Below are 144,179 nucleotides of genomic sequence, written 5' to 3'. Positions count from 1 at the left end.
ATGATCTGTATGCCAACATTACAAAGAATGAACCCAAACCCAAAGACTCTGGAGATATGGAAGATGTTCAGTATGCCAGTGTCCATCACTTCAAGAACAAAGACATGAACACAACCAAAGAGACCATTGAGATACAACATACGTCTGATGCCAACAGGTGAGAAATGATTCATCTGAACCCAAATTAAACATATTTGATGCTTTATAAGAGCTCTCATATGTTTTGGGTTGAGATGATGGATTATCATCTGCTGGTGGGACTTTCTAAAGTGCCACATTAACATATTCATTTAATCTCTCCCCAGAGCTGATGATGTGATCTACAGCTCAGTGAAATGAGGAACATGTGGTCGATCTGATGCTCATGGGAGACCTGGTTTTGAGTCCATCCCTGGTCATGTTCCAGCTCCTTATCCTCTTGAATCCAAAATCTTATGGGACTGTTCTTCTTTTTAGACACTCACTGCCTTCACTCTATACTCACACATAAACACCGCTTTAGGCCTTTTAGCTCTCAGTCAATGTAAAACAGATATTTTTTCTGTTCATACTGTGTGATTTTATTGCTTATTTCATTACATTTTAACATTGTCAGAAAGTCTTAATTTTTTATTATGGCATCATTGAACAAATTTGTACATTTTACACCAAATTCTCATTACTGTCATGTGCCAGGTATTGTATTTTCCATGATTTTCATTACTGTAGTAAATACTGTAATCTTTTGCAATGATTGTTCTGTTTAGAGCTACACAAAAAATTAGCAAGTACATCATACATCAACCTGTTTTACATAGCCTTAAATTACTGTGATAAGTCTTTGATAATTATTTATATTTTAGAGCTGTCAGAACTATACAAAACCATGTTATGCTGATAACAATGCCTCAATCTCTAAACCAGTTACTACTTTGGTTAATTTGCCTAAAAATAGCCTAGCCAAGTGTAACAATGTTTGTGGATGTAAAGAGGAAGGAGACCGGGGTCGGTGTACTGAGGCTCGTTGGATAGTTTATTCTACAATAAGAAAACAAATAAACAATTGCACCACATGCGCAGACACTTCTAAGTATTTCTCTACTTCGTACTACTGTAGTTTTTGTGTCTTTCATTTTGCAGCTCTGCAGCTTCTCGCTCCCACGAGTCCCCAGCTCTATCGCTTCTCACCGGTCCTCCGCCGGCTTAAATACCGGTTCCCCACGCCAATCACTTGCCCCACTTACCACTGCTCGCCTCCTCACTCGCTCTCCCATCGCAGACCTCGCTGGACCACGCCCCCCCCCCCCCCCATTCCTTGAGAGGAAGTTGGCCACAGCCATCTGCTCCCCCGGCCTGTGAATCACCTTGAACTTAAACGGCTGTAAAGCTAGATAGCAACGGGTGATTCGCGCGTTGGTATCCTTCATGCGGTGGAGCCACTGGAAGGGCACGTGGTCCGAGCAGAGGGTGAACTCCCGGCCCAGGAGGTAATAGCGAAGGGTGAGGAACACCCACCTGATGGCCAAACACTCCTTCTCTATGGTGCTGTACCTAGTCTCTCTCTTCGAGAGCTTCCGACTAATGTACAGCACCGGACGGTCCTCCCTCTCCATCTCCTGGGACAGGACCGCGCCCAGCCCCCTGTCCAATACATCGTTCTGCAACAGAAAGGGGAGAAAAAAGGGCAGTCTTAACCCGGGTAAAGGCCTGTTGGCACTGCTCCATCCACTGGACCGTATCTGGTACCTCCTTTTTAGTGAGGTCAGTCAGCGGGCTGGTGAGGTCCGAATAACGAGGAACAAACCTCCTGTAATATCCCGCCAGCCCCAGGAACTGCCTCACCTCCGTTTTGATCTTGGGCCTGGGCCTGGGGCAGTTTGCAATGGTTGCCGTCTTATCAATTTGGGGACGCACCTGCCCGTGGCCCAAGTGGAAGTTAGCATACCTTACCTCCACCCGCCCAACTGCGCACTTTTTCGGGTTGGCCCTTAGCCCTGCCCTTCTCAGCACCCCAAGGACAGCCCTCACATGCTCCTTATGCCGCTGCCAGTCCCCACTGTAGATGATGATATCATCCGAGTAGGCAGCGTTATATGCAGCATGGGGTCACTGCACTCGATCCATGAGGCGCTGAAACATAGCTGGGGCCCCGATAAAGCCAAAAGGAAGCGTCACAAATTGGTGTAATCCAAACGGCATGTTGAAGGCTGTTTTTTCTTTGGACATGGTAGATAAGGGGATCTGCCAATATCCCTTTGTTAATTCTAATGTCGAGTAAAAGCGAGCCGTGCCTAACCGATCAAGCAACTCGTCAATCCGTGGCATTGGATAAGCATCAAATTTTGATACTGCGTTCACCCTGCGATGGTCTACACAAAACCGAGATCCTCCTCTTCACTCACTGCTGTCGCTTGCATCACTGACCCCTCCGCGCTCCATTTTTTAAGGAGGTAGAGGTGGTAGATTTGCCGTGAGTCGCCTCTATCTGTTCGCACTACTTCATAATTGAGATTTCCTATCCACCGTGTGACCTCAAAGGGTCCTTGCCACTTTGCTAATAATTTGGAGCTAGAGGTTGGGAGTAACAGGAGCACTTTATCTCCCGGTGCAAATTCTCATAACTTAGCCCCTGGTTATACAGCTGGCTTTGCTTGTTCTGGGCCTGAAGCAAATTCTCCATAGAGAGCAGAGAGTTTTGCTCTCAGGTCCAGGTCTTACTGAGGCTCTTGGGATACTTTATTCAACAATAAGAAAACAAATAAACAATTGCGCCACATGCACAGGCACTTAACAGTATTTATATACTTTGTACTACTGTAGTTTTCGTGTCTTTTGGTTTGCAGCTCTGCAGCTTATCGCTCCCATGAGTCCGCAGCTCTCTCGCTTCTCGCTGGTCCTCCGCCGGCTTAAATACCGGTTCCCCACGCCAATCACTGCAATGAGATCCAGGTGTTAATCGTTTTGCCCCACTTAACACCGCTCGTCTCCTCACTCGCTCTCCCGTCGCAGACTTCGCTGAACCATGCCTCCCCCACCACACCAAGTTATAATAATTTCCAGCTTCCTGCTCATAAGACATAAACGATTGGAAATTTTATGTTGTTAGTGACGTCAATCACCTGTAAAGTGTTGTAATATTAATATTCATATAGCTTTTGAAACAGCCACTAAGCTGGAGCGTTAAGACAGGAAGTGGTGCATAGCTTGCAATGAAATCTGTGCTGCAGTGGAGTTCTCTGTGAAACCATCCACAGCGGGGACAAATAGTACAGTCACCCGCGGTTACGTGTCATCCAAAAATATTTTTAATCATATTCTGGTCACGGTCGGTTGGGTCATTAATTTATATAGTACCAGGCACAATTTTGAAATAAATAGGCCTACACTTTATTGGCTTTATAACTGGTGCGAAGATGACGCACGAGCTCAGTCTTGGTGGAAATTTTGATTAGTTCATTTTCAGTTCATTCACCAAAATGATTCGTTCAGATTCGTTCACTGATTCTGTTGTGACCATTTCTTCATACGCCACAGCAAGTAGCGAAAAAGAGTGTCTTATGTTATGCCTTAAATCAACGAATGTATTCACTTGTGACAAAAAATGATTTGGCTTTATTAAAATCACATTCAATAAATAAAGTCTAAATAAGTTGTTCAGATGAACAAAGCATACGATTTTCTTGCATAATTATTTTAATTGTTTGGTCAGATATCATATATTCACATTCATAAATCGGGGATTAAATGTGGAGTTATGTTCTGTATGCTAAATATCAAAACAAGCGTATGTGCACAGTTCTGCGCTTTGCGAGATTGAAATGCTAAATGGCCGATTGACCCAGTATACTCTCATTCATATTGTTCACGAACGACACGTACCAGTTCAGTCATTTCATTCATGAACGACAAGATCTCTCGATCTCGTTCAGACCTATGAAACTCGTTCAGACTCATGAAACTCATTCAGTGGAGAGCGTATTCGTTCACTACATTCAACAAATCACATGCTCTGTCACATGTCATACTCAAAGGCTATTGGCTGCACATGCTGCTGTGGAGGGAGGAATTTCAGTGAACATAATATTATTCTATTATTTATTTATTTAACAAAAGTTAGAAATATCTTACATTTACGTTTGCTAAAACTGTACAAAAAATCAGACAGTAGATGTTTTCAAACAGTCAGTCTGACCTGTGAAACCACATGCAATCTGACAGACAGATTCATCTGGTGCAAAAAAGGTCAGACTTTAAACATCCAGAGCAAAACTCTCCAGCTTGGGACGGTTTGCATCCGAATTTGAAGCGGCTTGGATGAGAATCAGCATCTCCAAGTCCGAGGCCATGGTTCTCAGCCAGAAAAGGGTGGCATGTCCCCCTTTTGAGGTTGATGGAGAGCTCCTGCCTCAAGTGGAGGAGTTCAAGTATCTTGGGGTCTTGCTCACGAGTGAGGGAAGGATAGAGCAGGAGATTGACAGGTGGATAGGTGCAGCTTCTGCAGTGATGCGGTCGATGTACCTGTCTGTCGTGGTAAAGAAGGAGGTGAGATGCAAGGCCAAGCTCTCGATTTACGGGTCAATCAACGTTCCTATTCTCACCTATGGTCATGAGTGAAGATCCCGGATACAGGTGGCCGAAATGAGCTTTCTCCGCAGAGTGGCTGGGTGCTCCTTTAGAGATAGGGTGAGGAGCTTGGCCACTCGGGACAAGCTCAGAGTAGAGCCGCTGCTCCTCCACATCGAAAGGAGCCAGCTGAGGTGGCTCGGGTATCTGTTGCGGATGCCTTCTGGACGCATTCCTGGGCACGTCCCACAGGGAGGAGGCCTCGGGAGGACCGAGAAAACGCTGGAGGGACTATGTCTCTCGGCTGGCCTGAGAACGCCTCGGTAACCCCCCAGAAGAGCTGGAGGAAGTGTCTACGGAGAGTAAAGTCTGGGCATCACTGCTTAGACTGCTGCCCCCGCAACTGGCCCTGATTTAGCGGAAGAAGATGTATGGATGGTAATTCAGTTTTTCTTTCTTTCTTTCTTTCTTTCTTTCTTTCTTTCTTTCTTTCTTTCTTTCTTTCTTTCTTTCTTTCTTTCAGTTTGACAGGAAGAGGCTGTAGAACCTCACCGTTGTGAGATTAACGGTTTTACAGAATAATGTTTAGTATCTCCTTTAATGCTACCTAAATCTATAGTTTGAATGTTAGATTCCTGTTCATTATAAAGGCATTCATGTATAGCTTCTTTAAAATGATTGTGAAATGCCATACAAATAAAACTGTCTTGAACTAACATTTATAGTGAATAGTGTAGGTTGTTTTGGAGAAGTGTTTTTTTTTTTTTTACATACAAAACACATTTGCATAGAAACTGGAAGTTATTATAATCACTGACAGATTATCTTAATTTGTCTAACATGTTCGAAACTCAGCATTTTCTCTTTGTGTACCGCTGATGAAAGCCACTGCGAACAAGGTAAAGAGGTTTTACATGTTATTTAATAAAGCACTTGTACATTTCAAATCTAAATTTCAATTTAAGGTGTGCAAATACATGAAGAATAAAGAAATGTTCTTTGTAGATTATGACAAATAATTTAAGATGCTGGACTTTAACTACAAAAACAGGATTAAATATTGTCTGATCACTGTTATTCATGTAGTGTGCGTGGATCTCTGACACACATGATCTGATATAATGAAATGTTTAATAGAGCAACCCATAGAGTAAGCCTCTGCTGGACAACAAATGAATTGCAAAAAATTATTTGACTGAAGACAAATGACCTATAAATGTTATTATTATAATGTACATAGCATCATTAACATAGACTGACAGTGATTGTTACTGTACCTAATAACTGATGGTAAGTGTTTTTGTTATGGCTGTGAAGATTGCAGTGGTGGTGAAGGTCAGAATGACTCTTTCTCTTCCTCTCATCTTTCTGTTCATGATTTCTGGTGAGTCATAATAGTTACAGCATTTCTGTAAATGCTTTCTGCAAAACTAAACAAAAACATAATTTAAACTCAAGCAGCCCATCTTCAGCAGATTCAGAAATGCTCTCAGTCTAGTAATCAGTTTTTACAGTTCTGCATCATCATGATAGTTTGTGCTTTTTTTGCAACACATTGCAGGAATGGTAAACGCTTCTCACTTTACAAAACTGCATGATATTTTTTGGCTACAAATGAACTAAGTCAAGCTTCACACTGATCTTCTATGTTTTGGGTTGCAGGACTTTTTGCACAATCCTGGAATGTGATTTATGAAACTAAATCAATATGTGCTCTTAAAGGATCCACAGTAAACATCTCATGCTCATATACACACCCTCAGCAGCTGAAATTAATTGATACATTTTGGGTAAAGGGATTGGATAGAGAAATGAAAAATTTAAAAACACAGCCAGAGTATAAAGACAGGGTTGAATACATTGAAGACAGAAAAAGACAAACTGCCATCCTCAGACTGCACAACATCACTGTAAATGATGAGAGAGAGTATTGTTTCAGATTAGTAACTAATACTGAGGGAGGAAAATTGATTTGCAAAACAGGAATTCAACTTAAAGTTTCTGGTAATCCACTTCCCTCCTCCATTTCTGTTAATAATTTCATTTCTTGGTCATGGTTATAAAGACGTGTTTTCTCCAGCTCTTCAGGTAAAGGCACCACAGCTGGTGCTGGAGAAACAAACAGTCAGTCTGACCTGTGAAACCACATGCAATCTGACAGACAGATTCATCTGGTACAAAAATGGACAGACTTTAAACATCCAGAGCAAAACTCTCCAGCTTCAGTCTGAGCGCAGTGATTCTGGTCATTACAGCTGCGCTGCCAGAGGACATGAACATCTGCCTTCTCCTGCTGTCAGCATCACAGTCATGTGTGAGTAGATACTTTTAATAATAAAATATAAGAACAACATGAAGTAAAATTCACAACAGCCAGGCAGTCACCTTTCCTTCAAAGAAAAAATAGCAATGTAAGGTGAAAGTTATCTTAAAGATCTTCAATGATCTTGAGGGGACATTGATAGGAAACCAAACCATGTTGATTTACCTCTAGATCCCCCAAAGAGCGTCTCGGTGTCCATCAGTCCGTCTGGTGTAATAGTGGAGGGAGATTCAGTGACTCTGATCTGCAGCAGTGACTCAAACCCTCCTGCTCTCATCTTCAGATGGTTTAAGGAGAACCAAAGCTCATCTGTTGGATCTGGACAGAGTTTCATCATCTCCAGCTTTAACTCCAGTCACAGCGGACGCTACTCTTGTGAGGCTCAGAATCGACATGGATCTCAGAGATCAGACTCTGTTTCAGTCGCTGTTGAAGGTATTTTCTTTGCTGAGATACTCTTGTGTTTGACTTGTTTAAAGGGTGACGTCTCCACTCCCTAACTACTGTACATCTATCATCCTTGTCTGTTTTTTTATCTTTATTTCCTTTTATTTTAGGTGATTGGAATATCATGTTTATCATTGCTGTCTGTGTCACTACTACAATTGTAACTGGATGTGGGCTTTTGTTTCTAATCCTCATCATTGTGCACAAAAGGTCGGTGAGCAGAACATAAAATAACATATTTAAACATGGATTTTACTGAATCAGAAATCATGTTGTTTTCATGTATTTTATAGTCCTGAGCAGTGTAAATAAAAAAGTAACTATTTTAAAGCTATTTTTTATGTTTATGTTTATGTGCCAATTAAAAAAAATATATATTTTATAGTTTTAACAACTTTTATACATGCATTTCTCCTCATATATTTATCAACAGGACTAAGCAAATAAGTAAATATCTAAGTAAATAATGACTCTAAGCACACTGAGAGAAAAAAAGGTGGGTTAGAGTCTATTAATAAATAAATAAATAAATAAAATTAATAGAAAAATTGATAATGTCTTGGTAAATTACCTTTATTCTCTGTTCAACAAACAAATAAACAATTTCTTTAAGCTTAATACGCAAACCAGTGCAATGCATATTTCAAAATATGAGTAAATCACCTAAAAAAAAACAAACAAACAACAACAAAAAAAAACTTAAATTGAACATTTACTTCATTTTCTGTAGATAGCATGTAGGTTTACACCTATTTCTGTAGATAGCATGTTAATTGATAAGAATATTTTTTGCTTTAGTATTTTATATTTTACATTATTTTCATTTAATTATGTTTTTTGTTGTGTATTTTTTGTTAAGCCTCTGCGGCTCCATGACTGATGCCCTACATCTCTTGTAAACCAAAGCCACTAAACAAGTAAATGCATTGTGGTCCATGTAGTGTGAGGCATCTGTGATCTCTCTCTCTCTCTCTCTCTCTCTGTATGATGTCATACTAAGGTTTTGCGATTTTGCTTCTCATTCAAGTTGCAGCTTAGATGTAATTTTAAAATGCACAGGCTTTTATTTACGTGTATCTAAATCAACACCAGAGCTCTGCATGAACATGATGAAATGTCAGACATTGTGATCATGGTGAGAGTCATGACACTTGCTCAGCTGAGGGCAAAAATCCCCTTTTCAAAATGTATTGTCATAGTTCCTGTGCTAATAAAAAGGTACAAACAATTCAGTGATTTCAGAATCATCCCTTGACATTCATACAAGACAGTTGATATCACATACTTCTCAACCATTTAGTAAATGGCTAAAAATATATGTGAAAAATAAACCTACCATAATAATACTAAAATGAAAGAGTGTGACAACTAACCCCATTCTCCAGAAATATTTTATTTTATTTTATTTTATTTTATTTTCAAATTAAATTAAACAATACACGGGTATTAGACTGCTGTACTAAATACTCAACCACTAGTGGGAGCTGAACCCCAGAGCGCATGAGAGCATGACTTAAAGTGTTCGTTCGCCCAATTTGCAAAATTAAGTCATTAATAACTTACCCTCATGTTGTTCCAAAGCCGTGAGACCTCCATTTATCTTCTGAACACAGTTTAAGATATTTTAGATTTAGTCCGAGAGCTCTCAGTCCCTCAATTGAAGCTGTGTGTACAGTATACTGTCCATCTCCAGAAAGGTAAGAAAAACATCATCAAAGTAGTCCATGTGACATCAGAGGATCAGTTAGAATTTTTTGAAGCATCAAAGATACATTTTGGTCCAAAAACTATGACTTTATTCAGCATTGTCTTCTCTTCCGTGTCTGTTGTGACAAGAGTTCAAAACAAAGCAGTTTGTGATATCCGGTTCGCAAATAAATAATTCGATGTAATCTGATCTTTTTGAACCAGTTCACCTAATCGAAATGAATCATTTTAAACGGTTCGCTTCACTAATACTTAATTAATAATTAATCCACAAATGACTTAAGCTGTTAACTTTTTTTAATGTGGCTGACACTCCCTCTGAGTTCAAACAAACCAATATCCCGGAGTAATGCATGCACCCAAACAGTACACTGACTGAACTGCTGTGAAGAGAGAACTGAAGATGAACACCGAGCCGAGCCAGATAATGACTCGTTCACAAATTGGGTGAACTAACCCTTTAACTTGCTGATTTAAAGCGTGGAATTATTATATTTAAAGGCATTTAAAGTAGTTAATTTTAATAGCCTATATGACAATGTCTTTTACCTCATAATTTGAGATGCATTTGTGTCTATTATCATCATTATTATTATTATACTAGGCTACATATTATTTGTGACAGCTTTTGTATCTTTTTTTTCTGGGAGTGTGAGGATGTTCAACAAAAGATCTTATGGCTGAGATACCTTCATCTGATCAACTTTTGCATGTATATCCTTCACTGCTTATGATATTCCACAATTCTGAGCTTTTACTGAGCCAATGGTGGTTGGGGTTATTTAAAAAAAAAAAAAAAAAAACACTTTTTGAAGCTGCAATTGGTGGGCAGATTGTAATGTGTGTTTTTGACCAGCTATTTCCACTTTTGATTTAAATTATACAAAGAAATTTACATCACAATAATGAATAATACAATCTTTTGCTTAAAAAAAGGAAGTTTATCCCACTGCCAATTCTGTTTAACAAAGGCATGAGAGTTTATTTGATAAAGAGTTGTAAAATGTAGGGATGTTAAAGAGAAGAAACTGATTTTAGCTTTTGGGACTAAATGTCAGTGTTAATGGGTGGGCTGTTCTAATAGTTGAGCTCTGAGTAGGTTAGACCATACAGGACCTTAGTGGGACCCCATATGACATCTTTACTGTTTTTCCCCACTCAGGACAAGCCAGAAAAAAAAAGAAAGAAACCTACTTCGAAAACACAAATCACTTGATGTTTAGTCCAAAAAAAGTGTTGTTTCACAAGCAGTGAAGTACCCTAATCACAACCTGGATTGAAAATTCACATAATGTTGTTTTAAAGACCCATAGGCATTGCATAAAACACTAGTACCTTAAAGCTTTCTCTCAGTATGTGAGGAGGAAAATTATATAAAAATAAATAAATGAATAAGTTGCTTTGGTTTACCATGGTGTGTAAAAATAAATCAATAAATCAATAAATAAAAAAAAAAAAAAAATATATATATATATATATATATATATATATATATATATATATACATATATATATAAATAAAAAGTATATTGTGTAATAGTTTAAATGTGTCACCTAGACGATAGCATACATGGAATTATTTATCAGTGTTTGATCCTACATCAGGTTTACATTGATGGAGAGTACTATTCCATTCTTTTATGTGGCTCTATACATTATGTAAGTTGCTGATGAAGTAACTATGGTGTTGGGATTGATATAATCTGCTGTTATTGTTGCCATGATGGAGGAGACCTGCATGAAGCCTGATGAAAAGAGTCTGGGTCTAGCATACATTACAGTAACTAGCTAATAATACTTAACCATAACTTAAGCCCTACTCAATGAGTATTGCTCCTTCGACAAATCATTTTGGGTCATATCACTTTATAGATAGTAAGGATGTATCAGGAAGTCATGTTGAGTAACAATGTGCTACACCCAATCAAGATCTGGATAACAACTAATATTGGGTGAGAGGATGATGTACACACAAAACTAATTTAGAGTCGTCTTGTTTTAAACTCAGGAACTGTTTCAATTCAGTGCATGAGTCTTTAGATTGAACAGCTCTGGCAGAAACATATTTCTGGTTGATCAGTTTTATTATCATGATGTGGTAAGTGCAAGAGATACAAGTACAGGTTAAACAGGTGCATTACTTCAATGTATTCTTTATCTGGATGATTTAGAGAAAACTCAAAGACAGATTGTTCAAACTGGTGCGTGAACTGAGTACAGAGCTTAAAACAGTCTGCACAGGTAAGTCTGCACTCAAAAAAATGGTTTTCCGGCACTGTTCGTTTTACACATATATGTTTTGTTAAAACAACACAAATATATTTAGTTTTCCGACAAAACACAATTGTATTGTGTTTAATCAACTTAAAATGTTTAATTTTACATTTTACTTAATTATCAATCGTTAAAGTAACGTAAAGGGTTTAATTTCGTGATTCAAAAAAAAACCGGAAGTGACGATTTCCAACGCATTTGATGACGGTGTGGAGGGGAGCAAGAGGTATCAGTCAGGTAAGAAAATCTAAAGTTTTTATTGTGTTAAGTCAAAGTCTTTAATTTCTCTTAGAGTTTCTGTTTTGAGGTGCTTTTGTTTTGCAGTCTAGTATTGTGTAATCGGTTTATTGCACCGTTAATAGATGATTTTGAAGCGTTGGGAGATGTGAAAGCGCACGACTCTCTGTAATGTATTTACTTTAGTATATATATATATACACTAGGGCTGAAACAATTACTCGACATTATCGACAACGTCGACGATAAAAATAAAATTTTCAGCAAATGTTTTTGAGTAACGTTAGTGGTTTGATCTCGTATCTGCCTGATTTGAAAGCCTGCATTAATGCAGTTTGACCAGTGTGGCGCTGTAGCGCAAGATTGTAATACACTCTCCTGATTCAATTAAAAAGAAGAAGATAGCACTTCAGTTTGAGGCAAACCGACCCGATCCGAACCTTGGATGAATATGTAAATATATACTGCACGCCTTCCTCTCAATAACTGCATAAACACAACAAAAAACTGACCGCGATGTAAAAGCAGCTCTTAAGAACACAGAGATATGGATGTTTGCACGAACTCTGAGGTTCTCCAGGCACTCCAGTAAAGAAAAGTCCAGTCACGTTTATTTATATAACAGTCCTTTATGCAATCGATAGCTTTTCAATATTAAACATGAAAATACAGAGTAAGTGTCGCTAGAATTATAACTTGATTTCCTTTTATAAAGCAGCTCTCCGGTATGGAGCTAGCTAATAATAAAATCATTTTATAAGTGGGGGAAATATTTCATTAAAGTCTTAGTTCTGCGCTAGATCAAACAAAACTGTTTTGATTATCATAACCCAATAAGGTATTTTAAGAGAGATTGTATTTATTAATAAAATGTTTATCCAAAAATAAAACGTCCTATCACTTACCTTTACTTTATATTATACATATGGCTTACAATAAGAGATGTTAAGAGACAGAATGATTTGTCATTCAGCTACTTCCTCATATAACTAATCAAATGGCGAATAGGAGTTTCTCTCTTATCTCATTTTGTGTGCCAAATATATTTGTATAAATTAATTGTATTAGTAATACATAATGACTTTAAAAAGTGGAAGTAATTACCTTTATTTGTTATAATATGTATATTTTAACTAATTGCAAAAGATAAATAATCAATAAATGTCCAACCATGAGATGTTGACCGAGTTTTGAGAGCCCTGGCTCAGCACAGTGGGAGTATTTGAAGCTTTGTTTATGAACATGGCGGTGTGGTCATACAATGACTTTAAACCGGACACTACTCTGAGCTGTTCACATTATACATATGCTCCAGATATGTAATCAGGTCCTCCTTTAGGAATGGTAAACATGACACTATTCATCACTCACACAAATAAATCACTTAATATTTTGATCATTGAATTGGTTTTTGCTGTTCAATTTTTTTTTTTTTTTTTTTGTAACACATTGCACTTCATGTGTACAGGTTTGTGCAGAATTTGAGACATCCAGAATTACCATAGGCCCATTAGAATCAACAATCTTTGCCAAACTTGATTCGGACTGCAAAATTTACGAAGATGTTTTCATACTGAAGAAGAGACCTTGGACAAATACTGAAACCCTCTTGGTGCCCACTACACAGGTAAGAACAACTGCACTCAACACAACCTTGTATTAAAACATTATTCTCTCACTGGTTACTGGAAATTGACAAAAAAAGACAGATAAGATAAGGTTTATTAATACAATAAATACAAAATATGTGGTATATCTATAAACTGATAGATTTATTTTGATGCAAGGCAGGGGTGTCCAGACCTGCTCTAGGAAAGCCAGTGTTCTGTGGGGTTCAGCTCTAACACACCTGCCTGGAACTTCAGGTAAGACTTTTTTGTTTTAAAATTCCCAAGAACCTTGATTAGCTGGTTCAGGTGTGTTTAAATGGCTAGATCACCCAAAAATAAACATGTCATTATTCACCCTCATGTCGTTTCAAACCCGTAAGACCATCATTCATCTTCAGAGCACAAATTATGATATTTTTTAAGGATGCCCTGATCATGATTTTTCATGGCCGATACCGATTTCTTTTACAAGCAAACTGGACGATTTTTTTTTTTTTATCTTTAAGCAACAAACAAGAAGGAAGGACAGTCCACAGTCTACAGTCCAAAATTGAGGGAAAGCTCAATAAAGCCCCTTTCACACTGCGATTCCGGCAAATACAGATCCCGTAACGACACGTGACATCAGGGCGTGACGTGTAATGCACGAGTCGAAAACATTAGGCATGTAATACTTTCACTGAATCTGGCGAACGATCTCGGTGTCACCGTGGAAAGTGAGGAACTAACTGATCTCTGCTTCATACAGTTTGCACTTTTTTTTTTTCAGTGAACGTTGATCTTCCTTCAAAACAGCCAGTAAAAGAGTCACACGATAATGTCATCACTACGACACGGCATTAGATCTGGCTTTTGTTCACACAGCGCTTGTCCCGGGATTGAACCCAGCAATGTTACTACGTCCCCGACCCGAGTTCAATGCTGGAATCAATCCCGGGATGTGTTTGCTTTCACACAGAAGTAATGTAGTCGGAGCATGCGGGCGCACTTCCGGAAAAATCGGCTGAAAAAAATTCCAAAGACCGGCCGATTACCAATTGCGTATTTAAAGCAAAAACCGTCTGGTTTCCAATTTATGGCCGGTCAATTGGTGCATCCCTAATTTTTTTATGAAAATGCGAGAGATTTCTGAACCTCCATAAAGGCTGCAATGCAACTGAAATGTTCCCAGAGTCATAGTAAGGACATCAGTAAAACAGTCCATGTGGCATCAATGCTTCAACCACACTTTTACAAAGGTACAAGAATACATTTTGTGCAAAGAAAACAAAAATAGCGACTTTAATCAACAATTCTTCTCCAAATCACATATTCTGCCATTATGGACAGTAACAAGAGGCATGAACATTGCTTTCCTCTGCGTGTAATCAAGGCTCAGTGCAGGCGTGTTGTAGGTCAGCAGCACCATGTGCATGAATTATTTACGTGCTGTTGATAATGGTGGAAGATGCGATTTGGAGAAGAATTGTTGAATAAAGTCGCTGTTTTAATTTTGTTTGCACAAAAAAGTATTTTTGTTTACTTTGTAAAATTATGGTTGAACCACTGGTGTCACATGGACTGTTTTACTGATGTCCTTACTATGTTTCTGGGTCTGGGAACATTCCAGTTCTGTTGTTAACCATACAGGGTCCAGATGTGTAACATTTTCCACTGTAATGTTTGTTAGAATCCCATCTTGACTGCTTGCCTGGATTTCCCATAAGAAGATGAATGACTGACTTTTTTTCATGTAATTTTAGAAAAAAAAAAACAAAGGCTAAATTTTGTTGTTTTCATCTTCAGACTAATGAAATTGAAGTATCCAAATGAAGACCCTAGCAGTATGGAGTATATGGTGAGTTCAAGGTTAATAAATTATTTGTTAAAGTTAATACACAATAATTTGAGTTCTCCATGCTTTTAAATACTTCTAGGATACAGACGTTGCCAGCAGTCAGGAGGTGATCCAGAAGACTCATGGGAATCTATTTGAAGCTGCATCATTGAAGACAGTCCAGCAGAAGTTGGAGTTTTAAAGGATAAAGTTCTTCAGGACCTATAGCAGTTTACAGTCTGTAAAACCATGTTACTGGGACTGATTTATGGACTGAACTTGAGCAACCCTCCTGAACTCAGGTACACATTTGGAATACTGAAGAAGTTATTTCTGGAGCCACTTCCTGTTCCTGGAATAAGGTTTGATTGGTTGCCCATGAATGCCAATTAGAATTGTATTTGCTATTTTGTGTAATTTTGTAATGTGGTTTAAACTGTATTTTACTGTGTGTAATTATTTATTGCTTGTTTAACAAATACACTTTGATCATTTGTGACAATTTGTCTTTTGTCTCATTACAAGACAAAACATACAAAAAATGCTTTGTTGAAGGGAGTAACTTCAAAAAGAAAATATTGTGTTAAAGTAACTAGAACTAATTGTGTGGAACCACTGTCCATAATTGAAATGAGTAATTTGAAACAAACCTCCTTATGTTGATAGAGTGAAACAAATTTGGCTAGATTGTAATAAACCAAAACATGTTGAGTTAACTTAACCAGTTTAAGTTGAAGCAAAGTGAATAAATTGAGTTGGTTGAACATTACTATTTCACATAGATTCTACCTCATTCAGTTGTGTTGTCACAACACAAGGAGTTTGCATAGATTCAAAAAATTCCATTAATGTTATCAAAACACAATTTGGTTGTGTGGAACCACTGTCCATAATTGACTTAAGTAAGTTTAAAGAGTCATTTTTTTGAGTGTGATTGATGAAGACTAGGTTTACATTTCAGTGTTTTCACATACTCATATTCAGTTTTTACACTATCTGCAGGCTAAGGATTCATTAAAGGAACAGTTAGTTGTATTTGCTAAGTAATTTAATAGCTCTACACACATTTGTCCATTTAATATGAAACAACCCATTAGTATGTCAACCCTTCATTGTTGTTTCACAAGCAAACTTTACATGCAAACTGGATATTTATTTACACAAATAATGGTGTGATTATATCACCAAGTGCCATGTTTTTGAATCCTGTCCTGTACATTTGATTTTTGCCATATATTCAGAAATGGTGTTGATGTCCGGACAAATGGTTCAATGCTTGTCATACAGAACATGTATTTGCGATTGAGGATAGTAGACTGTATATTTCCTATAGATTGCCATAGATAGTTTCATCTTGTGTAGTGTTGAAGTGTAAGTTCTGATAGATTGGGTCCGACTGGCTCTTGTCCTTATTCTTGGTCCTGGATTTATTAATGGTGGCGTATTGTTTGTCATCAGGAGCGTTCTGATAAACAGCATTATCCTAAATTAAAGACAGAAAGCATTATTCTGTTGCTGTTGATATGTCTTATAAGTAAGAAGGTGTGTGATTGTGTTAGCTTAGAGCTTATCATGAGGTTCCTGCGCTCCTCTCACCTCCTCGCTGTGATGGGGATTGTAAATAGATCTTGCAATAACGCATCCTGAAATAAAGTAAAGAACACAGATTTTTTTAAAGAAAAATATGCAACAAATTTGTCTAATATAAATCGTTTTTTGGCATGTAGTATGTAAATGTTCACGCACTTGATTTCTTGACTCTTGTTCTGCACAGACAAACAGTCATTAGTCCAATTGCACATATGATCACCATGATGGCCAAACCAGCAGCAGCGTAAAGAATATAGTGTAAAGGCACTGGGAATATATCTGCAGGTGAGGATGAGTTTCTGTGTTCAGCACCTGTACATTATATAGAGACCATATGGGTCAAACCACTTTGATTTGCATCACGTCATATATGTAGAATGTCATTGTATCTATAAAGGAGTTGTAACTTGCCTGCTTTTTCACCAGCTGGACCAGATGCTTTGACAAAACCTTCAAAAAGAGGACGTAACATCAGTTAATTCTTACCTTAGAAAAGCAGGCATTAAAGTAAGAGGTTTGACTACCAGCTGATGTCAGTGAGAGTGTGCTGTTCTTAGTGGTTGAAGATTTTTGTATAGGCAAGTGCATTTCAGCACTTGTTCCACGACTTGTTTGCGTTTCCAACATCCTCTGATGTGTCGCTTCCTCCATGTTTCCAGTGTTGGCTATTTGTAAGTTTCAGAAATATTTCAGACATGTCTGTATTTCTGGGGTCTGCCTAAAGAAATGCTGTATAACACTTCTTATTTTGCCATTTAGTAAGAAAAAATATGGTAGTACTGTGACCCTTCATTACTTTCTAATAGACAATCTTGCTATTAGGGATATAATATTAATACACTCTAAAAAATGCTGGGTTGTTTCAACCCAACTGTGGCGTGGGAACGAGGAGTGAGGCCAGGTGTAGTGATTGAAGATGAGCTGCACCTGCGCCCCACCGCCGGAATCGAGTCCCACGTAGGAGATGGAAGGATATAAAACTGGAGCGACTATAGTGAAGGACGAGAGAGGACCAGGCCTGGGACATTATTTTATGTTTTGGTTTTTATTTGAGCGCACCAGTCGTCCGCGAGGGGCTGGTGCGCTGTTTTGTATTTATTTTGAATATTAAAATGTTTTGATTGTGCGCCGGTTCCCGCCTCCTTCCCGATGAGTATGGAGATCGTATCGTTACACCAACTTTGGGTAAAATATGGACTAACCCAATGGTTGCGTTAAATTTGTACATTATATTTTTAACCCAAAAGTTGAGTTAGCCCAAATTTGTCCCAAAGTTGGATAGAAATAACCCATGCATTTTTATAGTGTAGTCTGGCAGTGTGATGGAATGCATAATAGTGCTCATCATTCTTACTTTTAGATACTGTCAGTTTGACTTTCGTAAATGAGTCTAAACCAAATCTCTCCACTCCACACCAGTAAATCCCAGAGTCTGACTCCTGTAGATCAGTGATGTTCACAGTGAAGGTGTTTCCTGAATCCTTCAGTCTGTATCTTCCTGTAGGTGACTGGCCAGATTTCACTAAAATATCTTTGTCTTCACATGGATCTCTGCAGAAATACTTTATATTGGTTGAAGCCCAGCCGTGGGAACATATGATTGTTATGCTTCCTTCACTGTGTCCTTGTCTAGAAATTTCGCCAGTAGATGAATTAAATTCTGTTTGATGAAATATGTTTGTTAGGGTTTAGGAATTAGTAGGAAATATTGTGTTTGTACCATCAGTTCCTCTTCAAGACTCTTTGGTTTCAGTTATTAATTTGCTAAAGTAACTTACTGGGACACTGACTGTACAGTACTTATGGTCTTATAACTTTATAATAGGAAGTGCGAATGTTTCACAACCACTGTACTTATTTCCTATAAATGTGTTTATTATAGCACAAATGTAAACCGATACAATCAGTGGAGAAATTATTTGTTCAGAGAGATCTGGCTAACAAACATGCATTAGTTCTCAGTATGTTAACTAATTGACTCTCAACTAAAGTCAACTAGAAGTAATTTGTTTATTTTTTATTTTTTTTACACATTGCTCCATTTGGGTTTTTAATTCTTACAATTTTTAACACGGATCCATTAAGTTTTTATCTTGTCAACATTATTTTTTGCATGTTTATTAGGTTAGTAACATTGACTGGGATGAAGCTTGTTTTAATAATAAAATGTTGTCATGTCCATTCTTGTTGCAAGTATCACAGAAGCAAACAAAAGATATGGTCTCTTCTTCATTCTAGTAAATGCATTAACTTTCAGTCACTGTCTCATTTCAGGCACTGAAATTAAGTGTGTAAACGTTTGTTGAACTCATTAAAGCACAAGGCTGTCTGTTCAATTTAAAAATATAATTTTTAAGTAAATAAAACCTTTAGTTGTAATTCAGTTTTTCTACTTCAGATTTTCATTTTATTCAATGTGTTACTTGCTGTTTCACAAAGTTACAAATGAATCATACTTGTAACTGTTTGTGATATTTACTAGCAATTTCTTCCGAAATGTTTTTCGGAGTACTTTAATCGCTGTAACATTTTAGCATTTCATCCAGGATTTCACACTTCATACCACTGGCTATTTAAAACCTCTTTCAAAATGTCCAGTGTGAAATATTGCTTTGCACTTCACTAAATTTAGCCTTAGCTACTGTAATAGCACGATAACCCGTAACTATCTGAGAAAAACTTTAATATGATCCTGGTTTTTAAGGCAGAGGTCTGTGGAAAAACTTGCATGCTGTTTATTTATTTATTTCTTTGCTTTCCTCATGCTCAACAATCTGAAAGTTTCTCATAATCACAAGAGTTTCTATCAAACATCTGAAGAGAACTTACCTGACAGAAACATCCAAAGCCAGAGAGCACAGAAGAATTTCATTTTGTATAATGATCCTATTATGCCTGGTCTATTCCAGTTTTTGACTTTTGGAAATGTCGGAGCTTTAAGTAAGTGGTAAAGTGTAAATATACCTATGATCTCCCGTGCGCTCTTCCTCACATGCAAGCTGGTTTCTAAAGACCCACGCACTCATATTCAGAACCTGAACACTTCCTCTTGATTAACTTTTGGTTTGAATGGATTTCCTCTTTCACACAGGACCAGGGTCAGGTTGTTTCTGCCTGTCATTATTGATCATGTAAGGTTTGAGGTGTGCAGTCTGATTCTAGGCCCATTTGAATAACCTTTTCAGAGAGAGTCATGTGCTGCCTGTACATTAGTCAGAAAGATATTTCAGTGTTTTTGAAGAAGTGGGAATATTAAAAGCTGTTCTCCAAATAGTGTAGCTTTTCTAGCAATGCTACTTTTTCCAACAAATAGTGGTGTAGCATGACAAAATGCTATGGGGACATTTTTTTTAAAAGAATTCTCCTGGGACGATTTAATTTGTTTTGTCATGCATTAAACTGAAATACTCTATATAACTGTTCTTATTACTTTTGTTCTTGTTATTATTTTATTATATGCATTTATTCATTTATATAAGTTAATGCCACATTATCTGTACACAGAGAAAAGTAAATTGATGTTTTATTTCATGTCTTTCATTTATGTAGTTTTCATCTCTAGCTTTCTATTTTTTTTTTTTAAAGCCACGTAACATTCGCTTCTCTCAGGTTCCTGTGGTCACACTTTCACTTTCACTCATATTTTGTTTTACGTTTGTTGTTCATGTACATGGTTTTCTGGTTTTATGCAGAAGATTCCAGGGACTAATTATTGAGTTAAACTTATATTCTGTAATTTAAAACGTACGTTTAGAAAGTTTTTTTGGTCATTATAAAATTGCCATGCAGGTGTGTGTGTGTGTGCTCTTGTTTTTGTGACATATCAGGACACAACTCTGTATAATGACATGGGTATGACACAGGTATTACAAGGAGAGGGTGACTTATGAGGACATAACCCATGTCCCCATTTTCCAAAACGCTTATAAATCATACAGAATGAGTTTTTTTGAGAAAGTAAAAATGCACAAAGTTTCCTGTGAGGGTTAGGGTTAGGTGTAGGGTTGGTGTAGGACCATAGAAAGGAAGTGAGACATCAATAAGCACATGACTTTTATTTGATTTTTAAATGCACTTTTTAAATTGGTAAGCACTATTACATTAATAAGCATGTGGCATAACACATGCAACAATAAAAAATAGTGCCTGTAAAGGGATAGTTCACTTTCAAGTTATCTCTCATGCGTGTATGTCACTCATTGTTTACACAGATTTCTGAAGTCTTACCTTTCACTGTGAAGATCTAAAAATATTTAGACATGATTTTTTTCACAACCATATTATATTTTTAAGTACTCAGGAGCGATGGAGGAAGCATCCACTGCAGGAACACGTCTTTAAGCCTCAGAGAGACAGAGATCTCTTCAAAACTGGTGGTGTTTTAGTAGCAAGTGTTGTGAGATGCCAACAGAAGTGGAGAGCATATGTTGTCACCAATGGAAAATAGCAATGCCACAACTACAATGTGGTTCTGTACAAGAGGTAAAAAATTATATAAATACTGTTCGTTTTCTCACACCAACTGCTCGTTTCGTGTCTTAGGTCATCAATGTGTACTTATGATGGGGAATTGTTTAATTTTGACTTCTCTGTGCATGCTCTTTGAGGTGGTGACCATAGACCTGCATTATATGAGTCACAGACAAGAACGGTTTGACCTAAAAATATAAAATGGGAAATACTGCGTAAACAAAGACACCTAAATCTTGGATGCCCTTGAGGTAAACTAAAACATACTAAAATTTAATTTGAACTATCCCTTTAATATGATTATACTGTAATATGTAAAACATAACACCTCATTTGGTAAACTACTTGATTATTATTATTCATTTGAACTTATCTTAATACTACTTCTCTATGCATAATAAACTTGTATTTCCTTTGTAAAATGATGTAAAGATTAAACATTTGACAAAATCAGATGTAAATATGTTTGTAGACAGTAGCTGCCTTGCAGAATCACATCACTCACCTCTTCAACTTTGGCAGGCGCTGCGGTTGCATGACATAAGAAAATTATGAAAAGAGAAGTACTGGCTTATTGTTTAAATGCAAATCAGCCATTGAGTTTTGATATTTAGCACAGTTTGTGTGTGTGACAACTGGGTGAAGGAGGAGCTGGAAGCAAGTGCGAGTTAACAATGTTTAATGAGATAATCCAGACAAATACAAAACTGGAACAAAAATAACGCTGGGATGAAGATACTGTCCAAGATGGTGGAGGGAAGTGATGAGTCCGGAAGGTGGAAGTGAGTTGACAGCAGGAGAACTGAGGGGAAGCGAGCCGAAGGTAAGTGGTGTTGCTTGAAGGTGGTTGCGAAGAGTGGATGAGGTTCCGGGGGAAGACACGAACATCCAAACGCAGAACACACAGAAAGCAAGGCACAGTTAACAAACATGAAACAACACTCTCACAAACACAAGACGTAAGACAAGCCATTATATAGGGATGAGTAATGAGTGACAGCTGCTGCTGATGACAATTAACGGAGACACCCACAAACTAATCAGCGCTGACGCGTAACACACAGACTTCACCCACAAAGTGCATAACCCAGAGATCACGGTTTACCAACCGGGACAGTGTGTAAATACAAGTGTACATACTTTCGGATGTCTCTCTCACTCTCTTTCTTCTCCGATGAACAGTGACCAATCCAACTAAAAATAATATCCCTGTTATGAGCAGACCACCGACAGCATATTGTGAAGTGCTTGCAGACACTGAGGAATGAGAGAGAAAATTGTTGTATAAAAATGGTCTGCTTCGAAACTACTCGAAGGCATTTGTGATGAAACGGCGGAGTCAGTTAGATCCATCTGCAGCAGTTTATTAATACAGGTGAGTAAGCAGAGAACAGCTGACATAAACTCAGGCTGGCAATGAAAAGGAACTTAAGCAGACGTTCGTAGAGAACTTAGATAAACTCCTCAATAGGGTTACAACGATCAGAGATAATAACAATACAGACCAGGGGTAAATCAAAACTTCACAAAATATAAAAGGGAATAGCAGTCAATATAAAGGGGAGAACACAAGGTGCAGGTGAAAATACTAGAAGGTAATCTTCCTCGGGGTCTTCCTCGGGGTCTGGGAGCAGGTCGGTCAGGATGGTCACGATGAAAGCTGGTAAGTAGAGAGGGGTCCAGAATGTCCTGCGACCTGACCCAGGACCGTTCCTCTGGACCGTACCCCTCCCAGTCAATAAGGTACTGTAAATCCCCACCACGTCGTCTGGAGTCCAGTACTGCTCGCACCCGGTAGGCCTCCGCACCGCCAACCTCAATGGGAGGATTCTGCACCTGTGTGTTCCCCTCCTGACCCTCCTCTCTCCTGGGGGTGACTGCGGGTCTGAAAAGAGACACATGAAAGGTAGGTGAGATTTTGTAATGAGAGGGAAGAGCCAACCTAAATGAGACCGGGGTGATCTGGCGCAGAATCTTGAAAGGACCAATGAAGCGAGGGGATAATTTCTTGCTGGGTAGTTTGAGACGGAGATCTCGGGCTGAAAGCCACACCCACTGCCCGGGACGGTACCGGGGACCCCCGCGTCGCCTCCGATCCGCGTAGTGCTGATATTTGCGAATGGCCCGCTGTAAATGCACATGAGCAGCATCCCAAGTGGTCTCGCTGCGCCGAAGCCAGGAATCTACCGCCGGGAGATCGGAGGGCTCGCCCGCCCACGGAAAGAGCGGAGGCTGAAATCCCAGGACACACTGAAACGGTGTCAGTCCAGTGGCGTGCTTAACTAACGAATTCTGCGCGTATTCAGCCCATACAAGGAAACGACTCCACTCCTGCTGATTTTGATGGCAATAGGTCCGTAGGAAACGAGTTAGGTCCTGATTCAACCTCTCAACCTGCCCGTTGGCCTGAGGATGGTAGCCCGAGGTGAGGCTTACGTTAATATTGAGCTTTGAGCATAGTTCCCTCCATACACGAGAAGTAAACTGAGGGCCTCGGTCAGTTACAATGTCCTCAGGAAGGCCAAAAAGCCGAAACACATAATTGAGGAGGGCCTCGGCGGTCTTTAAGGCTGTGGGAAGACCAGACAAAGGGATGAAACGGCATGATTTTGAAAACCGGTCTATTACCGAGAGGATGGTGTTGAAACCCTGGGACTGAGGAAGGTCCGTGACAAAATCCACGGCGATATGGGACCAAGGGCGTTGCGGTACCGGGAGAGGCTGTAAGAGACCAGCTGGTTTCAGGTGAGAAGACTTGACCATGTTACAGGTGGAACACTGATGAACAAACTTGATCACGTCAGCTCGAAGGGAAGGCCACCAGAAGCGATTGGAGACTAGCTGAGTGGTGGCCGTGATACCTGGATGCCCCGCGCTGGGAGTGCAATGAACCCATTGGAGGACACGGTCGCGGAGCTCGGGAGGAACAAAGAGGCGGTCCCCCGGACATTCCGGTGGTACGGGCTGTTTTTGCTGAGCTGTAGAAACCTCCGTGATTATATCCCACTGTACTGGTGCGACAATGAGAGATGAGGGCAGAATGGGAACTGGTTCAGAACACTCGTCCTTACTGTCGAACTGGCGTGAGAGAGCATCCGCCTTGCCGTTCTTAGAACCTGGTCTGAAAGTGACTCTGAAATTAAATCGGGAGAAGAAGAGAGACCAGCGCGCCTGGCGAGCATTCAGACATTTGGCGGATTTGAGATACTCCAGATTTCTGTGGTCCGTAAGCACAGTGAAAGGATGACACGCCCCCTCCAGCCAGTGCCTCCACTCTTCAAAGGCAGCCTTCATCGCCAGAAGTTCTCGATCGCCCACATCATAGTTGCGCTCTGCTGCATTGAGTTTACGGGAATAAAATGCGCAGGGGTACATTTTAGCTGGACTACCATGACGTTGTGACAGAATGGCACCCACGCCCGTGTTAGAAGCATCCACTTCCACAATAAACTCTCTCTCAGGATCTGGGTGATGGAGAATGGGTGATGTGGTGAATCTCTTCTTTAAACTCTCAAATGCCGCAGTGCATTCCGATGACCAGCGGAAACGTCCTCCTCCTCCTTGGAGTAAAGAAGTGAGAGGAGCCACAATCATGCTGAAATTTCGAATGAATCGGCGGTAAAAGTTTGCGAAGCCCAAGAAGCGCTGAAGCTCTTTTACTGACGTGGGACGAGGCCAGTTAACCACAGCTTGTACCTTTTTGTCATTCATCACAACTCCGTCTGCGCTGATGATGTAACCCAAGAACGAGATCCGCGTCTGATGAAATTCGCACTTCTGTATCTTGGCATACAACTGGTGCTCAATGAGGCGTTTGAGAACAGCTCGCACATCCTGAACGTGCGTTTCAAGGTTGTCTGAATAAATCAGGATGTCGTCAATATACACAATTACACTCCGATTGAGCAGGTCTCTGAAGATCTCGTTGACAAACGCTTGAAAAACTGAAGGACTGTTGGAAAGGCCGAACGGCATGACCCGATATTGATAATGGCCGGTGGTTGTTGAAAACGCCGTCTTCCACTCATCACCCTCCCGAATACGAATAAGGTTGTAAGCATTTCGTAGGTCGAGCTTTGTGAAATATCGGGCCGTGCGGAGCATTTCAAGAGCAGCTGGGACCAGAGGAAGAGGATACCGGTATTTGACAGCTATCTCGTTGAGACCCCGATAGTCTATGCACGGTCGGAGACCCCCATCCTTCTTCTTGACAAAAAAGAAACCGGCAGAAGCAGGAGATGTTGAGGGGGTAATGAAGCCTTTGGCAAGCTGTTCCTCTATATACAAATTCATGGCCTCGGTCTCTGGCTGAGATAGGGGGTATACACGACCGCGGGGTGGCATGGTACCTGGCAGGAGCTCAATAGCACAGTCAACAGCACGATGGGGAGGTAAGTGTGAGGCTTCCCGCTCGCTGAATGCTTGGGCAAGGTCATGGTAAACAGCGGGGATTTCCTGTAGATTAACGTCCACGGAGGGGCTGGCACTCAATTCAGGACCCTGGACAGCGGGCATGCATTTATTCAGACACGACGAAGACCACTGGGTAATCCTCCTCTCAGACCAGGAAATTTGCGGGTTGTGTCTCTCCAGCCACGGAAACCCCAGAATCATAGGATGAAGTGGTGAATGAATAGTGTAGAATTGGATGGTCTCCCTATGTTGCGAGCCGATGCTGAGGGTGAGAGGTGGTGTGATGTACTGGCGCTCCCCTGTCCCCAGGGGGCGCCCGTCCAAAGCTGTCACTGTCACAGAGGGTTCACAAGAGCGGAGAGAGATTTTATGAGTTCTTGCAAAGGTTGCGTCAATAAAATTTCCAGCAGCTCCCGAGTCTATAAAAGCCCTCGATTTTATAACCTGCCCATTAATAATTAACGAAATTTCCACAATGAGAGCTTGGGAAGAGAGTGAACGTGGACTCACCGCAGCGGGGTTCCGAGAAGTGGGTTTCACCGGGCAGGAAGCCCTGAAATGACCAGCCAGACCGCAGTACATGCATAAACGATTGCGCCTTCTCCTCTCACGTTCCGCCTCGGAGAGCTGGGTGTATCCAATCTGCATGGGCTCGGGCTCTGAGGTGCATACCGGGTTGAAATTCAGGCTGGTCCTGACTGGAGTGCGGCGAGCCCGGATGAGATGATCGAGCCGGATGGCAAGTTCCATGATCTGACTGAGAGTCTTTCCATCATCACGACAAGCAAGTTCCCCCTGCAGCTCCGTATTCAACCCCTTCCGATATAGTAGTTTGAGAGGATCCTCCCCCCAGCCGGTCTGAGCGGCAAGCGTACGAAAGGAGAGAGTGTAATCCGCTGCAGTGGAATTCCCTTGCCGCAGGGCGAGTAACAGTTCCCCTGGATCCTTTCCTCCAGCTGGGTGCTCAAACACCTCCCTGAATAGGGTGACAAAAGCATCATAGGAAATAGACGTGAGCTGACCTCCTGACCATAGTGCCGTTGCCCACTCCAGCGCTTTTCCCGTAAGCAGGGTGCAGATGAGAAAGATGCGGCCCTCATCGGTGCGATGTTCTGGAGCCTGCTGGCTTAGATAGAGCTCGCACTGCAACAAAAATCCCTTGCAAGTGGAGGGTGAACCGTCATACTTTTCAGGCAGGGATAATCTTGGATTGTTTGAGATCGTACTCACGACTGGCAGCGGAGGGACAGGTGCGGTGGGAGCTGCGGCCTGATTAGCCGCTGCAATCTGCGGGGTTAGTGCCTGAACAGATCTGACAAGTTCCTCTGTGAGCGAGGTTAGTTTTACCAGCTGCCGCTGATGTGAAGCGAGCACCGCTGCCTGGGATGAAACCTCATTGGCGAGGTGACGAAACTCTGCTGGATCTTGAGTTGGTGAAGTTTTCTGTGATGAAACGGCGGAGTCAGTTAGATCCATCTGCAGCAGTTTATTAATACAGGTGAGTAAGCAGAGAACAGCTGACATAAACTCAGGCTGGCAATGAAAAGGAACTTAAGCAGACGTTCGTAGAGAACTTAGATAAACTCCTCAATAGGGTTACAACGATCAGAGATAATAACAATACAGACCAGGGGTAAATCAAAACTTCACAAAATATAAAAGGGAATAGCAGTCAATATAAAGGGGAGAACACAAGGTGCAGGTGAAAATACTAGAAGGTAATCAAGATAATTAAGCAGGGTTAGACGGGGATGATTGGGGAGAGGGACACTGGGAAATGCAGTCCTAATATTCAGGAGAGAGGGATCTGATACCGCCAGAGGAGGGCGTAGCAGAACGTTCCATGACAGCATTAAACTATATAAATCAGTGGTTATCAAACCCATCAGTGTGGATGCTTACTTTGCTGACACAGTTAAATTCAAGGAACCTTTTCTAATCAGTGAATGATGTGAATGCATTTAACATTTGGGATACTCTGTGAACAGGGTTAACACCTAGTCAACTGGTTTTAGATCAGGGTTTCTCAGCTCCTAACCGACCAGAGTGTGTTAGATGTCTCACCAATTAAAGCATTTCATTTAACCTGACTTTTAGTGAGTTGAATGAGGTAACTGAAACATTTTTGGAGGCAGATGCCGTTCTGGTTAATTTTAATCTCTGCCAAAGGCTAGTAAATGTGTACTGGACATGGTTTAACATAAGACTGAAGTTGTTACCTGGTACTGCATTTGAGAGTTTGAGGTCATCAGGACCTGACTCTCTGGAGGTTAGGTTTGCTGTGGTAGATGGAGCTTCTGAATGTGCTCCTGGTGTAGTTGTGTGCAAATCCAGGCATGTTTGTCTTTCGTTGTATTGTTGTGTGGATGTGATGACCCACATAGCAACATTTTGTCGGCCCAGATCCGGCCCACATCTGGCACCCGTGGAAAGATGATCTGGCCCACATGCAGCATGGAATGATGGCACTTGGGCGGACCGCTCCTGTTTGCCAGAATTGAGCCACAAGCAGGCCATAGCAATGCCACATGTCAGCCAAGAGTAAAGAAATTAACCAGAACTGGACCTTATCTGAGCCACAAAATCTGTGTATATATTAAATATGAAGTAATATCAGCCTTAATAAGCCTGTTAACAAGCAGAATTACTGAAGGAAAGAAGAGAACAGAAAAAGAGATGAGCAGAAACGCAAGAACTACAACTGACTTCAGCCACAACCTTAGATGAAATCAATTGAAGATAAAAGAAGACATTAAATCTCTGGAGATCTCACCAGAGGAGGATTAAACCACTCCACGAACTGCATTACCAGCTTCACTTATTACTAACCAGACTGACTTTATTTCTGTTAGACATCTACAAAAGTTTGTATTGAGAATTAACAGAGGTTTAACTCTGTGTCACCATAACAGTGATTAGTGTTTCCATTAGTTGCGCTCTTAACTCTTATACTATCTATTGTAATTATTTGGCAACTGTGACGGTGTGTTTGTTAAACACATTTGTGACATCAAAGAAAGCTAAAGATAATTGAGGTCAGGTGATGGTGGTTATCTGTTGATGGTTTTATAATCCTCATAAAAAACAGGCTGATTTGCTTTTTTATCTGATGATAGTTTCATTAATATATTCACATCACAAACCATTAGGGGTGTAACGATTCACTCGTTTTCTTGATGCATCAACTACAAACCCTGTCGATTCATATGCATCGATCTTGAAACATGATTTTTGAATCATGAATCGCCGATCTCGTACAGTAATCAATTCAAAATGCTAAGAATCGAATGAATCGCGATTTCTATAGCGATTCAATGTTTCAAAATGTATATACATTAAATTACTACACGCACAAATTAATGGAGACCTTGAAGAGTGTTCTTCACGCGCTCCACTGTTTACCGCCTGAGACTGTCACAGGATTGCGCTCGTGCTCCGTTCGTCTCTGACGCAGCTGACGTGTGATCTATAGCACTCGTGGCAAGTAATGCTAGTTTACTTTTACTTAAAGTTTACTTCTCTGTAGTTTGTCAATGGCTCTCTGCATCTTACCGATGGAGTTACCGGAGCCGTCGACAGCTGTATTTATTGCATGGACGGAGCAGAAATGTAAGTGTCTAAATCATACGCACAGATCCATTGAATGATAAATGTTTTTAAACAATGCGGATGAACCGAATATACAAAGTAAACTTTTAAAATTAACCACAGCATTAACAATGACCTTGAAATAAGAGTGAGAGATTTATCTGATAATCAGATGCATGAAAGTAGCCTTTGTTTCATTAGCAAACAGACATCTGGCGCGTTTTCTCTCAGAATTATTCGCTGATGGAGAGGAAAAATTAAATGGAGATGAACACTGTTTTCACACTGAAAGAGAAGCGATCTCGCTCTCATAGACGTGCCAGGCTATATCTGCAACTGAACTGAATAAAAGCAGAATGAACTGATGAAACTAAAAAAACCCACAAACAATTTATGAATGATGCAGTGCTAATTGACATTTATTACAGTACAGAAACTATAAAGTATATTTTCTACCTTATTCTGTGCAGAAAATTTTAATAATTGCCAATTAAATGTAGCCTAGTATATAAAACAATCATAAAATTGCCATTAGGAAAAGAATATCGATTACAAATGATTGATGATTGTCCAGCAGTGTTTTTGATTTATTACAGCTAATTAAAAGTAATTAAAAAAGAAGATAATTCCTTATAAAAAAAATAAAATAATAATTATAATTATAATAATAATAATTATTATTATTCTTATTATACATGCTACATACATAAAATGATTGTATTTGACATTTCTGTCACTTCTGAAATTATGCCTACTCCCCTGGTCTGACAAAATGTTAGCTTATACATAATACTCTTTAAGCTCTTTTTTTAAAGGTCCTATGACATGAAAATTTCACTTTCTGAGGTTTTTTAAAATTAATATGAGTTCCCCTAGCCTGTATATGGTCCCCAAGTTTATAGAAATTTGAATCGGTGTAAATTGAGATTTTTCTATCTTTCTCTGCCTTTGAGAAAATGGAAGCTCAAACGGGCTGATCTTGAATCTCCTCGTTGTGACGTTGTAACGAGAATTGTTACCTCCCCTTTCTCTGCTCTGCCCGCCCAAATATTTACATATAATTCAGTCTCAATGTCAGCACAGGCGTTTCAAACAGACTTTTATGATATGGATTCGACGGCACTTGCACAAACAGTGAGTAACAGTGTTCATTAATGCCTGATCTGTGATTGTTTTGAACTCTCTCTCACAATAGACACGGAAGAGAAGACAATGCTGAATAAAGTCGTAGTTTTTGTTATTTTTGGACCAAAATGTATTTCCGATGCTTCAAAAAATTCCAACTGACCCTCTGATGTCACATGGACTACTTTGATGATGTTTTTCTTACCTTTCTGGAAATGGACAGTATACCGTACACACAGCTTCAATGGAGGGACTGAGAGCTCTCGGACTAAGTCTAAAATATCTTAAACTGTGTTCCGAAGAAAAATGGAGGTCTCACGGGTTTGGAACGACATGAGGGTGAGTTATTAATTACATAATTTAGATTATTGGGTGAACTAACCCTTTAATGGTTCTTGGTTCAAGACAGACATTGGCCACTGGCCAGTGCCGAGCTAATTTTGCACTTAGCACTATTGTTTAATGAAAAAAAAAAAAAAAAAAGATATATTTTGAGATGGGCCATCTGTCTAGAAGCATAATTATTATATATACTGCATATTATTCAGGTACAATGGTTTCAGCATTAAATTACACAGCAGCTTTAAAGATGACTTTGAGAAATACACTGCACAATACTACTTAGCTAATTAATAAATAAATATGCAAATTGTTGAGAAAAACACACATACAGATTATAAAGTTTTATTTTATCTGTATTATGGTAATATTTTTATATTGATATGAGTAGTAATGCAAAATACAACCAAACATCCATGTGAAATATGATTCTACAAAATAAACTCAGGAGCAGGAATTGTCTACAAGTGGAATGACAAATGTATATATATATAAAAAGGGAAAGGGAAAGAAACAGAATCAATGTGATTTTGAACTTATAACAATCAGGTTTTAAACTGGTTCTTCTGAATTTCATTGCTTAACACTATGGTCAGAGATTTCCATAAAGTTCATGTGAATTCCCGTAGACTGCATCTTCTTGGCTCTTTTGCACTTGTCTGGTCATAGTCATGTTGATAGGTTTCACCTGTGTGCTTTTTGTCCAAGGAAGATCATTCTCATATACACATTCATTCTGTATCAAGACAACACAAGTGCACTGGGTCATTACGAAATAATATGAACTTTGATATTTTTTGGATCCTTTTTGAAGGTCAGTGTGTGATGTACACAGTCTTTTGCATTACTCACCTTGTTATCTTTGCTTTGGTTGGGCAGCGTGAAGCCTGTCAACATGAATTAATATTAATGCACAGAACAAGGAGAAACATAGTAATGGTTTTGTTTAATTTAAACAGGTTTTAAATGGTTGATATTAGACAGGGATTCATTGATATATGTGCACATACTTTCTGATGCCTTGTTTTTTTTCCTGTATTGATGAACAGTCATCAGTCCAACTACAAACATGATTACTGCTAAGAGCAGACCACCGAAAGCATATATGTATACCGTAGTGTTCACAGATGCTGAAGAGAGGGAATGAGATTCTTGTATCATTAAAGGAGTAGTTAGTTTGTCTAAATGACCCTGAAAGTGCATTCAGATATTGTCATTGTCTGCATTGTTCCACATCCCAACTGAAGTTGCATTGACTTAAAGAAAAAAATTGCAGTACTTTTAAATAGTATTAAATATGTATTACTTAAAATAGGACAAGTATGATTGAATACATCTGTGTGTTGGGTATCTTATGTCTGTAGTCCCTGTGTTTTGAGGTTACAGTCCTTTAGGTTGTATAAAAATGACATAAATAAAATAAGCTGGTTACCTGTTATTGAGGGTGAGAGTGTGATGTCATCAGGGCTTGAATAGCTGGTGGTTTTGCGTGCTGTTACAGATGTTGATTCTGAATGAGCTTCTGGTGTAACTGTGTGTGAATCTGTGGATGTTTGTATGTATGTGTGTGGTTCTGTTGATGTAGTGATGCTTTCGCGTGGATCTGTGTGTCGTATAATAAAAAACAAAAAACATTAACACTGGGGGATAAAAGAGAGATGCTGCAAAGAATGTCTGCTGTTCTTACCTTTAGATACTGTCAGTTTGACTCTCTGATATGTGTCTTTAATAGATCTGTCCACTCCGCACCAGTAAATCCCAGAGTCTGACTCCTGTAGATCAGAGATGATCACAGTGAAGGTGCCATCTCCTGAATCCTTCAGTCTGTATCTTCCTGCAGGTGACTGGTCAGATTTCACTAAAATATCTTTGTCTTCACATGGATCTCTGCAGAAATACTTTATATTGGTTGAAGCCCAGCCGTGGGAACATGTGATGGTGGCACCTTTTCCGAAATATCCATGTATATCAATTCCATCTGTGGCTGAATCCCTAAATCCTGTTAGATGAAATAAAGTGGAGATAATATTATTTTTTGAAAGGTTGCACCTAGAATCTCCTATACTGTGGGATCTAGGATTCCACATGGAAAATCTAAATTTAAATATATATATATTTTATTTTTTTATCATAGAGTTTTCAGGATAGAAAAACAAGAAAGTGCTATGTAAATGGAAGAAATATTTCTTTAGGTGACTAATCAAAACACAAAACATGTAACATAAATGCATCATTCATTCATTCATGATCAAATGTAGGTGAAGAAGTGTCATTAGTTTGAGTCTCTGTATAAATGGCCATATCTGTTTTTTTCCACTGAAGCGTTAGGATGCTCTTTGGAGAGATCATGCTGGAGAATGCAATCATCAGGTTTCGTTAGCTTTAGTGCAGTTGTCACTGCATAAAGTTTAGTTTTTCCTCCTCTGCAGCATCTTGCTGGCAGCCCCATCCACAGTGAAATCTAACTATTCATGCTTTACATTGCTATATATTAAACAACATATATGTTTTTTTTTTATTATTGAATATGATTTACTGCATTATGCCTTGTGGCCAAGTCTGCAACAAGTAGATTTGCTCTTAGTCTTTTGCACGTTAGAAGCCAGCTACAGTATGACTATTCATAGTTGCTTTGAGGGTCTAATGGCCACTTCCTCTGTTTATCACACTTGATGCATGTCTAGCTGTTACATATGAACACATAGTTCAGTTTTGTGTTATAAAGTTCAGAACCTTTGTTGAAACACTGGTGACAGATTAGTATTTTAAGTCGGAGCATTCATATTGATATAATAAACCAAACATATTTTAAATGCACTTTAAAAATTAGATTTCAGTCAAACTACAGTCAAAATTTTTGGATGTACAGACCAGTATGATATGTCCAGCATTAAGTTGTTTTGCAACAGGTATTTTAGCCAAGAAATTTGCATGAAAACCTACTGGTTTTAACACTCTAGAACAAATGTTAAAGTTAAGAAAAAACCTGACCTGACCTGCCAAAAAAAATAAAAAAAAAAAATAATAATAATAAAAATTATATATATATATATATTATATATATATATATATATATATATATATCTATAACAATACAAATGGGGATTTAACTATTAATTAAACCTAGAACTGTGCGTGTAAATGTATTTGACTAGTATTCTACAGTGTGATCAGACCTGTAATTCGCTCAACAAATTCTAAAACAAAACTGACCTGAGAGAAAGATCCAGATCCACAGCACATGGGAGGTCTTCATCTTCATCAATACTCGAGTCTCCAGTGAGTTTAGTACTTTGAAGTTCAGCTGATTCTATATTTATTATCACTGAAATACTTTCTGCTAAAATGCAAACGATATTTTAATACAAAGGAAGTCAGAGTGGTTAAACGCGTATGATCGTGTCAATCTAATCACCCCTCCTCTAATACACCGTAGATGACTTCCTCTTGTTTTAACCATAGACTGTAAAAAAAAATTGGTTTTAACACTTGATGTGTAGACATGCTAACCATTTGACACTGATCGGAGGTAAGTGTTGGGGCTTTCGCTCATGTTTGGAATGAGTCTTTGGACGTTAAACAATCTGATCCTAGATCAGTGTGAAATGTTTTCTCAGTGTAACTGTACTGTTCTTCTCGCATGTGCGAATGCAATTTAACAGTCAGCCAAACTCCATCCATAAAGTACAGAAGAGTCAGGATTCATCTTAGACTTTGACATTTTAATAAGACGGCATTGAGGTGTACATTATGAATTAGGAGTAAAACTGAAAAAAATAAAATAAATAACAGTGAACAAACAATAATCAGAATAATTACACAACAACTAAAGAATACGCATACAAGCAGCTCTGACTTATATCAAAAAAAAAAAAAGAGGCTCAAATGTTATGGATGCACTCAATTTACTTATTGAGATTATCAGATAACCAAAAAAAAAAAAAAAAAAAGCAGCAAATACAAATATTAACTGGTATAGAGAAATAATTTTATCACAAATATGTGCAAATATATATAGAATCAAGTATTATATAAAGAATAATAAACTTACAGATGATGCTTTTACAAACACAAAGTAGTATGGCATCCATAAATTGAGGAGAAACCGACTGTATGAGAAATGTGCTTTACTCTGAACTGACACTAGGTTGCGCCAAACCTATACACGTGACCAACTTGGAGCAGAACAGTAACAGTGTACAGGTAAAAATCTGCTAAAGTGAGATAATCAGACATTCGACAGTCTGACAGCCAACAGATTTATTTATTTAAACAGTGAAAAAAGAAAGAAAAAACATGTCACTTAAATCAAGAGATGACCGTGTCTTCTGACTTTACAACAGTTCTTGGTCCCCCACCTGGAGCATGTGTGCTCATGGCTGCATATGTAAACGACTGTTGTATAAGTGCTGTGGTTTGTGGGTGCCTTAAACTGTAGTTGGGTCTCCGTGATCTCCGTGTATTCACCAGCAGTCTGTTGAGTCAGTCATGATTTATTATAATATGAACAAAGAAACAAACTGACTTTGTATTTTAACACCTAAGGAGAACAGCACAGTGACAAACAAATAGAAAGCTAACAGCTCTGCCACTGTGTTTTGTCATCATATGTGCTTCGCAAGCAAATGCCTTATTAGAAAACACTATTGAAAATACACATACTTTGAAAGTTATAATAAGTAACGTGTTCTTTCTTTCTCACCTCTGTAGTACATGTGTTGTCTTGGATTTCAGCATCAACTTAAATTGGAAGCAGGGAAACACTTTATTAGACATTTTGTAGGCCATATTGTAATACATTTTTTTATTTTCACTTACCCTTGGAACTGTGTGAATTTTTCTTTTGATTATTCCATATACAGAGAACCGCCCCAAATATAATGAAGATAACAGTCAGTCCGACCGCTGCGAACATCAGAGGACCTGAAACATACAGAGACGGGGAAACGTGACAGTCTGTCTGTGATGTTCGTCATAGTTGTTGAAACAGTTGCTGCTTGATGGTGTTTTTTTTTTATTATTGTTTTTTTATGTTGTATTACTTGCAAAGAGTTGGCAGCTGGTGTTTGTTAATTTTGTTTTGTGGTATACAGAGAAATAATGATGAACTGTACACCTGAGGAGAGTGAAGTTTGTGCACTGTTCTCATTAAATGTTGGTCTGAGTGAAAGAACAGCAACTTCAAATCCTTTAAATGAAAAAGAGGAAAAACATGATCCAATAATGTGTTTAGATAGATAGATAAATGCACATAATATCGTGATTAGTCTCAGTGTTACCTGTTGATGAAGACGAGGCTGTGATGTCACCAGATGATGAAGATGTGGAGAATGAACTTCTTGTTGTGGAGGATTGAGAACTTCCTTCTGGTTTAGGAGTTGTGGTTCTGTTTGTGTCTGAGTCTATAATAGTAATTAACATGCAGATGAGTATTTTACACTTCCTAATTCCACACCAAATACTACGCATCATTCTTACCTTTAGATACTGTCAGTTTGACTTCTGTAAATGTGTCTACACCAAATCTTCCCACTCCACACCAGTAAATCCCAGAGTCTGACTCCTGTAGATCAGTGATGTTCACAGTGAAGGTGCCATCTCCTGAATCCTTCAGTCTGTATCTTCCTGTAGGTGACTGGTCAGATTTCACTAAAATATCTTTGTCTTTACATGGATCTCTGCAGAAATACTTTATATTGGTTGAAGCAAAGCTGTGGGAACATGTGATTGTGACAGTTTCTCCACTGTGTCCATGTTTCTCAGTTTCACCTGTAGCCAAAACCCCAATTCCTGCTGAGTGATATAAACAACATAATGTATTTAGTACAGAAGGATGTGACATTCTCAGTTTTATGCCTAATAATTTAATAATGTTGGATTATTTTGATTGAGATCAGTTTGAAGGATGTGGTTTGTGTGTTAATGTACATGAAACAGAAAATAATAGAAAATCATTTGACTCAAATTAATCCTCACCTTAGTAAGCCTTAATAAAGCTACCAATAATAAGCAAATAATAATCATAACTTCTGACAGTGATATTTCAATTATATTTAAACATTTTCTCATAAAATATTTACTTAACAAATAAAATAGTGCTAAGTATTAAAAGGCACAAATGTCTGTGCTGCATTTACAGTCACTGTTTGGGATTGAAAACAGCATTTGCTCACAGGTGTCTTAATTCAGCAGACTGAAGTTGAATACACGTGTATGAATGACTTGAATGCTGTTTGAATATATAGGCTATCTATTTTAATAAACGGCTTTAGTCACAAATGCATTGGTAGCAACAGTATCAAACAATGGCGATGTCGATAGCACTGGGAAGTTTTATCACAACTAACAGCACATTAAATAAATCCAATTGAGATTTGAGATTATGCATAATATATTTTAAAGAACCAACAACAACTTCAAATACAATGTAACCGCGAATACAGTATAGTTCATTTGAGCATCTACTGCAGCTCTGTGGGATCTTAGGATGAACGTGAATAATTTCTCCTGTACAAGTAAAATCTCTCATGGTTATAAAGCTGAGTGTGGATCTCACATTATATGCAGTGGCAGACCACTCTCCCGTGTGGTTTCTTCATTCAGCTCAGTCAGGTTTGTTGAGACCCTCAAGTCTTGTAAATGTGCACGTGCATGTGTTGTAGAATATGGTGGTCACTACATGTCAGCACTTCCCTGTCACATTTAATGGTTTTTGGTACAGTAGTTTATTTTGTCCACTCATAAACTCTAGTTTTATACAGACAGAATAGTGCAGACAGCATTCACAGTGTTTTTTTAAGCAAAATGATTTGTTTCAATGTTTTAATGCACAAGAAATTCAAAGTTTGAGATCATTAAAAGGTACAATGTCAGAGTCTCTTCCTGGACAAATGGCACCATAAAGTTTCTTTGTAATGTTACTTCTCACCTCTGCTATTGTCTCAGCTGTAAATTTGTAATTCTCAAACACGCTCTTTTAGTAGTGGAGCTTTTTACTGTGTACAGTATTTCACCTCAATTATACCCAGATAAATTATTGCTATTATTTTTATATTATTATACTCCTGCAAGTAAATCTTTATGAGAGGCTAATGGCCATTTCCTATGGAGGTATATCAGTAGCTTATATCAGTAGCTTAACTCGAGAGGTTGTAAATCTGAATGTGAGAACTTGTCATATTAGCGTTCGTATTTGTAAATTCAAATTTACACTCACAGCTCTGATGTGAAAAGCTGAATCTTTCAATTTGCAAACAGACAATGATCATAACACTCATGTTTTGAATTTGAATTTGTAGATTAATAGTCACACGTGTAGAATGACATTCAGACAAAGAAAATGACACACAAATGTTTACGACATATTTACTTTTGCACTTTATTTCAGTTTGGATGCACAATGTCAAGTCAGCACTTACAACCTTTCAGACCTGGAAGTACAAGTTCAAATCCTAGCGCTCGCACTTTTGCTACTCTTTGCGGTATTCCTGTTGCAAAACTCACTTGTGCACTTGTCTTGTACATAAAGATGTGAGAGAGCAGAGCCGGGGGCGGGGCTTTGGTGTGAATGAAGACATTTTATTGGTCGATGCACCACCAATGATCAACGCCAGCCATCAGGACTTACCAAACTCCTTTTAGGGAAGTCGTGACACTCGGCCGCCATCTTGGCAACGCCTCCGGGCAGCTATTTCAGACTAACAAGACCATCTCCTATCTAAATGATTGGACAGAGAGTCAGAACTGCACTTTCACTGGTCACCGGGAAATAAAAACTGCATGTATAGAAACAGCAGTAAAATATGATAAAAATCGCTGAAAAATGTTGATGACTTTACCCCAAAATAAGGTTTCAAATGCCTTTTCCCCCACAGGTTATACCTTTACTAAGCATGCGCAAGGGTTCACGACACCAATTTAATTTACGTCTCTATCCAGAATGCCGGTGTCTTTCACTTTCACTAAAGTAACATATTTGTGGTTGCTTTATGCATATGTATCAGTTATTTGTAAAACTCTGCAATCTATTTTCACTGAATATCCTTAGCTTTTAAATTTTTTATGAAACTGCATTTATCTGATCATTCAGGTATTATCTGGTAGACAAATAATACCACATCTTTCATATGTATATCCCACTCCACATCACTGTACCAGAATTGCAACATAACTCTGTTTTTATTATTTTTGTTTTGTAAAAATAATTTAAACTACTTCATTGGGTTAAACTCCTAATTTGCTTGTCAGTAATGAACCTTTTTAAATGCAACATAAAAAAGCTTATAAAAATCGAGAGTTTGATAATGTCTAAATGTACATTAAAAGGCAAAACCTAAAAAAAATAAGCAGTTATGGCCAGAAATACTGTTTTGAGCAACTAGAGAGCTAAATACATGTATTTATTAAACATCCATGAGTCCATCTAGTGGTTAAACAATGAAATTACATATGAATATAATCTTTCTGGCCACCAGATGCCTCTAATTTGCCTCTTTGCACTTGAATTTAAAATAATTTTCTCTATTTTAACCCTAAATACTACACTAATTATAATATAAATAATAAGCATATTAGAAAATGTTATATTTTAAATGCTCATTCGTGGATCATAATTATTGTTCATATTATTTAGTACCATAATCTCTTCAAATTAACTTAACAGCACTGAGCTAAAATGTAGTACAGTTATTTTATTGTTTAAAAGTTACACTTAAGGTGTTTGATCACATTTGACTGCCAATGAGTATGAGAACATAATGCTGTTTCATTCCCCAGATTAAAATGCTATTGTACAGCATAGTCAGCCTAGTTATCCATGCACAATCAATGTATATTATGTTTTAATAATTACTAGATATTGCTGTAAATATTGTGAAACTGATGTCTGTCCTGATGAATCCCATTCAAGCATATTGACAGCACAATTTATTAAGTACTATTGCTAGCTCCATGAAGCACGTGACCGCGTGGCGGCGAGATCAAAGCATGCTCTGGTACTGATATTACTCTGCAATATTCAATATGGATATACATATGAATGATGTGGCATTATTTGTCTACCAGATAATACCTGAATGACAATATTTATCTAGTGTCTTAAAATCCTGTAAAAGCTAAGGATATTCAGTAAAAAATATTTTTGAATTAGCGTTTCCTTGATATCATCGCCTCACACTCCATCCCTTAGACATATAACTACCTAGACGCCACATTTGCCCCTCGACCACACGTCAACGTCGCCGCCATTTTGGAGCGGGCAACTCACTGTGACGTCACCGCTCTAGCTGGAGGCAAAAAATGAGGCAGAACTCATTGCAGGTGCGCCAAAAGTTTGAGGTTTTGACTTTAAGCTGTCTTCTTATTGTGTTGTTGGCTGCCAGAATAGAAGGACCAGCACTTTTGTTTTTAAAACGAAAGTTTTACCGGATCCCGGCAGACATTCCTTCACAGAAATCAAGAAGACAATTGTGCTTGAATGCGCACTAACGTTAGCTAGTTTAAATGTTAAACATACAGCGATAGATGTGTGTGTCATCCTTTGAATGGTATCTTAAAATAATACACATTGCTAATCATAATTAGCCCAGCGATCAATAGTATGTTCCTGCACAACCGGAGGCTGCAGTTTCAGGACCGCAGATCTGGGCCGCAGTTCTAGGACCCTAGTTTTTCCTGACAGCGCCACCTACCATACTGGCCAATATAGCGATGGCTGCAGTTTCAGGACCGCAGTTCTAGTACCCTGTTGGATTAGTTTGCAGTCACGTTACTTTGTATATAGCATCAATATATTAATCTCAGTAGTATTTGTTTTTAAATGTGATTTTTGTTTCAAAATGCAGCAGAGGTTAATTACTAAGTGTGATTTGAGTCACAATTTTACACAAAATATTAAAGAAATATAAATTTTGTAAAAAATGACGAACCTTAAAAGTCTTAGTCTCTTGAATTATACAGTATATTGATTAACCTCCTTAAGGTGAATTAGCTCATTATCAGGTAAGTTAAAGTTGGAATCAGCGTATGGAGTCACTAAATTACTGCCAATATTTTAAAAGTTGTTGAGAGGCAAGACAAGACACAAGAATGATTCAAGAATGTTCTCATTCAAAGAGTTTCTATATTTTCAGTTTTTTCACACTTTTTTGTTATGTATATAATTCCACATGTGTTAATTCATAGTTTTGATGCCTTCAGTGTGAATCTACAAATTTCATAGTTATGAAAATAAAGAAAACTCTTTGTGTGTCCAAACTTTTGGTCTGTACTGTATATATATGTCATTTTTGCGACAACATCACAACAGCACCAAAGTGAACCCCTTTTCCCTTTTCCATCAGTTGCTGAATGGATAGAACGGCTGTAGGCTTCAACTCTAGAGAAAGAGAGAACGAGAGACAGAGAGAGATAAATAAGAAACGTTTGTTTAACATATTCAACTGGAATATATATATATATATATATTATGGTAAAACAACGACTATTAAGCCAGTATTCACACTAATACATTAAGCTGCAGGTAAATCTTACAAACCTTACAACAACCATGCTCTTGTCATCTGATAAGTTTAATTAATGTGCAGGCTAGATTCACTTATAATACTTCGTCATTAAAACTCAATAAGGATTTATGAAATCATGGCCAATAATTAAGGTCGTAGTAATTAATAAAACTAGCTCAAAAATTCTTAATTTGGTAGGAATTAATTATTAATTCATAGGTAGCAGTTTTCACTATGTAAACTTTGCACCGTTTAAACGTTATAAAATAAAACTTAATTAAATATCGATACTCACCGTCTGGTTGCTGTCCACGTCGTCCATCTTTAATTAGTGTTGATCCAGTACAGTAGGTGGCGCTGTCACAAAACAACTAGGGTCCTAAAGCTGCGGTCCAAGAACTGCGGTCCTGAAACTGCAGCCTCCGGTTGTGCAGGAATACCCTTCTCCCAGCGATAGGTTACATTAGAAAATAAGCCTTGACAAAATTCCCCATACCACCAAGTAATTCATATGGCCGTATGGGTCAGGTAGCCTGCTTCCATCCGCGAGAGTTATTAAAAAAAAAAAAAAAAAAAGCTGTCACGGTCCTGCAGAGTCAGGGACTGTACATATTTGGACAGTTACGAAACTTCTTCTGCATCCACGTTTAATAAATCCCTCCTAAAACGTGCAAGCTTACGCTTGTAAACATTGACACACACACACACACACACACACACACTGCAAAGACCTAAAAAGAAGTCCACTGGACGTAACTTTGCCCAGTGGATTTGGTTGATGTTAAAATACCCAAAATAGTAATTTTCACGTAATAGTTCCTTTAAAAACAAATAAAAATGTTAAATACATGTGACTTCATGCCACAAGACTGCTAACGTATGGAGGTATAATTTACACTGGATTTATTTAACATGCATTATGTACCATGTGTTGAGTTCAGTGTAAAATGCAATGAGTAAAGAAGGTAATATACAAGACTTGGTATGTCCTTGTGCTTTGGACACAAACTTTCAATAATAAAAACAGTTATTTGACCCGTGGCATGGTTTATTTAGACAACTTGAATAATATGAAGTCGTGGGCTAGTGGCTAGAGAGTTTGACTCCTAACCCTAGGGTTGTGGGTTCGAAACTCGGGCCGGCAATACCACGATTGAGGTGCCCTTGAGCCAGACACTGAACCCCCAACTGCTCCCCGGGCGTGAAGCACCCGGCTGCAGCCTGCAGATCGAGGCGGGTGCTGCTCCTGGGGTGATGTTGCACGTGCAGCCCCGTCCCACACCTACTCTGATTGGTTCAATTGTCTTTCATAGACTTACATGATAGGAAATGTTGGTGTAGGATGGAGAATGCTGTGCAGTTTTATAAAGCCTTCATAATGCACAAAAGAAGAAAAAAAAACATTAGCCTGTAACTCGCCATGTCCCTGCAATGATTGTTTTGTTAAATTGAGTTGATCTTTTGGCTAACATACGAATATAGTAAATTAATTGGGTTGAAGATCCACAGTAAGACGATCAGGTCTTCAGATAGAAGAATGAATTATGAATTAAATAATTTTGGAAAATATGATTATTTCATATCATCAGAGTATGAGAAAAGAAAATGAAAGGGGTTTCATTACTGTTTTAATTTATATAACATGACAAGACAATTATTGTTACATATAATTATCCGTCATGTAGATGATAAATGACACTCTAATAGTCTAATGTGTCTGCCAATTCAATTTTTATGAAACTTTTAATTTTCTTTACTTCATTGCAAAACATAGACTTTTTCTCCCCTTTATTTCAGGAAAATATGCTGCTCCTTGTTATTTGAAAGTGAAGAAATCGATAAACTTTTATTTCTATCGGCCAGTGATGATTCTGAGAGGACATACCTGTAAACCGTTGCTATAGTAACGAACACAATTTCATGATAATTGTGCTCTTATTTTAGTGCAGTCTCACAGCCACTGTCAAATATTGAGATAAACTTTATAAAGTATCATCTATTTATATTAAACTGGGATCTTCTCCGATATCCATTTTGTGACCATTGAGCCGATTCTTTTCAATCAGCTGGAATGATTCGGGACATTCTACGTTTAATGTGGCTTAATGCATTAAAACAGTGTTTTTAAAAGACCAAACTCAGTAAACAAATTAATAATAAAGCGTTCTATTCACTGACAGGCAGATGAGTCCAGACTAAGATTGCAATGTGTTTAATTACGTATTAAGCGTTTTCCTCCCATAGAAAACCATTAGACTAAAAGGAAAACGCGTAATGTGGCGTAATGCATTAAAACGTGTTTTAAAAAGACCAAACTCAGTAAACATTTTTAATAACACATTTTATTTACAGACAAGCAGGTTATGGGTGGAAATTAAACGCTTTGTGTTCATATTCTGTTCTCATATCTGCTTGTCTGTGGATAGAATGCTTTATTAATAATTTGTTTACTGAGTTTGGTCTTTTTAAAACACTGTTTTAATGCATAAAGCCACGTACTTTCATGTTAAGCGTGCTTTTAGAATGTCCCAATTATTCATTTGTGAATTAATCTGGTCAAGAAGAGTAAACTTGCAACAGCTAACATCTCTTGATTCAATAAATCAGACATAGTGAGTTAACAATAAAAAACTGCATTATAGTTAAGGCTTTGTAAAACTGTACAGCGTTTTTAGCTTTTTAAACAGCATTCTCCATCCTACACCAACTACGCACACATTTCCTATCATGTAAGTCTATGAAAGACGATTGAACCAATTAGAGTAGGTGTGGGGCGGGGCTGCACGTGCAACTCCACCCCAGGTGCAGCCCTGCCTCGATCTGCAGGCTGCAGCCGGGTGTACTTGCCCCGGGCACCGCAGCATAACGAACACTGCTCTGGGTGTGTGTTCATGGTGTGTGTGTGCACTTTGGATGGGTTAAATGTAGAGCATGCATTCTGAGTATAAGTCACCACACTTGGCTGAGTATCATGTCACTTTAAAATTGTGTATGCTTATAGATAATAGGCCTTGTGTTCAGTAAACAAAAAATATTTTGTTCTGATATTTTTATTTTGTTGTGACAACTTGTGATATTAAGTTATTCTAAGTTGGGTGGACTTTAGTCCCCATTTGTTAAGTTTACTCAAAAAAGCGCTTGCGATAAGTTGCCTTATTTTTTTAAGTTGACTGAACTTTTTTTTTTTTTTTTACAGTGTTGGAATGTTTACAAAATTTTAAGGGGTCTACATCAGGACAGAAGAAAACATACCTGACTCTCAACAGATTGGACACCTACAAAGCGTCACACGATAATAAAAACAGATCTCGGGGTGTTATATTTCACAGTGCTGTTCTTTCTCTATGTTTTTTGGTCATTTTTAATATTACGATGTCGCTAGCGTAGTTAGCAGTGAAATTTAAATGAATTCTTATTACGTTTTAACTTATATTGCCGTTTATATAATAAACTAAATGGTGTTATGAGCACAATATACAGAGTGAGCACTTTGACTGTCTAGATTAATGATGGAGCTAAATCTTCTCTCTTCTAATTTCACTACCGTTACTTATTTACAAAGATGAAGTGGTAACACTTTAGAATAATGGTCCTTTAGTTAATGTTAGTTAATTCATTAATTAACATGAACAAACAATGAACAATACATTTATTACTGTATTTATTCATCTTTGTTCACGTTAATGAAAATACAGTTTAGTGCATTAACTAATGTTAACAAGCACAACTTTAGATTTAAATAATGCATTAGTAAATGTTAAAATTAACACCAACTAAGATTAATAAATGCCGTAGAAGGATTGTTCTTGCTTAGATCATGTTAACTAAAGTAGTTAACTAATATTAACTAATGGACCGTTATTCAAAAGTGTTACCGATTAGGTTTATCATCATTAATCACTTGATTATAAGGATTTCGTTGCTTTTCATAAAACTGTGAACTGATTCTATGTTTTTTTTTCTTCCCTTTTAGCCATTTGCAAACAGGACAAGGACAGCCTCAAGGAAAGCTGAGGAAAGCTGTTCCCTGCATTTCCAAGAGACAAGACTATTCCTCCACAGACTAATCTTGTGTTTGTACTAAACCCAGAGCAGCCCTGAATGAATTGACAGAATAGCCCTGCTCATATTCTAATACTATAGACTGCATTTAAAAAGCTTTACACAGGCTGTTTAATGCTGATAATGTACTGCGTGTGTCTTTACACAAAAACTACATGATGTAAATAGCCTAGAAATGAAAAACACAGGAACTCATAGACTCCAGCTGCAATATCATGATGAACTCATTGTGATGTTGTTATAATGATTATTAATTTTGATTAATATAAAGTTTTTTGAGGGGAGCATCTCATATTCTGGTCTGTGATAAACAAACAACTATACTTTGAGATTTTGTTGTGTAAGGTAAACCTCACACACTCACACCCAATGTGTTAACATACATAGAAAAATAAACCACTGTTTCAAAATGTGTGTGTTTTCTGCATGAGTGTGTGGAATGTGCATTATAGAATGTATATAGAATATGCATTATGCATATATTATGTATGTGTGTGTACATGTATTATACTTGAGCTCATTAATTAAACACAATTTGGAACTTATGTCCACAATTTTTGTTGTGTTATGTCATAAGTTGTGTCTTAATTTGATTTATAACTATTACACAAATAGTATTTTAAAATTACATTTAATTTTTTTTTTATTTTACTCTTTTATTTACTATAAAATGTATTATTCATTTTTGTCTATTCTGTATTATTCCACCCTTGATATTACATATTCTTCTTGCTATTAACCTATTGTTGTTCAGTTATTTATTATGGTATTATTCATATTATACATATAATTTTTTGCTATTATAAATCTATTATATCACATATGTTATTGTACCGTTGTACTTGCTTTAGTACTACATATACTTTTTAATATAACATACCACTTTTACTATATTTCTACTGTGCACTATATCAGTGCATATTTTAATTTTCACTGGATAAATAGCCTCATCAGTTACATGTGTTATTATTTGTTGTGGAGTTCATAAGCTATAGTGCTATAAAAAAGTTATACTAAATTAACATTAGAGCTGTAAACCGAAAAAAAAAAATCAACAAGTGAGACAAATGTGAGCTTTCACAATTCCTTACGAAAATGTATGATTTTCCAAACCTAACTAAATAACTGGAGGCAAAGTTTTTTTAACTGCACGTAGAATACAAACCTCTGAAATCGGTAGATACATGTGAACGTTATCGTGTTTTTATTCAGAAAAAAACGCATCTCCCCCTTTACAATGAGGCGTCTAGGTATTTATATGTCTATGCTCCATCCCAGTAGGTGGCGGAATATGCGCCAAAAGCTGGTTTGCCGACCGCCATAAAACATCAAAAGAAGAAGAAGTGCACAAGTGGGCTGGTGGAGGTGTGACGGTCTGAGAGATGGCAGAGGGAAGTGATGTGTCAGGAAGTGAAATCGGAATGGAAGTAGGTGCCAGTGGCGGGGAAAATGAAAAAGATGGTATATGGCATACTCAGAAAGGTAGGCGAAAACGAAAAAAGACTAGAAAGTTAACTGAATCTTCCCAGTCTGATAAGGATGAGGTACACAGTGCGGGATTAGTAGAAGTAGCAACGGAGTTTAAAGTAGTTGTGAAATTGATTAAAGAGGGCGAGTCGTTTAGTAAATGGAATCCGGTTAAGCTTACAAAAGAGATAAACACTCTGGTTGGAAAAGTGAAATGTGCGAAAGTCTTGCGGGATGGGTCTTTGTTAATCATCTGTAATGATGTCAAACACAAAGAGAGAGCACTTAGTATGAGTAAAGTTTTAGGTGAAAATGTGAGTGGAAAATTGCTTGACAGTGGAAAGTATTTACGTGGTGTCATTACAGGCATTCCACCTGAGGTCCCAGTCGAAGAAATTAAAACCAATGTATCTGGAGGAAAGGTTGTAGAAGTTAGACGACTAAAAATGAACAGAAATGGGGAAAGGAGTAATAGTTTTTCAGTCATGTTGAAATTTGAAGAGAGGGTTCTACCAGATAAAGTCTATGTTGGATACATGAGTTATGGTGTTCGGCCGTTTATTCCTCCACCACTTCGATGTTTTAAATGTCAAAAGTTTGGACACGTAGCAGCAGTATGTAAGGGGAAGCAGAGATGTGGGAGATGTGCTGGGGATCATGAATATGGGAAATGTGAGGAAGGAGCTGCCTTGAAATGTTGTAACTGTGGAGGTGAACATAGCTCAGCTTACAGGGGATGTACAGTTAGCAAAAGAGCTGAAGAGGTACAGAAGGTTAAAATCCAAACTGGGGTCTCATTTGCGGAAGCGGCTAGGAAAATACCTGCTCAATCAACTGTACAGGTGAATAAAACAGCGGCTGTAGAGGCATGCAGTTCTGCTTGTCAGGGATGCAGTAAGATCAAAGAAGATACTCTACTCATGAGAAAAGATGATTTTGTTTTGTTCATGGTAGAGATTATTAATTGTACTGCTCAAGTTGAAAGGAAGACGGAAAAAATTAAAATAATTGTAAAAGCAGCGCAGAAGTACCTCGGTTTTAAAAATAGTAGCTGGGAATTAGTGGAAGAGAGATTAAATGAGAGTCAATTTTCATGTCAACCTCAAACATGGAGTGGTGTACCGTCTGTCTCATGATAATTATTCTCCAGTGGAATGCGAGAAGTCTCATCAGCAATGGTCTAGAGTTTAAGAAGTACATCTCTGATTTGGGAGATAGGCCCCATATAATATGTATTCAGGAGACATGGCTCAAACCTCAGTTAGATTTTATTATTCAAGGTTACACGGCAATAAGAAATGATAGGAAGGATAGACAAGGTGGGGGAGTAGCAACATTTGTTCAAGATGGTCTGAGGTACAAAGTTGAAATGATGGGACAGGAGTATGAATCAGTAGTTGTTAAAATCTGGATGGGTAATGATCAAGTTTCAGTGGTTAATTTTTATAATTCTAATAAGAGGTTGAGTATTGAGGACCTAGGTGCTGTAAGTGGACAGATTCAAGGAAAGATAGTATGGTGCGGTGATTTTAATTCTTGTAATGTGTAACCCAGTTAGGGTTATTATGTTGAGTTAATGACAGAATGGGTTAATGATGGGTAAAATAAGCAAGTTATTATTGAGTAAATAATATCTAATTCATGAGAAGGGTTAATTTGGAATACATAAGATGGGAGTACATCATTTATGCTTATGTACATGTATTTTGTGTTTCAGTTGAGAACTATATTTTAAAGCACTGTTTCTTTAAGAAATACGGTGATACTTAAAGTTTGTATGTAATGCACTTGCAGAAAATGTGCTTTTGCCTAGCAAGTTAGTATTATTTTTTGCTGATAGGTTGATGTTTTATTTGTTCCCACCCTCAAGTGTGAGAGTGTGATTCTGATTGGAGGAGATAAAAAAAAAGGTGAACAGAGAGGTATGCACGAGAGTGTTGTTGAGATGGTGGAGAAGAAAATGTACATGTAAACGCTGTATAAGTTGTTGAAACTTACATTTCTTCAAATCAGAGAGTTTAAGGACATTCATGAAAGTGTATGCACGTTACTCTGCACGAGTATAAGCCGGTTTTCTTTTGTAGTGTTGAGTTCGGTTGTTAATGTGAAAATACACGATAGATAATCGGACATTCAAGTACACTGGACTGGATTAAAGTTTATTTTGTTTCATCTAACAAGTCTTGCTGGATCAACAAAGACCCAGATAGCGTTCTAAATCCCCGAGTGATTTAGAATTCCTCTGGCGCCGTGGGACATGATCAGCTCAACAGCGTCAGGTGAGCGAGAGAGAGAGAGCGCGTGTTCGAGCTTCGGAGGAGTCTAACGAGAACGCTGCTGATAATCAAGGAATTCAGGTGATCTTATTTAATTTTATTTGCTCATTAGAGTGAAGTGGCCATTTGTTGTTTCACGGCCTCAACGATCTCTAGCAACGTCCAGGCCTGCAACGGGGAGGGGTTGGGACTTGTGAGGTGTGTGTATGTGCGTGCGCGCACACGTGTCTATGTGAGTGGCCACTCAAACGTTAAAACCGGTACTGTTTCAACTATTGTTTGTGAAACGAGTATTTATTGATATTATTTGTTTATTTGAGATATTAAGGAAGTGTTGATCTGTCATAATTGTTCATTTGAAGTGATTGTATATTTTTCTTCAAAGGGGAAAAAATACACAAGACAAGTGTATGGTTTAATTTGAAGTTTATTGAACATTTGATATTTAAACATTTATTTAAACATTTATTTATTTTGTTTTACTGTGTATAAATAAACCTAAAGGTTAATTTTGTTATACTTACCCATTTGTGTTGATTGAAGTCATTATACAGTGACATTTCCTAGCTGACATAGGGGAGGATAGCATTAGTGCATAGTCGAGAGACACTTTAAGAACCCGGTGCGCTGCTCTGGTTATAATCAGAGCATAGGGGCGCTACACAATTTGGGGGCTCGTCCGGGATCATTATTCTCTCCCTAAAATCCTAAATATTAAGATTAAGCATTCAGTAGAAGAAAAGGGTACTTACTGACTATTCTTTTAAAGAATCAAAATGGCGCTCAAGAGTGATTCACGTTTGTCTGTTGAACTTTCAAACTGGTGCAAGGAAGCTGTAGTTGAGGAAAGCCATGCTATCATGTTAATGGGAGTACCTGCAACAACTGATGTGGCATGTATTGAAGAAGCTGTCGAAACTATAAAAGCAGTAGGCAGAGTGAGAGTTAGAGACTCTAAAAAGGGACAAAGCCCAGATACTGTGTTGATCTTGTGTGAATGCCGTGAAGTGATAGATCCTACCCGCATTCCAGCTGAATTGCTAAGAGCCGAAGGGGAAGAGACATGGAGGGTCATTGTAGCACCTGTTGATGTACCTGCATGCGGGTTTTCTGAGAAATTGGCAAAATTTCTGCATGAGGAAGGAAAATCCATGACTGACTTGGAATCTTTATTCCATTCAGCCAGTTCCAATGCTGGTTCACCCGAGTCCATTATACGTGCAGTTGGGGACCTTCTGGAAAAAACAAAGCCTTCTGGAGACTCCAATGCTTATAGGCGATTGCGTATGTTTTCTGGTACTATTCCTACCCCGTCTGGAGAAGAAAATCTTGAGAATTGGATGGAACAGGCCAGATTAATGACCGCCGAATGTGAGTGTTCAGAAAAAGAAAAGCGACGACGGATAATGGAGAGTTTGAAAGGCCCTGCTCTTGACATTGTGAAGGCGGTAAGGTTTTCAAGTCCTGAGGCTAGTGCTTCACAGTACCTTGAGGCTCTAGAAAATACCTTTGGAACCTCTGAATCAGGGGAAGACCTTTACTTTGCTTTCAGGTTACTGAGACAATTCCCTAGAGAATCTCTGTCTGACTTCCTGAGACGAATAGAGAAATCGTTGACAAAGGTGGTTCAAAAAGGCGGGTTGATGTCTCACATGATGGATAAGGCAAGGATTGAACAGCTAATCAGAGGTGCTGCTTTCGATTCAGACCTGATGTTATTACAGCTGAGGCTACGAGAACGGAAAGACCACCCTCCGACTTTCTTGGAGTTATTGAATGAGTTAAAGACAGCTGAAGAGAATGAACTTGCACGTCGTAGAATCGGAACGTCAGTGAAATCAATAAATCTGAAAACCGATGATAATCTGGAATCGGAAGTAGTAAAGCAACTCCGAGCTGAACTTCAGGAGCTAAAAGCCAATATGAGAGATGATTCAGCCAAAGTTCCTGTTGCATCCATGAAGATAGATTCTAGAGAAAAACTTGAAAAGCAAAGAGTAGATACTCATGGAGAGTCTGAAGTGAAAGAGTTAAAGAAACAAATTCACAAGTTAAATAAACAATTGGAGGTGATGAGTATCAGTTCAACTGCTAAGCCTGTTCAAACTAAAACTAGGCTGGACTACAGAGCAATGCCTTCGCGACACAATGAGAAACCAATGAAGTCTAAGGAGGATTTCTTCTGTTACCGTTGCGGGGAAGATGGACATATAGCCACTAAGTGTAACGCACCAGAGAATACTGGCAAAGTTATACAAAAGCTGGTGAGATCCCTCAGAAGGGCGAAAACTGAAGGGAGCAGATCAAAGGAAGATCCTGTTGCTTCTTGTGGTCCAGATTGTTTCTCCAAGAAGGGACTAACTGATGTCAGAGAGAAGGAATGTGTGCCTATGGGTCTAGTGGGACCAGTCTCAACCATTTCAGTAGAATTGAATGGATGTCCATGCAGTGCTTTACTTGACAGTGGTTCTCAAGTTACCATTGTTTTTGAACAGTGGCATGCCAAGTACTTACCACAGATTCCCATTCAACCTTTGACTGGATTGTCTATCTGGGGACTAAGTGCCTGTAACTATCCATATAAGGGATACATTCTAGTGGATGTGTCATTTCCTGAGTCACTTATTGGAGTGAAAGAAACAGTACCTGTCTTAGCATTGGTGTGTCCAGAACCACAAGGTCCTCAACAAGTTCCTGTAATCATTGGAACCAATGCAAGTTTTTTCCAAAGACTGATTTCACTTGGCCAGGAGTCAGGAGTATCGGATGCTGCACATTCTCTAAGGATTCAGTCAACTGTTTCAATACCTTGTGTCCAGCATAAGAAATGGAAAGAGGAAGTGACTGACTCAGTTGAAGGGATTGTTACATGGATGGGACCTGGATCCCTATCAATACCTCAGAAGGGTGAAAAGTATGTGCAGTGTAAAGTTGAACTCAAGGAACAGGTGAGAGAAGATATTCTCCTAGTAGAAGCCACGGATGAGAACTTATTACCTGCTGGAGTATTTGTCCCATCATCCGTCCTGTATTCATCTGATATAGACGTGGATAACTTCAAATTGCTTGTGTGCAATGAGACTGCGAAAGATATAAGAATTCCTCCAGGGACTGTGATGGCAAATGTTTTCCATACCGACACTGTTACGGTCGCGCAGGGAGATCAGACCGCTGTCAGGAAGCTAAATCCGAATATCTTTAACTTTGGCGATTCTCCAATACCACCTAATTGGGAGGAAAGATTAAGAAAGAAGTTGTCAGCGCGAGGAAACGTGTTTTCTATATCAGAATGGGATGTGGGAAAAGCAAAAGATGTGACTCATACTATCAGGCTGAATGATTGCACGCCTTTCAGGGAGAGGTCTAGGCGTATTGCCCCAGCAGACATCGATGATGTGCGCCGTCATCTGAAGGATTTGCTGGCTGCCGGTATAATAAAGGAATCAAGGAGTCCCTATGCATCACCTATAGTCATAGCTCGTAAGAAGAGTGGTGCTATTAGAATGTGCATTGATTATAGAACTCTGAATTCCAGAACCGTACCGGATCAATATACAACTCCCAGGATAGAGGACGCTCTGGATTGTTTGTCGGGGAGCAAGTGGTTTTCCGTCTTGGACTTAAGGAGTGGTTACTATCAAATTGAAATGGCTGCTGAAGATAAGGAAAAGACGGCGTTCATTTGTCCTCTTGGATTCTACCAATTCGAGCGGATGCCGCAAGGGATATCTGGAGCTCCAGCAACGTTCCAACGACTGATGGAGAGGGCAGTTGGAGATATGCACTTGCTACAAGTTATAGTGTATCTAGATGATCTAATTGTTTTCGGAAGAACGCTAGAGGAGCATGAAGAGAGGTTGATGAAAGTGCTGGATCGATTGGAAGAGTTCGGGCTCAAAGTGTCTGTTGATAAATGTCAATTTTGCCAGCCGGCTGTAAAATATGTTGGGCATATTGTGTCTGCCGATGGCGTAACCCCAGACCCGGAAAAGGTGAAGGCTGTAAATGAATGGAAGATACCTCATGATCTAAAGTCACTGAGATCGTTTCTTGGATTCTGTGGATTCTATCGGAGATTCATTAAGAATTACTCCAAGATAGTACGGCCATTAACGGAACTGACCAAAGGGTATGCCCCAGTGAGGAGTAAACATAAAGTATTACCTAAAGGTAAATATTACCAAGAGCTGGAACCCTTTGGAGAGCGGTGGACTGAGGAGTGTACAGAAGCCTTCCATACCATTATCCATTGTCTTACTCATACACCAGTACTAGCCTACGCAGATCCATCTAAGCAGTACATATTGCACGTGGATGCCAGCTTACAAGGTCTGGGTGCCGTGTTAAATCAGGAGTACCCTGAGGGGTTGAGACCAATTGCATTCGCCAGTAGGAAGTTGAGTACAGCTGAGCAACGATATCCCATTCATCAGTTGGAGTTCCTGGCTCTGAAATGGGCTGTCGTTGACAAATTCCATGACTACCTGTATGGAACAAAATTCAAAGTAAGGACGGACAACAACCCCCTTACATATGTTCTATCAAGTGCAAAGCTCAATGCTACTGGACATAGGTGGTTGGCTGCCTTAGCCACTTATGATTTCAGCCTCCAGTATAAACCTGGTAGTCAGAATACGGATGCCGATGTACTGTCGCGTTATCCTTTGGATGCTGGTCAGACCACAGAATGGATAGATATTCCTAGATCAGGAGTAAAAGCTATCTGTACACGTGCTACTAGTACTTACCTGTCTGATGAGTCGAGTGACAGATTGGTAGACCAGCTGGGGGTCGATTCTGAAAGTATTCCTGATTTGTATGTTTGCCCAATACACTTGGGTACGAACCATCAATCTCCATTGTCTAACTCAGATTTGAGGTTAGCACAAGAACAAGATCCCATCATTGGTCCAGTGATCCTAGATGTGGAGAAAGGGAAACTTCCCAATGCTTCAAAGAGTTCTAATGTTTTGGAGACATTATTGAGGCAACAGGGTAAGAAGTTGGCCATTCGTCATCAGCTCTTGTACAGAGTAACAAACAACTCTTTTGGGAAAGAGAAAGAGCAGTTAGTCTTGCCGGAAAAATACCGAAATGAGGTCTTGAATTCTCTTCACGATGAGTCAGGTCACCTAGGGATTGAGCGAACCACTGAATTGTGTAAAGACAGATTCTATTGGCCACATATGACTAGGGAAGTGGAGAAATATGTGAAGAATTGTGGAAGATGTATAGCGAGGAAAACTCTGCCACAAAAATCAGCCTACCTGAATCATATTACAAGTAGTGGGCCAATGGACCTTGTTTGCATTGACTTCCTGTCAATTGAACCAGATTCAAAGGGAGTTGCCAATGTACTTGTAGTGACCGACCACTTTACCCGTTATGCGCAAGCATATCCTGCAAGAGATCAGAAGGCGTTAACGGTTGCAAAAATCTTAGTAGAGAAGTTCTTTGTACATTACGGTTTGCCTGCCAGAATTCATTCTGACCAGGGCCGTGATTTTGAGAGCAGACTAATCAAGGAGTTACTTGGAATCCTGGGGATCCGAAAGACGAGAACGTCACCCTACCATCCTCAAGGAGATCCCCAACCAGAGCGCTTCAACCGCACTCTTCTATCCATGTTGGGTACGCTGGATGCTGCCAAGAAAGAAAGGTGGAGCCAAAGTGTGAGTCAGTTAGTACATGTATATAACTGTACTAAAAGTGAAGTAACGGGATATTCTCCTTACTATCTAATGTTTGGAAGAGAAGCTCGTCTACCGATAGATGTGCACTTTGGAAATCCTGTGGATGGAAAGGGGGGAGCAAATTATCAAAAATATGTGGAGAGGATGAAAGAGGATTTAAGACACGCATATAAGTTATCTTTGCAAAATGCGCAGAAGACACAGCAGAGGAACAAAAGACTCTATGATCAGAGAGTGAAGTTCAGAGTGCTTGAAAAAGGAGATTGTGTGCTGGTCAAGAATCTTGCAACGACTGGGAAACAAAAGTTACAAGATCGATGGAACTCCGTACCTTACCTTGTCCTGGAGAAGTTGCAAAATCTGCCTGTGTACAGGGTGAAGCCAAAAGCAGGAACTGGAGGTGTGAGAACTTTGCACCGGGATCACTTGTTGCCAATTGGAGAAGAAGTGAGGATAAACTTACCTGCTGAAAGGGAAGAAGTTCCACGTCACATGGTGACCAGATCCAAAACTGTGAAAAGGACACAGAAAAAAACAATAAGACCTGAAGTGGACCCAGAAAGTTGTAAATGTGTGGACATAACTTCTGACAGTGACGACGGTAGTCATTGTGCATATTACCCAGTTGAACAAACAGTGGATCTTGGAACACTATCTTTTCCATCCTATGAGAGGGAGAAAGTGAAGAGCCCTGCTAGGTCTCAAAAGGATCCTGCTCAGGTGGAAGTGACTGGAGGAGATTTGCCACCTGATGATGATGTGGAGAGCGTTTCAGCCCAGATGCTGGAGAACTTGGGAGATTCGGTTTCTGATAACGAAATTAATGAATCAGTGAATGTTACAAGAGAAGAAGAACAGAGAAGAGTTGGAAATCGTCCAAGGAGGATGATAAAACCAGTTCAGAAACTAAGTTATGATGCACTTGGGAAATCTACTGATAGACCCTTAACAATCGTATATAGGGGTATGGTAGTGAAAATTCAAGAGTCTTCTAAGGTGAAGGGTACTTGCAATACATTGTGGTGTCACCCAATGGCCACATGTGAACATTGTGTTAATGTGCATCCAAACCTGAAATCTGAAGTTATGCTACAGTTGTAGTTAAAAACCTCATGGGGACATGAGTATTTTAGTAGGGGGAGAGTGTAACCCAGTTAGGGTTATTATGTTGAGTTAATGACAGAATGGGTTAATGATGGGTAAAATAAGCAAGTTATTATTGAGTAAATAATATCTAATTCATGAGAAGGGTTAATTTGGAATACATAAGATGGGAGTACATCATTTATGCTTATGTACATGTATTTTGTGTTTCAGTTGAGAACTATATTTTAAAGCACTGTTTCTTTAAGAAATACGGTGATACTTAAAGTTTGTATGTAATGCACTTGCAGAAAATGTGCTTTTGCCTAGCAAGTTAGTATTATTTTTTGCTGATAGGTTGATGTTTTATTTGTTCCCACCCTCAAGTGTGAGAGTGTGATTCTGATTGGAGGAGATAAAAAAAAAGGTGAACAGAGAGGTATGCACGAGAGTGTTGTTGAGATGGTGGAGAAGAAAATGTACATGTAAACGCTGTATAAGTTGTTGAAACTTACATTTCTTCAAATCAGAGAGTTTAAGGACATTCATGAAAGTGTATGCACGTTACTCTGCACGAGTATAAGCCGGTTTTCTTTTGTAGTGTTGAGTTCGGTTGTTAATGTGAAAATACACGATAGATAATCGGACATTCAAGTACACTGGACTGGATTAAAGTTTATTTTGTTTCATCTAACAAGTCTTGCTGGATCAACAAAGACCCAGATAGCGTTCTAAATCCCCGAGTGATTTAGAATTCCTCTGGCGCCGTGGGACATGATCAGCTCAACAGCGTCAGGTGAGCGAGAGAGAGAGAGCGCGTGTTCGAGCTTCGGAGGAGTCTAACGAGAACGCTGCTGATAATCAAGGAATTCAGGTGATCTTATTTAATTTTATTTGCTCATTAGAGTGAAGTGGCCATTTGTTGTTTCACGGCCTCAACGATCTCTAGCAACGTCCAGGCCTGCAACGGGGAGGGGTTGGGACTTGTGAGGTGTGTGTATGTGCGTGCGCGCACACGTGTCTATGTGAGTGGCCACTCAAACGTTAAAACCGGTACTGTTTCAACTATTGTTTGTGAAACGAGTATTTATTGATATTATTTGTTTATTTGAGATATTAAGGAAGTGTTGATCTGTCATAATTGTTCATTTGAAGTGATTGTATATTTTTCTTCAAAGGGGAAAAAATACACAAGACAAGTGTATGGTTTAATTTGAAGTTTATTGAACATTTGATATTTAAACATTTATTTAAACATTTATTTATTTTGTTTTACTGTGTATAAATAAACCTAAAGGTTAATTTTGTTATACTTACCCATTTGTGTTGATTGAAGTCATTATACAGTGACATTTCCTAGCTGACATAGGGGAGGATAGCATTAGTGCATAGTCGAGAGACACTTTAAGAACCCGGTGCGCTGCTCTGGTTATAATCAGAGCATAGGGGCGCTACATAATGTATTATGGGGAAGCCTGAATACAGATGCAAATGGTGTGATTATTGAGGAGTTCCTTGAATTGAATTCACTTGTTTGTGTTAATGATGGTAGAGGTACAAGATATGATTGCTGTAGAAACACAGAGAGTTATTTGGATTTAACATTTATATCGAGTGGAATGGCAGGTATTACATCATGGGAGGTGTTAAGTGACTTACCTATGGGTAGTGATCACTTCCCCATAATTATAACAGTTGGAACTGATGTAATTAAAGAAGATGAAGTGCGGGTACCGAGATGGAGGTTAGATAAAGCCAACTGGGAATTATTTCAAGTTTTAGCTGAGAGCAAGTGTGATGAATTATATGAAAGATGTTTGAATGATGTGGAGTTACTTAACTCTGAATTTGTGTCTAATATTCTTCAGGTGGCTGAGATCTCAATTCCAAAGACTGGTGGAAGAGGAATTAAAAAGTCTGTACCATGGTGGAATGAGCAGTGTAGCGCTGCAATAAAAGAGAGAAGTAAGGCATTTGAGCAGATAAGGAAGAATCATTCACTTAAGGCTTTAGTCCAGTATAAAAGAGCGCAGGCTATTGTTAGAAAGACTGTTAGAGCTGCAAAAAAGGCTTTCTGGAGGGAATATTGTAATACAATTGGGAGAGAAACTAAGTTGTCAGATGTATGGGGAGTTATTAAGAAAATGAATGGTGTTAAAAGGAATTATTCTATGCCTGTTTTGCTTTGTAATGGACAGACTGCTGTTAGTAATAAAGAAAAAGCAGAGTTGTTGGTGGAGACTTTAGTTAAAGTACACAGTTCTGAGAAATTGTCAGACACTGCTAAGTGCTGTAGAGAAGAGGCTTTAGCTGAAAATCCAGGAGTTATTGTTAGGAAAAGAATTACAAGTCGGAATCTTGATATGCCTTTTTCAATTTTTGAATTGAAGAAGGCTGTCTCTAATGTGAAGCAATCTACACCTGGCAAGGATGGTATTTGCTACTCTATGCTTGGACATTTAAGTGACAGGTCTCTTAATGTTGTCCTGAAGCTTTTCAATCTGGTTTGGGAAACAGGAAGGATTCCTGGTGTGTGGAAACAGGCAGTCATAGTGCCAGTGCTGAAGCCTGGTAAGAATGCAAATGACCCTTCTAATTACAGGCCCATTGCGCTTACCTCGCAGTTAGGGAAAACAATGGAGAGAATAGTAACAGATAGGCTGACATATTATATGGAAAGTAATAACTTGTTCTGCCCTTTTCAAAGTGGTTTTCGTAAGGGAAGAAATACGATGGACGCAATTCTATGTCTGGAGTCAGAAGTGAGAAAAGCCCAGACAAACAAAGAAATAGTGGTTGCTGTCCTGTTTGATAGAGAGAAAGCTTACGATATGTTGTGGAAGGAGGGATTGTTGATGAAGTTTGAGAAACTTGGTATTGGAGGTAAGCTTTATAATTGGGTACTGGATTTTTTATTTGGAAGGAAAATTGAGGTTAGAGTTGGCACGGCCTATTCTAGTACATATGCTGTAGAGAATGGTACACCGCAAGGGAGCGTCTGCAGTCCAGTACTTTTTAACATAATGATAAATGACATTTTCGATCGAATTGACGGAAGTATAGGCAGGTCTTTATATGCAGATGACGGAGCCCTTTGGATGCGGGGACGTAATCTGAAGTACATGGAAAAGAAGATGCAGGATGCAATCGTGGTGGTGGAGGAGTGGGCAAATAAGTGGGGCTTTAGAATGTCTGTTACTAAAACCCAAGTTATTTGTTTTTCAAGACGACATAAAGACATTACATTAAAACTTTATGAGCAAAAGTTAGAACAAGTGAGTGTTGTGAAGTTTTTGGGAGTTATATTTGACGAGAAACTTACATGGAAACAGCATATAGAGTATGTTCAAATTAAGTGTAAAAAAGTCAATAATTTGTTGAGGTGTTTGTCTGGTCATAACTGGGGAGCTGCAAAAGGGGCATTGTTGAGGATTTATTGACTCTCATGAGGTCTTCCCTAGATTATGGCTGTTTATCATACATGGGAGCAGCTGAAAGTCATTTGATTAGGTTGGACAGAGAACAGTCACAAGGGTTGCGTATTTGTTGTGGAGCTTTTAGATCATCTCCTATTGCTGCTTTGCAGGTTGAGACTGGAGAACTTCCAATGCGGTTAAGGAGAGTTAAGCTAATGTATGCGTACTGGGTCAATCTCCAGGGTCATAGCTGTGTTCACCCAGCAAAAGCTGTGTTGAATGATTGTTGGGAACATCAGAAGTCTAACTACTATAGTTTTGGGTGGATTGTAGATAAAAAAGCCCAGAATGTAGGCCTGACGCAATTTAAGTTCAGTTCGACAGTACCATGTTCATCAATACCTCCATGGCTGTTTATTATGCCAGTAGTGGACTTGCAGCTACAACTGGCATTGAAAAAGGAAAGTAGCGGTACCCCAGAATGGCTTGTTGTTCAAAATTACTTTGAGCAGTTTAAAGAACACCTAGTACTGTATACCGATGGGTCTAAAGATCCAAACAATGGCAGAACAGGAGCGGCAGTGAATATTCCACAATATAACATCAAAATTAAAAGAAGAACTTCTGATTATCTTGCCGTGTATACTGTCGAACTCACTGCCATTGCTTTAGCTCTTAATTGGTTGGTTATGAATTATATTGGGGGCATAAACAGAGCTGTAGTTGCCTCAGACAGTCAAGCTGCATTATTGAGCATAAAAACAGGAAAGTCATGCAGACTAGATCTAATATACAAAGTTTACCATATATTGTTCCAGCTGCATAGTAAAGGTGTTTATGTTCAGTTTGTTTGGGTCCCTGCCCATGTAGGTATTGATGGAAATGAAGAGGTGGATATTCTAGCTAAACAGGCCTTGAAATTGGATGAGGTTAACATCAGTGTCCCTCTATGCAAAGCTGAAGGGAAATCTATTATTCAGGAAAAAGTGATTGGGATGTGGCAAGAGCAGTGGGATAATAATGACACTGGCAGACATCTTTACTGTGTGCAAAGAAATGTGGGAGGGGGAAGATCTAGGGATGGAAGTAGGAGAGAAGAGGCAGTGATGACACGTTTAAGAATTGGCCATTCAGGTCTCAATAGATCTTTACTCCGTATAGGGAAACATCAGACAGGAGGTTGTGATTATTGCGGTCAGCCAGAAACAGTTGAACATGTCCTAATAGAGTGTAATAATTATATGGAAGAGCGTAGTTGTTTAACATCAGTCCTATATAAAGAAGGGAAAGCGCTTACTTTAGTTAATTTATTAGGAGATGTATCTAAAACTGTTAAAAATCAAGTTATGAGGTTTCTCAAAAATACGGGGTTGTTCTACCGTATTTAATATGTACATATTTATATAATAAGTATGCGCATAGGTGAATAATTCCCTCTGACTATTCTCGACGACCACACTCCTGTCTGGTAGATGGCGGTAAATGCACCTTAAGTTGGTTTGCCAACCGCCAGTTAAACTCTAAAAGAAGAAGAAGAAGAAGTGCACAAGTGAGTTTTGCAACAGGAATACCGCAAAGAGTAGCAAAAGTGCGAGCGCTGATTTGAACTTGTACTTCCAGATCTGAAAGGTTGTAAGCACTGACTTGACATTGTGCAGCGAAACTGAAGTAAAGTGCAAAAGTAAATATGTCGTAAACATTTGTGTGTCATTTTCTTTGTGTGAATGTCATTCTACACGTGTGACTGAGTGTTATGATCATTGTCTGTTTGCAAATTGAAAGATTCAGCTTTTCACATCAGAGCTGTGAGTGTAAATTTGAATTTACAAATACGAACGCTAATATGACAAGTTCTCACATTCAGATTTACAACCTCTCGAGTTAAGCTACTGATATAAGCTACTGATATATGTTACCTTCTGTTTTTCACACTTGTTGAATGCGCAGCCTCTACACTTAAACACTGAGATGTGGTTAAAATTAGTGGTTATGTTCAGAATATGTGCCACAAAACTACTAGCAGATCACCAGTTGGAGCATTCATATTGACATGCATTTTAAAAGTTTCAGTCAAACTAAAGAAATCTTCAATCTTTTAAAATGTCAAAAAAACACCACTTGCAGTCCAGTTTTTGGACTGACAGACCTAGATGATGTGATTCATCCAGCATGCATATGCATGTTGGACTAGAGCTGTCTTTGTAGTTGTGAACGTATTTCAAAAGATAAAGGTGATTTCCAAATAGTATTTAAACCTGGAACTGTGCATGTAAGTTTACTGGTTTGATCACACTGTAGAACAAAAGTCAAAGCATATAATAACAACTGACCTGACAGAAAGATCCAGATCCACAGCACGTGAAAGTTCTTCATTTTCATTAATAATCTTTCAAGTCTCTAGTTCATTTAGAACTTTGAAGTTCAGCTGATTCTACATTCGTTGTCACTCAAATACGGTTTGTTGAAAATGCAAGCCTTGTTTTAACAAAGGAAGTCAAGAGTTGCTAATCGTGTACAACATTGGCCTCAAACTAATCCCACCCATATTTTTTAGTGATGCACTTCCTCTTGTTTTAGCGCTTAATGTGCATGCTAACCATTTCACACTGACTCATGTATATAAGTAAATTATAAGTAAAAACCTTACCGGTGTACTAAGACACTGAAATATTTAACAAACTGACACCCCAGAATGTTTTTATTGACAAAACCACATTCAGACATAAGACTTTTACTTACACCAGACACACAGTCCACAAAATTGATTGAAGCAAGTTAAAGAGTAGCTGTTCAGTACATTTCCACAACCGTTAGCATATATCATTATGACTGCATATGTTGCTAGATCTGCTGTATCAGGACTGGGGTTAAGAGCTCATCTGGTGCAGCTCTTGTCAGATGGAGAGGGTGGAGTATAGAGGAGGATCTTGGATCTGATTGGCTGCTGGACTTTTATTGACAGTAGAATAAATGGTGACGGCTGTGTGTGTTTCAGTCCGCTGGTGGGTCTCTGTGATCACCTCATACTCACCAGTGGTCTGTGGATTCAATAATAAAGATTACAAAATTTATAAAGAAAATAAGTACGTGTATTGGGACAATGAATTAATAAATTCGTTTTTTGTTAACTTTTTTTTTTTTTGCTGGAAGACTTCATTCACAGTAGATTTCATCTTTATATTTTGGTGAAATTTGAAATTCTCGCATCCATTTTCTTTCTGTATACTTTTCAAAGAATCAACCCCCCCCCCCCCCCCAAAAAAAAACTCCACTATAAATACACATACTTTGAAAGTTATAATACATACTAAGTGTTCTGTGTTTCTTACCTCAGAGGTATGTGTGGTGCCTTGGATTTCAGCATCAACTTAAATTGTTGACAGGGAAACACTTAATTAGATGTTTTATAGGCTATATTGTAATAAAAATTTTTATTTTCACTTACCCTTAGAACTGTGTGAATTTTTCTTTTGATTATTCCATATACAGAGAACCGCCCCAAATATAATGAAGATAACAGTCAGTCCGACCGCTGCGAACATCAGAGGACCTGAAACATACAGAGACGGGGAAACGTGACAGTCTGTCTGTGATGTTCGTCATAGTTGTTGAAACAGTTGCTCAATGTTGTTTTTTTTTTATTTATTTTTTTTATGTTGTATTACTTGCAAAGAGTTGGCAGCTTGTGTTTGTTAATTTTGTTTTGTGGTATACAGAGAAATAATGATGAACTGTACACCTGAGGAGAGTGAAGTTTGTGCACCGTTCTCATTAAATGTTGGTCTGGGTGAAAGAACAGGAACTTTAAATCCTTTAAATGAAAAAGAGGAAAAATATGAAACCAAAATTTGTTTAGATAGATAGATAAATGCACATAATATCCTGATTAACTCAGTGTTACCTGTTGATGAAGATGAGGCTGTGATGTCACCAGATGATGAAGATGTGGAGAATGAACTTCTTGTTGTGGAGGATTGAGAACTTCCTTCTGGTTTAGGAGTTGTGGTTCTGTTTGTGTTTGTGTCTATAATAGTAATTAACATGCAGATGAGTATTTTACACTTCCTAATTCCACACCAAATACTACGCATCATTCTTACCTTTAGATACTGTCAGTTTGACTTTTTTAAATGTGTCTACACCAAATCTCTCTACTCTGCACTGGTAAATCCCAGAGTCTGACTCCTGTAGATCAGTGATGTTCACAGTGAAGGTGCCATCTCCTGAATCCTTCAGTGTGTATCTTCCTGTAGGTGACTGGTCAGATTTCACTAAAATATCTTTGTCTTCACATGGAGCTCTGCAGAAATACTTTATATTGGTTGAAGCCCAGCCGTGGGAACATGTGATTGTGACAGTTTCTCCACTGTGTCCATGTTTCTCAGTTTCACCTGTAGCCAAAATCCCTATTCCTGTTGAATTAAATAAACAACATAATGTATATAGGTTGTTTCAGTTGCTTTAAAAATATATGTTTAGATAAGTAATTATACATAACAGCTTGTGTGTGCTAATCTGAAGGTGATCACACACTGTAGAGCTATATGAATTGTCCATATCTAGGACAACTCATGTATATCGCACAACATACATGCTACATTCAACTCAAGAAAGCAGTTCAAAACCAGCTTATCACCAAACAGGCAAAAGTTCACTTCAAAATTGAACAAAATGCACTGCAAAAAATAAATACCTGAGAAAATATAAAAATAAGGCAACGTAAGGCAGTAAGACTTTTGAGTTGTCTCCGTTGTTTTTAGTTACTTAATAGATGCCTACTTTTAGTCACAGCTACAGAAAGAACAATTACTCTTGTGGAGGTAATATTTTGTTTGTTTCCTGGATAAAAAAAAATATGTGAAAAGACAGCACATTATCACTTTTTATGTGTATTTACGAGTGACAAACATGGAATTTTTTTTTTAATCAGTTTATTTCAGCTGTAAGCACATAAGCAAATTGCATCAAGAAAGAAGTGAAAAGTTATAGTAATCTTAATGAAATTAGGAGCAATTATCATACAAAACGAAGATATGAGGTGAGACCCTTAAACAAGGCACTGTAACCCCAACTTCTCCCCAGACTCCGCAGCACATGGCTGCCCACTGCTCCGGGTGTGTGTGCACTTGGATGAGTTAAACACAAAGCATAAATTCTTGACCACACTTCACTTCACTTCACTTCACTTCACTTCAAAATTATAAGTGGTTGAACATACTCTAGGCATTAATACTTGACACACAAACCCTTAAGAATGGTGGGAATCAATAATGTATAAAGAAACACTTTACATCACAACAAAATAATAATGATAATGATGAATCAACTCCAAAAAAAGTTTAAATTAAGTCAGCAAACAGCTAAATTTATGCTGCAGTGCATGCTGGGAAACCTCATAGCTGTAACATTTCACCAATATGAAATTGTTTTTTCAGACAGTACTTGAACTAAAGTGTTTGATGAGTTGGGACAACTTTTGGGATAGTTCTGTTGGCCTGACAAGGCTTTTTATGTAGTTTCAAGAAAAGTGCATTTGAGACTCAAAAGGTTTTGTAAAATGGAAAATATGCAGCTGGATTTTTATTTTTATGTTTTTTTTTTTTTTTGTTTTGTTTTACAAACAAATGGTAAAAAAATGGTAACAAAATGGAACAAACTCTTTTGCACTCTATATAAAGCATAAAGACATAATTCAAGCCCCAGAAAGACAAATGTTTTCCTGAAAGATATATGACAAACTATTTTACAATACATCACAACAGTAAGATATCAGTAAAATACAGCACTAGAAGCATTTGCAAATCATTAAATAATTTTCCATTGCACGCAAAAGTGTTTTAAATTTACCAAAAGGCACCAACTGATTTAGCCGCAATTTCATTTGAAGAGAGTTCCAGTCTGTTGGTGCAGCATATTCAAAAGCAGTTTTACCTAGATTAGTTCGAGCTGTAGGTACATGAAGATTATAATAAGACTGGGAATGAAATGAGTAGTTATCAGCTACTTTTTGTTGATGCAAACAACAGAGATAGGATGGCGAGAAATCCATAATTGCTTTGTAAAACATTAAGTACCAGTGCATTTTCCTTCGAACAGCAAGTGAAGACCATATATTTATCAATACATAAGCAATTGAAAGTTTGAGTACCTCAGTAAAATTGAAATATGAGCATGAATCAGATTTGATTAGACTAGCTGCACCATGTTATACTCGTCTAGTTACTCCCCATGTTACACACTTCCTCTTCCTGGACTTAAGAGAAATGGCACCATACATTTGTTTAGTAATCCTTTACTGTAACAAACTATGTATGACATAAGTTTTTTGTTGTGTCAACAGCAAATTTGTAATTCCCAAAAAACATACAGTGATTATCTTACACTGTGCAGAGACAGTTTTCTGTTCAAATTCTAGCAACAGATTGTAGCAGTAGCTGTAATTCTGATTCAGGTTGTATTAACATGAATTTGGTTCCCTCCGTTTTCATGTTCAGAATTATCCGCTTCATCTCACGATGAGTTTGGCACATGTCATGAGGAGGAAACTGGCTGTTTATTGACTTTACTTGAACACTGACGAGGCATAACAAACACCATCAATCCAGTAACTGATCATTTTAAGTAGTGGAATGAATGCATCCTGAAGACAAGTTACTAAACATGACAAAACAGCAATGTAAATGCAGAGGGAACTCACCAGACAGACAAATCCAGATCTCCAAATTATAGAAGATCTTCATTGTTAACGTGTAAACCTTGATATATTCCACTGTAGACCACTTTGCATCAGTGCTTCCTAGTTCTAGTCACTACTTGCCTTGAGTCTTGATGGCTATTAAAAGCCTTTGTCACATTGAGGAACTCAAAGTTAAAAATGCTTTTCTAAATATTTACAGCAAAACACCCATAAAGATACTTGCAAAGCATCTACTTCCTTTAACGCACAATGTATGTAGACAAGTCTTTTCTCACATATCTGAGATCTGTGTATGTGCTTCCTGTGATAACTGCTTGCGAATGAGCTGTGACCTGAGCTGTCTGATTCTAGATCAGTTTGAAATAGTGTGATGTGCACTGATGTCACAGAGTCTGGAGACCACAGATGAGAGCAAGCTTACAAAGAATACAGATAACTTTTTATTTTTTTATGGTGCTTGTAAATTAATGGCAACACCATCTGCCTGCAAAGAGGATATTTCTCTATTGAGAGCCATTCAGTAATATCAGAATGTTGGCTAAATATTTTGCAAGCAAAATTGAAATTGTTAATATTTAATTTTATTATAGTAGATGATTTAGAGGTGAAAAATTGACTGCTGCTTAAGCCATAAGTCACATGACATGTAGGTTCATGTGGCTGACTGGTAATGACGTGAGCTGTGTGTCATTGTGTAAATTTGCATGTGTGTGGTCAAAGGCTCAAGCATTCTAGATAAACTCAATGACCACATCCTCAGACCTAGGAACAGTTCATTGTGATTGTCAGTTGTTTTGGCTTATAACAACTCTGTAGTTGATTATAAATCAGCATGAAAGCAAGGCGTTTACTGGGTGGCTTTCCTGTCAAGCGCATGCAATACAGATCAGTAGTGCTTCTCAGATCATTCACCAGTACAACAATGAAACTCACAGGTCTGAACAGAACATTTCTGTGATCAGGTCACAGTCAAATAGACCTTTACCACAACAAAACCCCTAAATGCATTGTAGTTAGACACTGAAACTGCATTCAAAATGAGGTCAATCAGACTTTCTCTTCTCTTCAGGAAACAGTCTATAGGCCAAGAGAAATGAATACGCTTGAAACAGTAAATGTATTTTTTAAATCACCAACTCTTGCTTTCCTTTTATTTAATTGGGTGAGAACTGTTCAAATTTCAAATTTGCTTTCAAACAACAAAAGCCTTTATTGGTATGTCACGGATGCTCGACATGTTCCTGAAATTATGTAAATCATGTTTGGTAGAAGCACAGTGGTAAAAAGCCACTGTTTTGTTTATGTGACGTTTGTTTTCTAGATGACAAAATTCAAATGTATTTTCCTTGGAGTTTGTAGACACCTTTAGCTTGTTAAACAGCAGTTAATTTGATACAGCAGTGGATGGAGGACGGTGGACATTTTTTCAGAGAGTTGTCAATGCAAAGCAAAATGAACATCATCCTTCATTTGATTGGTAAGTTATCTCTTCTGCCTCATGTTACTATACTAATCAGATACATAGATGTTCATGTAAGAATGCAAACTGAGCAAAACTCATATGTGCTGATAGCCTTGTTGAGCTTTGAACAAATCGAAATGGGTGTCCCCGGTTGTGGTCAGAATAAAAAGTTTTTATTATGGTTTTATACATTTTATAATGGTTAGTTATTGTTGAAATTAATTGTGAGGTGTAACAAAACAACTCATAACATAGTCTTATGCACTTTAGCAAGAAGTTCTTGAAGTTTTTGTTCTCTATGAACTTTCCATTAGTACATTTTACTGCACTGTAAAAAAAAAAAAGTGTAATTTTATCTGTGGAACAGATAAAAACGCTACGAAAAACGCCAAACAACTTTGAATAGGCAATCAGTACAGTTCCTGTACTATATACAGGGAGAAACTTTATAAGATCTAACCAGACATTTCATGTAATTTTACAGTAAAATTCTGTTAATGTTACTGTCAGCATGTAGTAATTCTCTAATGATCGAAGACATACTGTGATGTAGAAGGGATTATACAGTAACTGATGGATTTATCTCTAGCACTGCTGCTGCTGATTATCAGAAGTAATGCAGCCATCTACAAATCACAAGGACACCGGTACTGTTCTCCTCTGGTGAACACAAGCTACTGCACAAATTCCTCCAGTTACCTGGACTGCCATGAACTCCCTTGCAAAGCCTATTCCTGCATCTCTCAGAGTCCCGGATGCTCCTGCATGATCGGATCCTACAACTGCAGCAGCAACTGCAACTATGAAGCTCCTCCAAATTTCTGTAGTTGCAATGCAGATACTTGCCTCTGCCTGAATGGTGTGTAAAGTACTGTCCTCAAATGCTGCCCTTGTGTGTCATATGCGTTTTTATTCATGATTGATCCCAATTCTTCCCTTCCAGATATGATGAATACTTCAAACAGTGCAAGTGGGAATGTGGGAATGAGTTTCTACAAGATGATTGTTACTCTATTAATGTTATAAAATCATTATTAAAAAGTAACAATTTCTCTTTCATTCTGTTTTTATTTTATTCTTTTTTTTTATTCCCCTGGAGCAGCTCACTGCAAAAGATATTATGAATTTTGTTGACCAGATCGCAAATATGGCAGGTCTGATGTCTACTGAAGTAAGTAATGTTTCTTGCCCTTGAACAATATAGGGGAAAGCTCTTAAACAAATTCAAATAGAAATGTTCATAGATCAGGGAAGGAGGAGGCGGAGCCAGTGAACATTTAATATAAATTTAATCATATGAAATAAACATCGTCTCAGATTAATGCAGCATGAAACATAATTAAACTCAAACAAAAATAGTCCTGGTGCTCTCTCCTCTCATGCTGTCGTCATTCCTCATTTTATCCTTCCGGAGCTCCTCTGTGGGACTCTAGACCGGTGTGATGCTCATATCAGTCGTGTCACTGGCCTTACTCCGTTCACACGCTCTCGAACCTGCACCAAGCGTCATAAACACCAATGACGGAGTTGAAAAAAAAAAACAATCCTTAAAAAATCTATAACATGGTAAAAAAAAATCCCCATATGCACATTTGAACATTCTCTTTTTCCCCCGAACTTTGACCTTGTAAGTACTTTTCTACAACTTTTATTTACCAAAACACAAGGTTATAAGATTAATGTAACCAGTGATAAAAAAGTAAATTTTCCTAATAATAACAATTTTTATTTATTTATAAATAAGAGGGTTTTCAGACATGTAATATTTTCAAGTAATTATTTTTATTTTTATTTATACATATGCCTTTTACTGAGATTTCTTTCCTTTTTAAAACCTTTTTCATGATAATAAAATCAAGGGGACAGGTTTGTCATTGTATTTTGAGAAAGTCCCGTAGGTTCAATACTCCTTGCTCTTTTGTCATAAAAATCATTTGCATTCTACAGCAGTCTCTCTTTTGGTATTTGATTAGGCGGCAGAAAACTTTTTGAAGATTTTTGATGCCACCCAGGTAAAGGTTTCAGAGTTGGTCAGCGCTGAAGATAAAAGTAACTTGGTGTCATATGGAAACATTTATCTGAAGGTCTCTGAGAGCCTGGTGTCTGCACTGGTGACGCCAACAGAAACTGAAAACTGGCTGAATATTAGTCTCACCAATACAGGTAAAAGTACCTATTTCTGTTTGTGTTTTTGATATGTTCTGGGATCAGTCACAATGTGTGAGTCATAGTCAGATAAGTTCTCCTCTCTCACGCTGCAGTTTTCCACAAGTTCATCAAACAACCGCAGTAAGAATATTTCATCAAGCACGGTGAGTAATGGCTTCTCCTACAATTGTTATTTGCACCTCTTGCCACATGTACAGTTTATCTATCTCTGTCGCTGATGAGGGATTCACATGTGATAAATGCAGGGAAACAGTTAGGCTGACAGAGAAGATTTCAGAATTAGAGACACGCATCCAAACTTTAATTGAGGACAGTAAGAATGTTAGGGCTCTAGATACGGCTTTGGATGCGTCTAGCTCAGGGACTCCTGTACATTGTCCGGTTCCAGCAGAGCCCCTGCAGCAGGGCAACTGGGTGACGGTGAGGCAGCGTAGTCGTGGGTCAAAACACCGCTCTTCTGTTCTGATCAAAACATTAAACAGGTTCTCCCCACTCAGTGATGCACCCACTGAGAAACCTGATGAAAGTGCTCTAGTTATTGGCGATTCTATTGTACGGAACGTGAATATAGAGACACCAGCCACCATAGTCAAATGTTTACCGGGAGCCAGAGCGCCTGACATCTTGGCAAATTTAAAAGTGCTGGCTAATGCTAAACGTAAATACAGTAAGATTGTTATTCATGCCGGCGCTAATGATGTTCGACTTCGCCAGTCGGAGATCACTAAAAATAACTTTAAAGAGGTGTGTGAACTTGCAAGCACGATGTCAGACACTGTAATATGCTCTGGTCCCCTCCCTGCTGACCTGTTTAAAAGAGATGGTCTTCATCCCTCCTGGGGTGGCGCCACTCTTCTGTCTAGAAATATGGCAAATAGTCTTAGTGTTTATACTTGACTAACTGTGGCCCAGGTCAGGAAGCAGACAGACTGGCTAAACCGACCGTCTGCTAGCTGCCTCCCGTCACAGAGGTCAGCTAATTCTCAGCACATAGAGACTCTTTCACCTAGATATCACACTATAGAGACTGTGTCTGTTCCCCGAACTAGAAAATACAAAAAACGTCCAAACCAAGTTAAGGTTAACAATTTAATTGAGGTTCAACAAATAAAAAACAAATGCAATATGGATAAACAAATGATAAAGATTGGCTTATTGAATATCAGATCCATTTCTACGAAAACACTTTTTGTAAATAATATGATAACTGATCATAATATAGATGTGCTCTGCTTGACAGAAACCTGGCTAAAACCTGATGATTACATTATTTTAAATGAGTCCACCCCCCAAGATTATTGTTATAAACACGAGCCGCGTCTAAAAGGCAAAGGGGGAGGAGTTGCTTCAATTTATAATAACGTTTTCAGGATTTCTCAGAGGGCAGGCTTCAAGTATAACTCGTTTGAAGTAATGGTGCTTCATATAACATTATCCAGAGAACCCAATGTTAATGATAAATCCCCTGTTATGTTTGTACTGGCTACTGTATACAGGCCACCAGGCCACCATACAGACTTTATTAAAGAGTTTGGTGATTTTACATCCAAGTTAGTTCTGGCTGCAGATAAAGTCTTAATAGTTGGTGATTTTAATATCCATGTCGATAATGAAAAAGATGCATTGGGATCAGCATTTATAGACATTCTGAACTCTATTGGTGTTAGACAACACGTTTCAGGACCTACTCATTGTCGAAATCATACTCTAGATTTAATACTGTCACATGGAATTGATGTTGATAGTGTTGAAATTATTCAGCCAAGTGATGATATCTCAGATCATTATTTAGTTCTGTGTAAACTTCATATAGCCAAAATTGTAAATTCTACTTCTTGTTACAAGTATCGAAGAACCATCACTTCTACCACAAAAGACTGCTTTTTAAGTTATCTTCCTGATGTATCCGAATTCCTTAGCATATCCAAAACCTCAGAACAACTTGATGATGTAACAGAAACTATGGACTCTCTCTTTTCTAGCACTTTAAATACAGTTGCTCCTTTACGCTTAAGAAAGGTTAAGGAAAACAGTTTGACACCATGGTATAATGAGCATACTCGCACCCTAAAGAGAGCAGCCCGAAAAATGGAGCGCAGCTGGAGGAAAACAAAACTAGAGGTATTTCGTATTGCTTGGCGGGAAAGTAGCATATCCTACAGAAAAGCATTACAAACTGCTAGATCTGATTACTTTTCTTCTCTTTTAGAAGAAAACAAACATAACCCCAGGTATTTATTCAATACAGTGGCTAAATTAACGAAAAATAAAGCCTCAACAAGTGTTGACATTTCCCAACACCACAGCAGTAATGACTTTATGAACTACTTTACTTCTAAAATCGATACTATTAGAGATAAAATTGCAACCATTCAGCCGTCAGCTACAGTTTCGCATCAGACAGTGCACTATAGACCCCCTGAGGAACAGTTCCACTCATTCTCTACTATAGGAGAGGAAGAATTGTATAAACTTGTTAAATCATCTAAACTTACAACATGTATGTTAGACCCTATACCATCTAAGCTCTTAAAAGAGGTGCTTCCAGAAGTCATAGGTCCTCTTCTGACTATTATTAATTCCTCATTGTCATGAGGATATGTCCCCAAAACCTTCAAACTGGCTGTTATTAAGCCTCTCATAAAAAAGCCACAACTTGACCCCAGAGAACTAGTTAATTATAGACCAATCTCGAATCTCCCTTTTCTGTCCAAGATACTAGAAAAGGTGGTATCCTCACAATTATATTCCTTCTTAGAGAAAAATGGTATATGTGAGGATTTCCAGTCAGGATTTAGACCGTATCATAGTACTGAAACTGCTCTCCTTAGAGTTACAAATGATCTGCTCTTATCATCTGATCGTGGGTGTATCTCTCTATTAGTTTTATTGGATCTTAGTGCTGCGTTTGACACAATTGACCACAACATTCTTTTGCATAGACTTGAACACTTTGTTGGCATCAGTGGAAGTGCATTAGCATGGTTTAAATCGTACTTATATGACCGCAATCAGTTCGTAGCAGTGAATGAAGATGTATCATATCGATCACAAGTGCAGTATGGAGTACCTCAAGGCTCAGTTCTAGGGCCGCTACTCTTCACGCTTTATATGTTACCCTTGGGAGATATCATCAGGAAACATGGTGTTAGCTTTCACTGTTATGCTGATGATACGCAGCTCTATATTTCCTCGCAGCCCGGTGAAACACACCAATTTGAAAAACTAATGGAATGCATAGTCGATATAAAAAATTGGATGACGAGTAATTTCTTACTGCTAAATTCAGAAAAAACAGAGGTGTTAATCATAGGGCCTAAAAACTCTACTTGTAATAACCTAGAACACTGTCTAAGACTTGATGGTTGCTCTGTCAATTCTTCGTCATCAGTTAGGAACCTAGGTGTGCTACTTGATCGCAATCTTTCCTTAGAAAGCCACGTTTCTAGCATTTGTAAAACTGCATTTTTCCATCTCAAAAATATATCTAAATTACGGCCTATGCTCTCAATGTCAAATGCAGAAATGTTAATCCATGCATTTATGACTTCAAGGTTAGACTATTGTAATGCTTTATTGGGTGGTTGTTCTGCACGCTTGGTAAACAAACTACAGCTAGTCCAAAATGCAGCAGCAAGAGTTCTTACTAGAACCAGGAAGTATGACCATATTAGCCCGGTCCTGTCCACACTGCACTGGCTCCCTATCAAACATCGTATAGATTTTAAAATATTGCTTATTACTTATAAAGCCCTGAATGGTTTAGCACCTCAGTATTTGAATGAGCTCCTTTTACATTATACTCCTCTACGTCCGCTACGTTCTCAAAACTCAGGCAATTTGATAATACCTAGAATATCAAAATCAACTGCGGGCGGCAGATCCTTTTCCTATTTGGCGCCTAAACTCTGGAATAACCTACCTAACATTGTTCGGGAGGCAGACACACTCTTGCAGTTTAAATCTAGATTAAAGACCCATCTCTTTAACCTGGCATACACATAACATACTAATATGCTTTTAATATCCAAATCCGTTAAAGGATTTTTAGGCTGCATTAATTAGGTAAACTGGAACCGGAACACTTCACATAACACCGTACTTTCTACATCATTAGAAGAATGGCATCTACGCTAATATTTGTCTGTTTCTCTCTTGTTCCGAGGTCACCGTGGCCACCAGATCCAGTCTGTGTCCAGATCAGAGGGTCACTGCAGTCACCCGGATCCAGTACGTATCCAGACCAGATGGTGGATCAGCACCTAGAAAGGACCTCTACTGCCCTGAAAGACAGCGGAGACCAGGACAACTAGAGCCCCAGATACAGATCCCCTGTAAAGAACTTGTCTCAGAGGACCACCAGGACAAGACCACAGGAAACAGATGATTCTTCTGCACAATCTGACTTTGCTGCAGCCTGGAATTGAACTACTGGTTTCGTCTGGTCAGAGGAGAACTGGCCCCCCAACTGAGCCTGGTTTCTCCCAAGGTTTTTTTCTCCATTCTGTCACCGATGGAGTTTCGGTTCCTTGCCGCTGTCGCCTCTGGCTTGCTTAGTTGGGGTCACTTCATCTACAGCGATATCATTGACTTGATTGCAAATTAAAACAGACACTATTTCAACTGAACAGAGATGACATAACTAAATTCAATGATGAACTGCCTTTAACTATCATTTTGCATTATTGAGACACTGTTTTCCAAATGAATGTTGTTCAGTGCTTTGGCGCAATGTATTTTGTTTAAAGCACTATATAAATAAAGGTGATTGATTGATTAAATAATTTTCTAATGTTTTTCTTTAAATGCCATTGCCCAAATAGGACATTTTTCTGGGATGCTGGAGAACACTTATTTTTGGCTCCCTAAACAAAAATTTTATTTAACAGTTTGTTCTAGGATTAGGGTTATTTTTTCACTTTAAAGAACCTCTTGTGGAATGGAAAGGATTAATGTATTTTGAAGGTTTTACATGGAGACGTTGATGTCAATAAATAATTCTTTATTTTTAAAAAAATGGGGCTGGGTGATACATCACATATTAGCAGGATCTTTTTGGAATATTATATATATTTATACTGTAAAAAATGTAGCTTATAAACACAGTCAGCCAATTTCACTCATGGCTCTTGACTGTGACAGCTGACAGTCTGCTTTAGACAGAAAACCAATAGTGCACAGAGTTCTGTGTAGCACTTTAACAAACATATGCAAATACAATAAATCATTTATGTGAAGTGGGCCTTCATAAATATTGTAAATAATTTACTGTAGCATGTTCTTGTTTGTGTTTATTCAGAGGGTCGAATCTTCATGGTTGGACCTCGGGTCACCTTCAATAAAATCCCTCGACTCGACACGAAAAATTCTTCTGTGGACATCGATCTCATTGGGATCGCCAGGAACAACACTGAAAGTATTATTAAATGTTATAGTGTAATTATTATTTTTTTTTTATAAAAATAGACAACTTAATATAACCACTAAATCATGGGTCTAACGAGATAAGCAGTAACATGTTCTTTCTCTCAAAGGAAAACTATTGGGCCACTTCATCAAATACTTAAGTTGTCGTTTCAATAATCATCAGAGGTGGGCAATCCAGGGGCCAAAGAGTAAAAGTCCTGCCATATTTTTGTTCCACCCATGAACTTAGCAGCTGATTTTACCAGAGGAGGAAACAAGCTATTCCTTCCAAGTCACAAACTAGTCTTGAGTCAAATCCCAAGTACTCAAAGAGTTAAAGTTAATGAGATAATTAATTAACTAATTAAATTATGATTGTGCATTACATTTACATTTAATCATTTAGCAGACGCTTTTATCCAAAGTGACTTACAAATGAGAACAATAGAAGCAGTCAGGTCAACAAGAGAACAACAACAGTATACAAGTGCCATGACAAGTCTCAGTTCATCTAGTATAGAATGCATAGCCATTTTTTTAAATAAATGAAAAGACAAGAAAAGGAAAAGTGCTGGTGTTAGTTGGTTAAGTGCAGGCGAAAAAGAGGAGTCTTTAGATGTTTCTTGAAAATGAGTATAGACTCAGCTGTACGAATTGAGATTGGGGAGGTCATTCCACCAGCTGGGCACAGTCCAGGAAAAGGTCCGTGAGAGTGATTTTGAACTTCTTTGGGATGGCACCACAAGGTGTCGTTCACTTGCAGAGCGCAAACTTCTGGAGGGCACATAAGACTTAACCAGTGAGTTTAGGTAAGTTGGTGCCGTGCCAGTGGTCGTCTTGTAGGCAAGCATCAGTACCTTGAATTTGATGCGAGCGGCTACTGGTAGCCAGTGTAACCTGATGAGGAGAGGAGTAATGTGAGCTTTTTTGGCTCATTGAAGACAACCCTCGCTGCTGCATTCTGGATCATTTGCAGAGGCTTGACAGTACATGCAGGAAGCCCCACCAGGAGAGCATTACAATAGTCCAGTCTGGAGAGAACAAGAGCTTGGACAAGAAGTTGGGTTGCTTTCTCTGACAGGAAGGGTCTAATCTTCCTAATGTTGTATAAGGTAAACCTGCAGGACCGGGTCGTTGTAGCAATGTGGTCTGTGAAGCTTAACTGATAATCCATCACAACTCCTAGGGTTCTGGGAGTCCTCGAAGGAGTAATGGTTGACGAACCCAGCTGTATAGAGAAGTTGTGATGAAGCAATGGGTTAGCTGGAATCACCAGGAGTTCTGTCTTCGTAAGGTTAAGCTGAAGGTGATGGTCATTCATCCAGCTAGAAATATCACTCAGACAGGCTGAAATGCGAGCAGCTACCGTCGGGTCATCTGGCTGGAATGAGAAGTAGAGTTGGGTGTCATCAGCATAGCAGTGATAAGAAAAGCCATGCTTCTGAATGACAGATCCTAAAGAAGTCATGTAGATGGAGAAGAGAAGTGGTCCAAGTACTGAGCCTTGAGGAACCCCAGTGGCAAGGTGGTGTGACTTTGAAACATCACCCCTCCAAGACGCACTGAAGGATCTGTCAGAGAGGTAGGACTTAACCCACAGGAGTGCAGTTCCAGAGATGCTCAACTCTCTGAGGGTGGACAGGAGAATCTGGTGATTAACAGTGTCAAAAGCAGCAGACAGGTCCAGTAAGATGAGTACCAAGGATTTTGAAGCTGCTCTTGCTAGTCACAGGGCTTCAGTAACCGAGAGCAGAGCAGTCTCAGTTGAGTGGCCACTTTTGAGGCCAGATTGGTTGCTGTCCAGGAGATTGTTCTGTACAAGGAACATAGAAAGCTGGTTGAACACAGCTCGTTCAAGTGTCTTTGCAATGAATGGAAGAAGGGATACCGGTCTGTAGTTTTTAAGAAGCGCTGGATTTAGATATGGTTTCTTGAGCAGTGGGCTTACCTGAGCCTGCTTGAATGCTGAGGGAAATGTTCCAGAGTGACGAGAGGAGCTGATCATGTGAGTAAGCGATGGTATGACGGAAGAAAAGATCGCTTGAAGAAGGTGAGTGGGGATCGGATCAAGTGGACAAGTAGTAGAATGATTGGACAGGAGAATTTTGGAGACGTCCATCTCTGAGAATGGGGAGAAGGAGGATAAAGAGTGTGCGTCTGTCATTGTGAAGTTGTCCTCAGTCTGCTGTGTGGAGAATTGGTCACTGATGGATCTTGTCTTATTTGTGAAGAAAACTGCAAAGTCGTCCGCTGTAAGAGTCGATGGAGAAGGTGGAGGCGGCGGATTAAGAAGAGAAGAGAAAGTCTTGAAGAGTGTCCGAGCGTCACAGCAGCTGTTAATTTTGTTGTGGTAGTAGGATGTTTTAGCTGTGAAGACATTTGCAGAGAAGGAAGAGATGAGAGATTAATACACACTGAGGTCAGTAGAGTTTTTTTATTTCTGCCATTTCCTCTCTGCAGCCCTGAGTTTAGAGAGATGTTTATGGAGAACCTTGGACAGCCAGTGGGCAGATGGGGCGGTGCGTGCTGGTCTAGACAACAGTGGGCAAAAGTTGTCCAAGCAAGATGTTAAAGTGGACCAAAGAGTGTCCGTAGCGCTGTTCGTGTCCAGAGCAGAAAACTGAGAGAATGTAGGAAGTGAGGATGAAACCACAGCAGATAGGCGAGATGGAGCGAGTGAGCGTAGGTTCCGTCGAAAGGTGACCTGCGTTGGAGTGTGTGCCTCTTCAGGAGTAAGTGCTAGGTTAGCAGTAATGAGGAAGTGGTCAGATGTGTGCAGTGGAGCAACTGAAGAGGTGTCCACAGAGCAACAGCGTGTGTAGATGAGGTCCAGTTGGTTGCCTGATTTGTGAGTCACTGTAGTAGACACTAGCTTGAGATCAAATGAGGTGAGCAGAGTTTTGAAGTCAGCAGCCTGGGGTTTATCTAGGTGGATGTTGAAGTCACCAAGCAGTACCAGAGGAGTACCATCTTTAGGAAAGTTTGATAGCAGTACATCCAACTCCTCCAAGAAGTTTCCCAGTTGACCTGGGGGACAAAAATGACCACAAAGTGGATTTTAACAGGGTGGGTTACAGTAATGGCATGTGATTCAAATGAACCAGTACCTGTAGGTGATGGCTGAAGATCAAATTTCCATTGCGTGCTCTTCGTGTGTTAGTAGAAATCTGAAAGCACATAATGACTACAAGTGTAAGAGATATTTGAGAACAAGCTATAAAAAAAGTAAAGAAAGAGAAAAGCAATACTCAAGTGCCCCGTCGGTGTCCTTGCTCGGTGCAGTCGCGCAGGTAGAGTCGATTGTCTTTACACTCGTCCGTCTTCACACGAGGAGGATTCACACGAGAGCTACCGCGGTGAAACCTGCTGCTTTTGTATTTGCCTGATTACCTGTGATTGAAGTCAGCTGGCCACGCCTCACTATTTAGCAGATCGAAACTGGGCAGTCCCGCGATAGGTAAACGCAAAACCAAGCGCCACTTTCAGCATGTATTTACCAGGGTAAGACACACACAATTTAAACCAAAAACTTTCCTAGCAATGACGATCACACAGTAGTCTAATGAGAAAACGACACTAAACACTCACAAGTTGCTGTCCTTCTCTGTCGCTGGACTGTTTCTTCTCTGCATTAATGAATAACACCTGCTGTTATTGAGAACTACAGAGGATCAGACGTTGATGTTGTATTAGTTAAAATGTAGCCACCATAATTGAGATCAATGTTTGGTTTAGTTGTGCTCTTGACCCTTGACTTGTTGGGTTAGATCTCTCTCTGTAGCTTTTCATGTATTGCTGTTGAGAAAAGAGATCTGTGATATATGAGGAACTTATAGTCACACTGAGCTGGTTTACTCATTTCTCAAATATTTTTTTTTCCTTCTCTTTTTTCACGTTTAGGTTTCAAATAACCCCAATGAAACTACAGCAAACACAAAAGCATTGTTCTAATATTTGTTACAGGGAGTGAATTTTAAATTTGTGTAACACATATAGAAATCTGAACTCCAGTGCTTGCTTTTAGACACCAAGACAGACACTCAAGAACCAGCATATGAATCTCTGCAAAGGTGACAATCAACAAAATGCTTCATGTTGCAATACATTAAAGACTCCCATAATGCACTGCAGTATGAATAAATATTTTCACCACTGTTGAGGTTCATATGATAAATGGTCATGGCTAAATGCCTAATCCCAAACTGCGTTTTTATTTTTCCTTATTATTGAAGCATTATTAAGGTGTCATTTATGTAATGAGATTTCTCTTTTTTTTTTTAATGAGAAAGTGACATACAGTCAAGTATGGTGACCCAAACCCAAAATTCATACTTTGCCTTCCACCCATCCAAAGTGCACACACAGAACAGTGTACAGACAGCAGTCCTCTCTTAACTACAAATTATTATATTTTTTAAATACAATCAACAAACTTAAATCAAGATCATATAGGCATCAAAAGCATAAGTTACCTGCTAGATCAAGTTTCACATCAGCATTGCACAAATTTTTGCTGCAAAACAATAATGCATTTGCTTTGAAGCAAATCTATAGAAACTGCTTAGAGGCTCAAGATTTCAACTGAAGCAAATTCTCACCACAATTATGGTGGCACAGTTTTGGTTCTTCCAGTTGATTTCATCCAAGGCTGTGGTTAAAGTCAGTTGTAGTGCTTGTGTTTCTCCTTTCTTCAGTGATGTTGATTGTGCATTAATGATGAACACCTGCTGTAAACAATCTTCATTTAATTAGTCACTTAATTATCTCATTAACTTTAACTCTTTGAGGACTTGGGATTTGACTTAAAACTAGTTTGTGCCTTGGAAGGAATGACTTGTTTCCTCCTCTGGTAAAATCAGCTGCTAAGTTCATGGGTGGAAGAAAAATATGGCAGGACATTTACTCTGTGGTCCCTGGACTACCCACCTCTGTTTAAACCTGTAATTATGTCCTGACAGTAGAATATGAGACAGATGATCTGTGAAAAAATCAAGCAGCTCATGATAAGTGCTCATGTCTAAAATCCTGAGCCTGAACAATTTTTTTCCCCACAATATTTAAGCATTACAATAATATTTGTTTAAAAGGACTTCTTATGTAGTTCAGTAATAGCTGAACATCATGTAACAAACCAAAGAGAGACACCCTCATGATGTTAATTTAAATGTTTTACATGATAAAAAGGCAATTTAATTTGCTATTTCAAGCTTTTAATTCAACAAAGTGTTAATATTTACTATTTAACACAACCACAAGTTTTTAAAACAGATTAATTAGTATTATTAAAAGGGTCAAGAGCCCAACTAAAGCAAACACTGATCTCCATGATGGTGGCATCATTTTAACCAATAAATCATCCAATCCTCTGTAATTATCAAAAACAGCAGGTGTTAACAGCATCACTACTGCACAATCATCATTTGATTAGTCACTTAATTATCTCACTACATTTAACTCTTTTAGGACTTGGGATTTAACTTGAGACTCGTTTGTGACTTGGAAGGAATAACTTGGTTCCTTATCCGGTGAAATCACCTGCCGAGTTCATGGGTGGAACAAAAATATGGCAGGAATTTTACTTTCTGACCCCTGGACTTTACACTTCTGTCTGTAATATATCTGCTTGTTTTGCACTTGTTAGCCATCAGGTGGTATTGTGAGCAAAATAAGTTTCCAGAAATTAACCCTTTTGTGAACCACTTGGCTGAAAATCTTAAAGCTTCATGAGGCTTCATCTTCCCATCACTACCCAGTACCTTTGTGATTCTTCATAGACATAAACAGAGAGAAGTAGTTCCGGCTACGATGTTCTTCCGCAAGACGCAAACAGTTCTGTTTATTAACCGCTAGAGCATCAAAAGTTACCAACTGCAGCTTTAACCTTTTAACTGTCACCCCCATTTTTGAACATAGACGTGGAAGTACACTATTCACACTTAAATTGTTATAAATCATAAACGCTTTTGAATACAGACCAAAGGTAGGTCTCTTTTTAAAGAAGACAATCTGCAGATTATTGCAGAAGTGAAATCATTTTAAAAAATGAAAGCATAAAAAAAGTTATAGAAGTTTAAATTTACTGTAAATACATTTATTATTTTATTTTTATTATATTTTATATAAAATAAATATTTAATAAAATATGTTTTAATCCAAAATTGCTATAAAATTAAAGCCATATGTCTAAATAAGTTGTGTTCCAAATTTGAAGTTGATATGAAAAAAATGTAGGTTCATATGCAATTTTGTTTAGGCGTTATACCACAAAAAGCCACCGGGGGCCATTGAAACTCCATTGAATTTTTTGGATGCATTTGTTTGTCACAAATGTATCAATTTCTCTCTCAATATTATGTCTATGACAAAATAACCACCAAATATGGAATCTTGAGACTCAGACCTTTCCAACGATATGTATTTTGTCAAGATTATGAAAAGTTTTGATTCTAAAAGACCGTAATATATTTGGAATATGACCCCTCCCACTAAGGGGGAGGACCACGCTAAAAGATTTTAAAGTAAGATTTCCATGGTAACGCAGTGTTCGATTTCAAAATGGTTTTCATAAGATGAATTTGGAGTATATAAGCTTTCAAATAATATATAATTTATGATGATTACTAAAATATGTGATAGGGAAAAAGGAAGCGGAATAGATTTTTTGTAACAACGGTCAGAACTCCTGTTATGATGTATATGTTTTGAGGTGCACTCTTTTTATAAATTAATCTTTTACTGTTCCTTCATAATTTTTAACAACAAAACGTGGTCAAATATCTATTTAGGAGTCTTAGACCTTTCCAACGATATATAGTTTGTCATGATTAGATTAGGATATAATTGTAATATATTGAAGTAAATTTAGGCGTCCCGTATACGGGACGGTGACATTTATCAGGTTAAAGGGTTAGTACACACAAAAATCTAAATTATGTCATTAATAACTCACCCTCATGTCATTCCAAACCTATAAGACCTCCGTTTATATTCAAAACACAGTTTAAGATATTTTAGATTTAGTCCGAAAGCTCTCAGTCCCTCCATTGAAACTGTGTGTACGGTATACTGTTCATGTCCAGAAAGGTAAGAAAAACATCTTCAGTTCTCTCTTCACAGCAGTTCAGTCAGTGTACTGTTTGAGTAAATTAATTATTCCGGGATATTGGTTTGTTTGAACTCAGAGGGAGTGTCAGCCACATTAAAAAAGTTAACAGCTTAAGTAATTTGTGGATTAATGCTTATTAGAGATGCGAACCGTTTAAAACGATTCAGTTCGATTTGGTGAACTGGTTCAAGAAGATCCGGTTACATCGAATGATTTGTTCACAAACCGGATATCACAAACAGATCTGATTCACACACACACACAGATTGCTGGGAGAGGCTGTTTATCATCAGATCGCATAAATCCATGGAAAATGAATAGAAATGAAGATTCTGTCTGAAGAAATATGAAGTAAACATCAATAAATATATCTATATATCTCCGCAGATATGCATCTTTGGTCTATAAATCCTTATTGACGCTGTTCAGTGAGTCTATGTGAATACAAATAAACCGCTGCAGACGTGACTGAATATGAATGAGTGGAGAATTTCTATTCAAAATGTGGCACAATACGGATTTATTATTTTGCACTCCTGACATAAATCACTAAATATCTGTCACTGCAACGTTTTATCAAAATATTGGTCAAATATCGAAGCTAGAGTCTTTAAACTTTCAATTGATGCACAGTTTGTCCAGATGAAGTAAGACAGTGATGTTTAATGTGCTGTGAAAGTGAAACAATAATAAACTGGGGCCGTCGGCGATGTTTGCACGTAAAGGGGTTAATTAGTAAACTATCAGTAAATCAAGTTCACTTTTATTATAATTGCAGTACAAACTACAAACATAGAGGTAAACTAGTTGTGTACACAGCAAAATCCCCAGTGTTAATTTAACACTCTTGAGTGTGGACTCATATAAACACTAAAGCAGTGTTAAAAGTAACACTGAAGCAGAGTTGAAGTTAATGAGATAATTAAGAAGTTAATTGAGTTATGATTGACCATTATTGAAGAAGCCTGATGTTAACAAGCAGAATCACCAAACGAGAAAATCACAATTTGTGTATCACCATTATAGTGGTCAATGTTTGATTTAGTTGGGATCTTGACCCTTCAGTTATTATCTGTAGATTTTATGTGGCTGTGGTGACTGAATTATATCATACAGACAGACCACAGCAAAGGCAATCATGTGTGCCATTGATTGTGATTTGAGCTTTTTGTTATAGAGTGACCTGAATGCCTGAGTTTAAGTTTCTTTACTGCATACATAAATTAAGTGAAAAAGAAAAGGAAGCAACTCAGCATTTCTGACATAGTATGACATGTTTTTAATAGTTAGTTCTACGTAAAAAAGAAATCTTTTGTTTAGACACACAGACATCAGGAATCAGCGTGAGCATCACAACAACGGTGACCATCAAAAAAGCATGTTGTAGCCAATAAAAACTCATCCATGGCTCCCATCATGCATTGCGGCATGAATAAATTATGAGCTGAACTGTCTTTTTAACTTTTTAATCTAACTATATTTAATTTTTGCTGTTTTTATGTTCATTTTGTATCTAGTTTTGTGATGTTGAGAGTTGGTCTGTTTATCTGAATATGTTGTTTGTCACCGTTGTTGAGATTCATACGTTGATTATTGTTATCTGTGTGTGCCTAAAATTTGAATTCTTTAATAAATAAATAAAAAAAATCTGAATCACTTGCAAGAGATACCTACAAAATGTATAGAAAATACATATTTTTTCATTGTGGAATCAAAGCTGTGACAATCAATAATGGAAGTTTTACTTTGAGAAAACACTGTAAATGAGTTCAGTGACTCATGTCAAACAATGATTACATTAAAACATAATCATCAACACGTGATGATTTTTGCTCTTGGTTTGACAAACAAACTTTAAAAGTAAAAATTTACAAGCCAAGATCCCAGCTAAAGCAAACACTGAACACTATAATGGTGACACACAAATTGTGATTTTCTCGTTTGGTGATTCTGCTTGTTAACATCAGGTGTCTTCAATAATGGTCAATCATAACTCAATTAACTTCTTAATTATCTCATTAACTTCAACTCTGCTTCAGTGTTACTTTTAACACTGCTTCAGTGTTTATATGAGTCCACACTCAGAGTGTTAAATTAACACTGGGGATTTTGCTGTGTACTCAAAGTTTGCTACTGTTATACTTAAAGTATATTTAAAAGTATATTTTATATACTAGAAAGTGGGCCAATTTAGTCCCAAGGAGTATTGAAACAGTACACTTACAAGTATACTACTAGAACACTAGAACACTTTGTATACTTGCTACATAAAGTATACTTAAAAGTATACTTGAACTTTACTTAAGTAAACTTAATAAAATAAACTTGAAGTATACTACTTTTCGCTAAGGGACAACCAAACATCCATGTGAAATATGATTCTACAAAATAACTCAGGAGCAGGAATTGTCTACAAGTGGAATGACAAATGTATATATATATAAAAAGGTAAAGGGAAAGAAACAGAATCAATGTGATTTTGATCTTATTACGATCAGGTTTAAACTGGTTCTCTGAATTTCATTGCTTAACACTATGGTCAGAGATTTCCATAAAGTTCATGTGAATTCTCGTAGACTGCATCTTCTTGGCTCTTTTGCACTTGTCTGGTCATAGTCATGTTGATAGGTTTCACCTGTGTGCTTTTTGTCCAAAGAAGATCATTCTCATATACACCTTCATTCTGCATCAAGACAACACAAGTGCACTGGGTCATTACGAAATAATATGAACTTTGATATTTTTTGGATCCTTTTTGAAGGTCAGTGTGTGATGTACACAGTCTTTTGCATTACTCACCTTGTTATCTTTGCTTTGGTTGGGCAGCGTGAAGCCTGTCAACATGAATTAATATTAATGCACAGAACAAGGGGAAACATAGTAATGGTTTTATTTAATTTAAACAGGTTTTAAATGGTTGATATTACACAGGGATTCATTGATATATGTGCACATACTTTCTGATGTCTTGTTTTTTTTCCTGTATTGATGAACAGTCATCAGTCCAACTACAAACATGATTACTGCTAAGAGCAGACCACCAACAGCATATATGTATACCGTAGTGTTCACAGATGCTGAAGAGAGGGAATGAGATTCTTGTATCATTAAAGGAGTAGTTAGTTTGTCTAAATGGCCCTGAAAGTGCATTCAGATATTGTCCTAGTCTGCATTGTTCCACATCCCAACTGAAGTTGCATTGACTTAAAGAAAAAATAGCAGTACTTTTAAATAGTATTAAATATATATTACTTAAAATAGGACAAGTATGCATGAATACATCTGTGTGTAGGGTCTCTTATGTCTGTAGTCCCTGTGTTTTGAGGTTACAGTCCTTTAGGGTGTATAAAAATGACAAATAAAATAAGCTGGTTACCTGTTATTGAGGGTGAGAGTGTGATGTCATCAGGGCTTGAATAGCTGGTGGTTTTGCGTGCTGTTACAGATGTTGATTCTGAATGAGCTTCTGGTGTAACTGTGTGTGAATCTGTGGATGTTTGTATGTATGTGTATGGTTCTGTTGATGTAGTCATGCTTTCGCGTGGATCTGTGTGTCGTATAATAAAAAAATAAGAAACATTAACACTGGGGAAAAAAAAGAGATGCTGCAAAGAATGTCTGCTGTTCTTACCTTTAGATACTGTCAGTTTGACTTCTGTATATGAGTCATAACCTAATCTCTCCACTCCGCACCAGTAAATCCCAGAGTCTGACTCCTGTAGATCAGTGATGTTCACAGTGAAGGTGCCATCTCCTGAATCCTTCAGTGTGTATCTTCCTGCAGGTGACTGGTCAGATTTCACTAAAATATCTGTACTGTCTTTACATGGAGCTCTGCAGAAATACTTTATATTGGTTGAAGCCCAGCTGTGGGAACATGTGATGGTGACACCTTTTCCGAAATATCCACGTATATCAATTCCTTCTGAATCCCTAAATCCTGTTAGATGAAATAAAGTGGAGATATTATTATTTTTTGAAAGGTTGCACCTAGAATCTCCTATACTGTGGGATCTAGGATTTCACATGGAAAATCTAAATTTAAATATATCATTTTTTTATTTTTTTAATATAGAGTTTTCATGATAGAAAAACAAGAAAATGCTATGTAAATGGAAGAAATATTTCTTTAGGTGACTAATCAAAACACAAAACATGTAACATAAATGCATCATTCATTCATTCATTCATAATCAAATGTAGGTGAAGAAGTGTCATTAGTTTGAGTCTCTGTATAAATGGCCATATCTGTTTTTTTCCACTGAAGCTCAGGATGCTCTTTGGAGAGTCTGGGATCATTCTGAAAAGTGCAATCATCAGGTTTCGTTAGCTCCAGTGCGAGGTGTGATTTTGCCACTCGTTTAGTTTTTCCTCCTCTGCAGCATTTTGCTGGCAGCCCCATCCACAGTAAAAATCTAAGTAATCATGCTTTACATTGCTATATATTAAACAGCAGATATGTTTTTTTTTTTATTGAATATGATTTATTGCATTGTGCCTTGTGGCCAAATCTGCAACAAGTAGATTTGCTCTTAGTCTTTTGCATGTTAGAAGCCAGCTACAGTATGACTATTCATAGTTGCTTTGAGGGTCTAATGGCCACTTCCTCTGTTTATCACACTTGATGCATGTCTAGCTGTTACATATGAACACATAGTTCAGTTTTGTGTTATAAAGTTCAGAATATTTACTGAAACACTGGTGACAGATTAGAATTTTAAGTCGGAGCATTCATATTGATATAATAAACCAAACATATTTTAAATGCACTTTAAAAATTATGCACTTCAAAAATTTTTTGGATGTACAGACCAGTATGATATGTCCAGCATTAAGTTGTTTTGCAACAAGTATTGTAACCAAATAATTTGCATGAAAACCTACTGGTTTTAACACTGTAGAACAAAAGTTATGAAAAAACCTGACCTGCCAAAAAAAAAATATATATATAGATATATATATATATATATATATATATATATATATATATATATATATATATATATATATATATATATATATATATAAATAAACAATAAAAATGGGGATTTAACTATTAATTAAACCTAGAACTGTGTGTGTAAATGTATTTGACTTGTATTCTACAGTGTGATCAGACCTGTAATTTGCACAACAAATTCTAAAACAAAACTGACCCGACAGAAAGATCCCGATCCACAGCACATGGGAGGTCTTCATCTTCATCAATACTCGAGTCTCCAGTCAGTTTAGTACTTAGAAGTTCAGCTGATTCTATATTTATTATCTCTGCAATGCTGTCTGCTAAAATTCAAACGATATTTTAATACAAAGGAAGTCAGAGTGGTTAAACGCGTATGATGGTGTCAATCTAATCACCCCTCCTCTTATACACCGTAGATGACTTCCTCTTGTTTTAACACTTGATGTGTAGACATGCTAACCATTTGACACTGATCGGAGGTAAGTGTTGGGGCTTTCGCTCATGTTTGGAATGAGTCTTTGGACATTAAACAATCTGATCCTAGATCAGTGTAAAATGTTTTCTCAGTGTAACTGTACTGTTCTTCCCGCATGTGCGAATGCAATTTAACAGTCAGCCAAACTCCATCCATAAAGTACAGAAGAGTCAGGATTCATCTTAGACTTTGACATTTTAATAAGACGGCATTGAGGTGTACATTATGAATTAGGAGTAAAACTGAAAAAAAAAAAAAAAAACAGTGAACAAACAATAATCACAATAATTATACAACAACTAAAGAATACGCATACAAGCAGCTCTGACTTATATCGAAAAAAAAAAAGGCTCAAATGTTATGGATGCACTCAATTTACTTATTGAGGAGTAACTGACTGTATGAGAAATGCGCTTTACTCTGAACTGACACTAGGTGGCGCCAAACCTATACACGTGACCAACTTGGAGCAGAACAGTAGTGTACGGGTAAAAACCCTACTGCTAAAATAAGATAATCAGACATTCGACAGTCTGACAGCCAACAAATATATTTATTTACACAGTGAAAAAAAGAAAGAAAAAACACGTACAGAAATGAGGCCTCAACTACTTACATCAAACATGCACATTGTCAGAGATGACAGTGTCTTCTGATCTTAGAACAGTTCTTGGTCCACCACCTGGAGCATGTGTGCTCATGGCTGCATATGTAAACGACTGTTGTAAAAGTGCTGTGGTTTGTGGGTGCGTTAAACTGTAGTTGGGTCTCCGTGATCTCCGTGTATTCACCAGCAGTCTGTTGAGTCAGTCATGATTTATTATAATATGAACAAAGAAACAAACTGCCTTTGTATTTTAACACCTAAGGAGAACAGCACAGTGACAAACAAATAGAAAGCTAACAGCTCTGCCACTGTGTTTTGAAATCATCTGTGCCTCGCAAGCAAATGCCTTTTTTAGAAAACACTATTGAAAATATGCATACTTTGAAAGTTATAATAAGTAATGTGTTCTTTCTTTCTCACCGCTGTAGTACATGTGTTGTCTTGGATTTCAGCATCAGCTTAAATTGGAAGCAGGGAAACACTTTATTAGACATATTGTAATACATTTTTTTATTTTCACTTACCCTTGGAACTGTGTGAATTTTTCTTTTGATTATTCCATATACAGAGAACCGCCCCAAATATAATGAAGATAACAGTCAGTCCGACCGCTGTGAACATCAGAGGACCTGAAACATACAGAGACGGGGAAACGTGACAGTCTGTCTGTGATGTTCGTCATAGTTGTTGAAACAGTTGCTGCTTGATGGTGTTTTTTTTTTTTATTATTGTTTTTTTATGTTGTATTACTTGCAAAGAGTTGGCAGCTGGTGTTTGTTAATTTTGTTTTGTGAGAAATAATGATGAACTGTACACCTGAGGAGAGTGAAGTTTGTGCACCGTTCTCATTAAATGTTGGTCTGAGTGAAAGAACAGGAACTTCAAATCCTTTAAATGAAAAAGAGGAAAAACATGATCCCATAATGTGTTTATATACACAGATAAATGCACATAAAATCGTGATTAGTCTCAGTGTTACCTGTTGATGAAGACGAGGCTGTGATGTCACCAGATGATGAAGATGTGGAGAATGAACTTCTTGTTGTGGAGGATTGAGAACTTCCCTCTGATTTAGGAGTTGTGGTTCTGTTTGTGTCTGAGTCTATAATAGTAATTAACATGCAGATGAGTATTTTACACTTCCTAATTCCACACCAAATACTACACATCATTCTTACCTTTAGATACTGTCAGTTTGACTTTGGTATATGTGTCTACACCAAATCTTCCCACTCCACACCAGTAAATCCCAGAGTCTGACTCCTGTAGATCAGTGATGTTCACAGTGAAGGTGCCATCTCCTGAATCCTTCAGTCTGTATCTTCCTGCAGGTGACTGGTCAGATTTCACTAAAATATCTTTGTCTTTACATGGAGCTCTGCAGAAATACTTTATATTGGTTGAAGCCCAGCCGTGGGAACATGTGATTGTGACAGTTTCTCCACTGTGTCCATGTATCTCAGTTTCACCTGTAGCCAAAACCCCAATTCCTGTTGAATTAAATAAACAACATAATGTATTTAGTACAGAAGGATGTGACATTCTCAGTTTTATGCCTAATAATTTAATAATGTTGGATTATTTTGATTGAGATCAGTTTGAAGGATGTGGTTTGTGTGTTAATGTACATGAAACAGAAAATAATAGAAAATCATTGAACTCATTTAATTCTCACCTTAGTAGACCTTAATAAAGCTACCAATAATAACCAAATAACAATCATAACTTCTGACAGTAATTTTTCAATTATATTTAAACATTTGTGCTTAAATATACCTGCTTCCGGCTTTGCTACCGTTCGGACGTTCTAGCTTACTGCTCTGCGCTTTGCTTCTTATTTCTGTACTTTTCTCAGATTTTTCTAAGATTTTTACTTCAGCAGATGAGCACAGTGCTCAAACAACAGATTTTTGGCACAAACGCTGAAACTAAAAACACTGGGACTGGAATAATACTACAAAAAGAAGACTTCGTCTCCCACTGCAAACAGCTTACATTCCGGAGACGGGAAAACAACTGCCTACCAAACAGAAGAGAGAGAAAATGCCTCCTGTTGGATTTACTTGTTGCATGAACTGCTGCAAACTTCTACAAAGGATTGTGATTCTTGAAACAAAGTTACTTGCTGGACTTCCAAAACAGACGGAACACTTTGCAGACCGTCGTCATGGACCCTCTCAGCATACAGCCGGTGAGTCCCATGAATCTTCTGAATCTCAACAGTTTATACCAAGTGTAGAGGAACAAGCCGAAACTGATCAATGGCACAAACAGGGAGCGAGACCCAAAGGAACACAAGATATCAGATTGTCACGAGTTTCTCGTATTGCTGCCATTGCTTCCTCTACCCCAGATTCGACTATGTCAAGGCTTGTAAATACTGGTATTCTACCACCCCCTATACATCTGGAGAACAGATTTCAATCATTAATAAATGTGGGTGAGGAATCCCCAAATGTATTTAAATATGGATCTGATCAGCCAGCAGCAAACACCGCTACTAACAGGCGCTCAAGGACGAGCAGACAGCGGCTTTCAGCTCAGAGCGCAGCCGAGCCTAGGACTCTGATAGTGGGTGACTCTGTTATCAGAAACATCCGTAGCAGGACTACAACAACATGCTGCCTTCCTCAAGCAACAGTCTCTGATGTGAACAAGGAACTTCAGAACATTCTGATGAAGCACAAAACTGCAAATCGAATCATCATCCATGTGGGGAAGAATGATATTCGGAAAGAGCAGTCAGAACTCCTTAAGAAGGACTTCATTGAACTCTTTGAAACACTTCGAAGACTCAAAGTTCAGTCGTTCATCAGTGGACCACTCCCAGCAAGGGGAACAAATATGTTTTCACGGTTGCTTGGGCTGAACACATGGCTACAAAGATCTTGTAATATAAAAGGAGTACATTTCATTGACAACTTCAATCTTTTCTGGGGGCATAGACAATTGTTTAAACCGGATGGCCTTCACCCAAACAAACTAGGTGCAAGAGTGTTTAAGGACAATCTCTTCTTCTCCCTTCGTCATCCTTCAGCAGAGTGTGTCAATCCATTCAGCACACACACACCGGGTCCGAGTCATCATGTGGTTGACATATCCCACAAGGACACTGATAACAACATGCAGCCAAAACAATCACTGCTGATAGACACTATCCCTGCTGAGCCCTGCCCACAGAGCTCCTCACAGACTGACTGTGATGTATCAAAACAGCTACAAGATTCACCACCCAAGGACAACTTTCTGGAAAACAGCCAGGGAAGCCAGGACAACACATCACAGCCACCGGAAACACCAGAGACACAGCCCATCTCACCAGACACATTATCCCTCTCTCCAGCATCTCCACTTCTGTGCTTCTCACAGAAAATGGAGGAATTGGTGTATGTTGGGACTAAACTCTCCCACTCATTCGCTGCTAGCCCGCAGATATCAACTAAAAAACGGCGGGCCCCCCAACCACCAAAGCCTGTGGGCCCTGTTCCTATGAGAGCTCTCCGACCGCTGCCACAACGCCAGGGCCCAAACCCTCTATCTGCTGAAGGTGAACCAAAAACAACTGATAGCAGCTCTCAGTGATATGTGTCGGGTCTCCGCTATAATAGCAGCAACATTCACAAATGCCTACTGAACAAGCGGGAACCCAGTGTGCCTGTAGCTTTCTCTATTTCAGTTTTATCACGTGATAGAAAGTCTAAGGCCTTCTCAAGCCGAAGGGCAAACTCATCTAATCTGCAGCCTATTATGCATCAAACTAAGATTGATGTTAAGACACCAAGCACTGCCATCAAGTTAGCACTTTTAAACATTCGCTCACTAAAAAATAAATCATTTCTAATCAATGACTTTATAACCTCAAACAATCTGGATTTTATGTTTCTAAATGAAACATGGCTTGAAGACAGCTGCAGTGCAACAATCCTAAATGAAGCAGCCCCTCCTAACTTCACTTACATGAGTGTTTGCAGGACTGTTAGGAGAGGTGGGGGTGTAGCTGCTCTATTTAAAGATGTCTATCAATGCAAGCAAATGTCATTTGGTCAGTACTTGTCTTTCGAATATCTAGGGATTGTGCTGAAAGGTGCTCCACGCATTCTGTTTATTATTACTTACAGGCCTCCACAATACTCTCCAGCCTTTGTTGAAGAGGTCACAGAAATGTTATCAATAATTTCCTCAGAGTTTGACTGTTTTGCAATTGCAGGGGATTTTAATATTCACATAGATAATGCAGAAAACAAAACTACAAAAGAAATGATAACGGTTCTAAACACTTTTGACTTGATTCAGCATGTGCATGGACCCACACACAAAGGTGGACACACTCTGGATCTAATCATCAGTAGGGGTCTAAACATTTCATCCATTGTTACTAAGGACATAGCACTATCTGATCACTTCTGTATTTTCTTTGATATATTGATCTCTGCTACCACTGAATCTAGATCTGTCTCTGTCAGAAGGAGATGCATAAACGAGAACACAAGTGTACTATTTATGGAGGCTATATCTTTAACACCAAGAATTTCTGCAGACTCTGTTGATATTCTCCTTGATTCCTTCAACTCAAAAGTTAAGAATGTTATTGATGATATTGCTCCAATAATAGTCAGTAAGAAAAAAAACAGACAGAAATCAGTTTGGAGAAGATCAACAGCAGTTCAGACTATGAAAAGACAATGCAGAAAAGCCGAACGGATGTGGAGGAAGACGAAACTTGAAATTCACTATAGCATCTATAAAGACATCCTTCATGCTTTTAATGTGAAACTAGCCACAGCTAGACAGAACTTCTTCTCAAACCTTATAAACAGTAACTTAAATAACACTCGTACTCTTTTTGTCACTGTTGAGAGACTGACAAACCCCCCAAGTCAGATTCCCAATGATATGCAATCAGACAGCAAATGCAATGAGTTTGCTTCTTTCTTTTCTGAGAAGATCATAAATATCAGGAAGGCGATTAGCACATCCTCAAGTAATGCAGAGGTCAGACAGATTCGGCCAAAATATCAAAAAGATACTATGTCTAAATTTGAAAAAATTGATAGCAAAATTCTGGAAGACATAGTGCAGCAACTAAAATCGTCAACCTGTTGTCTTGACACACTTCCCACATCTTTTTTCAAAAGTGTGCTTGACTGCTTAAAAGCAGATCTCTTAGAAGTGGTGAATGCCTCACTTCTTTCTGGGACATTTCCAAACTCCCTAAAAACTGCAGTTGTAAAGCCCCTCCTGAAAAAGACCAATCTTGATAACACATTTTTGAGCAATTTTAGACCAATATCTAATCTTCCTTTTATAGGCAAAATTATAGAAAAGGTAGTTTTTAATCAGCTGAACAAATACTTAAACTCAAATGGATACCTGGACAATTTTCAATCTGGTTTCCGACCACATCACAGCACAGAAACAGCACTCATTAAGATAATAAATGATATTCGCTTAAATTGTGACTCTGGCAAAATATCAGTACTGGTATTGCTAGATCTCAGTGCTGCGTTTGACACTGTCGATCATAACATACTACTAGAGAGACTGGAAAACTGGGTCGGGCTTTCTGGGATGGTACTCAAATGGTTTATGTCATACTTAGAAGGGAGAGGCTATTATGTGAGTCTAGGAGAGCATAAGTCTAAATGGACATCCATGACATGAGAGTCCCACAAGGGTCAATTCTTACACCGCTCTTGTTTAGCCTGTATATGCTTCCACTAAGTCAAATAATGAGAAATAACCAGATTGCCTATCACAGCTATGCTGATGATACCCAGATTTACCTAGCCTTATCTCCAAATGACTACAGCCCCATTGACTCCCTCTGCCATTGCATTGAAGAAATTAATAATTGGATGTGCCAGAACTTTCTTCAGTTAAACAAGGAAAAAACTGAAGTCATTGCATTTGGAAACAAAGATGAAGTGTTCAAGGTGAATGCATACCTTGACTCTAGGGGTCAAACAACTAAAAATCAAGTCAGGAATCTTGGTGTGATTCTGGAGACAGACCTTAGTTTCAGTAGTCATGTCAAAGCAGTAACTAAATCAGCATACTATCATTTAAAAAACATCGCAAGAATTAGATGTTTTGTTTCCAGTCAAGACTTGGAGAAACTTGTTCATGCCTTTATCACCAGCAGGGTGGACTATTGTAATGGGCTCCTCACTGGCCTTCCCAAAAAGACCATTAGACAGCTGCAGCTCATCCAGAACGCTGCTGCCAGGATTCTGACTAGAACCAGAAAATCTGAGCATATCACACCAGTCCTCAGGTCCTTACACTGGCTTCCAGTTACATTTAGGATTGATTTTAAAGTACTTTTACTCGTATATAAGTCACTAAATGACCTAGGACCGAAATATATTGCAGATATGTTCACTGAATATAAACCTAACAGAGCACTCAGATCATTAGGATCAAGTCAGTTAGAAATACCAAGGGTTCACACAAAACAAGGGGAGTCTGCCTTTAGTTACTATGCCGCCCGCAGTTGGAATCAGCTTCCAGAAGAAATCAGATGTGCTAAAACACTAGTCACATTTAAATCTAGACTCAAAACGCATCTTTTTAGCTGTGCATTTGTTGAATGAGCACTGTGCAATGTCCGAACTGATTGAACTATATTTTCACTGTTTTATGTTTTATTATTGTTTTATTATTAACTGTTCTAAAATGTTTTAATCATTTTAAAAGTTTTAAAATTACTTGTTTTATTTTTGTTATTATTTTTCTTCATGATTATTTTACTTTCTCTTATGTAAAGCACTTTGAATTACCATTGTGTATGAAATGTGCTATATAAATAAACTTGCCTTGCCTTGCCTTGCCTAAAATACTTACTTAACAAATAAAATAGTGCTAAGTATTAAAAGGCATCTTCAAATGTCTGTGCTGCATTTACATTCACTGTTTGGGATTGAAAACAGCATTTGCTCACAGGTGTCTTAATTCAGCAGACTGAAGTTGAATACACGTGTATGAATGACTTGAATGCTGTTTGAATATGTAGGATATCTGTATAAATGAACAGCTTAAGTCACAAATGTATTGATTGCAACAGTATCAAACAATGGCAATGTTGATAGCACTGGGAAGTTTTATCACAACTGACAGCACATTAAATACATCCAACTGAGATGTGAGATTATGCATAATATATTTTAAAGAACCAACAACAACTTCAAATACAATGTAACCGCGAATACAGTATAGATCATTTGAGCGTTTACTGCAGCTCTGTGGGATCTTAGGATGAATGTGAATAATTTCTCCATGAACAGGTGAAATCTCTCATTGTTATAAAGTTGAGTGTGGATCTCACATTATATGCAGTGGCAGACCACTGTCCCGTGTGGTTTCTTCATTCAGCTCAGTCAGGTTTGTTGAGACCCTCAAGTCTTGTAAATGTGCACGTGCATGTGTTGTAGAATATGGTGGTCACTACATGTCAGCACTTCCCTGTCACATTTAATGGTTTTTGGTACAGTAGTTTATTTTGTCCACTCATAAACTCTAGTTTTGTACAGACAGAATAGTGCAGGCAGCATTCACAGTGTCTTTATTAAGCAGAATGATGTGTTTCAATGTTTTAATGCACAAGAAATTCAAAGTTTGAGATCATTAAAAGGTACAATGTCAGAGTCTCTTCCTGGACAAATGGCACCATACAGTTTCTTTGTAATGTTACTTCTGACCTCTGCTATTGTCTCAGCAGTAACTTTGTAATTCTCAAACACGCTCTTTTAGTAGTGGAGCTTTTTACCTTATACAGTATTTCACTTCAATTATACCCAGATAAATTATTGCTATTATTTTTATATTATTATACTCCTGCAAGTAAATCTTTATGAGAGGCTAATGGCCATTTCCTATGGAGGTATATCAGTAGCTTATATCAGTAGCTTAACTCGAGAGGTTGTAAATCTGAATGTGAGAACTTGTCATATTAGCGTTCGTATTTGTAAATTCAAATTTACACTCACAGCTCTGATGTGAAAAGCTGAATCTTTCAATTTGCAAACAGACAATGATCATAACACTCATGTTTTGAATTTGAATTTGTAGATTAATAGTCACACGTGTAGAATGACATTCAGACAAAGAAAATGACACACAAATGTTTACGACATATTTACTTTTGCACTTTATTTCAGTTTGGATGCACAATGTCAAGTCAGCACTTACAAGCTCTCAGATCTGGAAGTACAAGTTCAAATCCTAGCGCTCGCACTTTTGCTACTCTTTGCGGTATTCCTGTTGCAAAACTCACTTGTGCACTTGTCTTGTACATAAAGATGTGAGAGAGCAGAGCCGGGGGCGGGGCTTTGGTGTGAATGAAGACATTTTATTGGTCGATGCCCGACCAATGATCAACGCCAGCCATCAGGACTTACCAAACTCCTTTTAGGGAAGTCGTGACACTCAGCCGCCATCTTGGCAACGCCTCCGGGCAGCTATTTCAGACTAACAAGACCATCTCCTATCTAAATGATTGGACAGAGAGTCAGAACTGCACTTTCACTGGTCACCGGGACATAAAAACTGCATTTATTGAAACAGCAGTAAAATATGATAAAAATCGCTGAAAAATGTTGATGACTTTACCCCAAAATAAGGTTTCAAATGCCTTTTCCCCCACAGGTTATACCTTTACTAAGCATGCGCAAGGGTTCACGACACCAATTTAATTTACGTCTCTATCCAGAATGCCGGTGTCTTTCACTTTCACTAAAGTAACATATTTGTGGTTGCTTTATGCATATGTATCAGTTATTTGTAAAACTCTGCAATCTATTTTCACTGAATATCCTTAGCTTTTAAATTTTTTAATGAAACTGCATTTATCTTGTCATTCAGGTATTATCTGGTAGACAAATAATACCACATCTTTCATATGTATATCCCACTCCACATCACTGTACCAGAATTGCAACATAACTCTGTTTTTATTATTTTTGTTTTGTAAAAATAATTTAAACTACTTCATTGGGTTAAACTCCTAATTTGCTTGTCAGTAATGAACCTTTTTAAATGCAACATAAAAAAGCTTATAAAAATCGAGAGTTTGATAATGTCTAAATGTACATTAAAAGGCAAAACCTAAAAAAAATAAGCAGTTATGGCCAGAAATACCGTTTTGAGCAACTAGAGTAGAGCTAAATACATGTATTTATTAAACATCCATAAATCCATCTAGTGGTTAAACAATGAAATTACATATGAATATAATCTTTCTGGCCACCAGATGCCTCTAATTTGCCTCTTTGCACTTGAATTTAAAATAATTTTCTCTATTTTAACCCTAAATACTACACTAATTATAATATAAATAATAAGTATATTAGAAAATGTTATATTTTAAATGCTCATTCGTGGATCATAATTATTGTTCATATTATTTAGTACCATAATCTCTTCAAATTAACTTAACAGCACTGAGCTAAAATGTAGTAGTTATTTTATTGTTTAAAAGTTACACTTAAGGTGTTTGATCACATTTGACTGCCAATGAGTATGAGAACATAATGCTGTTTCATTCCCCAGATTAAAATGCTATTGTACAGCATAGTCAGCCTAGTTATCCATGCACAATCAATGTATATTATGTTTTAATAATTACTAGATATTGCTGTAAATATTGTGAAACTGATGTCTGTCCTGATGAATCCCATTCAAGCATATTGACAGCACAATTTATTAAGTACTATTGCTAGCTCCATGAAGCACGTGACCGCGTGGCGGCGAGATCAAAGCATGCTCTGGTACTGATATTACTCTGCAATATTCAATATGGATATACATATGAATGATGTGGCATTATTTGTCTACCAGATAATACCTGAATGACAATATTTATCTAGTGTCTTAAAATCCTGTAAAAGCTAAGGATATTCAGTAAAAAATATTTTTGAATTAGCGTTTACTTGATATCATCGCCTCACACTCCATCCCTTAGACATATAAATACCTAGACGCCACATTGGCCCCTCGACCACACGTCAACGTCGCCGCCATATTGGAGCGGGCAACTCACTGTGACGTCACCGCTCTAGCTGGAGGCAAAAAATGAGGCAGAACTCATTGCAGGTGCACCAAAAGTTTGAGGTTTTGACTTTAAGCTGTCTTCTTATTGTGTTGTTGGCTGCTAGAATAGAAAGAACAGCACTTTTGTTTTTAAAATGAAAGTTTTACCGGATCCCGGCAGACATTCCTTCACAGAAATCAAGAAGACAATTGTGCTTGAATGCGCACTAACGTTAGCTAGTTTAAATGTTAAACATACAGCGATAGATGTGTGTGCCATCCTTTGAATGGTCTCTTAAAATAATACACATTGCTAATCATAATTAGCCCAGCGATCAATACTATGTTCCTGCACAACCGGAGGCTGCAGATTCAGGACCGCAGATCTGGGCCGCAGTTCTAGGACCCTAGTTTTTCCTGACAGCGCCACCTACCGTACTGGATGATATAGCGAAGGCTGCAGTTTCAGGACCGCAGTTCTAGTACCCTGTTGGTTTAGTTTGCAGTCACGTTACTTTGTATATAGCATCAATATATTAATCTCAGTAGTATTTGTTTTTAAATGTGATTTTTGATTCAAAATGCAGCAGAGGTTAATTACTAAGTGTGCTTTGAGTCACAATTTTACACAAAATATTAAAGAAATATACATTTTGTAAAAAATGACGAACCTTAAAAGTCTTAGTCTCTTGAATTATACAGTATATTGATTAACCTCCTTAAGGTGAATTAGCTCATTATCAGGTAAGTTAAAGTTGGAATCAGCGTATGGAGTCACTAAATTACTGCCAATATTTTAAAAGTTGTTGAGAGGCAAGACAAGACACAAGAATGATTCAAGAATGTTCTCATTCAAAGAGTTTCTATATTTTCAGTTTTTTCACACTTTTTTGTTATGTATATAATTCCACATGTGTTAATTCATAGTTTTGATGCCTTCAGTGTGAATCTACAAATTTCATAGTTATGAAAATAAAGAAAACTCTTTGTGTGTCCAAACTTTTGGTCTGTACTGTATATATATGTCATTTTTGCGACAACATCACAACAGCACCAAAGTGAACCCCTTTTCCCTTTTCCATCAGTTGCTGAATGGATAGAATGGCTGTAGGCTTCAACTCTAGAGAAAGAGAGAACGAGAGACAGAGAGAAATAAATAAGAAACGTTTGTTTAACATATTCAACTGGAATATATAAATATATATATATATATATATATATATATATATATATATGAAAAGTGAAAGTCCTTGCAGCATGTGGTGCATCTCTTCAATTTGGGCACGGATCTCCCTTTTTGGATTGTTATATCTATCTTGAAAAAGAGAGAGTGTACTCGTTAGAATATTTTGAGATCATGAAAATATCCCTAATGCCTTTTTTAATCATCTGTCCTACAATGAGCCTAATCGAATCCATAAAATCACTTCATATTGGCCATGCAGAACATGACAGAAACTAACACATGATAGCAATGTATAACTGTATGTGGAATAGACCTGCAGATTAGGCCAAATTGTAACAAGCTATTAAAATTGCCAAATGCCTCATTCATCATTGCAAAACAATGCCAAAACAACAAGCTAACACATACTGCAACTAGGCAGTCAATGCAGTTTAATTATAAAATATATTTTATTTATAAATATGGTAAAACAACGACTATTAAGCCAGTATTCACACTAATACATTAAGCTGCAGGTAAATCTTACAAACCTTACATCAACCATGCTCTTGTCATCTGATAAGTTTAATTAATGTGCAGGCTAGATTCACTTATAATACTTCGTCATTAAAACTCAATAAGGATTTATGAAATCATGGCCAATAATTAAGGTCGTAGTAATTAATAAAACTAGCTCAAAAATTCTTAATTTGGTAGGAATTAATTATTAATTCATAGGTAGCAGTTTTCACTATGTAAACTTTGCACCGTTTAAACGTTATAAAATAAAACTTAATTAAATATCGATACTCACCGTCTGGTTGCTGTCCACGTCGTCCATCTTTAATTAGTGTTGATCCAGTACAGTAGGTGGCGCTGTCACAAAACAACTAGGGTCCTAAAGCTGCGGTCCAAGAACTGCGGTCCTGAAACTGCAGCCTCCGGTTGTGCAGGAATACCCTTCTCCCAGCGATAGGTTACATTAGAAAATAAGCCTTGACAAAATTCCCCATACCACCAAGTAATTCATATGGCCGTATGGGTCAGGTAGCCTGCTTCCATCCGCGAGAGTTATTAAAAAAAAAAAAAAAAAAAGCTGTCACGGTCCTGCAGAGTCAGGGACTGTACATATTTGGACAGTTACGAAACTTCTTCTGCATCCACGTTTAATAAATCCCTCCTAAAACGTGCAAGCTTACGCTTGTAAACATTGACACACACACACACACACACACTGCAAAGACCTAAAAAGAAGTCCACTGGACGTAACTTTGCCCAGTGGATTAGGTTGATGTTAAAATACCCAAAATAGTAATTTTCACATAATAGTTCCTTTAAAAACAAATAAAAATATTAAATACATGTGACTTCATGCCACAAGACTGCTAACGTATGGAGGTATAATTTACACTGGATTTATTTAACATGCATTATGTACCATGTGTTGATTTCAGTGTAAAATGCATTGAGTAAAGAAGGTAATATACAAGACTTGGTATGTCCTTGTGCTTTGGACACAAACTTTCAATAATAAAAAATGTTATTTGACCCGTGGCATGGTTTATTTAGACAACTTGAATAATATGAAGTCGTGGGCTAGTGGCTAGAGAGTTTGACTCCTAACCCTAGGGTTGTGGGTTCGAAACTCGGGCCGGCAATACCACGATTGAGGTGCCCTTGAGCCAGACACTGAACCCCCAACTGCTCCCCGGGCGTGAAGCACCCGGCTGCAGCCTGCAGATCGAGGCGGGTGCTGCACCTGGGGTGATGTTGCACGTGCAGCCCCGCCCCACACCTACTCTGATTGGTTCAATTGTCTTTCATAGACTTACATGATAGGAAATGTTAGTGTAGGATGGAGAATGCTGTACAGTTTTATAAAGCCTTCATAATGCACAAAAGAAGAAAAAAAAAACATTAGCCTGTAACTCGCCCCGTCCCTGCAATGATTGTTTTGTTAAATTGAGCTGATCTTTTGGCTAACATACGAATATAGTAAATTAATTGGGTTGAAGATCCACAGTAAGACGATCAGGTCTTCAGATAGAAGAATGAATTATGAATTAAATAATTTTGGAAAATATGATTATTTCATATCATCAGAGTATGAGAAAAGAAAATGAAAGGGGTTTCATTACTGTTTTAATTTATATAACATGACAAGACAATTATTGTAACATATAATTATCCGTCATGCAGTTGATAAATGACACTGCAATACTCTAATGTGTCTGCCAATTCAATTTTTATGAAACTTTTAATTTTCTTTACTTCATTGCAAAACATAGACTTTTTCTCCCCTTTATTTCAGGAAAATATGCTGCTCCTTGTTATTTGAAAGTGAAGAAATCGATAAACTTTTATTTCTATCGGCCAGTGATGATTCTGAAAGGACATACCTGTAAACCGTTGCTATAGTAACGAACACAATTTCATGATAATTGTGCTCTTATTTTAGTGCAGTCTCACAGCCACTGTCAAATATTGAGATAAACTTTATAAAGTATCATCTATTTATATTAAACTGGGATCTTCTCCGATATCCATTTTGTGACCATTGAGCCGATTCTTTTCAATCAGCTGGAATGATTCGGGACATTCTACGTTTAATGTGGCTTAATGCATTAAAACAGTGTTTTTAAAAGACCAAACTCAGCAAACAAATTAATAATAAAGCATTCTATTCACTGACGGGCAGATGAGTCCAGACTAAGATTGCAATGTGTTTAATTACGTGTTAAGCGTTTTCCTCCCATCGAAAACCATTAGACTAAAAGGAAAACGCATAATGTGGCGTAATGCATTAAAACGTGTTTTAAAAAGACCAAACTCAGTAAACATTTTTAATAACACATTTTATTTACAGACAAGCAGGTTATGAGTGGAAATTAAACGCTTTGTGTTCATATTCTGTGCTCATATCTGCTTGTCTGTGGATAGAATGCTTTATTAATAATTTGTTTACTGAGTTTGGTCTTTTTAAAACACTGTTTTAATGCATAAAGCCACGTACTTTCATGTTAAGCGTGCTTTTAGAATGTCCCAATTATTCATTTGTGAATTAATCTGGTCAAGAAGAGTAAACTTGCAGCAGCTAACATCTCTTGATTCAATAAATCAGACATAGTGAGTTAACAATAAAAAACTGCATTATAGTTAAGGCTTTGTAAAACTGTACAGCGTTTTTAGCTTTTTAAACAGCATTCTCCATCCTACACCAACTACACACATATTTTCTATCATGTAAGTCTATGAAAGACGATTGAACCAATTAGAGTAGGTATGGGGCGGGGCTACACGTGCAACCCCGCCCCAGGTGCAGCCCTGCCTCGATCTGCAGGCTGCAGCCGGGTGTACTTGCCCCGGGCACCGCAGCATAATGAACACTGCTCTGGGTGTGTGTTCATGGTGTGTGTGTGCACTTTGGATGGGTTAAATGTAGAGCATGCATTCTGAGTATAAGTCACCACACTTGGCTGAATATCATGTCACTTTAAAATTGTGTATGCTTATAGATAATAGGCCTTGTGTTCAGTAAACAAAAAATATTTTGTTCTGATATTTTTATTTTGTTGTGACAACTTGTGATATTAAGTTATTCTAAGTTGGGTGGACTTTAGTCCACATTTGTTAAGTTTACTCAAAAAAGCGCTTGAGATAAGTTGCCTTATTTTTTTAAGTTGACTGAACTTTTTTTTTTTTTTTTTTACAGTGTTGGAATGTTTACAAAATTTTAAGGGGTCTACATCAGGACAGAAGAAAACATACCTGACTCTCAACAGATTGGACACCTACAAAGTGTCACACGATAATAAAAACAGATCTCGGGGTGTTATATTTCACAGTGCTGTTCTTTCTCTATGTTTTTTGGTCATTTTTAATATTACGATGTCGCTAGCGTAGTTAGCAGTGAAATTTAAATGAATTCTTATTACGTTTTAACTTATATTGCCGTTTATATAATAAACTAAATGGTGTTATGAGCACAATATACAGAGTGAGCACTTTGACTGTCTAGATTAATGATGGAGCTAAATCTTCTCTCTTCTAATTTCACTATCGTTACTTATTTACAAAGATGAAGTGGTAACACTTTAGAATAATGGTCCTTTAGTTAATGTTAGTTAATTCATTAATTAACATGAACAAACAATGAACAATACATTTATTACTGTATTTATTCATCTTTGTTCACGTTAATGAAAATACAGTTTAGTGCATTAACTAATGTTAACAAGCACAACTTTTGATTTAAATAATGCATTAGTAAATGTTAAAATTAACACCAACTAAGATTAATAAATGCTGTAGAAGGATTGTTCTTGCTTAGATCATGTTAACTAAAGTAGTTAACTAATATTAACTAATGGACCGTTATTCAAAAGTGTTACCGATTAGGTTTATCATCATTAATCACTTGATTATAAGGATTTCGTTGCTTTTCATAAAACTGTGAACTGATTCTATGTTTTTTTTTCTTCCCCTTTAGCCATTTGCAAACAGGACAAGGACAGCCTCAAGGAAAGCTGAGGAAAGCTGTTCCCTGCATTTCCAAGAGACAAGACTATTCCTCCACAGACTAATGTTGTGTTTGTACTAAACCCAGAGCAGCCCTGAATGAATTGACAGAATAGCCCTGCTCATATTCTAATACTATAGACTGCATTTAAAAAGCTTTACACAGGCTGTTTAATGCTGATAATGTACTGCGTGTGTCTTTACACAAAAACTACATGATGTAAATAGCCTAGAAATGAAAAACACAGGAACTCATAGACTCCAGCTGCAATATCATGATGAACTCATTGTGATGTTGTTATAATGATTATTAATTTTGATTAATATAAAGTTTTTTGAGGGGAGCATCTCATATTCTGGTCTGTGATAAACAAACAACTATACTTTGAGATTTTGTTGTGTAAGGTAAACCTCACACACTCACACCCAATGTGTTAACATACATAGAAAAATAAACCACTGTTTCAAAATGTGTGTGTTTTCTGCATGAGTGTGTGGAATGTGCATTATAGAATGTATATAGAATATGCATTATGCATATATTATGTATGTGGGTGTACATGTATTATACTTGAGCTCATTAATTAAACACAATTTGGAACTCATGTCCACAATTTTTGTTGTGTTATGTCATAAGTTGTGTCTTAATTTGATTTATAACTATTACACAAATAGTATTTTAAAATTACATTTAAATTATTTTTTATTTTACTCTTTTATTTACTATAAAATGTATTATTCATTTTTGTCTATTCTGTATTATTCCACCCTTGATATTACATATTCTTCTTGCTATTAACCTATTGTTGTTCAGTTATTTAGTATGGTATTATTCATATTATACATATAATTTTTATAATTTTTTGCTATTATAAATCTATTATATCACATATGTTATTGTACCGTTGTACTTGCTTTAGTACTACATATACTTTTTAATATAACATACCACTTTTACTATATTTCTACTGTGCACTATATCAGTGCATATTTTAATTTTCACTGGATAAATAGCCTCATCAGTTACATGTGTTATTATTTGTTGTGGAGTTCATAAGCTATAGTGCTATAAAAAAGTTATACTAAATTAACATTAGAGCTGTAAACCGAAAAAAAAAAAATCAACAAGTGAGACAAATGTGAGCTTTCACAATTCCTTACGAATATGTATACTTTTCCAAACCTGACTAAATAACTGGAGGCAAAGTTTTTTTAACTGCACGTAGAATACAAACCTCTGAAATCGGTAGATACATGTGAACGTTATCGTGTTTTTATTCAGAAAAAAACGCATCTCCCCCTTTACAATGAGGCGTCTAGGTATTTATATGTCTATGCTCCATCCCAGTAGGTGGCGGAATATGCTCCAAAAGCTGGTTTGCCGACCGCCATAAAACATCAAAAGAAGAAGAAGTGCACAAGTGAGTTTTGCAACAGGAATACCGCAAAGAGTAGCAAAAGTGCAAGCGCTGATTTGAACTTGTACTTCCAGGTCTGAAAGGTTGTAAGTGCTGACTTGACATTCTACAGCGAAACTGAAGTAAAGTGCAAAAGTAAATATGTCGTAAACATTTGTGTGTATGTCATTCTACACGTGTGACTGAGTGTTATGATCATTGTCTGTTTGCAAATTGAAAGATTCAGCTTTTCACATCAGAGCTGTGAGTGTAAATTTGAATTTACAAATACGAACGCTAATATGACAAGTTCTCACATTCAGATTTACAACCTCTCGAGTTAAGCTACTGATATAAGATACTGATATATGTTACCTTCTGTTTTTCACACTTGTTGAATGCGCAGCCTCTACACTTAAACACTGAGATGTGCTTAAAATTAGTGGTTATGTTCAGAATATGTGCCACAAAACTACTAGCAGATCACCAGTTGGAGCATTCATATTGACATGCATTTTAAAAGTTTCAGTCAAACTAAAGAAATCTTCAATCTTTTAAAATGTCAAATAACACCACTTGCAGTCCAGTTTTTGGACTGACAGACCTAGATGATGTGATTCATCCAGCATGCATATGCATGTTGGACTAGAGCTGTCTTTGTAGTTGTGAACGTGTTTCAAAAGATAAAGGTGATTTCCAAATAGTATTTAAACCTGGAACTGTGCATGTAAGTTTACTGGTTTGATCACACTGTAGAACAAAAGTCAAAGCATATAGTAACAACTAACCTGACAGAAAGATACAGATCCACAGCACGTGAAAGTTCTTCATTTTCATCAACAATCTTTCAAGTCTCTAGTTCATTTAGAACTTTGAAGTTCAGCTGATTCTATATTCATTATCACTCAAATACTGTTTGTTGAAAATGCAAGCCTTGTTTTAACAAAGGAAGTCAAGAGTTGCTAATCGTGTACAACAGTGGCCTCAAACTAATCCCACCCATATTTTATTTTAGTGATTAACTTCCTTGTGTTTTAGCACTTAATTTGCATGCTGACCACATGCACATTATAAGTAAAAACCTTACCGCTGTAATAAGACACTGACATATTCAACAATCTGACAACCCAGAACATTTTTAGACTTTTACTTACACCAGGTACACAGTCTACAATATTGATTGAAGCAAGTTAAAGAGTAGCTGTTCAATACATTTCCACAACCGTTAGCATATATCATTATGACTGCATATGTTGCTAGATCTGCTGTATCAGGACTGGGGTTAAGAGCTCATCTGGTGCAGCTCTTGTCAGATGAAAAGGGTGGAGTATAGAGGAGGATCTTGGATCTGATTGGCTGCTGGAGTTTTATTGACAGTAGAATAAATGGTGACGGCTGTGTGTGTTTCAGTCCGCTGGTGGGTCTCTGTGATCTCCTCATACTCACCAGTGGTCTGTGGATTCAATAATAAAGATTACAAAATTAATAAAGAAAATAACTACGTGTATTGGGACAATGAATTAATAAATTAGTTTTTTGTTAACATTTTTTATTTATTTTTTTTTGCTGGAAGACTTCAGTCACAGATTTCATCTTTATATTTTGGTGAAATTTGGAGTTCTCGCATTCATTTTTTTTTCCTGTATACTTTTCAAAGAATCAACCCCCCCCCCCCCCCAAGAAAAAAAAACTCCACTATAAATACACATACTTTGAAATATATAATACATACTAAGTGTTCTGTGTTTCTTACCTCAGAGGTATGTGTGGTGCCTTGGATTTCAGCATCAACTTAAATTGGAAACAGGGAAACACTTAATTAGATGTTTTATAGGCTATATTGTAATAAAAATAATATTTTCACTTACCCTTGGAACTGTGTGAATTTTTCTTTTGATTATTCCATATACAGAGAACCGCCCCAAATATAATGAAGATAACAGTCAGTCCGACCGCTGCGAACATCAGAGGACCTGAAACATACAGAGACGGGGAAACGTGACAGTCTGTCTGTGATGTTCGTCATAGTTGTTGAAACAGTTGCTGCTTGATGGTGTTTTTTTTTTTTATTGTTTTTTTTAAATGTTGTATTACACGCAAAGAGTTGGCAGCTGGTGTTTCTTAATTTTGTTTTGTGGTATACAGAGAAATAATGATGAACTGTATACCTGAGGAGAGTGAAGTTTGTGCACCGTTCTCATTAAATGTTGGTCTGGGTGAAAGAACAGGAACTTTAAATCCTTTAAATGAAAAAGAGGAAAAACATGAAACCAAAATTTGTTTAGATAGATAGATAAATGCACATAATATCCTGATTAGTCTCAGTGTTACCTGTTGATGAAGATGAGGCTGTGATGTCACCAGATGATGAAGATGTGGAGAATGAACTTCTTGTTGTGGAGGATTGAGAACTTCCTTCTGGTTTAGGAGTTGTGGTTCTGTTTGTGTCTGAGTCTATAATAGTAATTAACATGCAGATGAGTATTTTACACTTCCTAATTCCACACCAAATACTACGCATCATTCTTACCTTTAGATACTGTCAGTTTGACTTTGGTATATGTGTCTAAACCAAATCTCTCCACTCCGCACCAGTAAATCCCAGAGTCTGACTCCTGTAGATCAGTGATGTTCACAGTGAAGGTGTTTCCTGAATCCTTCAGTGTGTATCTTCCTGCAGGTGACTGGTCAGATTTCACTAAAATATCTTTGTCTTTACATGGAGCTCTGCAGAAATACTTTATATTAGTTGAAGCCCTGCTGTGGGAACATGTGATTGTGACAGTTTCTCCACTGTGTCCATGTATCTCAGTTTCACCTGTAGCCAAAATCCCTATTCCTGTTGAATTAAATAAACAACATAATGTATATAGGTTGTTTCAGTTGCTTTAAGAATATATGTTTAGATAAGGAATTATATATAACAGCTTGTGTGTGCTAATCTGAAGGTGATCACACACTGTAGAGCTATATGAATTGTCCATATCTAGGACAACTCATGTATATCGCACAACATACATGCTACATTCAACTCAAGAAAGCAGTTCAAAACCAGCTTATCACCAAACAGGCAAAAGTTCACTTCAAAATTGAACAAAATGCACTGCAAAAAATAAATACCTGAGAAAATATAAAAATAAGGCAACGTAAGGCAGTAAGACTTTTGAGTTGTCTCCGTTGTTTTTAGTTACTTAATAGATGCCTACTTTTAGTCACAGCTACAGAAAGAACAATTACTCTTGTGGAGGTAATATTTTGTTTGTTTCCTGGATAAAAAAAAAATATGTGAAAAGACAGCACATTATCACTTTTTATGTGTATTTACGAGTGACAAACATGGAATTTTTTTTTTAATCAGTTTATTTCAGCTGTAAGCACATAAGCAAATTGCATCAAGAAAGAAGTGAAAAGTTGTAGTAATCTTAATGAAATTAGGAGCAATTATCATACAAAACGAAGATATGAGGTGAGACCCTTAAACAAGGCACTGTACCCCCGACTTCTCCCCAGACTCCGCAGCACATGGCTGCCCACTGCTCCGGGTGTGTGTGCACTTGGATGAGTTAAACACAAAGCATAAATACTTGACCACACTTCACTTCACTTCACTTCACTTCACTTCACTTCAAAATTATAAGTGGTTGAACATACTCTAGGCATTAATACTTGACACACAAACCCTTAAGAATGGTGGGAATCAATAATGTATAAAGAAACACTTTACATCACAACAAAATAATAATGATAATGATGAATCAACTCCAAAAAAAGTTTAAATTAAGTCAGCAAACAGCTAAATTTATGCTGCAGTGCATGCTGGGAAACCTCAAAGCTGTAACATTTCACCAATATGAAATTGTTTTTTCAGACAGTACTTGAACTAAAGTGTTTGATGAGTTGGGACAACTTTTGGGATAGTTCTGTTGGCCTGACAAGGCTTTTTATGTAGTTTCAAGAAAAGTGCATTTGAGACTCAAAAGGTTTTGTAAAATGGAAAATATGCAGCTGGATTTTTATTTTTATGTTTTTTTTTGTTTTTGTTTTTTTTTACAAACAAATGGTAAAAAATGGTAACAAAATGGATCAAACTCTTTTGCACTCTATATAAAGCATAAAGACATAATTCAAGCCCCAGAACGCCAAATGTTTTCCTGAAAGATATATGACAAACTATTTTACAATACATCACAACAGTAAGATATCAGTAAAATACAGCACTAGAAGCATTTTTAAATCATTAAATAATTTTCCATTGCACGCTAAAGTGTTTTAAATTTACCAAAAGGCACCAACTGATTTAGCCACAATTTCATTTGAAGAGGGTTCCAGTCTGTTGGTGCAGCATATTCAAAAGCAGTTTTACCTAGATTAGTTCGAGCTGTAGGTACATGAAGATTATAATAAGACTGGGAATGAAATGAGTAGTTATCAGGTACTTTTTGTTGATGCAAACAACAGAGATAGGATGGCGAGAAATCCATAATTGCTTTGTAAATCAATTAGTACCAGTGCATTTTCCTTCGAACAGCAAGTGAAGACCATATACTTATCAATACATAAGCAATTGAAAGTTTGAGTACCTCAGTAAAATTGAAATATGAGCATGAATCAGATTTGATTAGACTAGCTGCACCATGTTATACTCTAGTCTAGTTATACTCCCCATGTTACACACTTCCTCTTCCTGGACTTAAGAGAAATGGCACCATACATTTGTTTAGTAATGCTTTACTGTAACAAACTATGTATGACATAAGTTTTTTGTTGTGTCAACAGCAAATTTGTAATTCCCAAAAAACATACAGTGATTATCTTACACTGTGCAGAGACAGTTTTCTGTTCAAATTCTAGCAACAGATTGTAGCAGTAGCTGTAATTCTGATTCAGGTTGTATTAACATGACTTTGGTTCCCTCCGTTTTCATGTTCAGAATTATCCAGTTCATCTCATGATGCGTTTGGCACATGTCATGAGGAGGAAACTGGCTGATTATTGACTTTACTTGAACACTGATGAGGCATAACAAACACCATCAATCCAGTAACTGATCATTTTAAGTAGAGGAATAAATGAATCCTGAAGACAAGTTACTAAACATGACAAAACAGCAATGTAAATGCAGAGGGAACTCACCAGACAGACAAATCCAGATCACCAAATTATAGAAGATCTTCATTGTTAATGTGTAAACCATGATATATTCCACTGTAGACCACTTTGCATCAGTGCTTCCTAGTTCTAGTCACTACTTGCCTTGAGTCTTGATGGCTATTAAAAGCCTTTGTCACATTGAGGAACTCAAAGTTAAAAATGCTTTTCTAAATATTTACAGCAAAACACCCATAAAGATACTTGCAAAGCATCTACTTCCTTTAATGCACAATGTATGTAGACAAGTCTTTTCTCAAATATCTGAGATCTGTGTATGTGCTTCCTGTGATAACTGCTTGCGAATGAGCTGTGACCTGAGCTGTCTGATTCTAGATCAGTTTGAAATAGTGTGATGTGCACTGATGTCACAGAGTCTGGAGACCACAGATGAGAGCAAGCTTACAAAGAATACAGATAACTTTTTATTTTTTTATGGTGCTTGTAAATTAATGGCAACACCATCTGCCTGCAAAGAGGATATTTCTCTATTGAGAGCCATTCAGTAATATCAGAATGTTGGCTAAATATTTTGCAAGCAAAATTGAAATTGTTAATATTTAATTTTATTATAGTAGATGATTTAGAGGTGAAAAATCGACTGTTGCTTAAGCCATAAGTCACATGACATGTAGGGTTATGTGGCTGACTGGTAATGACGTGAACTGTGTGTCATTCTGTACATTTGCATGTGTGTGGTCAAAGGCTCAAGCATTCTAGATAAACTCAATGACCACATCCACAGACCTAGGAACAGTTCATTGTGATTGTCAGTTGTTTTGGCTTACAACAACTCTGTAGTTGATTATAAATCAGCATGAAAGCAAGGCGTTTACTGGGTGGCTTTCCTGTCAAGCGCATGCAATACAGATCAGTAGTGCTTCTCAGATCATTCACCAGTACAACAATGAAACTCACAGGTCTGAACAGAACATTTCTGTGATCAGGTCACAGTCAAATAGACCTTTACCACAACAAAACCCCTAAATGCATTGTAGTTAGACACTGAAACTGCATTCAAAATGAGGTCAATCAGACTTTCTCTTCTCTTCAGGAAACAGTCTATAGGCCAAGAGAAATGAATACGCTTGAAACAGTAAATGTATTTTTTAAATCACCAACTCTTGCTTTCCCTTTATTTAATTGTGTGAGAACTGTTCAAATTTCAAATTTGCTTTCAAACAACAAAAGCCTTTATTGGTATGTCACGGATGCTCGACATGTTCCTGAAATTATGTAAATCATGTTTGGTAGAAGCACAGTGGTAAAAAGCCACTGTTTTGTTTATGTGACGTTTGTTTTCTAGATGACAAAATGCAAATGTATTTTCCTTGGAGTTTGTAGACACCTTTAGCTTGTTAAACAGCAGTTAATTTGATACAGCAGTGGATGGAGACCGGTGGACACTTTTTCAGAGAGTTGTCAGTGCAAAGCAAAATGAACATCATCCTTCATTTGATTGGTAAGTTATCTCTTCTGCCTCATGTTACTATACTAATCAGAAACATAGATGTTCATGTAAGAATGCAAACTGAGCAAAACTCATATGTGCTGATAGCCTTGTTGAGCTTTGAACAAATCAAAATGGGTGTCCCCGGTTGTGGTCCGAATAAAAAGTTTTGGTTTTATACATGGTTTTATACATTTTATAATGGTTAGTTATTGTTGAAATTAATTGTGAGGTGTAACAAAACAACTCATAACATAGTCTTGTGCACTTTAGCAAGAAGTTCTTGAAGTTTTTGTTCTCTATGAACTTTCCATTAGTACATTTTACTGCACTGTAAAAAAAAAAAGTGTAATTTTATCTGTGGAACATTGTAAAAACGCTACGAAAAACGCCAAACAACTTTGAATAGGCTATCAGTACAGTTCCTGTACTATATACAGGGAGAAACTTTATAAGATCTAACCAGACATTTCATGTAATTTTACAGTAAAATACTGTTAATGTTACTGTTAGCGTGTAGTAATTCTCTAATGATCGAAGACATACTGTGACGTAGAAGGGTTTATACAGTAACTGATGGATTTATCTCTAGCACTGCTGCTGCTGATTATCAGAAGTAATGCAGCCATCTACAAATCACAAGGACACCGGTACTGTTCTCCTCTGGTGAACACAAGCTACTGCACAAATTCCTCCAGTTACCTGGACTGCCATGAACTCCCTTGCAAAGCCTATTCCTGCATCTCTCAGAGTCCCGGATGCTCCTGCATGATCGGATCCTACAACTGCAGCAGCAACTGCAACTATGAAGCTCCTCCAAATTTCTGTAGTTGCAATGCAGATACTTGCCTCTGCCTGAATGGTGTGTAAAGTACTGTCCTCCAATGCTTCCCTTGTGTGTCATATGCGTTTTTATTCATGATTGATCCCAATTCTTCCCTTCCAGATACGATGAATACTTCAAACAGTGCAAGTGGGAATGTGGGAATGAGTTTCTACAAGATGATTGTTACTCTATTAATGTTATAAAATTATTAAAAAGTAACAATTTCTCTTTCATTCTGTTTTTATTTTATTCTTTTTTTTATTCCTCTGGAGCAGCTCACTGCAAAAGACATTATGAATTTTGTTGACCAGATCGCAAATATGGCAGGTCTGATGTCTACTGAAGTAAGTAATGTTTCTTGCCCTTGAACAATATAGGGGAAAGCTCTTAAACAAATTCAAATAGAAATGTTCATAGATCAGGGAAGGAGGAGGCGGAGCCAGTGAACATTTAATATAAATGTAATCATATGAAATAAACACCGTCTCAGATTAATGCAGCATGAAACATAATTAAACTCAAACAAAAATAGTCCTGGTGCTCTCTCCTCTCATGCTGTCATCATTCCTCATTTTATCCTTCCGGAGCTCCTCTGTGGGACTCTAGACCGGTGTGATGCTCTTATCACTCGTGTCACTGGCCTTACTCCGTTCACACGCTCTCGAACCTGCACCAAGCGTCATAAACACCAATGACAGAGTTAAAAAAAAACAATCCTTAAAAAATCTATAACATGGTAAAAAAAAAAAATCCCCATATGCACATTTGAACCTTCTCTTTTTCCCCCAAACTTTGACCTTGTAAGTACTTTTCTACAACTTTTATTTACCAAAACACAAGTTTATAAGATTAATGTAACCAGTGATAAAAAGTAAATCTTCCTAATAATAATAATTTTTATTTAGTTATAAATAAGAGGGTTTTCCGACAGTAATATTTTCAAGTAATTATTTTTATTTGTATTTATACATATGCCTTTTACTGGGATTTCTTTACTATTTAAAACCTTTTCCATGATAATAAAATCAAGGGACAGGTTTGTCATTGTATCTTGAGAATGTCCCGTAGGTTCAATACTCCTTGCTCTTTTGCATTCTACAGCAATCTCTCTTTTGGTATTTGATTAGGCGGCAGAAAACTTTTTGAAGATTGTTGATGCCACCCAGGTAAAGGTTTCAGAGTTGGTCAGCACTGAAGATAAAAGTAACTTGGTGTCATATGGAAACATTTATCTGAAGGTCTCTGAGAGCCTGGTGTCTGCACTGGTGACGCCAACAGAAACTGAAAACTGGCTGAATATTAGTCTCACCAATACAGGTAAAAGTACCTATTTCTGTTTGTGTTTTTGATATGTTCTTGGATCAGTCACACTGTGTGTCATAAGTTCTATTAAATAATTTTCTAATGTTTTTCTTTAAATGCCTTTGCCCAAATAGGAATTTTTTCTGAGATGCTGGAGAACACTTATTTTTGTCTCCCTAAACAAACATTTTATTTAACAGTTTGTTCTAGGATTAGGGTTATTTTTTCACTTTAAAGAACCTCTTGTGGAATGGAAAGTTTCAATGGATTTTGAAGGTTTTACATGGAGACGTTGATGTCAATAAATAACTCTTTATTTAAAAAAAAATGTTCTGTGTGAAATGGGGCTGGGTGATACATCACATATTAGCAGGATCTTTATGGAATATTATATATATTTATACTTTAAAAAAATGTAGCTTATAAACACAGTAAGCCAATTTCACTCATGGCTCTTGACTGTGACAGCTGATAGTCTGCTTTAGACGGAAAGCCAATAGTGCACCGAGTTCTGTGTAGCACTTTAACAAACATATGCATATACAATAAATCATTTATGTGAAGTGGGCTTTCATAAATATTGTAAATAATTTACTGTAGCATGTTCTTGTTTGTGTTTATTCAGAGGGTCGAATCTTCATGGTTGGACCTCGGGTCACCTTAGATAAAATCCCTCGACTCGACACGAAAAATTCTTCTGTGGACATCGATCTCATTGGGATCGCCAGGAACAACACTGAAAGTATTATAAAATGTTATAGTGTAATTAAATTTTTTAAAATAAAAATATAACTTAATATAACCACTAAATCATGGGTCTAACGAGTTAAGCAGTAACTTTTGATGCCATGTTCTTTCTCTCAAAGGAAAACGATTGGGCCACTGCATCAAATACTTAAGTTGTCGTTTCAATCATACCATCTCAAAATCACATACCACAAGGATTTAAATTAACATATTTCACTAGTAGAAATCATGCAAAACAACTTTCTATCTACATAATTTTACTCACTGAGCAGAGTACACAAAGAAAAACTTTCTCTTGAAATGTAGTTCAGCAACCAAATAGACCAAAAGGACGAATTTTGTAATCCACCAATCAGTGCTTTTGTTCTCTTGTTGCTAGGCAGAATTCCTCCCATGGCCAATCACATTAAAGGAAGAACAGAGTGACGTTGAGTTTTTTTTTTTTTCAATGGATTACTCATGATTTTGAGCTCACAACACTTGAAATCTTAAGTTTATTCATTTTGAAAGTAAATTAGTTAAATTAACTCATATTTTTAAGTGACAGGGCCAAAATGCTTAATTTTAAGTAATGTTTAGGCAACATTATTTGATTTTTTAAGTCAAGACAACATTAGGGTTTACAGTGTACTTAATGAGGTTTTAGTAACCAGGTTCGGGAGGAGCACGTCAGATACATAGCCTAATCAACAGTGGTGAACCACAATCAAGTAATGAATACCATAGTATAAATACAGCTGACTTACCTCTATCCATAGACGGTTTATCAGCATCCCTCCTCCACCCCATCTCCTCACTTCGAGTTCACTTTAAACCTAGACGGGGAAGCGGAGTACTCTAGGATTGGGCCATTCCCAAGCTCCGAGCCCTTCACTGGACAGCACACCAAATACGCATACCATACCTCAGCTAATTATATTTAAGCTTAAACTCGTGAATTTTCTGTATTGTTGTTTTAACATAGTATTGCTTTTCTGTTTCTGTCACACAGGATCAGCTGCTGTGGCTTTCATGAGCTACAACATGATGGAGAATCTACTGAAGCCAGACTTCTTCAACAAATCCAATGACACGATTAAAACCATGATGTCCACTGTGATCTCAGCTACTCTTCCCAAAACCACCAACACTAAACTAACTAAACCAGTCAACTTCACCCTCAGACACATCAGAGTGAGAGACTGAAATGTGCTTTTGTTTTATCAGAGCACTGATGAACATCTGAAAACATCTAATATTCAATGTTCTGATACTTTCTTCATCTTTCTGCAGGAGTTTGATCCCAGCGGTTCTCTTTTCTGTGTGTACTGGAATATCAGCGAGTGGATTGTAGATGGTTGTTCTGCTTTAAAGTCCAACAGCAGCCACACTGTGTGTTCCTGTGAACATCTGTCCACATTCGCTCTAATCATGCAAACCAGCCGTCAGTCAGAGGTACAGAACATTTCTAGTGAACACTGAAGAACAGCACAGATTTGGTACTCATGTTCTCTCACATGTTTTCTCAGAGCGACTCACTAATGGAGCTGTTGGATTTGGTGTGTGTGTCCGTGGGGCTGGTGTTCTTCACTTTGGCCCTGTTGACCTTTGCCCTTTGTCAGTGGAGTCCTGGAGTGAATAATGTGGCTCGAATCAACATCTGCATCAGTCTTCTGTTGGCTCACCTTCTGTTTCTGCTCACACAGCAGTTCCTGAGCCTCATACGTCCTCTGCAGGTGAGAATGATGAAGGAGCCCTACAGCTCAACACAGACTCACTGAGAATCATCATAACCATCTCTCATGGTCTCCAGGTGTTGTGTGCTGTGATCTCAGGACTTCTGCACTTCCTCTTTCTCTCCGGCTTTGTGTGGATGTTCATTGAAGCTGTGCTGCTCTTCATTTGTGTGAAGAACCTTTCACAGATCAGCTCCAGAAAGAGGGAGGTGCTTAGCAGTGGATTCCTGTGTGTGATTGGATATCTGGTTGCTCTGGTTGTGGTGTGTGTTTCTATGGGTCTGGTTCCTGAAGGCTATGGCAGTGAAGAGTGAGTTGTTGTTGTTTTTAAAGTAATTTGTTTAGAAGGAAGTAAAATGCTCAGAACTGTTTTTTACACAGGCTTTTATTGACAAATCTGATATCAACATTCAACATATGAAATAGTATTATCTAATTAAATCTGTTATTATTTGTTTCCCCTCTGAACAGCTGCTGGCTTAAACATGATAAAGGTTTTATCTGGAGTTTTCTAGGTCCTATTTGTTTCATACTGGGAGTAAGTTCTAAATATTACAGTTTTTCACTTGGGCTGTTGAAGCGAAAAAATAACTAAATAATTCAATAATTTCTTCTTATTCTGCAGTTAAACACAGTTCTCTTCGTCATGATTGTCATCACTCTGAACTCAACTCTCAAAAAACTGAATGCTGAAGTTTCACAGATGAAACAAACCAAGTAACAAACATTATGATTTATATGCTTTGTAAAATAACAATGAAGAAGCATTAACTCTCTTTCTGTCTCTGTTTCTCTGCAGGATCATGGTGTTTAAAACACTGGCTCAGTGTGTAGTTCTTGGTTGCCCCTGGATTCTGGGTTTCTTCACTAATGGCAGTAAGGTGCTGGAGATCATCTTCCTGATCTTGAACTCCCAGCAGGGAACCTTCATCTTCCTGATCTACTGTGTCCTCAATAATGAGGTCAGACTTTTTTCCATCTATACTCTATAAATAAACCAATAAACCTCCAGAGACAGTGGCTGTAAAGTAGTTTCTTACCTGTTTGTTATAAACAAACTCATTCTTGTTTATAAGTTCAGAGGTCGTATTGATCTCATGAAGTCACTCAGCTCCTCTCGTCTCCTTCTTGTTCAGGTCAGGCAGCAGTACAGGAAGTTAGTCAGATGTCTTTGCAGTGGACCCAAACAACTCTGAGGACTACAGAATCATGTCTAGATATTGCTGAAGTGCCATTATTATGCATTTGATGTAATTCTAAAATGTACAGTTTAGTAATCTGGGTTTTGACCAAGTCAGGACTACTTCTGTAAATCCTTAACAATTTTTAAGGATGTATAAATCTTAATGAATTACCCCAGATCACCTTTCTTGATATTACAGTTTTAAACACTTATATGTTCTACATCAGTACTTATTTTTAAAAACACAAGATTGTCTTGGTGGTGGGAGTCAAGCATATTTTGACAGCATCCATAAAAGGTTCTGATAAATGCCGGCAAATTAAAATGCCCTCCTGAAAACTATTTCATGTGTGCATGGAGAACGGAAAAAAACATGACTTTACACTTTACAGTTTAAGTACAATTTTTAAATTTTAAATATATAAAGGCTTGTGTCAAATAGTTAATACATTTATTAATCTTGAACACTTAATTTTGTTTGTGGTCAGAATATAAATATTATCTTTGTTAGCCTACCTTTGTATATATTCATATGGCTAAATTTATTTTCAGAATGGAGTGTCACAGCTTTATAGTTGTAGTGGGTTTACCTTCATAAATCTATTAAAGTAAGGGAACAGCTGATGTGTCAAATTTTAAAGTGAATCTGTATTGTCATATGACATGTATTTTAGTAATAAAAGACATGAATGATGATTGATATTTGCTTTCACTCAGGTTTCATTATTTTAATGCATTTTTTTTGTTACAAAGTTGTGTCTTAAAGGGGGGGTGAAATGCTCGTTTTCACTCAATATCCTGTTAATCTTGAGTACCTATAGAGGAGTACTGCATCCTTCATAACTCCAAAAAGTCTTTAGTTTTATTATATTCATAAGAGAAAGATAGTCTGTACTGATTTTTCCCGGAAAAACACGACCGGCTGGAGGCGTGACGTGTGGGCGGAGCTAAAGAATCACGAGCGCCAGTAAGCTTTTGCGTTGAGAGCGTTTGGAAGCTTTGACATTACCGTGAGGAAAAAAACATCCAAAACAAACCATGGCTAACAGTCAGATTCAGCGTATATTTATTATCCATAATCAGATCCAGAGACTGAAATTGAACAAGAGCAGCATCAGCAATGACGTCTCTATGTTGTATGTACTGAAACTGTATATATTTGCTTAGCGGTTTTGGAAAATGACTTTATGTCGTCTTTTTTAAAAAAAATTTAAGCTGTACATGTGGAAAGTGCAGTTTGATGACAACATCGCATGTTGTTTACTTGATGTGCTTACGCGCCGATAGCTAAGTTAACAACACAGAGATATGCAGTTGTACTCACCGCCTGCGGTTCCAACACACGATCGTGACCCTTTTTCGTTGGGACTGCATTATCCTTAAGAAATAAACGATGTGCAAATCCGGCGTCAAACTGGGCCTTGCTTGTAAAACAAGCATCTTCGAAATGCAAACAAACAAAAACACTTGCACAACTCCGTTGATGCTCTGTAAAAATAAACTCCATCCACTGGTCCCTTAATGCTGTTTTTTTTTTGGTAATCTGTGCAGGGTTGTCTTGCCCTGGCAACCAAAAACACACTTCTTTTGTGACATTTCGCTACGCTCTCGCTCTGATCAGTGAATGTCTGTACTCTCATTGCTCTGCTATACGGGAGCCCGCTCTTCCGGCAGAAGTGCCCTTAGGACCCATATAAGGAAATTCCGCTCCATCTAACGTCACACAGAGCCATATTCGAAAAAAACTTTCCGAAACTTGTGACAAACCGGAAGGAGTTTTGTCACAAGTTTCTGAAAGTTTTTTTCAAACGTACAACTTAATTTTTGAAACTTTGTCCATGTTTAGCATGGGAATCCAACTCTTTTTAACAGTGTAAAAAACTGAGTATGCATGAAATAGCATTTCACCCCCCCTTTAATAAACACTGCGATATAGTAATTGTATTTGTGAAAATGTTTTTTAACAAACGCCCCCCCCCCCAATAAAAAAAGCTTCATATAATTATTGATTCTAATTTGAGAGGAATATCCTGCTTTGAAATATGAAATACTTTCATCTACAATTTGACTAAAGTGTAACTGTCACATGTAGGGTGATCACCTGCTAATAAGCCCAAGGGGGGACAACGGGTATGTTTCTGAGGGATAATGTGGGACACTGCCTTGCGCGGTGGTGCCCCCACCCCATGGGCAGACTCACTGATAGTGGTTTACCGATTTCTAGCACATACCAACTTACATGTTATATTAATAATGCCATATTCCCCTAAACATGTGTAACTGCTGATGTACTGTATGCTTATGACAGAATCGACAAATGCACTTCCACTTACGATTTACTTTAGCTATTTAATTTTATTTATTTTTCATTACAATTTATTCACTTTAAGAATAAATTACAGCTCATATACAACATTCACGTTGAACAAGAGTGAATGATTTGTCCAGGTTTTTTTTTTTTCTTTCTCTCATGTTTTTGTAATGTTTGGGAAGCCAGAATGCGCATGCATCAACAGAAACGGTTTGTTTTTTTTTCTTCAGCGAACCGTGCCATCCCTATTACCTCAATAATCAATCAATTACAGGCCTAAAACAATCATGCCTGAGCAGACGGATATTAGTACATCTCATCACACCGGCACCCACGTCTAAATCAGTTGTATGGTCTGGTTTTCAGTCTAAAACAGTTGCGTCAAGTATAAATGTCTCGTCTGTTTCGGGAGGTGCGCGCGCAGTCAGTGGAGGCTTGCACCTCCCAACTCGCACCGGAGGCTCCCACCTTTTTTTCTCAGATTTTGAAAAATCTTCAATCGACGGGTTGATGACTCCAGATATAGATGAGCGACCAAACTTTTTTGAGCAAGCATTGATTATGCGTGACACAGTCTCAATTTAGGGATGCACTGAAATTTCGGCCACCGAAAATTTTTGGCCGAAAATGGCCTTTTCGGTTTTCGGCCGATAGACTTTTATCACCGAAACAACACGGCCGAAATGTTGTGATGACACAAACAGAAACCGCGACCTGCACGTGCACCTGCATAGCGCAGACCACGAGCTCCACGCGACATTCACTTCACACCAGTGAGGACATTCTCTCTCTTCGTATTCCTTTATTCGCAGCACTAAAGCGTCTCCTAACAAAGAGATTAAGACGGACCACGAAGTAAAAACAAAGAAAAGTACAGTCTTATAGAGTCTGTTAGCACACGTCTCACTGAGAATTTTTCGGATCCTCTGCACTTCATCGCGAATGTGCTTTATCCGCGTTATAAAGACCATTACTTGGATGCGGAAATAAGGCAGCGCGCACGAGAAATGATCCAGGCCGCGCTGGATGCGGAGAACCCGCGTGGAGACGGAGAAGCGCCAGGCGTAGGAGACAGATCAGAGCGCAGAAAAAAAGACTGGTCTCTGCATCAGATGAGTGGCATGCACCATCGTTGTCTGATATGTTCAGTGGAATTCTGCAAGAAAGTGCCTCAAATAATAATAATACGTTGGCTATTTTGTTCTTAGGCTACTATATATATATATATATATATATATATATATATATATATATATATATATATATATAAGTCCCCATCCCCAGAAATGATAAGAGTCTTGCCAACTGGAGAAGTAATGCACTTCACCTAAATTCACTTCACCTAAATGCACTTTGTTTTAATGAGAGAACTGTTCATTTTAAAACCTTTCTGCAGGCCAGTAGGCCTGTACATTATTATTAAATATACACATGAGTGGGATACATTTTTAGTTTGAATTTTATTTTCTATTGTGCATTGTTGCAATGTGCTTAATAAATATTTGCATAATTTGTAATTATGTATTTTTATGTTTTTTTTTTTTAAATAAGTTATGTAATTGTAATTATCTTTGAAACTTTAATATTAATTTATGCAATTGCAATGTCTTAATTTTAGTAAAGTTAGTACACGGTCATAGCAATAAATGCAATGGTACTAATAATTGGCATATTTTCTTTCGGTGTTTCAGTTTCGGTTTTCGGCCTTGGTTTTCTCTTTTTCGGTTTTCGGTTTCGGCCAAGAATTTTCATTTCGGTGCATCCCTATCTCAATTTGTGGGACGCATGAATTGGGCTTCAAACATTGTGCGTGCACGTGCTACGCGGGACGCAGAGGTGGGTAATCCAGGGGCCAAAGAGTAAAAGTACTGCCATATTTTTGCTCCACCCATGAATTCACCAGCTGATTTCACCAGAGGAGGAAACAAGTCATTCCTTCCAAGTCACAAACTAGTCTTAAGTCAAATCCCAAGTCCTCAAAGAGTAAAGTTAATGAGATAATTAAGTGATAATTAAATTAAGATTTAACCTGAGTTTAGGTCACCATACTTAACTGTATGTCACTTTCACAAAAAAGAAAGAAATCTCATTACGTAAATGCATCAAAATTATTCAATAATAAGGAAAAATATAAACACAGTTTGGGATTAGGCATTTAGCCATGACCATTTATCATATTTATTCATACTGCAGTGCATTATGGGAGTCTTTAATGTATTACAACATGAAGCATTTTGTTGATTGTCACCGTTGTAGAGATTCATATGCTGGTTCTTGATATCTGTGTGTGTGTCTAAAATGCACTGGAGTTCAGATTTCTGTATTTGTTACACAAATTTAAAATTCATTCCCAATAATAAATATTAGAACAATGCTTTGTTTGTGTGTATGGTGTATGGTTTCACTGGGATTATTTCACTGGCATCATTCAAAACCTAAGCTTGAAAACATAAAAAAACATTATTTGAGATATAAGTAAACCAGCTCAGTGTGACTATATGTGCTTCGTATATCACAGATTTATTTTCTCCACAGCAATACATGAGGAGCTACAGAGAGAGATCTGGCACAACTAAACCAAACACTGATCTCCATGATGGTGGGATCATTTTAACCAATAAATCATCAACATCTGATCCTCTATAGTTCTCAATAACAGCAGGTGTTATTCATTAATGCACAATCATCATTTAATTAGTTAATTAGTCATCTCATTAACTTTAACTCTTTGAGGAAAGGTGAAAATCAGTGAAAGGCCAAAGAGTAAAAGTCCTGCCATATTTTTGTTCCACCCATAAACTCAGCAGCTGATTTCACCAGATTTTCTCACCTCTGGTTAATTTCGAGCCCTCTCACAAGTTTACTTGGTTCTACATCAGGGATAGGCAACTCCGGTCCTGGAGGGCCACTATCCTGCAGAGTTTAGCTTCAGCCCTCATAAAAACTCACCTCGCCTGTAGTGATGGGAAGATGAAGCCTCATGAAGCTATAAGATTTTCAGCCAAGTGGTTCACAAAAGGGTTAATTTCTGGAAACTTAATTTGCTCACAATACCACCTGGTGGCCAACAAGTGTAAAACAAGCAGATATATCACAGACAGAGGTGTAAAGTCCAGGGGTCAGAAAGTAAAATTCCAGCCATATTTTTGTACCACCCATGAACTCAGCAGCTGATTTCATCAGAGGAGGAGCCAAGTTATTCCTTCAGAGACAAATGAGTCTCAAGTTAAATCCCAAGTCCTCAACGAGTTAAAGTTAGTGAGATAATTAAGTGACTAATTAAATGATGATTGTACAGTAGTGATGCTGTTAACACCTGCTGTTCTTGAGAATTACAGAGGATCGGATGATTTATTGGTTAAAATTATGCCATCATCATGGAGATCAGTGTTTGCTTTAGTTGGGCTCTTGACCCTTTTAACCCCTATGCGTGCAAACATCGCTGACGCCCCCAATTTATTATCGTTTCACTTTCACAGCACGTTAAAAATCACTCTCTTACTTGATCTGGGCTAACTGTGTATCACTTGAAAGATTAAAGACTCTAGCTTCGATGTTTGACCAATATTTTGATACAGCATTGTTACAGTGACAGATATTTAGTGATTTATGTCAGGAGTGCAAAATAATAAATCCATGTTATGCCACATTTTGAATAGAAATTCTCCACTCATTCATATTCAGTCACGTCAGCAGCGGTTTATTTGTGTTCACATAGACTCACTGAACAGCGTCAATAAGGATTTATAGACAAAAGATGCATATCTGCGGAGATATATGGATATATTTACTGATGTTTAGTTCATAGTTCTTCAAACAGAATCGTAATTTCTATTCATTTTCCACTTATTTATACGATCTGATGATCAACAGCCTCTCCCAGCGATCTGTGTGTGTGTGTGTGCAGTGGTGTGAGCTCGTGCTGTGTGTCACTCAGACTCCGATTTGTCCTTCGCCATTGTCAATCTTAGAGTGTCATAACCGGACGCTGCCACATCGTGTCACATGCTTCCTGTGCACTTCCTGGTTCATATCTTATCATAAAAACACTGAAACACCTCTGTACACACAAAATGTCCGAATAATAAACCTGCGATTACGATAGTAAAGCTTGATATGAGATTTTCTTGAGATCTGGGGCGTTTTTATATCGAAAATGTACATCTGAAATGCTAACTTGTGCAGCGATGAAAAAGGCTACAAATAACATATTTTTACAACAGTAAACGACCAAATTCCACCCCTGATCGCTAAAGGAAGTTATTATAAACACTCGATCAGGGTTTAAAGTGAGTTTTGAGTAAAAGTGTACTTATAATTTCATAAATTGTCTGATGTAGCTTGATGGTAACGTTAGCTCTAATGCTACTAATAGCAGGTGCATTTCTTCTTCATAATGGATTTTTGTAACAATAATTCACGTAAGGTCATAAGAAAATGTTTTGTTGTATTTTTATAGTAAGACTTTTGATAAATAAGGGCTAAATGCAAAACAGAGACTGAAGTGAGATCCCTGCTTTGTGTCTTTGTAAAGCCTGAAAAACCACAATAAAGGGTAATAAAGGTGGAATAAAAACAAAATAATAATGATAAAAGAATAATGCTGATAGTGTGTCATACCTGGCGGAGGTGTGAAAGACTCGTTTGGTGAGAACAATAGAACAATGAATCGGGGAGTTTTGCAAATGCAACACACATACAAAATATACAGGAGAGTTTACATTCTGATTCCTGAACAGTAAACTTTGAAGTGTCAGCTTTGTGAAAAAAGGTTGATTATGTATCTAGTCAGAAAGAATCATGAGCAAAAACCTTTTTATTTTGGGTATGTCATTTCTGACTCCATGACAAAAAAAGGGGGGTTACTAGTAAGGGGTTAATAATAGAAAGTAATTTGCTTTTAAACACTTGCGGTTGTGTTACATAGTAAACATTAACACATTGCTGAATTAAAAGCTTGAAATAGCAAATTAAATTGCTCTTTTTTATCTAAAACATTTAAATGAACACAATGAGGGTGTCTCTCTTTGGTTTGTTACATGATGTACAGCTATTTCTGAACTACAAAAACAGTGGTGACAATAATTATTCATGCTACTGTGCATGATGGGAGTTTTAACTATGGTGTTACCCAGCATGCACTTCAGCTTGAAGCGTTTTGTTTATTGTCACCATTGTTGAGATTCATATGCTGGGTCATGATGTCTGTGCGTCTTAGTAGGACAAGAGTTAAACAAAATATATGTAGTCATTACATACATTAGATTTCAAATTAATTCATTGTAACTATTAAACCAATGGTTCATTTGCATGTGGCAGTTCCACAAGGTAGGTTATTTTAAAACTTAACATATGTTAAATGAAATAAAATTGTTTTGGAAAAAAACAGGCTGATGCCTAAGAATTACTTCATCATGTAAATCCAGCTAGTAATATTTTTCTGCACAGAACTGATCGCACTGCTTTGTAACAGCACATGTACTATTACAAAGAAATGTCTATCACAATAAGACAAAGATCAAGAGCCCAACTGAAGCAAACACTGATCTCCATGATGGTGGCATCAGTTTAACCAATAAAATATCAGCATCTGATCCTCTGTAACACACAATAATGACATGTGTTCATCACTAATGCACAATCATCATTTAATAATCTCATTGACGTTAACTCTTTGAGGACTTGGGATTTGATTTGAGACTAGTTTGTGACTTGAAAGGAATGACTTGGCTCCTCCTCTGGTGAAATCAGCTGCTGAGTTCATGGGTGGAACAAAAATATGGCAGGACTTTTACTTTCTGACCCCTGGACTTTACATCTCTGTCTCTAATATATCTGCTTGTTTTACACTCATTGGACACCAGGTGGTATTGTGAGCAAATTAAGTTTCCAGAAATTAACCCTTTTGTGAACCACTTGGCTGAAAATCTTAATGCTTCATGAGGCTTCATCTTCCCATCACTACCTGCCTGCATCTATCTAGTAGTGATGGGAAGATGAAGCCTCATGAAGCTTTAAGCTTTTCAGCCAAGTGGTTCACAAAAGGGTTAATTTAATATATAAATATATTTGAGCTATACTCCTAGAATCTGTGTTTTCATTGTTTTATGGTAGAGGGTGCTAGTATGCTAGTAGTAGCTTCTGTACAAAATTTTCCTAAATACACAAGTGAAGAAGAAAAAGAAACACCACCCAGCAGGCACAGTACATCAGTGTGACGTCAGGAAGACGCTGGACTCCAACTAATCCAATGTCAGTCAGACGTCATATTTTGGTTGAAAATTAAAGTCGGGTTGACGTCTAAACCCAACTTTGTTTGACGTCAAACTCCGACATCAGACAGATGTTGAATTTTGGTTGGAATAAGCACCACATTGCAACAGTGGGTGAAATGCATGGCAGCACATTTTTGGGGCCTGGAGAAGTTTTGTCATGTCCTGATATTTGTGCTTTTTTCAGTTTCTTATAAATATCTAAATGGGTAAAGTCTAATATCACTGTAATCAGCAAACACTGGTCTATAATAATATGTGAAATGCATGCATGTACATGATTGTATTTTTGAGAAAAAAAAAATGTTATGCATGGTTAGTGAAAAACTAAAAATGTTAAATCACTTGAATAAGGCCTTAAAACACATACATAACATTGGTTCCCGGGACTGTTGAGAACTGGAGCTTGTAGCCTAGAATTTTTCTTTCTAAATTAAGTGAATCATCTAAATCATCTTGTTCACTCACTCACAGGAAACAATATATTGATTTAATTTTTCAAAGACACTTTTTGTTGGTAAAATTCATCCCACCAGGCACAGGATGTAGACTCCAAAGTTGGTTAGACGTTAGAGGTTGATGTCTAAATCCAACAACTGTTTGACGTCAAGCTCCAACGTTGGGCAGATGCTGAATTTTGGCTGGAATAAACACCCCCACAAAAAATCATAAAAAACGTTGAAATGCATGGCAGTACATATATTACCAGCTTCACTTATTACTAACCAGTTTGACTTTATTTCTGTCAGACGTCTACAGAAGATATTTTTGAGAATTAACAGAGATTTAGATGTTGATGTTTTATTTGAAAATGTTTGGTCACCATTATTGTGATCAGTGTTTGCTTTAGTTGGGTAGTTTGACTAGTTTGGTAGTTTTCATAATCATGTAGAAAAATTATTGAGGATAATCTTTCTTGTCATTGACCCAATTGTTAATGAACAAAATTCAAGAAACAATACTTTTTTCTTTCAGATCAGACATACAATGCATTTTGAGAGAAAAATCTTTTGAGACACATAGACATCAATAATCGGTATATGAATCTCAACAATTGTGACATGCTTCATGCAGCAATGCATGCTGGGAGCCACCATAGTATAAAACTCATGGCTCCCAGCATGCATTGCTGCATGAAGCATGTCATGCAGCAATGCATACTGGGAGTGATTGATGTCTGTGTGTGTCAGCGTAGGTTAAGTTTTATGAGCTCATGTTTAACAGATTTTAACTGATTGTTATAATACCACTGGACCTCATGTGACAGAAACACAGTGTTTGTAATATGAATGTAAAAACATCAGTGAATCAGGTTATTTTATGATTATAAAACCATTAACAGATAACAGCCATCACCTGATCTCATGTCACATTAGCTTTATTTGATGCTGCAAATGTGCTTGACACACAACTGTCACAGCAAAGAAAAAAGATATAATAAGTGTTAAGAGCCCAAATAATGGAAACACTAATCACTGTTATGGTGTTTAACTGTTATATGTTATGGAAATTAAACACATTAGTGTTAAACCCCTGTTAATTTTCATTAAGAGCTTTTGTAGATGTCTGACAGAAATAAAGTCAGTCTGGTTAATAATAAGTAAAGCTGGTAATGCTGTTTGTGGAGTTGTTTAATCCTTCTCTGCTGAGATCTTGAGATATTTAATGTGCTGCCATGCATTTCACCCTTTGTTGCAGTGTGGTGCTTATTCCAACCAAAATTCAACGTCTGTCTGATGTCGGAGTTTGACGTCAAACAAAGTTGGGTTTAGATGTCAACCCGACTTTCATTTTCAACCAAAATATGACGTCTGACTGACATTGGATTAGTTGGAGTCCAACGTCTTCCTGAAGTCACATTGATGTACTGTGCCTGCTGGGATATGTGAGTAGGCGTCAACTATCATGAATATCATTGTGATTTACACCACAGAAGACAAAGACCTTCACAATGAGCTGCATAATGAGCCTCTCATTCAGCTGTGCCACTGTGAGTTGGTGAGTGAGGAGTTACAAGAAAGAATGTGAGAACAAAATAAAAGTATATAATTTTATTTTTGTAGTTTATTAAGAATATATTTAATTACCCACAACATAATTTAATATCCACTTGGGGGAGCAGTTAAACAGTTTATTAGGAACAATCAAAGCTTACTTTCAAACAATTTTTTTGGCATCCTTACTCCAGTCACACAATCCTTCAGAAATCCTTTTAACAATCTTATTTTCTACCAAAAAAACCCCATTTATTATTATCATCATTATTATTTTTTATCATAATTAATGTTGAAAAGAGCTGAGAATATTTTTCTGTTTTTTTTTTTAGGGGAATAATTTGAAAGAACTGCATTTTTTTACATTTGTTAGAGTTTTCTCTATTTGTCATATTTATATTATTTACATCAAGCTTTTGAATGGTATAGTATTGTATATTGTTATTGAAACTTCATAATGTTTCACTTGATTATACATTTAGTCAGGAATTATAGTTTGGAAAAAGTATTTGGAAAAAGTCTAACTAGTAAAATGTTTACACGTTATGTGAAAACTAGTATAAGTATATAAATAAATAAAAAGAGACTTACTCATGTTTATGATCTCTGCTGAATAAAGTGCTTCATTCTTTTTTCTGAGGAAATCCATTTCTCAAATCCTCAACCACATCACATCTTTTTTAGAGTGATTTATGTCTTATTCCTCTCATCGTGAAGCAAACAGTAAAATAAAATAAAAACTTGAAGAACAGTCTGGCTGCTTTTTCTTCTGTGTGGGTGTATTCAAGCCGCGCGCTTCAGTTTGAATCTGAATAGCGTCACATTAGATATAATGAAGGGAGACATGAAAAACAGACATCGCGTTGTTTTCATATGGATTACTTTATCTCAGAATATTTGTTTTCGGCATCACTTGTTTGGTTTAAAAGTAGACATGTCAGGCTTTCTATAGATATCTCTCTCATGTCTCTTCGTTAAGTTTTCACGAAGTTACAGTTCATTTTAATGACGTGTTTGTACATGATGATCAGCGCACACAAAGGCTGCAGACAGCGCACCTTGTTTGTTATCTTTATTTTATAAGTGCACAAAGGCTTTTTGTTATTATGTCTGTATCCAAAAAAAACTAGACCCTTTACAGATTCGATTGATGTATTGCTCTTATCTGTACGATTAAAACTGAGAGTGTAATTTAAGTTATTTTCCGGGGTTATCAGGAGAAAATGACTCAAAACGCATATATGCGTTAATCGACTCAAAAGGGTTAACACTTATTATATGTTTTGGCTATTGTGGCTGATGTGACTGTTTGTTTGTTGAGCATGTTTGCAGCATCAAAGAAAGCTAAAGTGACATGAGATCAAGTGATGGCTGTTACCTGTTAATGGTTTTACAATCATTATGAAATAACCTGATTCGTTGTTGTTTTTTAATCTAACAATTACATTGTTCCATTAGTACATTCATATTACAAACCCTGTGTTTCTGCCACATGAGAGCCAGCAGTATTATAAAAATCAGTTAAGATCTCTTAACAAACATGAGCTCAGAAAACGTAACCTACGCTGACACACACAGACATCAACAATGAGCGTATGAATCTCAACAATGGTGACATGCTTCATGCAGCAATGCATAATGGGAGCCATGCGTTTTATACATGGTGGCTCCCACCATGCATTGCTGCATGAAGCATGTCACCATTGTTGAGATTCATATACTGATTATTGATGTCCATGTGTCTCGAAAGCTTTTTCTCCCAAACTGTAAAATTTAAATTCAGAATGTCTTGTCTGAGGAAAATATTGTATCTTGAATATTGTTTATTAATAGTAAATAACCACTTTGGGTCAATGACAATAAAAATAATTTATCTCAACCATTTTTCTTCATGAGGATGAAGACTATATATATATATTATGTTTGTTTATGGCTCCTATTATAACAAATTATGTGTTTTCATAAACACTATTACAGGAACCACAAATTTACTAAGCCAAGAGTCAAACTACCCAACTAAAGCAAACACTGATCATAATAATGGTAACCAAACATTTTCAAATAAAACATCAACATCTAAACCTCTGTTAATTCTCAAAAATAACTTCTGTAGACGTCTGACAGAAATAAAGTCAGACTGGTTAGTAATTATTTATTTTTTGGGGGGGGGGGGGGGGGATGGGGGTTATTCCAGTCAAAATTCTGCATCTGCCCAACATTGAGCTTGACGTCAAACAGTCGTTGGATTAAGACGTCAACCCGATTTTCATTTTCAACCAAAATCCAACGTCTAACCGGTATTATTATGTTTGAGATATCAATCACTAAACTGTAGATAACAACTGGTAAAATGTACATCTAGGTCATAAAAACCATAATAATACCTACACTTAAATATTTTCTTCTCAGCCATGTCATCAATTGCTCTTTAGAGAAATCTCCTCATCCGTTGTTTGATTGGAATTTTGCAAGGATTTCTGTGAAGTTAAAGTGTGTGTAGCCTGCATCTATCAACTTTTTTTTTGTAACTTACCCACATTAAAGTGTTTTTAAAAAGAATGCATGAAGCTAGAGTGAAATGTTTTTGTTTACAAGCAGATACACTGTTCTTTCTTTGTATGTTTTGCAAGCTCAGATATTCTTGTAACAAAATTTATACAAATTCAAAACCTAAATAGGGACATAGTAGTCTTAAAGTATGATATAAATTTCACTTTAAGAAAACTTATGAGTATACTTGCAGTATAAGTGTACAAAGTATTTAATTAGTAAACTATCAGCAAATCAAGTTCACTTTTATTATAATTGCAGTACAAACTACAAACATAGAGGTAAACTAGTTGTGTACTCAAAGTTTGCTACTGTTATTCTTAAAGTATATTTTATATACTAGAAAGTGGGCCGATTTAGTCCCAAGGAGTATTGAAACAGTACACTTACAATTATACTACTAGAACACTAGAACACTTTGCTACATAAAGTATACTTAAAAGTATACTTGAACTTTACTTAAGTAAACTTAATAAAATAAACTTGAAGTATACTACTTTTTGCTAAGGGTTGTATCTTCTGCCATAAAGATGAAGATTAATATTTTAAAAAATTAACAATTTGTTATACTACGTTTTATAACTACTTTTTTTTGTATGTTGTGTAAACATATATCTAGGTAATGAAAATATATTAACAAAATAATCTTTTAGAAGAGCCTCATCTATTATCTTTGCCTGGGGAGCCCACTTCACCTTGGTTCACCTCTGTTTATAATAAACATTTTCTATTACAGTCCATGAATTGCCTTGAGCAAAAAAATACCCTAATTATTTAAAGCAGAAACAAAACAAGGAAATACCCATATGGGGATGTAATGTTTGTCACTGACAGGGAACAAATATATTTATGTGAGTTTTTTATGTTGAAATTTGCATTTGCCTCTGAGGAGGAACATTGGATGTAGGATCAAATGTCAAACATATTAACACACACAATAGTATCTCAGTTAGTGGTCAGTCGTGTCAGATGAGGATAACTGAAAATCAGCTTATATCAGGTAAAATATTTTTTCTGCTCATAATGATCATCATCAGTATCTGTAAATCAAACCCACTGCAGCATGTGTTGATGTGTATTAATGTAATGATGATGTGTGATTTGTGTATAGTTATAAGTTGAATTATTTGGGCTTTAACCAGGTCAAGCCATTTACCATATTTGGAGATCTTTAGCAATTACTCTGCACAATATTTTGGGAAACTGGCATTATAGTTTTTCCCCCTACAATCTGTACGGTGCTTTTGGGAATTTAAAACTCTTTTGAAATGTTTTTTTATTTTTTATTTTGTGTTAGGGACAATCATGAAACAAACACAAGTCAATACCAAACCTTGTTTGCTTTATTAATTTATGCATTCATTTATTTTCTGTAAAGGAAACGTGTCCTCTGAAATAAACTGGACTTTCAACATTGACAATGGTCTCTTCTCTTCGTAAAAGTATGTATTTTTAAAGGCTGGTTCACAGGAAACATTTATAATATGAACTTCAGTCAGATGATGAACGTAGTGTTACAAACTCATTGAAGTTTAAGAATTGTTTGAAAATTATGTAGACTTATAAATTTTGTAATATTTCATTTTATTCACCTGTGTTGATTCCTTCATATTCCATGACAGTTGTTTCAAGAGCACACAATATCATCTCTGTTGTGCTTTGTAAGTATAAACCTTTTTTTGTTATTGCCTTTTTGCATTGTTGTTGTAAATTAATTTTACACACAAGCAGACTTATGTTGGTCGAATAAATATTTGGATAACCTGACTAGGCTTTTATCCATTTCTAAGAGTTTAAAACTGTGGGTGCAAATAAAACATTTGACTTTTTTTGTGTGTAAATCCTCCTAAAATCAACACAGAAGATGCGAAACAAGTTTTTATATTTCATTATGTGACATATGTTATGTCACACAGTGATTAAGAGCTTATTTAGACGTCATATCCCTTCATGTGTCCCGATCAATCGCACAAACATCCATATGCTGATGACATAAATGATTCCTGCCATTGTGATTTTTTTTTTATTTTTTTTTTTATTTTTTTGCTATTTTCAAATGTTCATTCTTTTGTATTCATTATAATTTTTTTCAGATGTCTTGGCTGATATAACTAACACACAATGGACAACCACTGCCCGTGACGAATTGCATAAAGGTGTGTAATGATAAACCAGAAATTATGGTTTATGTTCCTCAGATTTGAAGTGACGTTTGGTATGTTTTTATTTTGTATAGCAGGGGGAAACTTTACAAACATAAAGAAAGAAAGAAAGAAAGAAAGAAAGAAAGAAAGAAAGAAAGAAAGAAAGAAAGAAAGAAAGAAAGAAAATACCAATATAACCCATCATATAATTTGTAATGGTTTTACTGGTTATAATGGGAATTGTATTTGATATAATGGAAAATGTTATGGTCCCTGTGGGTAAAGGAATAATTATGTCACAAAATACACTACAGGACACCATTTTAATGGTTTTATTGGTTAATATTTGATGGTTTATAATGTTTGTAATGCAATTTGTATTGGAAACATTTAGAATTTCTGTATTGGTTTCTATGTTTTTTTTTTTGTTTTTTTTTTTGAGCAGGAATCAGTGGTTCACTGAACAAATTAAATTGAATTATAAAAATTAAAAATTCTTAAGGATAAAAAAACTTATCTAAGCTAATGCTGTAAACCAGCTATTCAGCTGACTGCGTGTTCAGGCTGCAGAAGGTCATGAATTGTTTTGGGACCAATTAGTTTGTCCACAAGGTAGAAACAGTGGAATATTAAAGGTCCAGTTTTTCGTAATCCCTTGTTTTAAACTTTAGTTAGTGTGTAATTTTGTTGTTAGAGTATAAATAATATCTGTAAAGTTCTAAAGCTCAAAGTTCAATGCCAAGCGAGATATTTTATTTAATAGGATTCGCCTACAAACAAATGACCTGTTTGGACTACATGTTTGGACGTCACTAAAACAGTTTTTTGACTAACCTCCGCCCACATGAATACACAAAAATGGGGCGTGGCCTTGTTGCGCTCCGACGGAGAAGAGGAAGAGCTGCGTTTGTGTTTGTCGCCATGTCGTCGAAACGCTGTTATTTTAATCTCAGAGTCCAATCACCTTTGTTTTGGCTTTCCCAGGGACGCTGTATTTGCAGATACAGATTACAATTTATGTTTAATTTGGTTCCCGAAAATTATTATCCACATGTAAAACTAGACAGCAAAAAAATCTGAGTGAAATTAACTCTGCTGGGAGTACATGTGAGACCACACTCAAGAGTGTGAAAGTGTTAAAATAGGAGTGTTAAATTAACACTGAAGCAGAGTTAAAGTTAAATAGATAATTAAGTGATTAATTGAGTGATGATTGATCATTATTGACGAGACCTGATGTTAACATGCAGAATCAACAAAGACGAAAATCACTATGTTTATGTCGCCATTATAGTGGTCAGCTTTATATTTTCAATGTTACTTTTTGTTTAACTGCTGTAACTATATTTGTCACAGCAAAAAAAGATGAGAATTTAAAAACATCATCAGGTGATGTGGGTTTCTTGCTGATGTTAAAAATTTTGTCATGTAGCAATCTGTTAAACTTGTTTTATCTGGAGTATGGTCTATGCTACTAATTTACTGCAAAGTGACTATAGCAAATGTGTTGCAACACATAGGATCCTGTAGATTTATATCATATACGTTTTGATCTATTTTTTTTTATTATTTTTTTCAGGAACCTCTTTATAACCTTGAATGCTTAGCTACACAAAGACCTCAAGAATTAGTGTATGAATCTCAAAAATGGTGACATGCTTCATGCCGCAATGCATTCTGGGTGCCATGGATGAGTTTTGTATGATGTACCCAGAATACATTGCTGCATGAAGCATGTCACCATTGTTGAGAGTCATACACTGAATCTTGATCTTTGTGCGACAAAGGTTAAAAAAAAAAAAGTCAAATTCTTAATATTATCTGCTTTAAATTTAAGCTGGGTCTCTTTAATAAATAATACCAACTAGCACCATACATTAGACTGGGTGAAACCATGTAACCAGACCACATATGTGGTGATGTCTTCTCCCTCAGCAAGCAATCAGCATCATCCACATGTCCTCTTGCTGTCGTGCATGCATTAAAACAACTTTATTTACAATATATTAACATTCTGTTGCACTTTACTTCACTGTCTAAATTGTAATACACTTTAATGGCACCTTATATATTTCTTTTTGAGCTAGTCAAAATTACAGCAGGTTAAGCACAGTTGTTTGACTCTAGTGGCCCAGATGGTAAAACGTCTGTTGTTCACAATTTGATCAATTGACTTGGGTTCGAATCTGCCTTTTGACAAAGTTTTTTTTTCTCCCTTCTCAAATTTCAAATCACATCAGAAAAACATTCATTTTCAATAAAAATTAAGGAAATAATAAAAAAGTTTTTATTGTCCCAATAAGGTTGCATCCATTTAATAATCTGAATTAAAATTATGATTTACACACAAAAAGTTATTTCAGACTGTTTTATAATGTACTACAATACTGAGGTGCAGATAATTGCCACTATTTGCAATAAGTAATTTAAATAGCAGAAAATCCTGCTATTTTAACATAGAATCTATAGCTATTTGCTCTTAGTGCAAATAGCCACTGCCTGTCATTTTACTATTTCATCTGCCATGGTTCTTGTTTAAAACCTAAAAAGTAAACTTAACTCAAACCGTTTGAGTAAACATATTGCCTTGATTTAAACCATATAAGTTTTAAAACTTTGCATTCAAGTAATTAAGTGATTAACTAAGTGCTGATTGAGAATTAGTGATGAACAGCTGCTGTTAACAAACAGAATCACAGAAGAAAAGAGAAACACAAGAACTACTACAACTGACTTCTGACACAGACTTAGATGAAATCAACTGAAATAAAATACATGAAATCTCTCAAGATCTGATTAAACAACCCCACAAACAGATCAGTGTTTGTATTAGTTGGGCTCTTGACCCTAGATTTCTGTCTTAGTCTTTTCTCTGGCTGTTATAACCATGTGTTTCTAAAACACATTTGTTGTAATTCAAAAGCCCAGAAGAAATGCCATCAAGTCTTAACCTGCACCTAGGTGTAGGTTGTTATACTTTATATTGGTGGTGACAATCATCAATTATTGAACTGTACGGAGTCTAATCTCTGAAGAAATAGGTGTTGTGTAATTTGATTGATTATAGTAATGTTGATTCTAAGAGGAAGTGGTTCTGTTATAATCAATTAAGCTGAATGACTTTTCAAATAGTGCAGTCTTCTATAGTGTCAAATAGTCACACAAAGACATCAATAATCAGCATATGAACCTCAACAATGGTGACCATAAAAAAAAAAAATGCTGCAGAGCATGCTGGGAGCCATGGATGAGTTTTGTACTATGATAGTACCCAGCATGCATTGCATCATGTTTTTTCGCCACCATTGTAGAGGTTAATAATCTGATTATTAATGTCCGTGTTTGACCAGCTACTGGCAAAGAAGAAAAATTTATGTTTGCAAAATGTTTAGAAAGTCATCTTTATATTAACTGATTATCACAGTACTACTGGTACTTGGTGTCACTTTTACTAGAAACGTATAACAACCTACACCTAGATACAGGTTAAGATCTGATGGTATTTCAGCTGGGCTTTTGAAGTACAACAAATGTGTTTTAGAAACACATGGTTATAACAGCCAAAGAAAAGACTAAGACAGAAATCAAGGGTCAAGAGCCCAGCTAATACAAACAGTGATCTCTAACATGGTTACTTCAAATGAAACAATAAATCAACATCTAAACCTTAGTTCATTCTCAATAAGATCTTCTGTAGACGTCTGACAGAAATAAAGTCAGTCTGGTTATTAATAAGTGGAGCTGGTGATGCTGTTTGTGGGGTTGTTTAATCAGATCTTGAGAGATTTCATGTATTTTATTTCAGTTGATTTCATCTAAGTCTGTGTCTGAAGTCAGTTGTAGTAGTTCTTGTGTTTCTCTTTTCTTCAGTGATTCTGTTTGTTAACAGCAGCTGTTCATCACTAATAAACAATTATCACTCAGTTAATCACTTAATCACTTTATATGAAATGCGTATCTTCTTTCAGTGAACTCAACTGAATTAAGTTCAGAGTACTCATAACTGTTAGTTTTTTCAACTTAAATGGTTTAAGGCAATCGGTTTCCTCAAATGGTTTGAGTTAACATAACTTGTCAGGTTTGAGTGAGGCTGTGTCTGAAGTCAGCTGTTGTTCCTGTCTCTCTTTTCTTTAGTAATTCTGTTTGTTAACAGCAGGTGTTCATCACTAAAGCTCAATTATCACTCAATTAATCACTTAATTACTTAATTGCAATGTCCATCTTCTTTCAGTGAACTCAACTGAATTAAGTTCAGAGTACTTAAATGGTTTAAGGCAATTGGTTTCCTCAAATGGTTTGGGTTAACATAACTTGTCAGGTTATTAAGGATACACAGCAAAATCCCCAGTGTTAATTTAACACTCTTGAGTGTGGACTCATATAAACACTAAAGCAGTGTTAAAAGTAAAACTGAAGCAGAGTTGAAGTTAATGAGATAATTAAGAAGTTAATTGAGTTATGATTGACCATTATTGAAGACACCTGATGTTAACAAGCAGAATCACCAAACTAGAAAATCACAATTTGTGTATCACCATTATAGTGGTCAATGTTTGCTTTAGTTGGGATCATGACCCTTCAGTTATTATCTTTAGATTTTATGTGGCTGTGGTGACTGAATTATATCATACAGACAGACCACAGCAAAGGCAATCATGTGTGCCATTGATTGTGATTTGAGCTATTTGTTATAGAGTGACCTGAATGCGTGAGTTTAGGTTTCTTTACTGCATACATAAATTAAGTGAAAAAGAAGAGTAAGCAACTCAGCATTTCTGACATAATATGACCTGTTTTTAATAGTTAGTTCTACGTAAAAAAAGAAATCTTTTGTTTGGACACACAGACATCAGGAATCAGCATGTGCATCACAACAACGGTGACCATCAAAAAAGCATGTTGTAGCCAATAAAAACTCATCCATGGCTCCCATCATGCATTGCGGCATGAATAAATTATGAGCTGAACTGTCTTTTTAACTTTTTATTCTAACTATATTTTATTTTTGCTGTTTTTATGTTCATTTTGTATCTAGTTTTGTGATGTTCAGAGTTGGTCTGTTTATCTGAATATGTTGTTTGTCACCGTTGTTGAGATTCATACGTTGATTATTGTTATCTGTGTGTGCCTAAAATTAGAATTCTTTAATTTAAAAAAAATCTGAATCACTTGCAAGAGATATCTACAAAGTGTATAGAAAATACAGATTTTTTCATTGTGGAATCAAAGCTGTGACAATCAATAATGGAAGTTTTACTTTGAGAAAACACTGTAAATGAGTTCAGTGAATCATGTCAAACAACGATTACATTAAAACATAATCATCAACACGAGATGATTTTTGCTCTTGGTTTGACAAACAAACTTTAAAAGTAAAAAGTTACAAGCCAAGATCCCAGCTAAATCAAACATTGACCACTATAATGGAGACATACAAATTGTGATTTTTCTCGTTTGGTGATTCTGCTTGTTAACATCAGGTGTCTTCAATAATGGTCAATCATAACTCAATTAACTTTTTAATTATCTCATTAACTTCAACTCTGCTTCAGCGTTACTTTTAACACTGCTTCAGTGTTTATATGAGTCCACACTCAGAGTGTTAAATTAACACTGGGGATTTTGCTGTGTATCGGTTTACTCAAACGGTTTGAGTTAAGTTAACTTGTCGGGTTTTACAGTGAACTATAATTTTGGACATTTTCATTTTGCTTTGGCAATTCTGCATGTGTAATATTTAAGCCAATAAAGTATTTTTAATTTCAATTGACTACATACAGTATATTTTCAGTGACTGCATCCGATTTTATGTATGATGCCTCCAAAAAAAAAAAAACCTGATAACAGTGATTTTTTTTTATTTATTTGAAAGAACAATACATAAAATATAATTGCATATACAAATACAGATTAAAACTATAGACATGACACAAGAAAGAAAAAAAAAATCTACTCATTCTAAAATTCACCTCTATCACTGATAAAACAATAAGCCGAGCAGTAGCCCTCAAAGTCTTTGAAGGAATAAAACCCACACAGGACTCTCCTCCTGCTATTCCTCACACAGCCAGGTGGACAGTCTTTAAATATCTCCCTGCACCGGAGGCACTGCGTCAGTGAACATGGCACACGGATCTCCTGTCTGTATTGTGCAGAAGATGCACTCCAGTTCACGGCACCTAATTAACATAAAAGAACAAACAATATTAAAGCAATATTAAATCATTTTGAAGAAAGGCAGTAGAGCCATACAAGGAAAAGATTTTAAATGTCTTTTTAAATATATTATAGGATGGTGTTAGAAAAAGTGTTTCAACTAAATTAATAAAGTTTGTCAAGTAAAAATGTCGGTTGGCTTGTCTTGAGAAAGCATGACCTGAAAGTTTGAAGTGTTTTCAATTTGAAAATTCTACAGTTGAGGACAATACAATCTATCAGAGGAAAACAAAAACAGATAGAATTTAAGAGGTAACACTTTACAATAAGGTGTCATTGGTAGACACTACACTGAAAAAAAATGATTATGGCCCCAATTAAATTAAGCGTAATTCAATTTAGCTAGTTTAATCCATTAACATTTAGTTTTTGATTTTAATTAATAATTATTAATTGGTTTTAAACAAATTATGATTATGATGGTATGATTCATTGAATTTACAAAAAAAAAAAAAAAAAAAAAAATATGGTAAGTGGTTGCAATCAATATAGCTACCTGAAAGTAATGCACAGGCTTCATCTTAGGCTTTTTTATTTTTATCTTCTCTGTGCCGGGCTGCACTTATGTCTTCTTCCTGATATAGCCTAATTGTCCATTAATTACGATGATCATTTGTATTCGCCCTCAAACATGCAATGAGAGCGAGTGCAGGTTCAGATCCAGAATGGCGCATCATGTGTATATACTGCCTACTGTGTTCAAAATAAAATGCATTTTATGCATGGAAAAATAATTATAAACTCAATACTTTTGTTTTAGCCCCCATTTTTCATGAGCTGAATTCAAAGATCTATTACTTTTTCTATGTACACAAAAGGCCTATTGTTCACGAATCTGTCTAAATCTGTGTTAGTGAGCACTTCTCCTTTGTCAAGATAATCCATCCACCTCACAGGTGTGGTATATCAAGATGCTGATTAGACAGCATGATTATTGCACAGGTGTGCTTTAGGCTGGCCACAATAAAAGACCACTCTAAAATGTGCAGTTTTATCACACAGCACAATGCCACAGATGTCGCACCCTCATGTTTTGAGGGAGCGTGTAATTGGCATGCTGTGACTGCAGGAATGTCTACCAGAGCTGTTGCCCATGAATCGAATGTTCATTTCTCAATCATAAGCTGTCTCCAAAGGGGTTTCAGAGAATTTGGCAGTACATCCAACCGGCCTCACAACCGCAGAGCACGTGTAACCACACCAGAGGAGGATACTCCAGAAGTCAGAAAGTAAAAGTCCTGCTATATGTTTATTGCACCCCTGAACTCAGCAGCTGGTTTCCCCAGAGGAGAAATCAAGCTCATCTTTATGCTCTCCATCCTCATTGGGTTCTCAACCTGACTTCAATTCATCGTAAGTGGGCAAATGTTCACATTCGACGGCATCTGGCACTTTGGAGAGGTGTTCTCTTCACGGATGAATCACGGTTTCAAATGTACATGGCATTGCTAGCATACCCACCGGAAATGTCAAGTCACCTTTATTTATATGGCATTTTAAACAAAAAGGATTGCACACGCACGGCAGCCATTTATGCTGCAGCGCCCAGGGAGCAGTTGGGGGTTCAATGCCTTGCTCAAGGGTATTGAAGGTAGAGAGAGAACTGTACATGCACCCACAATTCCTGCCAGCCCGGGACTCAAACTCACAACCTTTCGATTGGGAGTCCGACTCTCTAACCATTAGGCCATGACTTCCCCTAAGGCACACCAAATAAGAAGTGCTCACTAACACAGATTTAGACAGATATGTGAGCAATATTTGAGAGAAATAGGCCCTTTGTGTGCATAGAAAAAGTCCTAGAGTTCAGGTCATGAAAAATAGGGCCAAAAAACAAAAGTGATGCGTTTATAATTTTGTTCAGTGTATATATATATATCGCAGTGATTCAAGATATTGAATGAATTTAACTTTAAAGTGCTGTTTTTGACTTTCCCCCAGATAAATTGTCCATTACAGCTTATCTGTCTGACCCCTGTTACAACTACACTGTGCTGGAAAATCCATGGAGAGCCAGCAGTAATTTGCGTGCTACAGTCAGAATGTATGATTGCAACATCACCTGGAGAGGCTGGTATCGTTTCTTCATTAACGGTATGAGCGCTCAGATTCCAGAGACGTGTGTTGGTTATGAAAGCTGCGGCACAGATGTCCCACTGTGGCTACGTGACAGACACCCAACAGTGATGGATGGAGTCGTCACTCGAGATATCTGCGGTGACTATAACAATTACTGCTGCTTTTATGGGTCTTACCCCATTAAAGTCAAAGCCTGTCCAGGAAATTATTACGTCTATGAGCTGGTTAGTCCAACTAAATGCAATGCAGCATACTGTGCAGGTAATTATATTTACATTTACTTTTGATATACATTCATGATGTGTGTGTGTCTTTGTTCATTAATGTAAATGTGTGAGTGAGTGTGTTTGTGTCAATAGGTGAAAATGAAGGAAAATATAATTTGACGTCAGTATGAGATGAGGGTGATATTAATTCACCCTATCTATTGATCAGGGGCTTAGCCATCATTTCAGAATTGAGGTGGACAGAAATGTCAAATATTATAAAACCATTTACCAATACCAAATTTTTTTTTGTATAATTGATGGGTTTTATTATTAAGAGCCAAGCACCGAAGATCCTTAAGCACCTACACTGTAAAACCCGACGAATAAACTTAAATAAATAAAATAAACTAAGACTTAAATCAAGGGTCAAGAGCCCTACTAAAGCAGACACTGATCTCTAACTTCAAATGAAACAATAAATCAACATCTAAACCTTAGTTAATTCTCAATAAGATCTTCTGTAGACGTCTGACAGAAATAAAGTCAGTCTGGTTATTAATAAGTGGGGCTGGTGATGCTGTTTGTGGGGTTGTTTAATCAGATCTTGAGAGATTTCATGTATTTTATTTCAGTTGGTTTCATCTAAGGCTGTGTCTGAAGTCAGTTGTAGTAGTTCTTGTGTTTCTCTTTTCTTCTCTGATTCTTAGCACTTATTTAATCACTTTATTACGTAATTGCAAAGTTTTAAAACTTACATGGTTTAAATCAAGGTAATCTGTTTACTCAAACTGGTTGAGTTAAGTTTACTTGTCGGGTTTTACAGTGCAAGTGCATGCTATTACATAACACAGCTTTTATATTTGCAGCACAAACAGAAAATTAATTTAGTTACACATATGAGGAGTGAAATGTTACAATTCACCCCATAGTCTGGGTTAGTCAGATGTAACCCACATAGCAACATTGTGGCTGCCCAGATCCAGCCCACATCTGGCACCCGTGGAAAGATGATCTGGCCCACATGCAGCATGGAATGATGGCACTTGGGTGGACCGCTCCTGTTTGCCAGATTTGAGCCACAAGCAGGCCATAGCAATGCCACATGTCAGCCAAGAGTAAAGAAATTAACCAGAACTGGACCTTATCTGAGCCACAAAATCTGTGTATATTAAATATGAAGTAATTTCAGCCTTAATAAGCCTGTTATCAAGCAGAATTACTGAAGGAAAGAAGAGAACAGAAAAAAGAGATGAGCAGAAACACAAGAACTACAACTGACTTCAGCCACAACCTTAGATTAAATCAATAGAAGATAAAATAAGACATTAAATCTCTGGAAATCTCACCAGAGGAGGATTAAACAACTCCACAAACAGCTTTACCAGTTTCACTTATTACTAACCAGACTGACTTTATTTCTGTTAGACATCTACAAAAGTTTTTATTGAGAATTAACAGAGGTTTAACTCTAATGTGTGTCACCATAACAGTGATTAATGTTTCCATTAGCTGAGCTCTTAACTCTTATTCTATCTTTTTGGCTGCTGTGATGGTGTGTTTGTTAAACACATTTGCGGCATCAAAGAAAGCTAAAATGAATTGAGGTCAGGTGATGGTGATTACCTGTTGATGATTTTATAATCTTCGTGAAAAAGGTTGATTTTAGTTTTTTTAAATCTAACTATTCTTTCGTTAATATATTCATATCACAAACTATGCGTTTCTGCAGCATGATATCCAGCAATATTACAACAATCTATGATGACAAAAGCCCTATTCGGACGGGACTAGTTTTACAGGGGGTCGTTAGAGAAATCTGTGTTTCACAGACCTACTTGGTGATTTTAATCCCGTCCGAATTTGCCACGTCTGTGTTTTTCTCACACAACCTCTGTGATAATTCCAGAGCAAATTACCCTCTGTTTTTCAGCCAACTCAATGATCCTCTGAGAAAACTAATCCGTCCGAATGCGAATGTCTGTGATAGCTGGTGATATTTTATTTCACAACGCGTTTCCTTGTGTTTTTGGCCAATGGGAATTACCGTAGAGTTACTCTTACCACACTGTAAAAAGTGACTCTCTATATTTATTCAATAAAATTGTGTCAAAAATTTACAAGCAATATTATTAATTAAATTTAACACATTTAAATTAAGTAGAATTAACCATTCAAAATTGAGTAGAATAACATGAAAAAATAGTAACATTTACACAAAAATATTGATTTCATTGGATAAAAAACAAACATACAAAAAAACATGCCAGGCAACAAAAATGTGAATTTGTAAAAAGGCTGATGTCATGTGCATGCATATAATGTTTTCGAAGGGTGTTTCATGATCGCCAACTACTGGCCTGGCATGCATAACATAGTATTCTTTAGCATAGGTTTTTTTTTATCCAATGAAATCAATAATTCTTTCATGTTATTCTACTAATTTTGAATGATTATTTCTACTTAATTAAAATGTGTTAAATTTAATTAATAATATTGCTTGTAAATTTTTGACACAATTTTATTGAAAAAATATAGAGAATCACTTTTTACAGTGCACGTGCATGTTTGATATTTTTGCTTACTGGCAAAGGCATAATAATAAAAAAATTATACAAATAATAAAATCAAGAGCAAGATCACGTAAACTGTTAATACCGGCTATTGTTATATCAGCATCAGGTAAGATTACTCACGTTCATTTATGCACTCAGTTACATAACCTTTATTAAAATTAAACATACGGTAGGTTAAGCCTACTACACAATCGCACAATTGCATCTCTTTTTTCTGTTCTCTTCTTTCCTTCAGTGATTCTGCTTGTTAACAGGCTTATTAAGGCTGAAATTACTTCATATTTAATATGCACAGATTGTGGCTAAAATAAGGTCCAGTTCTGGTTAATTAATTTACATTTGGCTAACATGTGGCATTGCTATGGCCTGCTTTTGGCTCAAATCTGGCAAACAGGAGCGGTCCACCCAAGTGCCATCATTCCACGCTGCATGTGGGCAAGATCATCTTTCCACTGGTGCCAGATGTGGGCTGGATCTAGGCCGACATAAT

The 144,179-nt window shown here is 37.2% G+C and overlaps 6 protein-coding genes and 1 long non-coding RNA gene across 16 annotated transcripts; 4 read left to right on the top strand and 3 right to left on the bottom strand.

Moving 5' to 3' along the window:
- Window positions 1-4,835: 4,835 nt before the first annotated feature.
- LOC127944215 (B-cell receptor CD22-like) lies at window positions 4,836-7,530 on the top strand. The gene is made up of 5 exons (XM_052540400.1): window positions 4,836-4,904; window positions 5,860-5,926; window positions 6,608-6,856; window positions 7,037-7,300; window positions 7,523-7,530. Exons 1-5 carry the CDS (start codon window positions 4,836-4,838, stop codon window positions 7,528-7,530), a joined length of 657 nt encoding a protein of 218 aa, XP_052396360.1.
- Window positions 7,531-11,278: 3,748 nt separating this feature from the next.
- On the top strand, window positions 11,279-15,458 carry LOC128019219 (uncharacterized). 2 transcript variants are annotated; one of them, XR_008185119.1, is made up of 5 exons: window positions 11,279-11,530; window positions 12,999-13,157; window positions 13,318-13,395; window positions 14,926-14,977; window positions 15,057-15,458. It is a non-coding gene; the product is annotated as an uncharacterized LOC128019219 (long non-coding RNA). The 2 variants fall into 2 exon arrangements; XR_008185118.1 differs by lacking the exon at window positions 11,279-11,530 and adding an exon at window positions 11,537-11,983.
- Window positions 15,459-15,889: 431 nt separating this feature from the next.
- Window positions 15,890-19,579, bottom strand: LOC128019194 (CMRF35-like molecule 7). Its single transcript, XM_052605299.1, has 6 exons — window positions 19,376-19,579; window positions 17,901-18,206; window positions 16,958-16,996; window positions 16,703-16,858; window positions 16,553-16,599; window positions 15,890-16,439 (listed from the first exon to the last, which is right to left on the bottom strand). The coding sequence occupies exons 1-6, from the start codon at window positions 19,416-19,418 to the stop codon at window positions 16,284-16,286; spliced, it is 747 nt and encodes a 248-aa protein (XP_052461259.1). The 5' UTR covers window positions 19,419-19,579; the 3' UTR covers window positions 15,890-16,283.
- Window positions 19,580-33,967: 14,388 nt separating this feature from the next.
- Window positions 33,968-110,401, bottom strand: LOC128019160 (CMRF35-like molecule 5). 8 transcript variants are annotated; one of them, XM_052605266.1, is made up of 8 exons: window positions 110,104-110,401; window positions 107,501-107,809; window positions 107,302-107,424; window positions 88,681-88,752; window positions 62,426-62,530; window positions 62,310-62,347; window positions 61,311-62,018; window positions 41,199-41,516 (listed from the first exon to the last, which is right to left on the bottom strand). In XM_052605266.1, exons 1-7 carry the CDS (start codon window positions 110,162-110,164, stop codon window positions 61,875-61,877), a joined length of 852 nt encoding a protein of 283 aa, XP_052461226.1. In that variant the 5' UTR covers window positions 110,165-110,401; the 3' UTR covers window positions 41,199-41,516; window positions 61,311-61,874. The 8 variants fall into 8 exon arrangements, with proteins under 8 accessions (XP_052461175.1, XP_052461226.1, XP_052461221.1 ...); XM_052605261.1 differs by lacking the exon at window positions 88,681-88,752 and adding an exon at window positions 107,139-107,210 and having other exon boundaries at window positions 41,200-41,516; XM_052605243.1 differs by lacking the exons at window positions 62,310-62,347; window positions 62,426-62,530; window positions 88,681-88,752 and adding exons at window positions 106,724-106,761; window positions 106,839-106,943; window positions 107,139-107,210 and having other exon boundaries at window positions 41,201-41,516.
- LOC128019137 (uncharacterized) lies at window positions 48,062-56,880 on the top strand. 2 transcript variants are annotated; one of them, XM_052605201.1, is made up of 2 exons: window positions 48,062-48,791; window positions 48,901-56,415. In XM_052605201.1, exon 2 carries the CDS (start codon window positions 49,565-49,567, stop codon window positions 55,580-55,582), a length of 6,018 nt encoding a protein of 2,005 aa, XP_052461161.1. In that variant the 5' UTR covers window positions 48,062-48,791; window positions 48,901-49,564; the 3' UTR covers window positions 55,583-56,415. The 2 variants fall into 2 exon arrangements, 1 of the variants encoding a protein (XP_052461161.1); XR_008185086.1 differs by lacking the exon at window positions 48,062-48,791 and adding an exon at window positions 56,470-56,880 and having other exon boundaries at window positions 48,855-56,360.
- LOC128019205 (adhesion G protein-coupled receptor E3-like) lies at window positions 67,065-117,973 on the top strand. The gene is made up of 12 exons (XM_052605304.1): window positions 67,065-67,154; window positions 67,729-68,310; window positions 69,113-69,302; window positions 114,322-114,438; window positions 115,435-115,616; window positions 115,716-115,877; window positions 115,952-116,158; window positions 116,236-116,468; window positions 116,630-116,696; window positions 116,784-116,875; window positions 116,958-117,120; window positions 117,295-117,973. The coding sequence occupies exons 2-12, from the start codon at window positions 68,260-68,262 to the stop codon at window positions 117,352-117,354; spliced, it is 1,524 nt and encodes a 507-aa protein (XP_052461264.1). The 5' UTR covers window positions 67,065-67,154; window positions 67,729-68,259; the 3' UTR covers window positions 117,355-117,973.
- LOC128019187 (CMRF35-like molecule 5) lies at window positions 83,075-87,890 on the bottom strand. The gene is made up of 6 exons (XM_052605286.1): window positions 86,976-87,890; window positions 85,451-85,759; window positions 85,196-85,366; window positions 84,777-84,896; window positions 84,619-84,653; window positions 83,075-84,502 (listed from the first exon to the last, which is right to left on the bottom strand). The coding sequence occupies exons 1-6, from the start codon at window positions 87,022-87,024 to the stop codon at window positions 84,359-84,361; spliced, it is 828 nt and encodes a 275-aa protein (XP_052461246.1). The 5' UTR covers window positions 87,025-87,890; the 3' UTR covers window positions 83,075-84,358.
- Window positions 117,974-144,179: the final 26,206 nt, after the last annotated feature.

The sequence above is a fragment of the Carassius gibelio genome, chromosome A1 (assembly GCF_023724105.1).
Source record: "Carassius gibelio isolate Cgi1373 ecotype wild population from Czech Republic chromosome A1, carGib1.2-hapl.c, whole genome shotgun sequence".
Lineage (NCBI taxonomy): Eukaryota > Metazoa > Chordata > Actinopteri > Cypriniformes > Cyprinidae > Carassius > Carassius gibelio.
The sequence above is the reverse complement of the archived record's forward strand: the minus strand, read 5'-3'. Positions and strand labels throughout refer to the sequence as shown.

Coding starts and splice junctions, on each gene's coding strand:
- LOC127944215 (XM_052540400.1), top strand. CDS start 4,836: ATGTCTCTCGGCTGGCCTGAGAACGCCTCGGTAACCCCCCAGAAGAGC. Junction 4,905..5,859: donor GGAGGAAGTGTCTACGGAGA/GTAAAGTCTGGG, acceptor ATGGCTGTGAAG/ATTGCAGTGGTGGTGAAGGT. Junction 6,857..7,036: donor TGTCAGCATCACAGTCATGT/GTGAGTAGATAC, acceptor ATTTACCTCTAG/ATCCCCCAAAGAGCGTCTCG.
- LOC128019194 (XM_052605299.1), bottom strand. CDS start 19,418: ATGAAATTCTTCTGTGCTCTCTGGCTTTGGATGTTTCTGTCAG. Junction 16,859..16,957: donor TCCAGCTGGTGAAAAAGCAG/GCAAGTTACAAC, acceptor TATAATGTACAG/GTGCTGAACACAGAAACTCA. Junction 16,440..16,552: donor ATCCCCATCACAGCGAGGAG/GTGAGAGGAGCG, acceptor TCTTTAATTTAG/GATAATGCTGTTTATCAGAA.
- LOC128019137 (XM_052605201.1), top strand. CDS start 49,565: ATGGCGCTCAAGAGTGATTCACGTTTGTCTGTTGAACTTTCAAACTGG.
- LOC128019205 (XM_052605304.1), top strand. CDS start 68,260: ATGAATTTTGTTGACCAGATCGCAAATATGGCAGGTCTGATGTCTACT. Junction 115,617..115,715: donor TCACCCTCAGACACATCAGA/GTGAGAGACTGA, acceptor ATCTTTCTGCAG/GAGTTTGATCCCAGCGGTTC. Junction 115,878..115,951: donor AAACCAGCCGTCAGTCAGAG/GTACAGAACATT, acceptor ATGTTTTCTCAG/AGCGACTCACTAATGGAGCT.
- LOC128019187 (XM_052605286.1), bottom strand. CDS start 87,024: ATGAAGATGAAGACCTCCCATGTGCTGTGGATCGGGATCTTTCTGTCG. Junction 85,760..86,975: donor GATCGGGATCTTTCTGTCGG/GTCAGTTTTGTT, acceptor TTCATCTAACAG/GATTTAGGGATTCAGAAGGA. Junction 85,367..85,450: donor CAAACTGACAGTATCTAAAG/GTAAGAACAGCA, acceptor TACGACACACAG/ATCCACGCGAAAGCATGACT.
- LOC128019160 (XM_052605215.1), bottom strand. CDS start 110,164: ATGGTTTACACATTAACAATGAAGATCTTCTATAATTTGGTGATCTGG. Junction 107,425..107,500: donor CAAACTGACAGTATCTAAAG/GTAAGAATGATG, acceptor TTACTATTATAG/ACTCAGACACAAACAGAACC. Junction 88,323..106,838: donor AAATTCACACAGTTCCAAGG/GTAAGTGAAAAT, acceptor TTCCAATTTAAG/CTGATGCTGAAATCCAAGAC.